Below are 127,387 nucleotides of genomic sequence, written 5' to 3' on the forward strand. Positions count from 1 at the left end.
CTCTAAATAGGAAGCACAAACACCGGCTGCTGAGATTTTTGAAGGTCACTGCCGAGTCCTCTACACACTCTCTGTCTCTCTCTATCTCGGCTTCCCAGATGTCTAAGGGTGGTCGCAAGCTAAGGGGAGCCAAGATGAGGGAGAGAGTGGGAGATGGCTGGCTCTGCCTGATAATCCACAACAGAAAAAGGCTAGTCCCAGGGCTGTGCACGTGCTGGCCTGGCTGGCTCTTGTAGACTCTATATTGAACAATTCTTATGTCCGTTTCTCTGTCACTCTCACATACAAAAGGCATTTGCAGATTTAAGAAACATAAGTAAGCATGAACATTAAAATGCAAAACCGACTAGTTTGCAGTGTAACCATTGCCAGGTAAGGAAAATACATGCTGACATCCTTCTTAACTTACAGCTTGAATACCGGTGAAAACACACAAACCAAGACATGTCCATGTGATTATCAAAATAACATCATCTCAACTCTTCTCTCTTATCACTGACATGGCTGCAGAAGCATTTAGTATGATTCCTATGGCCTGGCTATAGAGAGAAACAGTTTAAGGACAACAACAGCTGAGGAAGAAAGCTGGTAGAAACCATAAGCCATGATCCTGCTGGCTACTAGCACTAGCTAGCTATCGCTCTCTCGCAGGCCTCCTTTGCCAGCTTAGCCTAGCCGGTCTCAACTACCGGATCTATATGCAAATAGTTTTCCATGTCAGTTTGACAAGGCAATTTCTAATGGTGGGAATGCCTGTCTCGCACTATTCCCCCATGTGGAGCCAGGTATACCCGTCCCATCTAACCTTTAACCTCTGAATAGTTCCTTGGGCATGGAAGTCCTTTTAATAGTCCGGTGACTGGCCAAAGAAGACATAACAGCATGACAGCCGGGGAGCACGGTTTGGGTAAAGGGGGGTTGACCTCTGTGTCTGCCTCATGATATCTGGCCTGATATATAGCCTCTCCTTGCCTGTGGATTACCATACATCAGCATGGCACACTCCAGTTGTCCCTAGATGGCCATCAAACCAGGCCCTGAGAATTCGGGATTAGGGCCTTGAAAAGGGAGGATCTCCGCTAAAGAATAACCCATGAGTCACACACTCCATATTGGAGTATGTACATGGAAAGTTCATCGCTGATGCTGGACAGAGCAAGTTTGTGAAAGCGTACATCAAATTGACTGTGTGTTACTGCTTTCCACTATTTTGTGTCATTGTAAACTGAATATCTTTGGAGTTTGGACCGTTTTTAACAATTTTCTGCCATTTTATAGACTAAATAAATAAATAAATAAATAAATAATCGATTCATCAACAAACTTGATGATCGTGAAAAATGTCCATAGTTGCAGCCCTACTCCTGATAAGAGGGGCTGGGGACAGGCATCGCCTGCTGTGGTGGAAAACTGGTCACGCTTTGCCGCGGGACAGCTGTGAGACATGCTCACTCACATCAAGTGTCAACAACACATGACAAGACACATGCAACTCAACCACTGGTCACAAGAATATAGTGGTCCTCCAATACACACACACACACACACACACATTCCTGAGATGCCATCAAGTCTTAAGGCAGCAAGTCTTAAGGGCTTAAACATTTGCCTGAGGAAATCCACGGTTTGGCCACTTTGTCAAATTGTCTTCATATTCCAGCGCTCTTCCTCAGGGTTTGGCACAGTCATGCTTGTGCTAAATTACGGAGCTAGCAGCTAATGTACAGAGGTTACATTGAGTTATTTTATGATGTGTTCAAGCTCTATCAATAAAAAAATAGTATACGGCGAGGGTAAATTATAACGTTATCATGTGTTCAAGTGTCTTGTAAAATCGAGGTTTTGGCGTGAGACTTGAATACATGACCCTACGCTAGCTCTAAAAGGCTTATAATAGATTATTAAAACTACTGTAGCAAATAACCCCGATAGAGGAGAATCTAAAAGGATAACATTTAGAATTTTTGACAGTTTAAACTGAATTAGGAACAGTTGAGATAATTTCAGAGACAGAAGTGAAAAAAAGTTAGTAGCCTTGAAACCAAGAATGTAACATGATACTTAACGCACTAAATGGATTTAGTTTTGACAGATAATATTATTTTAGAAGAGAGAATAAGAATCTTTAGCATACTTGATGCCTAAAATAACTGACAGCTGAAGCCCTATACGTCTTTATCAAGTGTCTTGTGTGACCCAGTGGTACTTTGTGTACTCGATTCATTTCTTCAATTAGCTCTGGAATTCAATAAGCCAGCGAGGGCCGAGCTGGGCAAAGTTAGGCTGAGGGTCGTGAGAGCGACAGCTGATGTCGGGGTGTGTGCTCTGCGCTGCTCTGGCGAAATGCAGCTGGTCTGTTGCCAAGCAAAAAAGAATACACAGGCTCACAACAGTTCCTCTCTGCAGGAACCTCCGCAATCCAGTCCACTTCGAAGGCAAGCGCAGTGAAGAGAGTCCCAGCATGCCTCGTTCACCCTGCCATAGTCTGGGCTTTTCCTCATCACATAGGCGGACACGAATGTAGACACCGACTCGGACACGTGCAAACACTGAGGCGGGTTTCAAACTCAGGTTTGATTAATTGCTCTGCAGTGAAAGCCAAGCCGTCGTGCATAGGCTATCAATCACAATCTTCATTTATGGAAATGCCTCGTGATGATTTAAAAGTCACCAACGCTGCCATCTCATGAGACGGAAGATGGATTTGTCCTAATGTTAGTAGTTTAGTGATCATGGGCGTGCTTTGTCATAAACCCTCGACCTGCAAACCGACAAGGGCCAGAGGAAATGGAGCCTATAGGCACCAGATGTTTCCCCACCGCACGTCTGTATTCGTCGCATCACAGGAGCAGAGTCTGGCCCTCAGTGAGGAGAACCAAGGCTCAGCACATCAAACTCTCATTAGATAGGATGAAACTTTAATGATCCCATGATTGCCATGGGGACACTGGGCTGGCGGAGCAGTAAACAAACATGAGAAAACGCACGAGCTAAATACAAATAGTCTTGGAGCAAAAGAGGACAGTAGTAGCAAGTAAGTATCTGTTAAATAGAAATGTGTAAGACAAAATGTCATGTGGCAAAAAAAAGTATGGTTTATAGCATTAAGACTTGCAGAAAAGGTAGTATCAAGATCAGATCGTACAGGCGGAGCAGGTACTGTAGCTCCAACAACGCTCATGTGGAGCTGTTTGGAGAGAAACAACCGTACAATCCTGTCGGCTGTTGGCTCGAAAGTGCGTATAAAACGGACCATGTTGCACCTGAGGGGGGTGAGGGGGAGGCTGTTGTACTTTTGTACAACAGCCTTGTTTGGAGGTGTATTTTTGTAGTCCTCATTTACACCTCACTATGACACAGGGATATAATGTGTCGTTTGGTGCTTGGGTTGAAACACTTGGCTTGTGTGCTTTAACCGCTCCATGTACATTGAAGACTGAACCGTCTGCCTCCTTGCTGCTCTATGACAGATGCCAGTTATCGCTCCATCTCAAGTTCACCAACAGCCACTCCTCTTACTGACGCAGAGCTGCAGCCTGAAGATGACACCTGTCAATGCTCTCTTGTGTAAAGTAACGCAAACTATAGTTGCGACCCTTAGCTACGTTACACCCGCATAAAAATGTCACTTTTTCAGCAAGCAAATCACTTTAACTGGTCAGTCACATGACGGTTAATAGTGCATAATATAAGTTATTGTTAAAGACTTAGCTGACATTACCTACTGCCTTATTTACCAGCTCAGAAAGACTAAAACTATTTGCCCAATCGTTCAATTTATTCATTTATTGAAGTTTCAAAATTTCTCCTAAAGGCAAACTTAAAAAACAGTCCAAAACCCAAAGATATTCTGTTTATGATCAGACTTTTATGATCAACTATTCCTTTCAGCTCTCATAAAAAATAGCTATTTGGAATGAGACATTTTTAAATCCCCAGCCCGACAACAGACCAGGTCAGGTATTTCTAATTTTCTAATAAAGCCGTGTTTTCAGAGAGCCGTTGTTCCATTCATGTTTGAATAGAGATTGGTGCCACAAATGCAAAGCCTCAATACTCCTCCTCCCCACGCATCCCAAATAACAGAGGCATCATATAAGAACTCCTGGAGGTGGCATGACGCAGAGTAGAAAACTAGGCCGTTAGATAACCATACAGCAGTGAAGCAGCACAGCACAGAAAACAGCACAGAACTCTTACGTATTCAACAAGACCAAAAGAAAGGGAACATAGAGGTATATGCCAACAAGCCTTGCAACATGAAAGTGGTTTCCTCCACCGGTTGTGCTTCCGTTCCCGTCATGCATATGCATTAGCATTGTCCTGAGTGAGTCTTTCCCCGAGTAGGAAACCCCTTCATTTAGAATGTGTGAAGTCTGGAGAGTGCACTGTGAAAAGAGAGTGAAATAATGACGCTCATCCAGACGGCCTGATAACTGGTGTTTGCAGAGCGACGTAGTGTTGGGAAAATCAACAACAAATGTGTTTGATATGTGGTTTAAAAATGGCACTGGAGCACTCTGAACCACCCGGCAGAGAAATGGTGTCATAAATGTTGCCATTACTAGCCGTGTTAAAAAAAGAAAATCAATGTGGGTTTATTTCATTTGACGTTGCTTTTTTAGTCCAACCCGGTAGACGGCACCAGAACTATAAAACAGCTGCGTTGTTGTTGTCTCTAATACGATTTCCCTGTCTTGTTTTAGAACGATAAAAAGGTACAAAGTTGATTATACCCGGTTATCATCAGACTACTGCCTTTTAACAGTCCAGAAGTCTCAAAAAGTTGCACTGCACATTTTTTCTTTGCTGCATCCACTTATCTCATTCCTTCCTCCAGCATGATGTATATGACCCATGACCTCTCCCTTATAATCCTGACAGAGAAGAGGGCCATTTAAAAGAATTAGGACACAGCTGTGTGCCAATGACAGAGCACGGGAGGACACCATGCAATGCAAAGCCCCCTCTCAAGCCCTTCTGACACCCTCACACCCCCCCCCCCCCGTTTCCACTTCCTCCTGTGTCTCTCTCAGAGTTTCCACCTCTATTTCCTTTGCCTCTGATTCCAGGTTCCCAGTACTGCCAGAGAAAGCCCACCGCCCCTCAATGCATCCCGTTTCTGACACATGCCAACTTAGCCGGCCGCGCTAGTCAGCTGAACAGAGATCCAGTTTCCCCCTTCTTAATACTCCGAACAAGCCTTTGCCCTCTGCAGCCAAGTGTCAAGCCAACCAAAGTCACCTAACGGGACGGCTCTGCCCTTCTATACGCACAGCAACCCGGCAGCACAGGGGAGGGAGTGCAAACTGAAACTTGCTTTCATTTTATTCCAGTTTCTCCTCTTTTGCAAGAGATGAGACGCAACCAGATACCCACCAGCAGTCACAAGATGGATACCTCATTATCATTGCATGGTTTACTTCCATCACTTTCCTAGCAAGACGGTTGGAAGTATATGCAGGATGGCATACGGTTGGGTGCCATCTCTAATACATGGGATTCATGAGCGTGACTAACTGGCATGAGGCCGACAGCCAAGTAATAACCCAAATAGCACAACAGGCAGAGTTATCTCTCATTGTAAATAGGAGCTGTTTAGACGGGACACGTTGTTGTATCCCAGAGGCCTAGTTTAAATCTGATATCATGTAAATGTCAACTTGTGTTTTTCAATATGCAGCCAAGAGCCGGGCTGGACAATCTGTGTATGTTCACGTCCTATCCAAAATCTAGATACATCACAGCTTAATTGAACATAATCTGTAATGGGATTTGTTTTTTTTGTGCATATTTGGTAAGTGTGGGGCTGGGAGATATGATTGACATTAAGTATCACTATTATTTAGAATATCTCTCAGATAAACAATTTACATAATTCATAAATGTACGCAATATCACATTTGAAACAATCAAATTGGTGTTCAGTGGCTTTAAGCAGAGCAATGGAGGCTAGTTTCTGCTGTTTTTGTCAGTTAAGGAGGATGACTCTGTGCCCTGTCTTCCACCTGTCATAATACCAAACAGACACGGGCAGAAAAGGGCCAAGGTCACCGAAAGGACACGGGAGACGAGCAGCAGGGGCACGGCTCATGGAATTGGACACAACCCAAACATATCAAAAGCACGAGGGAGCTCACCGTTGCTCCCTCCTTCTTCCAGCCATCATTGTCACTCCTTCCTCTTTTCAACCCCTTTGTGCTTAATGCTGATGACTGACTCACTTGCCGTTTCCTGATTATTATTTTTTTTTTTTTTGTATAAAACATTCTCATTCCAAGCGAGAAAAAGACCAGACCATGTTTCGCACACTGGAAGCAACATTTCCCTCTGTTCAGTCAACATTACTCTCTGTTCAGCCAGGGGACCACTCGCACGACACACAAGTGCGTGAGTCATGTATGAAGCAGGCTTTAATACACACGTGAATCAGCCATCATTCATCGCTGAAGCAGGCCACCCCGAGCAAAGTCATGGCCAGTCACCCTTTTTCATCCCATTTCTACATCAGTCCTGCAGACGGGTTACTTTCATCATTCCGCAAAGATATTCAATGTGCAGCGAAAACACATTGCAGCAACCACTGATTGGACAAATTAAAAAGGTTAATAACAGACAGCGGCGAGAAGAAATGATGTTTCCACGGACTATATTTTGCAGAGTTGTTGCATGCTATGAAAGAGACAGCCTTGATGTCGTTGGGTCTGCATTTAAAGTCCCAATGGACTTCATCAGGTCTCACTGGTGGAATGTTACCCTGGTACATGAAACTAGTGCCCCCCCCCCCCCCCCCCCGAAAGGTCTATTTTCATTCTAGAAATCAAGAGCTGGTGTGTCATGAGGATATGATGCACGTTGAAGCAAAGCATAATAAAATGAAGCCGCTGCTCTCCTCTCATCCCACCCGCATCCTGTCATGCAACACCACCCCCTTCATTCAAGAGTGGGAGTTGGTAAACACAGCCAACGGATAACAACAATCGTATTCACGGGATGCATTCATTATAAAAAGGCAGTGCTGCAGTTGGCGCTGGATATCCGTTTGGTGGGTGCAGATTAGGAGGAAGCCATCGAAGTGGCATGTCATTTTCACAATGCAGGCCCTTACAGAACAATAAGTCAGGCCAGTGTCACATTTTATTTTTTATTTTTTTTAAAGCACACTATGTGCATCAGTGGTTTTGTGTGAGGCGTTCAAAGAGATTTCCACATCTACAACCTGACAGTGGGCCATACCTTGTGTTTTTTGACGTTGCAGTGGCAGCAAACGGTATACATATATTTGAGTGTCCTCCACAGCAGGATGATGAAGAGACCCCCAAAAAACGTCACCATGGAGGAGGCGAGGAATGCCCACCACATGCGCTGTCCATTATTGTCGCAGGGCACCTCGGACGAGAACGGGATGACAACGTCTTCCATCTTGGATATTAAGATTGAAGAGCCCGGATTTCGATTGTTATTGATATTGCTTGACCTCATAGAGCTGTCGCTTCCATGTGGAACGGTGCCTCCTGCCTCAGCTAGCATTTAGGAGCCTTGGAGAGCCTGTGCCAACGTCCCCAGCCATATTGCTCGAGACAAACCAAAAAATAAAAAAAATTTAAAAAACTCTTCCCTGTAAATTGTGCTCACCCACCCGATGTAGTCTCTTTCTATAGTTCAGCAGCCGATGAATCGTTTATTCGTGACAGCGTGAGGCGCCGCACACGCGAACCTGACCAAAATAGCGGGTCGGTGTCCTTTGGACAGAGGCATTTAAATCCGCAATATTGACGAATCTTAACCGCGTCTCAGTCCGAGGGGTTTTCTGGCTCTCTCACGCCAAAAGCCATGGTGAACACGGCGTCGTTTGCAGACGTCGACGCTGCCAATGATACGTCGCGTTGTAGTAAACACCAACCAGTGAGAAATGTTCGCAGCCTGTTCTCCGCGAGGCGACTTCTCTAGCGTCTTCCAATTCACGGGATTCTGTCACGAAGCAGGCGGTGAATTCGATCGATCGAGTTCACTTTCTTTACGCGTCAATCGACTGTGAACCGGTGGCAACAAAAAGAAAAAAAACCGATAAAAAGAGAATTGAATTCTACAATTGGTTGACTGTATGTGCAGCGATGAAGACTACATACTCTTGCGGGTGTTTTGTCGTTGTCAATTCTGCGTAAAAAGGACGAGCGCTCGGGTGGATGTCACTGTCTCCATTCGATCCCCCGCAGCCCGGGCACGGAGCGGCCAGCTGAGAGAGAGCGCGTGTCAGATGCGCTCCAGAGGAGAGCGCGCAGATGTACAGGTAGGAGGGCGGAGCCACGCGCTTATAATAGGTAAAGATAGACAGAGGGCAGTGATACTGCGACGATGTTTATTCCAAATGCCGACCGGGCTGCGCAGACCTCGGTCTACAATTGCGCCTTTGCGTCTTTGATGCGCGCCAATGAGTGACGCACGTCGCAAAAACAACAACCGAGGAGGCTGTGGAAAGCAAGCTATATCTATCAGTGATGCATTTCAGGATTATAGCAGCCTATATAAACATCACATGAAATGATGAGTCGCCATAGGAAAAATGTCGTGGATATAAAACGACAATATCAAGTGAGGTTACTCTTCATTGACTCACACTGTCACGCTATAGGGATCATATTGCACTGACTTTTAATTAAGGATAGTGCTACCCTTGTTAAATTACTGAGTCTGTGGCTTTGTCACCCATGGGTGAGATGGTGAGATGGTGAAAATGGACGTCAATAAATACCCACACGTGTAAACACACACACACACACACACACACAGGGTGCTTGTCATGTCCTTTTCCGGTCAATTACAGTAATATCCTTACACTTTCAGCTCACATATTAGGTCAAAAACAGGTGTGAATTGGTGAAGCATGACTAGCAGTGGTTTATTCCCCCTCAAGTAGTCAGCCAGACCAAAGGATACGGGAAACAGCTGGCACGGGGCCCTGAATAACCACTGAACCATGTAAACTGAACCAGGCAGGTGCACACAGCCACCTGTGTCACAAGGCCCCAGACTTCTTGGAGATCGTTTGCAATAAACCCCCAATAATCTGTCCACAAGGCTCTCCACAAGTTACCTGATAAATGTCCCATGAATGTGGAATTGTTATTACTTCTCAAGCACAGATCAAGCAACAAGTTTTGAATGTTTGTAACATGATCTTTGTTCCATAATTCCATCCACATCATTTACATCCAGTGTGCTTCAGAATGACCCTGCAGCCAAACACCAACATTAAAATCAGAAAGTGTAATCTTAGGTTTTACCTTTAGAATAACTGTTAGAATGGGCCCATGTAGAGCAGCTCTGAAGATGTCCTCCTGCTGGTAAAATGGTGAACTGGTCACATTAAGCACAAACAATGCTGCCCTACAGCAGTGTCATGGAGCACCGACCTTCATTTTTATTCTTTCAAGCACTGCAACATTTTAATGAGAAAATGACATTCATGCTAGAACCAAGGTGTTACTAGTCAGGGATTATTAAAGAATATAGTTCCAATGCCTCATGAGTGTTTTACTGATGCTCATCTTTATTCAATAAATCCTGTAATTTTCAGGGTGTAAATCACAGGTTAATTTATTGGCACATCATTCATCCTGTAAACAGGGACTCTTACTCTGTGAACAAGCCTATTGAGATCCAACCTGCTAGGCAACAATAGAGAGGACACAGAAAGTGAGAGCATCAGCAACACATGCTACATACGTCGTGTGTCATAATAAATCTTGCTGGCGTTTATTGCTGGCAGCAGAAGCAGGGACTTAAATTGATCACCCCCCCCCCCATGAAAGGCCAGCTGTTGGGCGAGCGGTTCCTGTGGGCCAGCAGAACTTTAACCGGAGGGTCTCAGTGCTGACAGATGAGATTAACACGAGAGCATGTCAGGTGGTAATCCCACAGGACATTTTGAGATGCTGATGAGGTAATGTGCTGGAGAACCAGCGGAAGGCTGCACCGGACACACTCATCCCGTCATGCACTCGGAGATGGGAAAGGCCACGGCTTGCCAGTGTGGACTACAAAGATCCTTTGCTGTCATCGTGAGACTTCTCAAGTTCAGTTGAGCTGTCAGCAGCTGTCTTGAAACAGACACCTCACCAGGAGAGACCCTAGCCTTTTCTAAAACAGGGAAGAGGGTACTTGGAGGACATTACGAATAGGAGCACGATACAGCAGACCTGAACTTAAAGTATGGTGAAGAAATGAGTGACCCAAACCTTGAGCGACATTCTCTGGAGAGCATTGACAAGCTTGAACCATTAGGCCTGGGTAGCAGGGAGTTTGAGGCATTGGTGGATGTTTCGGAGACACCGGGTGCTCTCTTGCCTCAATGAACCCGACAGGCAGCTGGAGGGTACTCCTCCACTGTGCAAAGTGACATCATTGGCTGGAGGACCATGTGACCCCCTGATGCGGCACTCGGAGGAAACGACCTTTGGGCTGAAGGCGCCCAAACAACCAGCGAGATCTAGCTACAGGCTGTCCAACTGCATGGAAAACAACTCTCGTAGAATATTGCAGAATTATAAGTTTTTCTTGGAGTGTAGACCGAGTATGTGTTCATGTTCCGATAAGCCTGGGCACACGTTCATCAGCCTCATAAGAGTTGCATTGAGAGTGTAAGTTTAGGAGTAAAAAGCTTAGTGTAACTCTGAAGGGATCACGTGACTAGTGACATGCTGAGAAGGAATAGCCAATAAAAGACAATGATTCACGGTAAATCTGCCATATTTTTAATTTTTTTTATGAAAATCCGTATCTGATGCACATATATGATTTTTGAAAAAGGTTCTCCGTATTTGTGTGAATTCCCTCATATTTCCAATCGGAATGTAAATGCATGTATTTAGTGTAGAAACTGGACCAGGAAAGTAATTCTGCTGCAGGTAGACGACATTCATCCGACAGATCATATGATAAGGAGAATTAAGCAACATATTGGTCGTTTTGAAAATAAAGTATTCATGGACAGTGATTGCAAACAAAATAAAGCTTTATTGGTGGTGTTTGTACCCCTAAAAAAGGTGAAAAAAGCGAAGTAATATGCTGTCAAGTGGTGTCAAATAAGGCCAAAACTGCTATGCTGAATTACACATATTACTTTAGATAACATGTCATTCATCACCAGTGACACAATCACTGCAGAGCATGTGTGAGGAGATCTGTGTTCTCATACCCAGTAGATTATGATCACAATAAGACAACCTGATTAAATGAAGTCGCTTAAGTGACTCAGATATTAGATTGAAAGATCTCTTAGGATCAAGATAATCACCAAAATCCTTTTGGGGCGTAAACGTTGGTCTTAATGTTTTAGTGTGAAGAAGACAGCGCTCGTTGACCTGTCGCCATCAAACTGCAAAGCTTGATGTATGATTGTAGTGCTGCTTGTTTAATGCTGAAGCAAGGCCCCATCTTTATCGCCCTCGCTCTCAGATATGCTGGCAGACAGTCACATCTTATCTCAATTCAGAAAGTGAAGGCTATTTCCGCCGCCCGCTTTTTCATTTGCTGCCGCTTTCAGCAAAATGGATTCGCTTTCATCCTTATAGGCCACATCTCTGAAGGACACGGTCACATTTCAGCGAGACATTTACAGAAGATTTGCTCTCAGCACTGCTTTCTTGTACGTCTTGAAAACCGAACAAATAAAAAGGCGGAAACAGAGCAGCCAGTTGAGTTCTCACTTTTTAAACCTATAAGCTATATAACCGTATATTGGTAACACTTTACAACACCGCCTGTCCATATAGTCTAACATTTATCATGTAGTTACTCTTAACTTAAGTGAAATATCAACAGCCTACAAAGAAGATACTTACCAGCTCCTTACTGGGATTAAAATGTAGGTACAGCAGGACAAGAGAGGAACACATTTTTTAGAAAGAATTTTAGAGGAAAGAAGAAGTTATTTTACAGTGTCAGAAAACACAGTATAGCTTACAGTAAGTCTGTACTTTAAAACGTCACTCAACAGGGTGTGGGAGGAATAAATATCAGCCTGAGTCCGTATCGTGATAGAGAAAATGAGTTTTATTCTCATGTTAATGTCTCAACATACAAATCGCATTCTTTTTAAGAAAAGAAAAGTTCATCAGTACCTGGCATCTACAGTAGACTCTTTCTAAAAATACAACAATTTCACGTTGCATCCCGCTCTCGCCCTACCATATGCTATCGACTCAGAAAAATAGTAACATTACAGTTGGCTTCTGCTTACTCTTTCAGCCCAATAGTCAAACTTGTGGACCAATTTTCCTTTGAAAAGCTGTGCAAGAATAGATCCCTTTTTAATAATTCAAATAAGAAGTGATCCTTTTTTTTTCCCCAATTAAGAATAAAAGGCCATGAATGAAATGTAAGGAACTGATGTGACAGATAAAAACGTGAATTAGTTACAGAAGAAATTATAGTACCTATTCGTAGTCTACTGGAAACCTAGGAACAGTTATGTTGAAGGTTAACAGATAAACAAGTGCAAAACAGAAATATAAGGATAAAGTTGCCTTAGTGGATTTTGGCACAATAAGATACAGGATATGGTTTTGAGGAAGGGCAGAATATTTGTTGCCTCCTGAATAAAAAATACAATTAAATAACAATGAAAAGTCACTAACATTTAAACAGATCAGAGGAAAATCCTTTAAGATATTACCCTGCACATTTTGCTTCAGTGTCTCTTTTAATGAGTACATCGACAAGTGACTGATAACCAACCACAAAAAACAAAAATAAATTCTTTAAAAAAACATGCTAATACCTGCTAAGACATGACTTGACCGCCAGACGTTCCTAGGCATATGAACTAGTAAAAATACATGTAATATATATTTATATATATTTGTTTCTTTTTTTTCCAGATGTATCTGCATACGGTATATGTTATACTCTATATTGTTGTTAAATATATGTTAAAGAGATAGAATGATAGTTACACAGTGGTCTGTCTAGCCCTGGAGTGCATTCTGAGGAGTTAACCCGTTGGCCGCCGCTTTGGGCCGACCCTCAAAACCTCACCATTGTCACGCGCTCTACGCTGTACTGGTCTGAAATCAGCCCCTAAAGTCCTCTCGCCTGCCACGGGTGAAATGATGCATTGAATGTGGAAGACAAACTTTCAAAAGTCCTCTTAATGTTCTGGCTAAACGCGACCAGGGGATGGTTTCAGATCAGCGTTGTTCTCCAAAGGCACTTCCGAAAGGCCCGTTAAACTGTCCGCACACCCAGCTGCTATAGAAACACAATGCATAGAGCAAACATCGGTGTGTTTTGGAGTTTTCATGGCCGTCACCGCAGGCAGTCCGGTTCAGTGAGACCACGGCTACATACTTCAGGGGGTTTGATGCATTTTGCACTTTTTGTGATGAAACACCACGAGGAATGTGATGTCTGATCCTGGCATTCCATTTCTATAGCGTCGTATTCATTCGAGCAAACAACCATGATTCAACTTAAATTGTCATTACAATTTTCTCTCTCACACACACACACACACACACACACACACACACACGCACACACACACACGCACACGTAGACACTTTGTTGTCAGTCGTCATCAAAACGGGTGCATAATTGTAGGGAAACCATAAATGTCATTTGGTACATGGGAGGGTCAGGGGCCAGCTGAACTTCATTAGTGTCGAGGTTTGTGTACACAGGAGGGGAGGGACACGCATTCGAGCAAATATTGAACACCAATAGTCAGACTCGTCTTTTGACTGTAAACGGACGCCGATAATGCAGCATTACAAATACACCACCAGAAACCCTTAGGGAAGACTGACTGAACTTTTAACGTCGAGATCCAGTGCTACTAACCCGCTCCGGAAGCACACTATAAATCAAGACAAAGACAAAATAAAAAAAGATCAATAATTTACATAACTAGCTCACTGTAGTGTACTTATTGGTATAGTGTGAAAGGGTTAATTAGTGTTTGGGGAATGGAGATGAAAGCCGCAGCTTGCTGTAGTGGCAGCTGGTTTCCTCTAGGGGCAGCCGAGTGGAGTCCACAGGACTTTACTTTGTTCTTGATCAACTATGGTGATGATCTGAGTGCAAATGTAAGGGAGGGTGCCGCCCTGGACAATACCTGAAAACAAAGGGAACATTTATTACAGCGCAAATAAAGTCTGACACACATAACAGGCATATTGTTTGTGGTTCAGGTCGCTTTTCCGACTGTATACGAACCTGTGAAGAACTTGCTGTACTCTTGCTCTATCTTCTGCGCACTTTCAAACTGCTCCTTGGAATGTTTTTGAGATACTTTGTCCCGCAGATAAACCGGATCTTTCTGCTCCCTGTCAGAAAAAATCAAAAAAGCATTTAATTTAAGGTATGAATCCAAAACCAATGAACTCCTATGTTCCTCTAATTTAAATGGTGTCTAATTAAGCTTTCAATCATACAATGTCTGATGAATCCTGGCAAGACATACATAAAATACGAAGTGAAGAAGGGATACAACCCTTGCACTGAGAGACTTTATTTTGAAATGAAAGAACAGCTGTTTGGGATTATGTTGGAGTTTGTGGTGGGATGGAGTGCTTTGACAGACACGCCAGGTTCATGGTGGGATGGAGAGTGAAGGCTTATCCTGCTCCATCCACTCATCCATATCACACACACACACACACACACACACACACACACACAGGGTGGGGGTGTCACCCGGACAGTACATGTGGTTCAAAGAAATGCTACTTACTTGATCTGCTTTGCATTTTTGTAGCGGACGAAGACAACAATTGGATAAATGTGAACGCTGTGGAGCCTTTCGATGGCGTGCGGGGCAATGTCGAGCAAGCAGTGACAGCCCTGCATCAGAAAGAAGAAAGAACACACGACCAACAACTTCAGCTCTCCGTTTCAAAAGGCTCGACAACAATTGACACTTGCCGTTATGAGCAGGAAGTGTTTCTCTTTTCGTTAAATCGGCATCTAAGATGAAAGCGCTGCGATGGCGAGATCTTATCGCGAGCAGAGATTAAAGACAAACTAAATCTACTTCATCTTTCCTGATAACATTTCATGAGAAAGAAAAGCACTGGCTAATACCTTATCGGTTATTTCCTTTATAGAAGCAACAGTGGTCACATCGAAATGGCCACTCCTGCGCTTGTAGTCAATGAAGAGGCAGTCTTTGACGCCCCGCTCGATGGCTTGCTGGGATGCCTTCATCACCTCTGAAGACGTGACAGAAAGAGTTCATGAGAAATCACATGACGCAAATGACATTTTTACCAACCACTGTACAAACCCTCCCATTTCTTCAACCCGTAAGGCTTATTCAAGATGCAGAAATATCGTACAGTTAAGAATGTAGATGCACTATTAGGCTTTTTTCAATTGGCGATCGGATATGTATTGACAATTAAAGGGATGATCGATGATTGGTTGTTCCTACACTGATATTAATGTGATTTTAACTACCTGCTTCTATGATTATTGAAGCAGAATACAGTCGCAAAAAGCTAATGTTAGATAATGCTGACTAGTCGGCCTGATGATGTTTAATGTCCCCAACAAACTCCGTAATCTCATTTAGCCACAACATTTTCTAAGACAAATAAAATACGTCAGTAAATACCCCACTCTTGAATTTGAGTCGATTCCTTTACGTCGTAGAACAGTTAAAATCTCTTAAACTTAATCTCTTAATACCTGGTTTCAAACGGGAGTGTAGACGAGCCGAACCATGCAGTGGAAATGAGGCATAAGACTAAGCTTCCCATGTTGGCATTTCACGAGCATGCTGTGACATAACTCCCCCCTCCCCCTCCTGCTCCCGCTGCCCCTGGCGATCGAAAAGCCTATCGGCGATCTCAAGTGACCACGATCAACCCTACGCAATATATATATATATATATATATTCCCCCTGATTTGTAGGACTGACAAACATCTGGATCAGGTGAACTCACCCAGTACACATCTGCAGAACTTCCCAGGAGACTCTTTGACCAGCATCTCCTTGACGGCGTCAGTGAGCGGCCCAATGATGAGTACCGGTCGGGGAGAGGTGCACTCCACCTTCTGGACCCGCTGGTATGCCAGGCTCACACAGTCTGACACAAAGAACACGCAGATCAATCAAATACCCATTTTGGCGAGGATTTACACGACGCTATTCCGATGAAACATTTCCTCTCACCGTCGAGGAAAGGGATGGAGTCTGTGCTGATGGCGTCCAGAGCCACCATTTCTTTGCTGTCTTTGGAGCTGCTGCGTTTGTGTTTCTGTTTCCTCCTGAAGAAGGATCTGCGGGCCGCTGCAGAGAGAGTCTTACCGGAGTCTTCCTTCATTTCTGTCACACTGTGTCTGCGGTAAAACTCTTGGTCCATCCTACACACACACAGATTTTTTTTTTAAAAACACTATTTTCACTTGTGAGGATTGTCTTAGTTTGCCGGTAGTTTATGCATGTAGTTCTGAGTGTAAGGGTTGGTTGAACAGAACAATAAATCTTTATTGATTTTAGCATTTGTTTGGAATGTATTGTTATCGATTACTGGCCCTTCAGGCACAGTCTGAGAACAACCACATAAAAAAAGGAAATGTTTTGTAACATCAATGCATGTTTCCAGAGACACTCAGGAGAACACCACCTTGCAGGAAGTACAGAAGGGCAGTCTAAAACATATGGAGGACAAGCGACGTTACATAGGATTCCTATGTTGCAGCAGTGTGGCACAGCTTGTTGTGACAGCTGTTGCAAACTGTCCTCGAGCTCAAAAATGGACGTGTGTAAGCGTTGCATTGCATTCTCCACCCACATGTACTTGCTGGGGATCTGCCCCCTCTGGATCTGCTGTGCGTTCTCATCTAGCTGCCAGGCAATCCACGTCCCGAAGCTGCCCTTTGGTAACGACTCATCCACGTACAGGATGTCATCCTTCTTAAAACTGAGGTCCCCCTCGGCCTCCCCCACGCGGTCGTAAAGTGCTCTGGTGAGAGGGAGAGACAAAGACAGATGGGGAGTTATGGCGAGTAGGGCAGAAAGAGGGAGCGGAAGTGAGAGAGAGCTGGTGAGGTACCAGACAAGAAAGCTGTGAAGGGTGAGAAAAGATTAGAGAATGTTCATTTACTGACAATATAGGCCTTGCTCGCCTCTTGTTGGAGCCTCAAAAGTCATTGATGAGCAGCCTGTGACAGCCAGGCAGGCCGAGTGTATTTACTGCGGGTGACATCACAAGCCCACTTGCCTATGTGACAAGTGACTGCGGCAGCTGAGGCAACATGCCCCGACAGACACCAAACAACAAAACGTGACTATTTTAGAGCTTCACTTTCCAGTGTTTCCAAAAGGCCGAGAAAACACAGAGAGCACTCAAACAGATGAGGTGTTGGGTCTGCTGCGTAGGGAGTACAGAGATTGGATAACCTAAATCTGTGGTCTGATTCGCAGCATTGCAGTCACTCGGTGGATCTGGGATAATTGGTTAGATGAGAAAGATTCCAACTTGTCCAAGGGGCGCTCCAGTGGTGGTTCTATATATAGTAACATGGACAGAGATGAGGCTGCTGGGGGGGAAATTAGTGTGGTCTTTACACAGAGCGGTTACAAATAAACGGCCGACAATGCTCTGTGTACATGTGTAATGTGTCGTACATGTATGCACCTAATATAAAAGCCATCTCCTGGAACGTCCTTGAGCGTGCTGAAGTCATCTGGCCGATGCTGAACCTTAAATGTGACCGTCTCCGCAGGCTTCAGCATCTCGACGTACACCTCCTCTGCCGTCTTATTCTTCATATTCACCGAGTTGTACTGAAAGACATGTGATGAGCATAGGGGGGGGGGGGGGGGGGGAGAGAAAGTGAACGTCACATCATGAAAAATAAGAGAGCAGAGAAATTTGGGGATTGTCTCCACTCATCTGTATATTAATTTGCAATGCCTGTGAAGGGTCCACTAGTAAACAGCTACATTTTCCTCCAAGCTTTCAGCCCCACTGAAGTGTCGCAGTATTGATTTGGGGAAGAAAACAAAGAAAAAGACGGACGGCCTTTTGGCAGGCTGATGCCGTGCAGCCTAATGACAAAGCCGCGATAGCAAAGCCCTTTGTGGCAGAGAGCTAAGTGGGAGCATGCCACGACAATAGTCTGTTCTGAGTTTGCGGTGTTTGGGATGGATCACCAACGAGGAGTGAGAGAGAGAATGCAGAGGAGGAGAAGATCAATGAGCAACAAAGACGGGCAGGAAAATAGAAATGCCAGCGGCGTCTGGCAGCGCTCGAGTCCACAGTAATAAAAGCACACAAAGCTTTGCAACGCCTTATTAGAGGAGTTTAGCTTTGAGATCACTTCACATACCCGATAATACACCTACAACTCCACTGAAAATCCATTAATGAAATCGTATAAAACTCCCACTTAAAAAGATCCGTCTCTCCAGTTACACATCTGACAGCATAAAAGTACTCAAGTTATTGTAAATGTGACAAAAACATATCGGCCACTTGCTACGGTGTTGGTGAACGATGTGCATTATGAAATTCCAAGGCAACAGGTGTCTATGCGTGCGTGTTTGAGTAAAAGACGAGTCCACACCTCCTGAATGAGGTCCCCAGGAAGCAGACCATCAGGGCCTCTGGCAGGACTGTCCTCATCCAGGCTCTCTATGTAGACGCCCCGCAGGTTCCCTCCGCAGAGCGCGACTCCCACCTCCACCCCGGGCCTGCGCACCGTCACAAGCCGTGGCTCACCCACCATCCTGCTGCCCCCAGACGGCATTCTAGAGGACAAGTGGTCATTTAGACAGTTACTGGAGCGTAATGGTGTGGGCATGGAGCAAGTATTTCTTTGACATCCAAACACACACAGTTATGGTGGGGTTGTTTGATCTTCCATCATCGTTTGTGTCGAGGTTTACCTGATGAAATGGTGGGGGCTGGTAGTGGGTGTGGTCTGCTTGGAGGAAGGAGTGAGCGTGCCCTCGTCCTGTTCGCTGAGCGTATCGATGGTGGAGTGATTGTCGGGGGTGGCGGCTCCGCTCCCCAGGGGAGTCGACTGAGTACTGACCGGCTCCAGACGGGAGCTGCACCGAAAGTCAAAAACAGGAAAGGTTTGATTCAGCCAATAAAATGCACCTGGGTGAACATCTGCTGTTTCAGAGATTCCTTTTGTGTTCATCTCAAAAAGACAAACTCCTGGCCATATAACACAGCATACATATCTCTTGCTTCAACTGAAATGGCTTCAGGAAGTAGCAGAGCAGCACACTTGGGGCTAACCCCCACGCTGAACAGCTACAGACCGTTCTACAGGAAACATCGCGTTACCTCGAGCGAGAGTGGTTGCCCAGCTGGTACATGTGCGGGTTGTACTGGGCCATAATGGTGATGGTGTCACACTGCTGGCCGATGATGAGACGAGCTTGCTGCTCCGTGGCGTTCCGCAAGTTGATGCCATTAAACTAATAAAGGAAGAGCAGCGTGATTAGTGAGAGCTGGAGGAGAGACAGAGTTACTAAAAGAACAGAGATATGAACACAGTGTGTGCTCAGTCCATTAAGGGTTTGATGTCATTAGTAGGACTTGGTGGAGAAAATACCGAAAAGAGAATTGACAGGGGATTAGTTTTACATCAAGTTTTTCAAGTTTTAAAAAGAGTGCATACTCTAAAAGAGATCAGGCAGCCATTATTTGCATTGCAACATATGACTCCTACTTGCAATTTAGAAGCAACTATGCTTCGTAGTAGTTATTTAATATGTTTATTATCTTTGTTTTAATTATAGGATGCATGCACCTCGGCCATTCACAACACATGATTATATTGAACAGTTACGGATAAAGAGGATGTCATCTTGCCACCACTGAGATGAACATCTGCCTTCTTTTAATCTCCAAAAAGATTTGTGATTAATTTACATTCTTTATGTACTTGGATTTTAACTACTTGTGTAGCATCCACAAGAGCAGTATGTCCTCTTGATGTGACATTGCCACAGAATTTCAGCTTGTGCAGCCATTTTTTTATGCAGGGGAAACACCCTTTTTGCATTTCAGCAAGTATTAAAATACCGGGAACCACGGCCGTGGGAAAAGCTACGGTCTGTGTATGCCACTGTGTTAAATGACTGCGCCTTTGAAGCAAGCACATATTAGCAGTATTATACTGCTGCTGTATCATTAGGCTCCTTGACAGGCATCCAGTAATGCATTTTTAATTATGCTGCTCGAGGCTGTAACCTTTTATTCGCATACAGTAGGTTGTTCATACCTCCAGTAATTGGTCTCCATACTCCAATCCTGCCTGGTGGGCGATGCTACCGCCAGTAACCTTAGAGACAAAGATCCCTCCGTTCTCCCCACTGACGATGGAGATGCCCAGAGGCTCCGCGCCTTTGTGCACAATGACGTTACGTGGTTCCTCCAAGTACGGCCTGGTGGGGAAGAGTAAAGTGTATAAATGAACAGCATCCCAGAAAAGGAGCACGCTGAGAGGGTGAGGTGACGTCACAGTTGGACGGACCAATTTATTTACAGACACAGAGAGAGCGAGAGACAGAGAGAGAGAGAGAGAGAGACTACCGAGGCTTTTGCTCAACATAGAGTCATACCTGGTCCAAATTATAAACCCATCAACCGACTGATTTGTGTTTAAAGAACATTTGGTTCTGAGCTTACATCACCCTCCAGGCCTCTAAATTGATCCCTCCAGAGCGCCACTTTACGTCTGGCTCACAGAAGAACCTGGACAGGTTTCGAGTACAGAGACAACGTGTGCAACGTCATAATAGCACAGGCAGCTGAAATCCCTTGACATGAAGGGGATTTGCATGAACTTGCGTGTCTTCATAACTAGTTGGCTTTGGACATGGCATACAAATCCATGAAGGCAGAGAAGAGGAATGGATTAGCAGCCAGAGACGGGGGTAAACATAGTGGTGGTGTGCAAACAAGACCATGTCCCGGAAGCTCCAGGCTGAAGAATAATACCGTTGCATAACATACATACTGCGGACTCAAAAGGTTGACTTGGCTGAGGGCAAAAATACAAACATGCATGTTGACCATGTCGGCATCACGGTCGGTATGGACACTGCATGCAATATCTGAGATTGAAGTGGGGTTTTTTTGCGACATGGAGGAAGACAAGTGCAGACATATCAACACTGAAGCTTTGAAGTTCAGCAAGTGAAGCTAATCAGGTCTATTTTGGTGGTTTTCCTGAGGCACTAATATTGTGGCATGCAGAAACGAGCAGTTCTTTAATTAAAGCGCGCTCTGGTGGAGTGAAAAAAAGACACATTTCTTCTTTTGCATTCTGTGCAGTGAGACTATTCTGCTCCTCTGTATGATCTACCCAGTTGCACTGAAGCATGGGAACGACATGAACTTGGGAGAAGGGGAGGAGGGGGGGCATTCCCTTGTTTGTAGCACTGTGAGGGAGAACGAACCTGAGGCTCCTGAGAGAGGAGAACCTCGGCCTTGCAGCCAGAGGAATCCTGAGAAAAGATCGGTTACGGTAAAGAGATCTGGAAGCGGAAAATTGCAGAGAGGCGGGAGGAAGATAAAGAGCAGAATGGAGGAGAGAGATCACACAGAGACAGTAACAGTGTACAAGGACAGCGGTGTCAGCGATACAAAACGGGACAGAAATGTTGGAGGAAGACAAAAAAAAAAAATCGAATCTCAACCCAGTGGCAGATCACCGCTTCCTTCGTAGAAACAGCAAGGAGGTCTCCACGGAAATTATTGAGAGTTTCAGCAGGATTTCAAAGGACGGATTGCACAGCTCTGACCAGGATAGACCTGTTGCCTGGCAACGCCTTTTGAAATAGCCTCAGAGGATCCCTAAGGGCAGACGTAGGTCATACGATACCGGCTTCTGGAGTGATCCTTATAATCATACTCTCTCCATCATTCACACCTATTTGCTCCGTATCCCAGAACAACAACGCACTGATCAACGTGACACCAATGACAAACATCAGATTAATATTCTGAAGTCTTCCGTGATGGGAAACTTCCAATTTTCAGTGAGCAGCTTCACACTAGTGCAGACATGTCGTCCAACTAGGTTGTTAATTAAAAAGCAGTATTTCAGAAATGATTTTTTCTACTCATTTTTTATCCTACCTGTCTTTCCTGCGCTGCCCTACTGGCAAGGGGCTGACTGAGATCCGAGGTAAAGTGGAAATGGAGCCTTGTGATTGGCTGCTGGCAAACGAGGAAGTCTCCAGATTGAGAGGCGATTGAGGAGGCGTGATGAGACTGGGGCTGCTACACTCAGAGTGCGAGAGGGAGCCTAGATTGAGGAGAGGAGGAGCAGACAGACAGAATAAGGGTGTGCGTAGTCTGATCATCTCACGTCTAGAATACACACTGAAATCTCATAACAAGCCAAACCATTTGAGATATATAGAGCTGTTGTAAAAGGACGGATAACACGTCATCTCACTTGTCACACATTCAAAAATCTCTTGACACTTTGACAAGGGTATTGCAAACAGCTCTTGAATTGCCTGGAGACGATTTACACCTGAACCTTATCAGACCACTCAGGATGCAAATGACCGAGAGGAGAGAAAAGTCTCCTAATCTGGTGGTAACCGCCGGCTAAACAAACTGAAGGGTTCAGACATGTTGACAAACTGCTTACACTGATGACCACAACTGGCAAATTCAGGTGTTTCAATGTGATCTCCACATGAGAACGACATTTAAGTTGTTTGTTCTGTCGGCGCTGTAAAACCTAAATTTAAGACTTTACAGGACATTGATCTCAGACGTCTAGCTGCTGCTGTGCAGTTTGACCGAAGGAGATTTAAAGACTTTTAATACTCGTGTGGTGAGTGTGAAGTGTGTTTTCCATAGCGAGTGCAGTACCTCTGTCTGACCCCAGCATGGAGCGGGGGTAGCGGGGAGTGGAAGGGAGTTTGATCCTCTCTGTGCGGTACTGGACATTATTGGAAGAACCTGACCGAGGGATGAGATGATACAGGAATGAATGCTGCGACATAATATCCAAAAGAGAAAAATGCACCGAGTCTATGACCTTTACGTGCGTGTGTGTGCGTGCATGAGTGTCAGACTGACCGAGCCGTGAGCTGGAGGGCAGTGAGTTTGTACCGTGTGAAGCTCTGCTGCTGCGTGACGATGATGATTCGGGGTAGTCAATCGTGCGCTTCTGCTGGCTCAGGTCCAGGCTCAGACGACCCTGGTGTTGTGGGCTACACACACACACACACACACACACACACAAATAAACAGCCTTAGGAAACGCTCATGATTCTGCATACAATGCTGATACAATTATTTGAAGCATGTTAAGTTAATTGAATTGATGGGCTGAGCTAAATCAATGCACAATGTTAAGGCAAACAGTAGAACATCTAAATTTGTACTTTTGCTTTTAGGAAACAATTAACTCTAATTAAGAAACATTAGTCATCGTAACGGCGAGTACGAAAAGGAGGTACCTGGTGTGGGTGTGCTGGTGACATATCTGGGAAGCGACGGATGGACAGTTGCTGGTGTGAACGCGGTGACTGCGCACCGTGTACACTGGATTCCTCATCACGGCCGTCACAGCGGGGCAGGGAGACAGACCCCGGTGGGCTGTATCTGCACAGACACACCACCACCACGTTAGAGAGGGGGGGGGGGGGGGGGGCTATGCTTATGGTGACATGTGTTCATGTAAAAGTCTGAGAACTCACTCGGAGGTAGGGTGCCATTGTAGACAGTGGGAACGAAGCCGACGCTGTGCCTGTGGGAGCGGCTGGGGGAGGAACGGAGCATGTCCCTGGGCTCCGGTGAATGCTCATCGTTAGAGTAGCTCTGTGATGAATGACAGAAACGGTTACAATTGTCCCCGCGGGGTAACAAAACACCATTATGTCGAGGGAGAAATCCTCTACCCTTTTGCTGGAGACAAGCACCATATGAGAAAAAAATGACAGCATGAACATCCCACTGCAGTGAAATGAACATTTATCCCCACTGCTCTCTCCTGTGTGCTTCGGGCCCTGAAGAGGTAGCCAGGCATGGTTCTCTGAGCCCCAGGCACTGACTCAGCTCCTGGGTACCAGTGCAGAGGCATCAATCACTCCGACACGCTGCTTAAGAGGCAAGTCCCAGAGGCATAACTTTGACGGAGCTGTAAATTCTATTACAAAATGGATGCTTTGGCCCACGGGGATGATTTGAAATGTTGGTTTCATTTGGAATTCAAACACTTCTCGATGCATCATGTTTTCATCTCTGTGTTAAAGAGGCTTCGAAACAAACTGCCTTGAACTGGCGCAGGGATCACGCAAAAGGAAACTAGATCAATCCTTGAGGCGTTAAATGAACTTACTTGGAAGGAGGGAAGCGCGATGGTCTGCGGGGTCATCCTCCGTCGAAGGGCTGGGGCAGATTTAGGGCGCGGCCTCTTCACCTCTGGCTCCTCCCCTCGGGTTCGGCCGATGTCCTCGTCACACGACTTCCTCGAGGTCAGGACCTTGCCGTCCAGAAAATAGTGGTTTCCATTCCTGTCTCTTTCTCGCTCGCTCCTCTCTCTGCCGTCTCCCGCTGACATGGAGATGGCGGCCTCTCCCTTGCCGTCTGAGGTGATCGTGCAGTCAGAGGCAGAGCTGCTTTGATGTTTATGTTTGAACTTAAAGGAGTCACTGCGAGTGGGTGGGGTTGGAGGGGTCGGGGTGGATGAGGAGGAGAGGGACTCTGTCTTCAACGGCTGCGGGGAGTGGGAAGCGGCAGCGGCGGCGGCGGCTACGGCAGCAATCTGATTGGCTACCATGTACTCCATCTTAGAGGAAGGTGTTTCGGGGCGTTTGAAAGTGTCTGGGTCGAAGATGGACTTCCTCTGCTTGGGCGATTTGTAGATGGAGAGCTGGGCTGCTGCCGTGACTGGACTGGTGTTATCTGGCGCTACCGACATACCTCCCACCATCATCTTGGGCCACGTGCCCCCACTGTGCTTCTTCTCCAGGGTCGTCTCCATTGTGATGCAGTCTGAGGCAGCGACGGGGTCAAAGGGCAAGGAGGAAGGCGCCTTTGTGTAACACGCTTGGAAAGCACTGGGCCCATAGCGGCCAGTGCCCAGGTCAGAGGCCGGCCGAAGGCTAGTGGCATGGAGGGAACCCGTGGAGAACGGCTTGCCCATGTCGCTGTACACCTCGTCAGTTTCACCTCTGACCTTCCTCCTCTCCCCAGAGATGCTACTCGTGCTGGTGCTTCCAACATCCGGGCAGAAGATGTCGGTCTGTGTCGAGCTGTTGTGTCTGAGGTTGCGGCTGTTCCGGGAGTGAATCTCAGACAGGTGAATGCGCCCGTTGGACTTCTCAGACGACTCGCGCAGACTTTCAAAGATGTTCTGGCCCGAGGTGCTGTGAGGGAAGAACTGTGGGGAGGACAGACGTAGGAATGTTGTGATACACTGGCAAATTAATTGGCAATGCACACGATAATCCAATTCTCACAAAACACACAGTTGGAAGCTGTAAAACCGCTACGTGGGGCATGAAAAAGTAAAAAGACAGGGCATGATTTTTTGGCAGAGGTGAAGTAGAAAGAGAGTAGGGCCCACCTTCATGAGAGAGAGGCTAAGAGAGTCCCTGCAGCTCCTCAACAGAGCCTCACACTCCGTCACAGATTTGTTATCCAGAGCAATGCCGTTTATCTGGGGAGAAGAGAAAGACACTGGAAATAAGGACAGGTCCTTCAACACTAAAGCAATCTACGGCCGTCTTTTTGATATTCCTCTGAAGTGTGTGTGTGTGTGTTTTATAGGCAGTTGTATTAAAATAGATGCACATCACCAAACACATACAGGTGACATATCTCCTGGCCCGGGGCCTGAGATGTGTCTCGATGCTGCAGTGAGGAAACTACAAGAACTCTAGGCCAGCACACTTCAGTCTGAAGAACCATCACGCTGCAATCCGCACATTTCCATCACAATCGGCTGGACTTGAGGATTTTTTTTATTTCAAATGGTCAGAGATATCAAAGAGCAGAGTGCGTAACATATTATGGCTGAGATTTATTATGAAGTTCAGGAAAGAACTTTCTTTTTTAACCTAGAACAAGTCGGATACATTTTATCGAGCATCTCAGAGCTCACCTTTGAGCCATGGAGTTCAGCTACTGACATTCTACATCCCATGCATATTGCATCACCGATTCAGCACTTTGGACCCTTTTCTTTTTGCAATCAAGCATTTGATAAGTTACATACAAGCCAATACACTGATGTGATTAACGTTCACGCGGGCACAATAAAATAGGATACTGTCCCACGATTAAGACCTCTTAACGCATCATCTGTACTTACCATTGCAGCTGAGCCATCATATCACTTCTCATGTGGAGGAGACTGCTGCACCGCCACAGTAAATGGTGAGCAGAGATATCAAAGTGCTCTGGGATTTAAAAGGTAATGAACAGGTTGCATGCTTGAATTTAAACTAGCAGGGGAGTTATGTTAATCTTAAGAGGCACGGTCACAGATAAGAGACGCAGATGCATAGCTCCCATTCTGCCACTTATCTTTTTCCTCTTCCATTCCCTCAAGTGTGAGTATATACTGCAGCCGTGTGTGTGAAGACAGCTCCACCTAGCCCTCCAGAACAGAAACTTATTGAAGAAATAATCAAAGCAGGGAACTTTCTTCCTTTCTACTTCACATACTCAACCTAATCCCAGCTTATCTGGGCTTGGAGTGTGGATACGGCAATGGAACGAGGCCTGGATCAGAAAGCTAAAGCAACCAGTGTGAGCTGTAGTGTGGTAGATGTGGAGGGAGGGAGAATAAAATAAATAAAAGGAGGATTTCAAAAGGAGTTCGGTGAGACTTACAGCAATCAGTCTGTCTCCAACTGTGAGGGAACCGTCTCTGGCTGCTGGACTCCCCTGGACAAGTGCGGTCACAAACACGCCGCTCTCCAGACCAATACCACTGTCTGAGTCACAGAAGGGAAAATGGGGTGAAATAACACGGAAGCATTAACAGCCACTAGGCAAAGCAGCGAGACAAAGCAAGCTAAATAATTTAGTGCTCGAATATACCTTTGTGTCCCACGAGGTTGATGTGGATAGGAGTGACGAGCCTTCCTCCCAGGGACTTCCTTCTTCGTACCACCATGTTGATCAATCCGCCACCATTAAGGACAGCCTTCACCACCTGCTTCCTGTCCTTATTGGTCAGGTCCATGTCGTTAATCTTCAACAACCAGTCATTCACTCTGGAAAAAACACAAGGGGAGGGACTATGAGGCATTTAATAAACAGTCAGTTCAGAAAAGGGACACAGGATAGCTTCACGAGGTAGCTCATACCTTAACCTTCCATCTGCGATACTTCCTTTGTCCACCCTTGTAACAAATATTCCACAATCTCCTGGTAAATACGGATCATTTACCCCCTCAGCGATATCAAACCCAAGTGCCTTCAAATCCATGTCGTCCTGTAAAGGCAATAATATAAAATGTCAGTAAACTTATTTCAATTTCATCAAGTTTTGGCAGTCTTTGAAGCGCCATTGGCGTGTCACCAAATCCCTCACACAGCAATACGAGCCGAGCACTGCGCCTACCCGGTCTTTCTCAAACTCCACCACCTCCGTCTCCCACTCCAGGGAGTCCGTGTCGATGGCTGAGTCGTGAGAGCTGTGGGCCATTAGCTGACAGAACCGGGCCTCCTTTTCCAGCTGGCTCTCAATCTTCTCCCTTTACAGAGGACGACATCACACACACACACACACACACACACACACACACACACACACACACACACACACACACACACACAGTCAAAGGTCAGGCACTTGAGGATGGATGGGCAGAGACAAGGCAAAGAAAGAATCACACACAACCGATCTGTATACTGTCAAATATGTTCCGAACAAAAAGCAGTGTGCATGTTTCTGGCTTCATGTACAGGGAGGAAATGTCAGAACAAGACAGGAATTTAGAAAGTTTACATGTTTTGACCTTCTTTTTATGTGGAGTTGGCTTCAAACTTCTTTTCTGGTTCAGGGAATGAAATGTATATTTACTCATAAGAAAACTAAAAGTAGAACGCACACAACGGCCAGCTGTCAGTAAGATGTATGGTGTCCTACTGAGGCAGGCCTTGAGGGTAGCTGTGACATTAAAACCCCAACCGTACATTGCTCTCTTTACCAAAGAGAGGAAGAAACGCTCAAAGTCACAGCACACTGCGTGTGACTCAAAAGTGGCTGTCATATTGAGTCTGGCCAGCAGAGGGAGCTTTTACATGCAATACAAACATTCATATGCAGCGTGATAGGGCCAGTGAGAATCCAAATGTGTGCCAGTGTCCAAAAACACAGACGCTTGTCGGGATTACACTTTTAATCTGGGCATGTAGAAAACACTGCCAGACAAACAACGGAGCTCCACGGCGCCTCCAAAGGCAGAAGATCACGGTTTACGCACTGCCTCACACAGAGTACAACAGCTTACAGGGACAAAGACACTTTGACACAAACAAGTTGGCCGAGGAGAGGCAACGTTGTTCTGTGTTCCCTCAAATGCAGTGAGGATTTTCCTCCGATTGCTTGTACGAGTCGTCCCTCTAATTACCATCACAACTGAGGCTTCGGAACCACTTTTGAAAGACTCACTTGAGTTCTTTGAGCTCTCGCAACGCGTCGTTCTTCTGTTTCCTCATGTCATCCAGATTACGCAGGGCGTCAGCCAGGTCGCTGACTGCCCGGTCCCTCTCCCGCCGTAGGTTATCGCACAGAGTCCTGGGGAAGGAGAGGAAAGCCGTGCAAGAATAAAAAAAAAAAGGTCACAGTGTATTGGGAGGAGCAGGAGTTCGCCAGCGATTCTCTACGACATTATATGAGAGTCTTTAACAAACCCATACGCAGACTGACCTTATGCTCTCCCGCTCCGCCACTATTTTGTCCCTCTCCTGAAAGGCCCAGTCCCGTCGACATTTGGCCACCTCAGCCTCCTGTGTCGCCTCCTTCAGTTCCTGGGACATGGCCTCGTACTGTTTCCTCAGCATCTCGATCTCCTTGTTGGCTCGTTCCATGTCCAGGGTGGCCGAGTCTTGTTTCTAAGAACACGAGTGTACAGGAATATGATTGTTACTAAAGTTGCAGTGTCCAAGAGTTAGCGGTGTCTGGTGTGAACTTTGTGAGTGTGACTTTCAAACAAACCACAGCTCATCTTACAGGTTTAAGTACATGCAGACGGACTGTTAAGAGGGCCATCTAGTGGGCAGATAGGGTTGTGACATAAATCCACATACTGTAATCCACCACCTGACCGCTCCCTGGACGCACTAGGCTCTTCGTCACGTGTCGGACCTTTGACTTTATCCCGTCACTTCTAAGGTGCAGTGCGTTACCTGTCTGGCCTGATAGTACTCTCGGAGCAGCTGATCCCTTTGGACGATGGCCTCCGTCCTCTCTTTGCGGGCCACGTCCCTCTCCTCCCGGACCATCTCGATGTCCTTGCAGGCCTGGCTCAGCTCTTTCTGAGCCTCGGCCTTGTCCTTTACCTCGTGGCAGTACTTCTCCAGCAGCTCGTTCCTCTCGCAGATGGCCCTGTCGCGGTCCACCAGTGACGAGTTTAACTCCTGTGGGGGAACAGGGGGGGGGGAATGGAATGAAGGCATCTCAACACTGTTGCAGAGTGATCAAACACGGCTCTTTTGAAGAAATATTCTTCAAAAAGCAGGCGGTGCCTGTTCTCAGTCACTAACAACCCGACAGCTTGATATTAAATTCTCACAGAGGAAATAGTTCACCCAGTAACAGTCAGAAAGACAGCAGGTCTCTTAGGGACGCTCATTTTTGAAAATAAATGATTACTTTGAAGAAGTCCTCCTTGTTGCCAGTCTTTATGCTAAGCTAAGCTAATGGACTGCTGTCTCCAGCAACATATTTACTGTAGAGATATGACAGTGGTATTGTCCTAAATATTTGATGATACATGAGGAGTTTTGGAGCAATACTTCTCATGCTCAGTAAAGTCAAGTCGTGTCTATTCGGTACATTCTGGACTTGATACCTGTCTGAGTGCCTCCAACTCTTCACTGGCCACCACTCTCTCGGAGGACGTGTTCTTCAGTCGGGCCTCGGCTGCCTCCAGCTCCGTCTGCAACTTGTCCAGCTCCTTGATCACCTGGTCCCGCTCGCTCATGATGAGGCGGTACTCGTTGAACACGGAGTCCCTCTCCTCCTTGAACTTCTCGCAGTCCTTGGCCGCCTTCAGCTGCAAGTTCTTGTAGCGAGTCACCTCCGACTGCAGGCGCTCCATCTCCCTCTGCAGCTCCTTGTTCTGAGCGGAGGACTTGTTCAGCTCCTGCTGCACTGAATCAAACCTGCGAAGGGGATGAGGGAGACGGTCAGCGTTTCAGTGAACAATTTTATGTTCATATGGAATTATGTGCTGGCTGCAGCGTGAGCGTAGCTCATATCAGCGCTGGTTCTGTGTGTGTGTACAGGTGCTGTGATGAATGCTTTCACCTCCTTATTGAGGTGGAGTACTGTTGCTGGTAGTGCATGGCCGAGTCTCGCTGTTTGAGCAACGCGTCCAGCTGTTTCTGCAGCCGTCGGTTCTCCTCCTCGGCCTGCTCCAGGCGGCTCAGGTCTGTGTTGTGGTTAGCCACCTTCTCGCTGTAGCGCTTGCTCAGGGCGTCATACTCCTTCTTCACGCCCTCCAGCTTGTCCACGGCCGTGTCATACAGTTTGTTCAACACCTCTGATGAGCCCTTCTCTCTCATTACCTGGCGAGGACAACAAGAGCCACACGATAATTCATTGTAAAACTACTTAAGGGTCCAAAATGTTGAGCCATGATGTGCCTGTATTTGCTGTGCCCCACATTAGCAGCAGATGGCATCAATGTGTAGGCAGGATTTTATTTTTCTCAGTCACGCAAATCCTGCCGCAACAATTGCTTTTATTTATTGTGAATACATTTCAAGAACTGTATTCATACACATACTATAAACCAAATGGCTGGCCTTCTAAATGAACTGTTTTATGTGTAGAGTGCGTCCTTCAGAATGCATTATTCATTCTCCGTGAGGCTGTACGTGTCATTACTGCAGGTCTTGCTGATATAGCCCTCCTGATTCCTGACAAAGCTGCTGTGACCCGAGGGCTGTACTGACCTCGTCCACACAGCACACACTGCACATACACCGATCTTGTAGCTACATGGCTCGGGTCGGCATGCCCTTTGCCCACGCCAGAGAACCCTTTTCTTCTGCGCTTGCCCTTTTCAAAGTGCTCCGTATGCATTTCCCTCTGCTTGGCTGCCCTGTGCTCTTAACCACTGCAGTGCTCCCATGGGTGCTGTGGGAGACAGTACTGCATAGCAGTCCAATACGGGTCACAGCATCCTTGTGCTGTTTAGAACAAAGTACGAAAATATTGGCCGATGCTCCAGAATGTATGACTTCTAAATATAAAGAGGTGAAACCCTCAGCACGACTACAAACGTGTGATGCTGCAGCAAAGGACGAAATATTTTTTGGTGAAAAAGCAGTTGATTGTGTATATTGGCTCGAGCATCTGTGCCGTATCGGTAAATCTCCCAAAAGGCAATCCCTGCCCTCATAACATCTGGGCAGCTGCAGCACACACCCACACACTGATTGTACCTGCTGTTGCTGCAGCCGGAGTTCTGCTAGCTCCTTCTGGTCTTGACCGTGCAGTCGTTGGAGCTCCTCGCAGTTCTGTTTCAGGTGGTTGTGCTCTCGGACAAGTTGGCCGTTGTCCCTCCGGAGTGTCTCCATCTCCTCCTTCAGCTGTGTCTGTTCGCCCAGGACGCGGCTGTGCAGCATGCTGGAGGGAGGGGGGGGGAGGGGGGGACACAGAGACACGCATGAGTGTACAAAGCATCAATGTCACCTATATCATTTATAAAATGTCTCCCTGATTAGCAATAAACATCAACTTAATTTGATAACTTATCTTTTGCTTCTATCGTGTTCGAGAACTCTAACAGCTATCACGCCGTATGATCAGTCTCTACGCTCCAGACATTTTGCCTCAGCTTATGAGCCGTTCGGCTGAATAATTCAATCACAGAAATGCCTCAATTTCCAAGCTTTTAAAAGTACGCATGTATTTTTAATTTTTTTTTGTAGAGCCAATGTGAAAAGGCCAGCTGCAGCTCCAAGGGATGCTCTTTCAATTAGGTTAATTCTAACACCGTGCCAGTGTTTGCTACAATTCCAGTCGAACAATGCAATAAAATGTAATTATTTCTATGCTGAAAAGCAGCAGGTGACAGAATGTTCATCCTACGCCGGCAAGATTTGCACTACAATAACGAGCCCCGACGCACAGTCACCACTGCTTTTGCATAGAAATCTAAGCATATTGCATGTAGACTACATAATGGAGGTAAATATCTAAAAACAGAAGGACTTTAAGTGTCCTTCGTCAGCAACGAGAAAGGGAAAATAGGTGTCGTGAGAAACACTTACTGGTAGAAGTCAGCTTCTTTCACAGCCTCCTCGCACCGCTTCAGTGTTTTGGTGTGCTGGTTCTGGAGAGACTGCAGATCTGCCATGGCCCTCATGCACTGACTCTTCAGACGCTCATAGTCATGACTGGCTTTAGAATTTGGCCTTAAGGAGAAAAGCAGCAAGGAATCAGCACTCTATCCAGCAGCCTTGTGCTAGAATGTGGCTGAACACAGCTCAGATAGGAGTATTGAAAAGACAGCGTCGACCTTCCACTCGATTGAGAATATGATAGGAATGAAATGTCTGACTAACTGTAAACAACATTTTTTAAAAGTATGCACTGATTTAAGCAAAGCAGCCAGTGTCAGTGTCATCTCACTGCAATTCATAGTCAACATCAATTCGTAGATGTGGGCTTCATTGGCATCGAGCAGTGACGGTGCAGACAACTGATTACCCCTCCGCTCAGCCCTCCCTTTCCAAGCGTGTCAAAAAGCTACGGTGGCCTTCAGGTACCACAAAAAAACCCCGCAAAAGCCCCAATCTAAAGCCAGTATTTGGGTGAGTGGACTCAGTGAAGAGGACCCCGCTCCCTATGTGGATGTGGAACATAATGAATATTTCGTGCCATTTCTGCTAATCCCCCCCTAAATCATACACACCGGAAACCTGAAAATGTATCAGTCATAAACTTTGCTCCTCTGACAGCAATGAATCTAAGGTAAGAGTCAATAGCAGCAGACAGATTCATAGACATCAGCCAAATAAAAGTGTTACCAGAAGGATTTAAAAAAACAGTAAGAACAACTTGGCAGGCAGGCCAGGATTTGCACCTGCAGTCGTCGAAGGTGGTCCCGGGCGATGCCAACGCGAGACGCTTCCGGAGCTCATCCCTCTCCCTGGTCACCTGGCGGAGCTGGAACAAGATGGTGTCCAGGTTGTCACCGGATGACCGGTTGTCGTTGATGGCTAGCGGCGGGGAGGACGCTTCGCCGTTAACGGGCGAACCTGCGACAGCGAGCACATTCATCAGAGGCTAGGACACACTGGAAACGCTTCCCTGGCAATGCACATCATCATAGATAAGGGAGGGTGACGTACTGTATCTCTGGTACTTACTGTGTGGTTTAAACAAAGGGAATTTCAGCACTCGTGAACTGCCGAGGCATCTAAGTCTTTGTAAAGGAATAATAACTCCATTTACAGCAGCTGTTTTGAAGGAGACCTACTTCTCGTTACCCTGGCCTTATGTATCTACAACAAGCTCTGTTCAATTCTACCTGAAAAAAACAAACAGCATAATATTAAAATAACCAGGACTCTCTTTCACTGTGGGTCCTTGACACTTTGTCAAATAGACAGACTCTGACTGAACATTACACCTCATTAAAGAATCGTTTTCAGGGTTGTTTTCTACATTGAAAGGAACACCCACGGCAGCGAATCTGAGGATTATGTCAATCTTTGGCTCAACATTTGGCCCTTTTGGAGGTTTATGTAACACAGCTGAGTCATTTGGACCTTTGGCAACGCTAGAGGAAGGAAAGCATGCTTTCCTTAAGGGAAGATGAAAACATTGGGAGAGTGTTTGGCCCCAATGTGGGATTTAGAGGAAGAGTATACTTCCTAATCTAATCATTGGCGTAAACAGCGTTTCACAAAATGCTGCCATGCTGACTTTTGGCTATGGAGTGTTTGGAGATAGTATCGAACCTGTCCGGCCTGGCATGACACACACACACACACAGTATATGAGGCACCTTAGCTCGTTATACATACCAACGCTACTGAGGGAGCTGCTGCTTTCTGAGTCAGAGGGCATAGTGGAGAGAACACTGTATGTGGAACCTGCCAAGAGACAAAAGGCCAAGAGATACATTCACCACAAAGCACTGATAGATTGAGTAACCAATTACACACCAGCCTGAATTGATTGCCTGTACAATGTGGAAAGGGATGAATATTACACAGTCAGCTTCATATTCCCTGCACAGCTGTGGGGTAGATTGGGTGCAGGGTTTTCACTTGGATTAATAATTTCCAACACTCCTTAGCGGCTCTATATTATCACTCCAGACCACAGTCGTCATTAAACCTCCTCTCCCTCACTGTGCACTCTGCCTTGCTTTGATGTATAGTCCCTGTATGTTTCTGCAACACAGGCAGAATGTCACAGCTGAAATGGGATTTTCTCTTTTTATGTCAAGCGCATAGAGAGAGGGGGGGGGGAGAGGGAGAACATGGTTCTCTATCTGAATAGCTGTACACACTGTTAAGCTGGGGAATATTTCACACAGGCTGCCACAATCCATAGGAGAGGCTATGCAGATCCCCATTATACTAAAGAGTTCCTGCTCCAAACGCGTAACATGAACATTGACAGCACGGATAGAAATTTTTTTTTAAAGCTCTAATGCGATCCATATTTTTCAAGAGGAGTAGATGGGTTTTATACTCCCACACACAAATTAGTAGCCGATGCATGCCAGAGTCCCTTTCAGTGAGTAAAACCAATAACACATATACACACATTCATACTTTTAGGACTTGAACTAATAATTGTTTCTATCATTGATTCTTGTGCGGATTCATTTCTTGATGAAAGTTTAAGTTTCAGTTTTAAAAATGTCTTGTTAAAACCAAAGCATTTAATTTACAGAAATAAAACTGCACATCTTCACATTGGAGAAGCTAGAACCAGATACATGTTTTGCATTTTGACTTCAAATAAGACAATAATACTGATCTATTTTCATTCTATTCTTTCAATCTGCCACTGATTAATCGATCAATCGAACTTGCCTAAAAGCAGCACAGCGAGGCACAGATAATGCTCATCTGAAGTAATAAACTGCTCTCACACACACACACACAGGGACAAAGTCGTCCTGTGTACAGGGTTTAGGAGAGCAGGGGAATGGAGGGCGGCTTTGTCTGCAGCAGGCAATAGATTGACGCCAACTGTTCCAGATCTCCATCGCTGTCCTTGCCTCCCCACTGGCTTTAGCTACAACTCTGGCTCCAGCGCCTCAATGTGTGACAAGGCCAAGCCTAATTAACTATGAGCTCTGTGCGACCGAGCCACTCCATCTTAGGCCCGGCAGACAGAGGAGGAGGAGAGGGGGGGGGAGGGGGGGGGGCTGAGAGGGGAAACCAGGGGAAGGCATGGAGCAGAGGAGGACAGATGAAAGGAGATAGCCCGTAAGTCGCAAAGGAGATAAGGAGGGAGGGTGTTTGAGGGACAATGAGGGAGATACCGTGGAGAGGAAAAATAACTGAAAGAGGAGCAAAAAGGCTTTTTAATCTGTTCTGACATTCCCTGATGCTCAACACTTTTACTCTGCGAAGGGCTCGGAGCTTTGATTTCATATTGTTCCATCAGACGTGATGGGAACCACTCACAGCATTAGTCCTCTACAGTCAACACAGCTAAGGTTCACGCTCATTTCCACGGCAAAAAGCTGACTCTCTGAACGCAGCATCTGACTGCCGACGTCTCTCGGTTAAAGAAGTGAGCCGCTGAGAGGTATTATGCCATCTCAGCTGTAGGATTAAGTCCTTTTTTCAGCAAAGCTCCTGTGCCAGAAAAAAGCTGTAAAATGTAGCTTCCTGAATGCTGTATTTTGTGATTTAGAAACCAAAACACTCAGATAAATTAAAATCTGAGTAATCTCTACCACAGAGGACAATCACCAATCAAGAGAGAGCGATAACTCCCACGAACGGGTCCATTCTTGGTCAATCCTCGCTATCTCACCATCTGATTTGGCTGAGAGGTTAAATATGTGCACCAACATTCCCACATTTGGATCAGTGTCGCGGGCTTGATTAACAAAACCGCCGCATAGATTTGCATGTAAGATACAAGCCAGCTATCTGTCGGTCGATGGGTCAGCGGCATTAGCCCTTTTTCCAACAGACTTTTAATCATCGATAGCAATTAGCACCGGCCACAATCGGTGAGGCCGATCATTTGTAAACCGGTTCGCTGCGTCAATAAAGCAGGCATCCATTAGGGCAGCATGGATCTGATCATCTACAGGAGGGGTACTCCACTGGTCTCTGCCAAAAGGCAGTCAGACGGGACAGATCACTCCTGAGAAATCACACCCAACTCTCACGTGAAAGTCTAAACACATCAGGACCGATTTCATGAGGAGCAATTAGACATGAATGTAATAATGGGGAGTGAGCATACCGACTCTATGCACTCTTAAAAAAGGTGAAACATATTCCAGTGGAGGACCTGAGGCCACAGTAACAAAGGCCCGTCACTGTGATTTAAATAGGTCAGGGGACCTCGCCCTACCTAAGGGGTTCCAGCCCCCCCCATCATGTGATGTGCTCAGCAACCAACAGTTGCTTCAGACAACCAGATTATGTTCTCCAGCACATAAAGCAAGATGACACACGTTGCCATGGTGAGGCTGGATGGGAGGAATAGTCAATTCTGCAGCGTGGCGGAAAAGAAGGAATGAGAGTTGGGAAGGCTGTTGCAGGAGGAGAGCCGTATCAAAAGAGAGATGCAAAGTCTGGGCGGGTTGAGACGACAAATATTTATCAGTTCCGGAACAGTCTCTTATCGGACAATGAGAGCAGTCTCCCGAAAAAAAAAACTAAAACTTGTATCGTCATCATCGCGATGAGACTACGCTGCCGCTTCATCGTAACGTGTGGACAAGCCTCAACACTAAAGAACATTAAAGACAGATATATAGAATATCTTCTGAAAAAAACAAAACACAACTTTAATTTCCTCCCTATAATCTGGGACGTCCATGTAGTGAGTCTCTTCTGGGGCAGGCAATGACACCATGGGCCAAGACTCCGGGCAATGAGCCAGTGAAGGGGTAAATGATTTATCATCTGATTTAAGGAGTCTACACTACGCATAAACACGAGGACATCCAGCAGGATGACTCCATGAGGCAGGATTACTCCGCCGCACGCACATCGCCTGACTCACAGCTCCATGTCTTTTGGTCAAACCCACCCACCTTTTTTTGTTTTACTCATAGGTCCAAGTCTGCCCCGTGTCACGTCTCAAAATAAAGTCTGTTGTAATGTAGATTGAAATGCAAGATGCAGACGCAGCCTTGTAGTTGTTTGGGATGCGTGAACACTCTGGGACGTGAGGTGCATGGAAAACAAGGAGATGTGGAGAAGAAGGTCCGTAGCCCCCTCGAGTGCAATCCAGCCCGGCCTATTATCAGCACGCCGTAATGGGTTTTCTCTCTCTGCAAAGAGTCCTGCCTCAGCAGACATTTGGTTTTGAACAGCTGGCCTGTGCCACGGGTTGGGTCAAAAGCAAAAAAAGATGTCTGCAACACGTCCTCCAAACGCTCGGCTACCAACTGTAGCGAGTGCTAATACGAGTCAAAACGCCCGTCTGTGTGGAATAAACCCACTGCTGGAATTTGGGCAATCTTTGTGACATTCCTATCATGTTTAATCACAGAGGAGGCCATCTTGCTTCAGACAGCACTTTCATAGTGTGTTGAGATAATTCAGTGATTAAACTGCACTATAATAGTTTTCTTTAAAAAGGTCACCAAGAGAAGGGAATATTATGGACATAATCGTATTTCTGACAAGTGAATCACACAGATGCTTCAAATCCACCTAGCAGACAGGAAGCACGCATTCCAGAAGATTAAAAAAAATGAAACGCGGCGGTACCAAATGCAACAACTGTCGTCATCACTATCATTTGTTGGGGATTAAAGGTTGAATTTGAGCAGGCATCAGGTGGCCTCTCCTGAACAGAGATTTGGAGGACAAATGACTGAAGGTGCAGAGAGGAGAGATAAAGAGGCGGAGAATTAAACAGATGGAGAGACGAGTGGTAGAGAAAGGTAGGGCACCATAACGGGAGGAGAGGAGGGATATACAGAGAAGACGGCAGAACACAGCACGAAACCGCTACAGAAAAGGCCTGCTGGAGGTGTGTGTGTGTGTGTGTGGGGGGGGGGGGGGGGTAAGACATGGAAAGAAAAAGGGTGTTTATTTCCATGACTTCATAGCACTGGTAAACATTCCTCTACCCTGTGGGGTAATTAGAAAGCGGAGGAACATGTGTGCGTCGCATATTCAGAGTAGAGACAAAACCTGTCACCAGATATTAATGCTGAAGTATAAAATATACATATTCTACACTAAAAGCATGCTGTGTTAGAGAACAGCAGAAGAGAACAATAACACCAATGACCGAGTCAAAGCACTCGATGAGATGAATCTATTGAGCAACAAAGATGAATACACTGCATTTCTAATACCTTATATTAATTTGACTGTTGATCGATAATTTACCGATCGTTCCAGCGTTACCTCAGCAGCACACTATTGGCTTAAATCACATGCTAACCCATTTCAACTGAAGCCTGCATTGCTGCAGGTTGCACAGAGACACTGCGGCGTAATTAAACTCGGAACGACAACTCATAAAGAAAGTGTGATCTGCTCAAGAGCGCCTCGGCAGAAGACATCGGTTTGACGGCGGATGAAATCGACGACTTCCTCTCTACGCACAGAGAAGAACGCGGCGAGAAAGGGAAACAAAGTCAGACTAGACGTACAAAGAGAGAGCGAGAGAGAGAGAGAGAGAGAGAGAGAGAGAGAGAGGGGTGATGAGGTGAGTGACTGTGTGCGTCACTGGGTGACAGACACCGAGAGAAAGTGAGGCCAGGTGGCCCATGGGAGATATTTAAGAGTGGCGGACATGACGAGAACGTCAGGGTCTTAATTCATCCCGTCTGTCCACTGTGGTTTATGGAGTGGGACAGAAACTGGTTGACAGAGAGGAGAGCAGCCCCCCCCCCCCCCACACACACACACAGGCCTATGTCCCAGGCTGCTGTACACAGAACAAGCTGCTGACTGGGCACTTTGGGCCTGCTCAACAAAAGGCCTGTTGTCCCCCTCTCTCTTGCTCCCTCTTTCTATCACCCTCCTCTGTCTCTCTGGCATGTCCCTCTCTCTGTTTAAGTGTGTGGAGGAACAAAACCACTCAGTGGGGGGAGAGAAACATAATGAGTCAGAGAGAAAAAGAGAGAGAAAGTTAAAAAAAAAGGGGATGGACGCCGGTGAGTCAGAGAAAAGACAAAAAGCAACGGGAACGTGAAAACCGAGACGGACCACGAGAGAATAAAGCCAAAGAGACAGCAGAAGAAGAAGATTGTGGACGCTGCATCGTGTCAGGGAGAATTGCGTTGCCCTCCAGTCGCAGTGACTTTAAATCACTGTAACAGGCCTCTGAAAAGAGTGTTGGGGGGATTACAGGTACAGCTCTACCACTACTGTGCTATTCCTCCAGGTAGAATACTGCTCATGTAGGGAAAGTAGGGAATGAGCACACCTCGGATTCAGGCGTGAAATCAGCTCGATGTCAGCCGCTCGGATTCATGCAATGAATGAAATCCGGTTTGAGAGCACAGGAACATGCTCTGCAACATTGCTTCAGTTAGACTCCACATTCTGAGAGAATGATCGGAGTTGGATAATTAAAAACACATTCGCATAGATGCACAACACAGGCTCAATAATGAATGATTTGTTCGTGGGTTCTCCGCAGCGAATGGGTTGGAATTTGCCAGCAAACACACTAATAATTTACAGAGCCTGAGCTTCCAACAATTGACCATCTGTACACTTTTCCTTTGGGGGGGGGGGGGGGGGATGTTTCTGGAGTTTGGATGATTTCATAACATGTGCGTGTAACATGTGCGTGTTCGGAGGCTCAGCTGGCAAAGGAGGCGCATCTGAGAACAAGAGCAGGCAGGCAGCATTAGACGAGGATGAGTTGAGAGCAGGTTGCCATCAGCAAGACTCACAACTCATCAACACTCCTATCCCCCCCCCCCCCCATCTTCACACGGCCCGCGGGTGTTCGCAGACAAACTCTCCAGAGTTCATCCCTCTGAGCTGCATCTACCAGCCTCTTTGCCCCAGAGGTAGTACTCCGTGGAGCGGCTTGTCATCGGTTTTCTCTCGCAAGTGCGGCTGAAACACGTTAATCGCGTCAGCCGAATGACTTACGTTAAAGATAATGAAAAGCACAACACTTCAGTCAACACAGAAGAGGCCACAAGCGCGGCGGGTATGTGCGATAAAGAGTGTCACACAGGGAGAGGTGACACCAGAGAGAGGAGCGCGAGGCCTAATCCTCTGTTGAATAACCACAGGCTGCCTTGCCAGACTCACTCTCTCCTAGTACTGGGCAGGTCAACTCAGCAGCCTGGTGCTGCAGTCTGTTACAAAAAAAATAAATAAGTGTGTGTGAAGAAAAGCCCAAATCCACATTGTCAAGTCCAGCTGCTCCCAGGTAAACAACTGTCAGTGTATAATATGGCGGAGTGTTATTCTGCAGCAGCGCAGTCAATACAAGGAAGTAATAAAGCTTAAGGGAGCATTGGAGATCCAGTCAGCAGAGCAGCGAGACACCAACTCAGCATTACCCGATACGGTCTGCTTGATGGTAGCAGATAGAAAAACACGCTACAACTTGGCAGCTGTGAACTATATCGATCACAACACAGACACGTCTCTTTGAAATAAAGCTTCAAAAAGGATCTGCAACACAGCCGACATGGTTGTTTTTACACGAGGAGCATTACTCTGCATCTCCTCCCTACTTTTGGATCTCAAGGCTCACCCTGCAGTCGGACCCTCGGGGCACAAAACACTGGCGTCAGCCACTGGCTTCAGTCATCACACAGAGCATAGCAGGCACAACTAGACAAGGCTTTTACACTTGGTTTCCTTTTGTCTCTGTGCAACAACAACAACAACAACCACCGAAACAGAGGACACATCTGTGAGGACACATTTGTGAGGACACATCTGTGAGGACACATCTGGTTAAATACAAATAGTAGTTCGCTCTCCAAAACGGGGAGGCGGACTGATCCAAACCATGCTTTAGGTTTGTATGCATGCATGAGCAGGCTGCGCACACACACACACACACACACACACACACACACACACAGGGCGATATGGACCAACATGTCAGTGGTACAACCGTTGCCATGGAAACAGGTTACGTAATGTACCATAACCCCATCATGCCCACTGGTAACACATTGGAGTTAGTGTTGCTCAATCCTGGGGTTCTCGCCCATTAATAATGAACAAATATGACAGAATGCATTTACCATACCCGGCCTTTTTGTAATCTGTGTGTTGCAGCATGGCTGATAATAATAATAATAATAATAATAATAATAATAATAATAATAATAATAATAAAATAGTCCTTGGCAGAAATAACCACGAGCCCGTGCAATAGACCTGCAGGCCACAGTGAATATTAAGTTTAAAACAGATACAGTGCATCATGATGGGCACATTCAATGGAGCGTATAGTGCTCCACTCAACACTTACAAATGTGGAACGTTGTTGGAAGGAACGGAGCCCCTTTGCAAACCTTCACGTGAACCTTTTTTACCATTTCATACAGATTTTGGTTCATAACTAATCAAGCTCCGAGCTGTTGTGCAGTTGTCCCCACACGGGCTCCTTGCACCAGACCACCCAGATTGTGAGCCTTCTCGCGGCTAGGTCTACGCAGAGGCTGGTGCACTCGTTTTTTCCCCCCTTGCTTCTTTTTTTTTTAGCTTCAAAGTGAAAGCCTGCTCGAGAGCGGCTCGTGCTCGAGGTTCTTACCGGTGGAGTGGTCCACGGGTCCCCCGCCGTTGTTGCTGCCGCTGAACAGGGCAGCGTACAGGTCAGGGTATGCCTTCTCCAGGGCCACACACAGGTCGAGGAAATGGTCGCTCTCCTTGTTCATCAGCATCTTCAAGAGGTGGTCCACTTTCTCGGCGCTGGACGAGCAGTTCTGGTCCAGCTCGAACCTGTCGAGTTGGCTCAAGGTGCCGGAAACTATCAGCAGCTCGATCACTCGGTCCGCGTCGGTTATGGACTCCAATAAGTTCTGGTGGCACTGGTCGAGCAACTCTTTGTGCTTTGGCTCCATGGCTATCCGCTGGTAGTTCCGTAGCTTCCACCAGCTAACCCCCAGACGGCCCGAGCGGATGGAATATCCGCACCGATCGAAAGTACCGAGCGACTGTTGGACTCTAACTCCGGAGCCACCACGGCATTAGGTTGCACGGGAGATCGATTTTTATAGCATATCGAAAAAGGCACAAGAAGCCATATTTGTTGCCCAGGGCTGTTGACTGCACTAAACAGCGATACATGTTCCCATCTTACTCGCGTGTGGCAGTTCAGGTCGTTTTGGGCTTCCTCGCAGAGCACGCTCGAGCCGAACACATCCTCCTCTCTCTTGTGTATGCTTTAAGGTGCCCGCTGACGACTCCACTGCTGGGGAAAACTCACGTAACTCCGCCGATGATTCCCCCAGTTACACTGTATCCTCCGCCATGTCTGAGCAACTCAGCAGCTGCTGCCCGCTGTCAATCAACGCGCAGTTCTATGACCATATAAGGCGAGACGGGGCGGGGCTTTCACAAAAAACACACCCATTTAATCAATGGGCGTACACGTTACACCCGTAGTACGTCGAAAATCCTAGGCGAAAAAAAAAAATGAGAATGGAGAAGATTTGCATGAAAATAGAGATTTATCAGAAATATAGTGGTACAGGTGTGTGAACTGTTACCTCATCCAGTAAAGCAACCATTTATATTTAGAAACATGCTCACATATTTCCGTTGTCTGCAGTGGTAATGTCCCATTTATTCATATTTGAGATATTTATACCAATATATTTTTGATTTCATCGATTTTACAGTTAACTTACTCTATTACATACACATGATGGAAAACAGTATTAATTATCCAAAATAATGTATAATAGTACAGGATCTCACACGACCATCTATTTTTATACTTTATATATATTTTGCATTTTCGATGCAGGACTTTTACTCTTAATGGCTTATTTATGTCTTTATGCATTTCTTATTTTACTAAAGGGTCTGAATACTTCTTCCACCATGGTTATCTGTTGTTATCTTTCTGTAAATGCAGTGTGATGCAACTCACTATCACCACAGAGATGAATATACAACATAAAAAAAGATGAACCAAGGAATAGTGATCCTTTCGTCATAATCCTTTGATTTAACACGGACACATCCAATCAACCCTCACTGACTACATCATATATCGTTTTAGGAAAAATGCTAATGCAGTAATAAAGATACAAGAATTATATTCAGTCCTTGCATAATACTTGATGTAGCCGCAGACTGCTGCATGTTTCTCCAACCAGAGCTGCATTGCAACCAATCTCAGTGTACTTTATCCGTGTGCTGGATTAGATAGAAGAGAGTGAGCCATGTGAACAAGCAATGTGTGAGGAGGACAAATGAAAATGTGTATTTGAGCAGGATTTGTGGAATATAATACGATGATGACGGATGCATTCAGCTTCCAGTCTGAATAAAGATTGTTGGCACAGAGGCAGGCGTCTGCAGGCATACCTCTCAAAGCATGACCTTATTCATGCATGCACTGAATCTCATTGTGACATCTACAACTCTCTCTCTCCCCCTCTCTCTCTCTCTCCATCTCTGACATGCTGGCTCCATAGCCTGTGGAATCATGTGCTGTCCCTTTAGATGAAAAATTAATTACAATTCATTCATATCAAAGGGAAGCAGGTCCCCACTGCTGACACAGATTGGACGCTTGTGTCTGCATCCTATTTCTGGGGACACACATTTGAATAGAGGAGACAGCCTGGTGCTTTTCATCTTGGGGGTATGAATTAGTTTATTATTTAGACAACAGGGGTGCTGTTTCTGTCTGATACTTTACTGGAATGTTATTAAACAGATCTGTTTGTCAAACAGCCCGGATCAGGCTAAATACAGCTTTATGTTTTATTGAGGAGACTGCCAGCATCATTTATCTTGGTGAAATTGACTGAAACTGAAAATGTTGCAGATTTGTTTTTAATGCTTCTCTGAATAGAGCTCTAGCTCACGGGGAGCTTTTGAAACACTTTTATTTACTGCATCTATAATCATCCTCAACACGGTATAATCTATTTTATTTATTTTTACACCCCCCTGGAAGACTGGACAACATTCCAGAATAATAAATGTAATGAATAAATAATAATAATAATTTAAAAAAAAATTTGATAGAACACACATACGGAATAAACCTTAGATGATGAAATAAAATAGCCTAAATAAACAAAATAAAGATTTTACAGTATTTCTGTTATTTTGATCAGTTACAGCTATTAACTTATATTTTTTGCAGTGAAGACATTATTAAATAGCTCCAGGATTGGTTGCCATACCTTTTGGGTTTCCTGTTATACAGATTGAGATGTCTTGCTAAAAGCAACAGTGTGGGCTCGAGAGAGATTCAGATCTCCATGTGAACTGCCAGACTTGGCTCTGGGTCTAAGGCTCCGCCACGCATGTAGGAGAGTGTTTCACAGAACCATAGCCCAAAATAGTTTCATATCTGGGCAGGCCCAAAATGAATGAGTCAGGGTTGCTGAGTCTCAGTTGCCACATAGGGTTGAGTTGTACACGCTCACCCCTGGACAGATGCAGTCAGACTTGAAATTGGATCAACTCTGTTTTGAAGAAACTTTTAATCTAAAGCCATTATTTCCCCACAATACCTACGAGGCACGGTGAGAGGATTCCCAAACGATTAGATCAGCTGTAATAGACATTAAATTAGGCAATTCATGCTTTTTAATTAACAGTGAAATACACGGCATTAAGCTGCATGCCTGCAACAGATGGAGGTTTCTGATCATAATGATATCAAAACTAAAATCTTGGCAGAGACATGCTGAAACACTTTGAAATTACCTTATACAACTCATATGACGGCTAAATTATCTCCTCAAAAACTGATCTAATCGCATCTAATCTTCATTAATAATCCGAGTCATTGTAATCCGAACATCTATCTGAAGCCCTTAAGCTGTTTTCTGGTCAATTTTAGCAGGACGTGATCAAACATGACTCTTCTAGTATGGCTGCTACCCAAAGATCCCTCTGGCAGCACTGCATGCATGCTAGACTTGTTTAATGTGACCATGGCAGCTTTATGGCTGCTACCCCCCCTCCACACCTCACAGAGTTATTGATCACAGTGCAGTTAACTCACACATACTACTGTAGCCAGCGGAGCGCAGAGCCACGTCTCTACACTCGAGTGTGTTCTGACAGCATTTTAAGAAAAGCTAACCGGGCGTAATAATCCACGGAGAGCTCCGTGTGCAGCCACACACTCAACCACCCTCAAGGAAAGATAAATGATGTAAGTGTATTGATTGGAGTAGAATGATGTGTATTTAAGGTACACCAGACTTCCATCATATTCAGTGGTGGAGAATGAAGATACTTGATCATTATGTTGCCTGTAGGAACTTAGAATTGTGACCATTGTTATTGATCGAATAATTCCATCTTATAATGATCCATATTCTTCACAGCCGAGCATTTTGTATGGCGCTGTGCTGGGTGACATGTGTAGCTGTTGGGGTTGGACTGAGGCTTCACTGCCCTCTACTGGCAAACTGAGTCTATTCACAAGCGCTGACTGCACCAGAGCAGACATGAGAGGGTCATGACTGTTTTGGAGGATATTATAATTGGTTAATGCGCCATCTGATGAAAACCGTTTGTATTCTACCTCGGTATTCGTTTGCTTGTTACCCAGTGAAGGGATATGGTAGACATTGCTTTGATATTTAGAGGAACACATGTATTTTAATATGGCTTGTTTATTTATGGTATTTTTCAAATAATTTCAATGTATTTCATGTGATGAGCCTCAAACACTTCCAGCGCAAGTTCTCAGTTCCTCCGTTCTGAGACTCAAAAAGATACAATCACCATCAATTCATGAAATGCAATGCTTGAGCTTTACATGCTACAATAACAGGAACCAAGAGTAAAAGCATGAATAAAAGCATCCGATGCAAACACAGCACAAACTATGATGAACGAAAAGGAAGGGTAGACAAAATATAGAATAGATTATACACTTGCAAACATTAACAGACAACTTTGGCACTTAGCTGCTGTGTACGCTATGTCTCGTACTTTATTCAGCATTGCTGAACATTACTAAATCAGCTGATAAACGCGACAGATATCGTTAGATATCTGATAATATTGGCAAAATTGATATAAAACGTCTTACAAATATAACAAATAAAATGTAATCTCTTTCAAATCTATTGTATGGTCATGTATGTTAAACCCAAAGACACCACTAGTGGAAAAATACACAACTTTCTTTGTGCGAACTGTATATAGAAAAGAAACAGCAATATATACTCGGTTCCTAAAACTAGGTAAACATTGCATTGAGAGTACTGGGATGGCATGCAGGTTTGCAGTTTGTGTATGGTGCATATCGATAAGGCTGAGGACAGCTATTTATAGAACATTTCTATAATGCTATAAAGTCACGGTTTCCTTCTCAGTCACTGCCCCCACAGAACTTCAGTAGGAGTTTCTTGTAGTCTCCTGATGTGTCTCCCTGTCAATAAAAGAAATGGGTCAGCAAAATATTCAGACCCTCATGTCAGAATCAGAATTATTGCCGAGTAGGTTTTGAGATACAAGTAACTTGCTTTGATGTATTGGTGCATACCACAGAAAGTACAGAAAGATAAATCAAAATGTGTATTTATTAAAAATAAAAGGAAGTACTGCAAAAATCATGGAGAAAAATACAATAGAAATCAGGAAAAATACTATAAAAATAAACAATATATGTGAATTAAAATGAAAGAGCTGTGTCTTCAGAAGTGTGTACTTGTTGCTGTTCATCCTGCGGGGGATATTAGTACTAGTCACAGTATATGATGATACTTACAGAGATGTGTGTGTACAGCGACTTGCCGTAGTTTTTGACATAATCCTGGCGAATATCCAGCATGTCAACCTCAGAGCGGGAGACCATGATCCGGATCAGGGTTGTGTCTTTGGTCCCAGCTCCCTGAATTCACAAACAGACACAATGAAGGCGACATCAGTTAAATATTCATGGGACACTTATTCAGTTAAATATAGAATATTACTATTTAAATAAGACTGTTTCTCACCTTCATGGCCTTGTAAAGTCTCTCAGCAAAATAGGCAGATGTGTTCTTAATACACTTCACTGGAAAAGAAAACACTGACTTATTACCAACACCAGCACAGTGTACTCATACTTTGTCTCCTTCTTTTTTAACAACAAACCAGATCACTTAATTCCTATTAAGTGCACTGTAAAGAACACCATTCTAATATGTATCACTGCAAAGTAAGGATGACGACGACAGCAATACTTTGGAGCCATCTGAAAAGTAAACTATGAAAAATCAAGCTGTGAATGAATACACAAAGAGAATATGACAGAATGGCAACAAGCACATTTAAAGCTGCATTATTCAATATTTTTCACATTCCATGAAATGACTATACGGACTCTGAAGGGGGTGCCACTCGTAAGGACGCACCTATAGAGGATTATGAGCAGCTCTACTGAGCTTTTAAGCCTGTTTGAGCCCAGCACCGTCTGTTTGAGTCGACCTATTATCATCAACACAACATCCCCGCTGCCAGCTGTTTCAAACCAGCTCTGATGTACGCTACCTGTCCCCAAGTAGTAGACAGAATACGTTAACAACTACCTGATGTAGAAAGTTGAGCATCTAAAAAATTCTTGGGAATTGGTGCAGACTAAAACAGAGCTAAAAGGAGAATTAATATTAGATTTAAATTCATCAGGTGGCAGGAAACATGACCGCCATAGGGTGATGATGTCACTCTGTGTAGCATAATTAGTTAGCTATTAGTGTAGCAGCCATAACTTTGTGATATGAAGTCAGGGCTGCGCTTGTCAGCCGGTTTCTGGGATTTTCCACTAGTGGCTACATATTGACTACTGCAGCTTTATTTCAACTTCTATTTTGAAAAAAGTAAATAGGAATTCAGAAACAAAAACAGATGGCAAACATAAAAACACTGCACTGCACCACCACCACTTCACAATGAAAACGTATAGAATGGGTGTGCAAAACCATTGAAAGGATTCAAATAAACCACATCTAAAAACAGGTTACTGTACCATAACCCTGAGAAATGTTGGGGGAAGAAAGGAGGGGAAGAAAAGAGATTATGCAACAGCGCCCCTTCCGCCAGTTCTTCTTCAAAAGTGCATTAAGATCGCTGTATACAACACGTAACACAATGACCATTGGAAATGATTAAAGGTAATGTCAAACATGTGCTGCAGACAGCCTGGACACTCGTCATTAACTAATTATGTGGAGCTGATTCTCACTCATATTACATGCGTGTGACCCATCCAAGACTGGACTTGAATAGGGGTATGTGTGTGTGTGTGTGTGTTCTTACCCACTGCCAACATGCCACCCTCCAGGTCTCCGGACATCTCCCTGTTGATGCTCTTCTCGATATCTCTGCCACACATCTGCTGGTACTGAAGAAACACTGCGCACACACACACACACACACACACACCATCAGTAACACAGCTAACAAGGCACTAAAGTGGCCTTTGGGGCCTAATGCAGTTTAAATGTTGCACCTTATGTTAGTTTATGCGAGTGAACATGTCTCCGTAGAGAATACCTGCTCTAAGATGGGGTTTGCTCCGAGCACACAAAATAGCATTAAACTTGGACTCGTCTGTTCCAAGCTTGTTTTCTCCAGCAGCATACAGGGACTATAAGGAGAACCACAGTGTGCACGGGTTGGCATGTCTTTGCAATCAATAGGTCGAGTAATTAACAAGCCAGGAAACAACCAAGTTGCAGATAGATCCTCAAAACACGAGTCATTAACGAGAGCGAGGCAGACCTTACCTGAGCATCCTGTTTAGCCTGAGAGATGTCGACGGTCTCTCGTTCGTCACGATTACCCTGCAAAGTACAGGACAGCATATTCCTAATTAAATCTGAAGCTAGTTGCTAAGAGACAAGTATTAATTCATTTGTTTCACGTATTTGTACCTGTGCCAGAGAGATCAGGAGCCTGCGGAAGTGGCCTGAAGTGTCCCCACTAATGGCATCCTCCAGCTTCTTCTTGTATTCTGAAAAAGGCAAAGAAAACAAAAACAGACCATAAATACATGGCTTCAATACAAAGACATAGGTTCAAGCAACAGGGACCTTTGAAGGCTGATAAGTAAGATTGTTGGATTGAAGATGCAATATAGATAAAAACCTTTTATTCAGGAAAGCCTTTCTGACCTAAGTCACTGTCAGTTATTTCTTTTGTGTTTCTGTTCGTTCACTGGTTTTTATTTTTATTTTATTATAGTTTTTTTTAAATGTTTTAACTATGCTTTTTACTATGTTTTTACTATGTACTGGCTCTGTGGCACTCTGAGATTTAAAAAAAAAAAATGAAAAGTGCGTTACAAATAAAATACATTATTATTATTATTATTAGATGCAAATTTAAACATGCAACAGACATTGTGCAACTGTATTCAAATGATGAGGTACTAAAATGTTGATATACACTCGCAGCTTCTCAGGCGTATAGGGTAGGGAAAGTGAGCACAACGCAATTTACCGGCAAGAGAAACTAGGACACTATGCATAAGCAGAACAAATAGGGGGTTCAGTAAATCAAATAAAAATGGTATAATGTCTTTCTATAGTTGCAGTTATGAAACTTCATGTGCATATACAAATGTCACGGTGGTACCCAGATCTAGACAGACTGAGCTTATCCATGAATGTAATAAAACACTTTCCACACACTTTTAGGAAGCTGTGTGATAAAGGAGATCACAACAGTAGGGGAGCGCAGTCCATTCATCGCCATCTCACCTTGTTTGTAAATGCGGTTTATCTCCTTGATTTCAGCGTTGGAGCGAGAAGACAAGATCTCTATAAGACAGGCTTCATCGGTTCCGGCTCCCTGTTAGGAAGACAGAACACTGTAAACCTCATCCTCTCTCTGGCCCAATAGCGGCACAAAATTCTTCCCGTTCATTTCTGTTCACGATCGCTTGGTTTTGTTCCTGAGCATTTACCTTGATGGCACTGTGGAGCTCAGAGGCATCAAACTCAGCTGGCGTCTTCAACGTGGCCATGACCAGCTGTCTAAAGTCTCCAGACAGTTCGGAGTGTAGGTCCTTAACCAGATCCTGAGAATGGAAACATGCTCGGCATAACTCAAAACCTTCATCGAATGCATCGAATTTTTGTCAATACTCTCCTCATGGAAAATGGCAGCATGTATCCCATCAACGACATATAAACTCAGCTAGAGGACGGAGCGTTACCTTCCCATAGGATGTCTTGTAGGCTCGGAGCAAAGGCACACGCTGCCGATTGGAGCGACTACCCAGGAGGTCGATGATGGCTTGCTCGTCCGTTCCTGCACAGAAAAGCCCACAAAGTCACATCATAAGGAGATGATCGGTACAGAAACATCTCTCAATGTCTAATTCAAGTGACATTTACACTTGAAATGACAAATGCCTTTCTAAATACAAAAGTTATTCTCGAAAGACAATTAAGGCTGTCCTCGACGAAAGAGGGTCTTTGATAGTTGAGAACGGTCAGCCCAAAAGAAAATACTATATCTCTGCCCATAGCACTCACCAAAGCCCTTCATCGCCTTCCTCAGGACCTCCACGTCTCTCAGCTGGTCCGCTCCAGGAAAGTCCTTGATTGTTCCTCTGAATCCTCTCTGAGACAACAAAACAGCAAGTGTTATTTCAACTCAAATATAAATCTGTTACAGACATTGTACATTTATTACAAAAGAGAGCCCTAAATATATGTTTGTTAACCTATGGGGTCAAAAAAGTGTTTTTCGTCTTTCTCACATTGACAGGTGGAGCTATTGGCATGGTTCCTCCTCCTCCTCCTCCTCCGTAGGCTGGCATGGATGGATTTGGTGAGGGGACCTTTGGGTAACCTGACACAGGTGCTGGTGCTCCCCCATACCCAGGCATCGGCTGTGCAGGCTGACCGGGGTAGCCCATCCCTGGGCCTTGGGGGTGCTGCATCCCTCCTGGCTGTTGGTGCTGCATCCCTCCTGGCTGTTGGTGCTGCATCCCTCCTGGCTGTTGGTGCTGCATCCCTCCTGGCTGTGGGTGCTGCATCCCTCCTGGCTGTGGGTACAGGCCATTTGACTGTTGGTTAGGGAAGGGGGCACCGTACCCACTAGGCTGAGTGGCAGGTGGGTACCCCCCAGAGGCCGGGGCGAACATGGATGGGTTTTGATTAAAACCGCCCATGCCTGCAGAGATCTGGTTGGCCTGCGATTTGGAAAGATTGGTGTCCGATAATGTGTAACATTTTGAAGATTAGTTCATGCAAAGCACAGGTAGCAGGTCACACCTTATTTGGATTCGATGCAGATTTATGGATCATATTTATGGGATTCATGAATGTTTAACAAATGTCTAAATCTCTCATCCCGGATCTCACTTCAGATGAGAAACCAAAGTCAATTTTCCTGATGTTTTGAACGTCTTCCAGTTACACGACGCACAATCATCCAAATAAAGTGTGGCCATGAACTATATTAAGATGGAAATTCATATAACAGATGATAGACAACAATATAGACAAGACAATGACTCAGAAAAGTAAGAGGGATTAAGAAGAAGTTACATTAGCGCGATAGCTTTGAGAAGCATGAATAAGAATATAGTGTGGGACCTGTTTTTCATGCAAGAGGCCTAGAAAAATAAGCAGATTCAGACGTTTGGAGAAGTCTTACCGTGAAGTTAAAAGATGTGATATTCCATGAATGGCTGAGTAATTAATTCTAACTGGAATATTCAACGCAATCATCTGATGAGGTTGCATTTTTTTTATATATTTAGACTTTTTCTGGGTGCAGGTTATTCTTTTTAAGGCTAAACTCACCATGCCAGCGTTGTACCCAGGGTTGGATAAGTTGCCCAGACCGATGGTGGGGTATCCACCAGCAGGGGCACCTCCCCAGCTGCCTGCAGCACACAACAAAGACAAGGCTGTTCAGCAAAAGCACAGAATGCATTTTGCTACTACATGTAAGAATATCAGACTGAGACGGGAATGACCCTTCTTACTGGAACTCCCTTTTTCTCACCCTCCAACTAGTTAATGTGTAGGTGGAAGAGTGCTGGACAGACAATGGGAGTACTATGTGAAAGGATGGACAGCGGGACTTCCTTCTCTTAGCAACGGCAGATGTTTGTTTGTTATTTGAGGGGGAAAAAAAAAAATCTGCTCTGTTAACTACAAGTCTCGTGATCCCTGTTGCCCACAAACACGACATAACTGACTCACCAGTATACTTTAACCTTTTCACTTCAACTTATAGTTTCTGCAAGTACTTTAAGATTTGAGTGTGTTGCTCTTTTTGTGCTCGGTGAGAAAGTGGGACAGTGTAACAGTGCGTGATGGCTTACCTTGTGGTGGTGCCGGTGGGTAGCCTCCAGCCTGAGGAGGAAAACCTCCAGCCTGAGGAAAACCACCGGCCTGTGGAGGGTAGCCTCCGGCCTGTGGAGGGTAGCCACCGGCCTGTGGAGGGTAACCTCCGGCCTGGGGAGGGTAGCCACCAGCTTGGGGAGGGTAGCCACCAGCCTGGGGAGGGTAGCTACCAGGTTGAGGAGGGTAGCCTCCACCTTGGGGAGGATAGCCTCCAGCCTGAGGTGGGTAGGCACCAGGTTGCTGAGGGTAGGCCCCGGGCTGTTGTGGGTATCCACCTGCCTGAGGGTATCCAGGGTAGCTCATGGCTTTAAGCATAAAAACAGAACTGTCAATCAAAGGGCTGCCACAACATGACAAAATTAATCAAAATGTAAGAATCATCTTGTGCGGACAACTAGACAAAAAGGGTATTTTATTATAAATATAAGCGAGAACAATACGCTGTAAATGGCAGCATTACATATTGAAGGCATGACACAGCAAAAATGTGCATCTGACTTACACTAAGGATATAGCTTGTTGTTACACTGGACATAAAGTCCCATGACTCAGTGTAGTGCTTTTTAAATGCCACAACATACACTCACCAGTCTTTGCTTATGAATGTAGCAATGTAAGTGTCACTGTCGCTGCAATGTACTGAATTGCAGACTCCTTATTACAGGAAAGTTGGATCACAGCCATTTCTATGCGAGTGGTGAGGAAACTTTTCTTTTCGGTTAAGCTCGGTATGAAAAGCCGGTGTTCCAGTGTAACTACTTGTTCCATGGGAAGTCTGACTTCAGCGGACCTAATGGAACAGTCTTCTCTGCTTTGCATTTTATGGACACAGAGAATAAAAGATGTCGCTGTGTTTGAGTGAGCATGCAATGAGATATCCAATGAGATAGAAGCATGCTTAGTACAGATGTCCTACACAGTAGCACTGATGCTTGTCTCCCATACACAGATCTACATCCATGCTGAGGAGCCATTGTGAAATACTTCAGCGGCAGTTAAAACACATTTGGTCATTTGTCAATTCGGGGTTTAAGTTGTTATTTTAAAAGTCAAACCAACGTGAGGTCATTACAAGGTGTCGACAAGACAGTGACGGATACTGTTCGATCATCTTAACGTGCATGAATGTTTCGCCATCATATTGTTCCATGTTCTTGTGACGATGGGTGTGTCTGTTTGCTCACTTAAAAAAAAGAAGAATTGTGAAGATTGCTAGTTCGGCGAAACACAAGACATTAGTAATTACTTCAAAAACGCCAAATATGTTAATGTTAGCGTCATGTCTGTTTTCCTATCTTATAACAGGACCAACATGTTTCGGTTAGACCTCGGCACTACCGAATAAAAACGCTGCCTTGGGCCTGTAACGTTGTAAATCTCCAGTTGAACACGAGCGACGTTATTTCTCAATCCAATTTACATAATGCCAGTAGGACCCCGGTAACCGTCGTTAACGAGCTAGCTAGCTGCCTACCCGTAAATAAACCGACGCGATTCCAGCCGTTTAAATTAAGCCACGGACCGAGACGACCTCCATGTAAGACGACGCCTTACATGGAGGAGCTACCGACACTGGTGATCGGCAACGGTGCTTATACGTTGGCAGGCTAACGACAGCGTCGAGAACAGCAACTGTTAAACCACAAAACGACTCCATAAATAGTTGGAATTATTATCCGAATATCATTTATAACGTAAGCTGATGTATGATTCGTGATGGTCGCTCGGCTGTTTGAGTAGTTATTAGAAGTTCGCACTTACTTTAGTCCGCTTGCAGTCTCTTCCTGGAGGAAGTATTTTTTTTACCAGCAGCAGTTTTTTTTTGACTGTACTTAAGCAGAATGGGTGGGACTCATACTTTCCATTTAAGGAACCCACCGATCTGCCCTTCACCACGTGACACGTGTTCACCACTAATCATCTATCGATGAATGTCAATGACATGATGGAAAATGTGTCACACCGGCGTCACCTATTGAATAACAAAAGGTATATTATCTCACAGGTGTGTTGCTACCTAAATATATAACTAAGTTAAACTACTTGTCAATTTTGTGTTTACTGACACAGATACATTTACCAATCCTCAACAATCTGATACTATTATAAAGTATTGGAATTATATATACGAATGAGTATATTTTATTACTACATATTACAAGCCTATGTCATTTTATAGTTATCAACGTTGCATTAATATAACTACAATGAGGTTTGTAAATCAAACTAATAATAATAGTTATGAACTTCATTTATTTAGCATTTTTCTTTGCAAGTTTAGAAAGTGCTATAAAGAAGAAAATAGCAGATAAAAACAAAACACAGGGATCATAACACACCATGGGATGAATAAAGTTTAAAAGACTAAGACTAAACGTATAATAATAATAATAGTAATATCTGTGTGTGTGTTTTACTAGAGTAAAGCTATGTGCGTGTACTGTATGACTGGTTGTTGTTTATGTATGGGGTTGTTATGTGATGACAATCACCAACAAAGTAGGGCTATTTTTAGCTACATCACGTCACTGATCCTACTTTTAAAAGACGAAAGCCAAACAGGATTATTGTGTTTGGAATGATCCTAACTGTACTGTACTGTGTGTGTGTGAAGGACATTTGACACAAGAGGGAGCCCTTTTTAAAGTTGTCTTCCACACCAACAGGCCTGCCTGCCTCCTTCAGGTTGGTCAACAGAGAGGCCTGAGAGAGGCCTGGGGCTGGCGTTGAGATGCTGACTTGACTGATTGATTAACTAATCTAGTGAATCAGTCTTTTCTGATTGCTGCTTATTCACCAATGATCCAGCGTTTCTGTTATTACATGAAAGCAATCTTTTTTAGACGGCGGATCAACATTAGTAACATCATTTGGAATTGAATTAGCTATGACTTGACTAAATGTTAGGCCTTTACCAAATGAACTCAAGTTAGCAAGGCCACTCTAAATATTAGTCAGTTAGGTGTAACTACTCCCCTCTGGCCCTGAATACACAAAACACCTTTCACCACCCCTCTTTCTCACACAACACCATAGACAAACACGTGTTATTAATGACACATGTTAAAAGTAATGCATGTCATCATATGGCTCAGAGAGAGTCTATTAAACTGTCTAATGGTATTAACTGATGTGGCAGAGTATTTATAAAACTGTTGGGATGAGGCGCTACAATACAATAAGAACCATTTGTCTCATCCAGCGGGCCGCCAATGAATATCCATAGAAAGCAGACGCTGATTGGCCCGCGTCTTCGGTGACGCAGAGCCGTCCTCATTACATATCCAAAGAGTCTCTCTCTGCCCCGCTGCAATAAAGGCAGATAGCGGACCATGGGGAGCAGGGGGAAAACTTTCTACACTGACATGGTAGCGCAATGACTTTTGAGTAACATCTGACTGGGACGAGGCTCCCGGCGTGAGGAGGACAGGGCCCCTTTCGGCAAGAAAAAAGGAGCACTTGCCATCTGCCGGGGAACGAAAAGCAAGAAAAGGCAAAAGAGTTGAGACCAGTCCAAGAAACAGCGGTGGAAAACCCAGTTTAGACCTTTGAATTGAAAGATGAGCTTGTTGTCTGCCATAGACACGAGTGCCTCCGTGTACCAGCCTGCGCAACTTCTCAACTGGGTCTATCTCTCCTTGCAAGACCCCCACCAGACCAGCGCCTTTGACGCGTTCAGACCCGAACCCAACTCTTCCCATCCGGACCTCGGTTTCAGCAAGACTCCCGCAGCGGCGGACTTGAGCTCTTCCCTGAACTCCAACTATCTCAACAACTTCTTTCAGCTGCAGCGGAATGAGGTGAAAGATGGCATGCAGCGTATATGTATATTTATATGTATATTTATATATCTGAGAGTGTTTCGTGACTGTCAGATTGGTGGTTGAATTCATAGTAAGAATCCGAGTTGGGTTGGTTGATCAGTGGATTGTTGCACGTCTGTGCCGCAAATGTTTCAGCATGTACAGCATGGGCTATTCTGGTGGGATATGCATAACCGCCATGATATTTCGAATATGGACAATGAATTAGTCGTGTTAAATCAACATGTCAGAGTATTATCCATTTGACTGTTGTTGAAAAACACTGTATAGGTCAAGTGTTGTCTAATTTATACAACACAAGAAGTAGCTATAGCCGGCTGTAAATATCACTGCAAATAAAGGAATATGGATATACTTTATAGTGACACTGTCTTAAGGCAGTGTCACTATAAACTCACTTATAACCTTATAGTTATACTCTAACTGCAGGAATATATTTGGGGGGAATGTAAATGTAGGCTGATTAAAGCTTAAATAAGCAAGTAAGATCTCAGCTCGACAGCTAAATATCACAACATTACATTCCCGTTCCAGGCTAATGCCATTTAATAACCTGGGGTAAATCAGTGTGTTTTCAGGATGCTGGTGAGTTATGGTTCAAATTAAAGGTGTTTGAATCAGACATGTGATCAGAGAGGTAAAGAAGCGCAGATGGAGATATATCCCCCTGCACGCCTCTGTCTGGAAGGAGCAGGCCACTGCAGCCTCCTGCTGAGGTCTGCTGCCTTCTGACTTCTTCAAATAGACCAGGTTGTGCAAAGAAAATCAATCCGTGTTTGAATATTGTCTATTTTTGTAGCCGAGTGTAATTTTAGGGACAAACATGCTGATAATGTGTGCAGGGGGGGGGGGGGGGGGGGCAAACCTGATACTGCAGACTATACTGTGCAAAAAGGAGCCCCACCACCACACTCGCACATACATGTAGGCTACATACAGCGCACACACAGAACACTAATCACATACTGCGGTCAAAGTGGTCGTGTAAAGACGATACAGCATGCCTCCCAGTGTGTTGATTACACTGCAGTTGAGTTTCTCAGATCTATGTTACTGTGACGCTCTGTGTTGGAAACTCTGGGAAACTGAAGCAGTGGATGGATGGTGTATCCGCCATCTAGAGCCAGTGTCCATTATTATGCTGGTAACCATAGAGGCCCTTTGAAGTCATTCAACATGAAACAGTCCTCTGGAAATTGGGTGTGCACATTATACATTACACGCAATTGTGTAATGGCATTCAATCCGCATGAGTATAAGTGTTTGAAACTGAGGGAACACATATACAGTCTGGAAACAGTTTAAGGGGTGGGGGGGGTGGGGGGTATTTTGCAATTTACGATACTGGCTAAGCCAAGTAAAATAAACCACTGCAGAGATTTGATGATGAGATGAGTAATGCGAAAATGGAGTTGTTTTTGCAGCGAAGGATCACACAACAGTCCACTTAAAGTGAAATAGTGATAAATGAATGAATTGGTTGTTGAGTGGATACGTTTGTGGTTTCCAAGTATTCCTTACCACAGTCCCATCCGCTGACCGCTTTATGTGACTTTGAAACCATTCCAGGTTAATCGAACCCCAAAGTCATTTATTCTACCTTAAATCAATCACCTTTAGAGTTTCCACCAGTCACCACAGTCCTGGTTTAAACATGTAGGCGAGTGATTAACCCCTGCAGGGTGAGACCTCATCCCTGGCCCTGTGGAAATAGACAAAGATCTGCTGCAGTTGTCCAGCTCCCTGACTGGTAATGATACCAGTTTAGTTCTCATTGTGTTGGCCAACGCATACATACACATCCATCGCCACGCACATACACACACAACCTCCTGCTGAGTCTCTCACTCACTCACTCACTCACACGGACACAGAAAATAAACAAACTCTCTCCCCACCATTAGCAGATGTGTGTGAAATCAGTTTCCTTTGGGCTGTCAGGAGGACGCTTCAGGCCAAACCAAAGACATGGGAGAGGAGCATAAACTGAGAAAAGTTTCCTGTTTTATGTTTCACAAAATCATTTTACAACCTGCATTAAGTTTCAAGTTTAACAAAGACACAGACACGCTTGCTTTCCGAAGGAGAGGTCATATACAACAGTAATACACAGAGCTAAAACTCGTGGCAGATGGAAAACTTGAGAAAGTTCGGAGCCGTGATACTTGATTTACGACGACTACAAGTAATAAATGAACATGAGTTTTAAAGCTGGAGCTGGTTAGCAAGACAATCTCACAGCCCGCAGATAGAGATTTGGCTTTCAGCCCTGGCCAGGTTGCCAAGTCGAAGGTTTATGTGCTGTGCAACATTGAATGTGGACAGCAACATATTTACCAGACATAAACCTGTGCCCCCCAAAAAAGAGACACGAGAGTAAGTGGAGGAGGAGGAGTTTATATGTGGCTTTCATGATGTTTTCACATGTGGGTGGTGTCTCAGTTATTTGTCATCAGTGTAGTAAAACTATTAAATGTCAAGGCAGATGACAAGTTCGACTGTTTGTTTAGCGACTTGTCAACAGGGGCTAATTACCCGACCATCTGAAAATAAAGACTGTGCTAAAATCAACATTATTTCACCCAGAGGTCGAACCAAGTCTGTCGCTTCTGGATTGTATTTCAACAGAGGAAGACACAAATGAGAAGGGAAATAAGGGCCTGCCCATGCTTCCCCTGTTTTTAATATTCAGAGGGCATCCTCTATGAATTCACTGGGCCGTGTGGCATACAACGCCGCGCTCTGTGGCTGCGAGCAGACTGCAAACACTGACCATGGCTAGTTTACCGCCAACAGTGCACGGTGACATTGCTGATGTTCCACAGGCTGGCGAGGGAACATGCCTCCCATCTTGTTTACAATGAGTCATCCCTCTAAAGTCCTGTCTTTCTCTGTGGACATGCTCAGTACTTTTCCAGCACATGAGCACAGCTGGGCCTCTCGCCAGATGTTCTGAATTTAATGAGAGAAATGATCATGGAGGGATTTTTTTCTTCTTCATTTTTTTAAAATTGTTTTTGGTGCAACAGAAAATAGGACAGAGAGCTCTCAAAGAAAACTGGTGATTAATCTCAACATTATTAACACTCCAAAACCAGAACTGAAATGTATTTTTGTGAATACTATTTTGTGTGTAGCAATGCTCTCCTGCAAACTGTAAGTCAACAACTCGTTCTTTACGAAACGGAGAGTTGGGAAGTCCATGTGAATTGAGTGTGAACGTCTTCAAGAATGTTCTACATCTCATTTGAAATATATGATACATGACAAGTCACAGACAGACGAATTAAACCTGAACCTTTTCTGCTGTTCTTCTTGCTTTTCAGGCCTTAAACAACAATGTGTATAAGAATGTGTCACCCTATGGCTCCCTGAACAACATCGTGGATGGACTCAACTCCCTGACGGACCATTTCTCAGACCTTTCCCTTTCTTCAGAGCCAAGAAAACCAAACAAAAGACCCCCTCCCAACTACTTATGCCACCTGTGCTTCAACAAGGGCCATTACATCAAAGACTGCCCTCAGGTGAGACTCGTAACACGCATATTTCCCTGAATCTAAGTCTTGAGATGACACAAACAGCTCATATTGCCATAACTGTGTGACTTTAGACTTCCTCCGTGTCTTTTCATCTACAAGCCAATGATGGCACTAAAAGCGGTGCTTGCTCCAGCCAATGCCTGTCTCTCTCTCTCTCTCTCTCTCTCTCTCTCTCTCTCTCTCTCTCTCTCTCAGTCTTTGGCTCTGGTGTGACCTACTTGTTAAACAGGATGGCCTCTGTCTTCTGTAGTCATGTGTGTGTGCGCGTGTGAGTATGTGTGTGCTAGTGTGCATCTTAACTGCCACAGCATTACACTATAAGAAATCATCCGTTAGAACCACAATGAATTAACTTGTGGCACTAGTTCGAGGGTCAAAGGTGAAACTGTCTGTCATTTCACTGGATCATCGAGTTTGCATGTTTTCCTAGAATCAAACAAAAACATTAACAAATACAGAAAATGTCTTTTCTGACATGGAACTAAAGATAAAGTAATCCACAAAAATGACATTTGCATTCGTCTGTTGCGACGCAGGTTTGTCTTTTATTGTGAGGCACATGTTGATCCACCTTGAGGTCTAACATTGAGGTTAGGAGCACACTAATGTGTGACAAATTGGGTCTCAGCTGTTGTTCCCAAAACTCATCTTGGAGAGCACCTGGAGAATTTGGGGTTTTGAATGATCCTTGCCAATTTACTTGAAATCAGGTCTGGGTAGTGTATTTTAAGAATAAGGCCCTGGTTGGGAGCCTGAGCGGCTGCTTCAGGTTGATGCAGGTGTGTGAGTCACTCAACATCTAAATGAGAGAATTGAGAACTTGTGCTTGTGAGTTTTGTGTTCATGCGAGTGAACTTTCGCCGAAATAGAGTGATGTAGAGTTTGCTGGAGTTGTTGAAGAAGGATTGGACCATGAAATGTCTGTGGTGGATCTGTTGTTGTGGTGTTATATACCGCCTCGTAAAAGGCAAACACCATTGCTGGGACCGTGGCCTGGAAGTGATCTGATTTCATAGGAAGAACACAATGTCACTTTACACAGTGTTCTTATTTTGCTGGACTCACGGTGCTTTATAATCTCCCCTCTCTCGCTCTCTCTCTCTCTCTCTCTCTCGCTCTCCTTTTTTTGTCTCTCTCCTATTTCTTCTCTCCCTTTTCTTGGGTGAGGTGCAATAGTCTAAGCCCAGCCCTGAGTTTCTTGTGCATGGAGTAGTAATGAGGAGCAGATGTGAGATTAAAATGCTTTATGACATATGATGACTGGTCTCGGGAGGTCTGTGAATGACCTGTGTGCTGTTGAAATATCTCCTGGACAACTTCAAGCTGCAATGTGAGGGAATTAGATCATCTACTGACAACTCCAACGGGAATTTTGGGTCGTAGCATATCATGCAACATGTAACTTTGTTTTTCCTTTATGTAATGCTGTAGTTGTTGATGTGAGCATTGATCAAATTATGCTGATGCTCAATGTGGGAGCAGGTGTGCATTAAGAAATACGTCATCTAGTGTGTTTATCGCCTTTTCTCAAACATTGTACATTTAAAGTGATCTTCTTCACTATTCTGAAATGAAAAGGTTGTCACTGTAAAGGCTGTGAAATCAATCATGCTGTCGCTGTAAGCATCGAGGGGCGGACCTCACAATCACACTCAGCCGTCTTCTGGTTTATATTTCAGCTGTTCGTTAAACTGCCAACAGCAACTCAGAAAGCGGAAAAGTCTCCAAAAGGCCTCTGCACCTACACAGTTCAACACCATCTCAGTTATTTAGGTCTCTCCTGGGCTTTTTCCCCCCTCCATAAATGTACCTTCCATTTGTGTTACATCACTTACACTATTGCCCAGTCACCTGTCACTACGTGCCGCTTCTTACTTCACCAGCTGAGGACCCGAATAACAGATGTGGCACATGCCTTGCAATCGGAAACATTGTTTTGAATGGCGAGAGTGTTTCAAATGACCTATTAGCCGAGACTCGAGTCATTTTCCGAACAATATTTTCGCGTCCTACATTATCATAACTCTGTTTCACAAGGTGCAGTGAGCACTCGTGTGCTCTCGGAGTTTCTGGTATCTGCCTGCACTGGAATGCGCGTGAGGATGAATGCGTCCCTGCTAATAGTGTGTGCTGTTCAGGGGTGCGTTGCCAATGAAAACAGAGGCTCCTGCTTCACAGAGAGCTGCAAAGTATGTCATCCAGGTCCAGCATGGAGAATCACATTCTGACGATTTGAACAGTCTTTACTTCATCACGACATGTTTTATTGTGTGCTATGACGAGGGAAAGGAAAATTGATTCATATCACATTTAATTACATGTACAGGTATTTTAAATCACGAGATAAGGCCGGTGATTTTCTGTATTTGCTTTCTGTCAACAAATCCCATGAAAAAAACAAAAAAACAATGAATTGATACTTACAAGCACTGTCTTTGTATTCCTCTGTACCGCAGACATCCGGGATACGTTTGGATTTAGATTTCCTTGTCGAAAGATTGTATCTGGATATATGCTTTGAAACCACCTTACCTCTGCCAAAGTTGACTTCTTTTTTGCAGCTGAAGGAGAGACAAGAATTCAGTCAGTGGTGGATCCATTACTTCAGTCACTGTGGTCAGTGGTTCCCTCTCCCTTCCACTGCTTGGCTCTGAGAGAATAAGAGACAGGCAATTAAATAGTTGAGGTTATCAAAGTGTTTGTCCATTACTTGCAATTTAAGAGCTTTTTTAGTTATTACATGTTAATATTGGAATCGCACAGAGGAAGCCTGTGGGCTGTGCTGAGAGAATACATTTTTTCAGGGAACTCTTGGTAGTTGAGTGAAAGCCACAGGCCTGGCAGCAGCTGCCCAGTGCTCCCTGTCATGGCGAGAGAGGTGTTATGTAAACTGGCTTTTATTTGGAAAATGAGGTCGCTCCCCCAGTTATGAGCAGAATGCCCCTCACTGCCACCCTTTGGCCCCCTTCCAAGATGTCTTCCACTTGCACTCATGATTTGGTTCTGTTCACTGGACTAATCCTCTCAACAGTTGTCCCCACTTCTGATTTGAGTGATCAAAATGATTGAATGACATCGTCTTGCTATGTCTCCCGGTAGAAAGATTAACTCGTGGAAAATGTCTTTGCCGGAATGCAGGTTTGTGGGTATGTGGGGGTGGCTGTTGCTGCTTGCTGCCGCTGCTGCATGTGTGCTGGTGTGTGTGTGTGTGTGTGTGTGTGTGTGTGTGTGCTGGTGTGTGTATGCCCCATTCCAGGTCGCAATGCATTCCCCTGGTTCAGTCCTTCAGAATTATAGTTTCCTGGACATGTTTTTTTTCCTCTTCTGAGAAATTTCAGATATTTTGAAACTGGTAGAATACTTTTTCATATAAAAGCTTAAAAGCCAAAAATAACTGACATGACATTAATCACTACTTCTGCATTCACCCTTTTGCCTATTTCTGTGAGCGGTATTGCTCCTTTTCCCTTTCTAAAAGTGCAACAATCAAAGTTTACGTTAAACAATGATGAATGAAGAAACTTTCATCAGGACAAACCCACAACCGCCATTTATATTCAAATGTTGTCCTGAGCAGAGTGAGGTATGATATCCCGCCCACTTCAAGCCAGTGAGAAAAGCACAAACACAAGATATAAATACATAAAGCTGTTTCAAACAGTTTCAAGCTGTTTCAAACAAGCGTTCATGTAGGAGCTCATTGTAAGTAAGAAGCTGAGTGAGAAAATACGTTTCTGGGCCTTTTAAGCAACAGTTTGACATTTTAGGAAACATGCTTATTTGCTTTCTTTCCACAAGTCAGATGAGAACATTTATTCTTTTATTTGACTTTTTTCTAAGGATCAAACAAAGGAGATATGTTCATTAGTGAGCTTTATAGGCCATGCCAGCCGTTTGCCCTTGTTTACAGTCTTTGTGCTAAGCTAAGCTAACCAGCTGCTGCCTGTGAACTCGTACTAAATGAACTGACATGTCCGATGTATCGATCTCATATAACGCTCAGCAAGAAAGCTACTGAGCATTTTCCCCAAAATGTTGAACTTTTGCTTTACAGGCCACTGTACGGTGAACGTGTTTGAGGCGTCTGCTTAGATTGACGACCAATGACTACTTAATCATGGAATGTGCTGTATGTATCCATTTATACAGAAGAGCAGGACCAAGAACATCAAATCTACTGTGTATAACAGAAACATAGAGCTCATTGATCCACATAGAGAGCATAATAATGTGCCTTTTGTTCAATGGGGTTTGAAAAATGTGTGTATATATATATATATACACACACACACACACACATACACACATATCTGACTTGGCTCAATGTTTACAGGAAGTTGACTGTACTCTCCTTAGTGCATAAGGATGGAGCTCAAAAGGGACTCACTTTGATAAGTACAAGTGTCTGACATTTCCTCTCATCCCGTCAACCGGTCCTCCTCCTGCATGCATCTGATCTGTATCTGTGACCATGTGCCAATAACCGATGGACCTCACACCTCATGTGGTGGTAATTTCAGCAGCAGTCTGTCCTTTGTGACAAATGGTCACCATAATCTCCCATAACAGTGTCAAGACGGAGACCTGAGGCGAGCTGTGAAGTGAGGGCCTCTTCACACCAGATGCAATGTGTGACTTGACAAAGTGTGCGCTTTTTCTTTGGTTGTGGTGATAAACGTAATGACTCGTCATTACTGCAGCCCACTTTGTCTACACCGGCGGTTGTTGTTTGGTTTTAAACCTTCCACTTGGCCTTCGACGGGGCACTGATCCATTTCCAAATTGCTTCGCAGTCATGCTGGGGTAATTGTGCAACCACTTTGTTTTTTATGTTTCAGTTTGTTGTTGTACTGGGGGATGTGGGTAGAGTAGCGCGGTAGTGTGTCAAATACACATTGCAAGTTTATAATTTCACAGCGCTATCTGTGTGCTTCACTCTTGGAAAACAAGTATCTTCGAGGAGCAATTCGGCCACTTCCCTATTTCCTAACCTCTTTCCGGCGCCCTTGCTCGGACCACCCACCTTCCCAACACGGCCTTCATTTTGATCGCAACTACACATCTATAAATCATGACTTTATCTTGCACGATCGTGACGCGATCACCTCGTCAGAATCTGTCCACAGACATATAAACACCTGGCAAAGTACACAAAAGCATCTCTGTTGTAGTTCCTGCAACGGGTGTCTCCAAGAGCACAGTTTACCGTGACGACAGACTCAGCAAGGTGAAAACAATACTCGTCACACGCTGGCACGGCTGGCAATTAAAGTGCTAATTGAATCAGGTTGAGGTCTGAAGATGAGTCTCTCTAACTTGTCTCAATCAAATTAAGTCTGAGCAAGACTTTAAGGGGTGTAGAGTAGAATAAACAGGTTTAAGTGTTTGGGGCACAAATAAATACTTCAGAGAAAATGTAATTGAATATAAAAAAAAAAAATCCTTGAAAAGAAAATGCTTGAGGATACCGACAACATCTATTTTTTTTTCTGTCCAAGTGTTTTGGGTACGAGTAATTTGTTAAGTGCGATTGCTCCTATGGTGTTATACTGTTGGCCTTTCAGCTGGAACAGTTAGTCAGAGTTTATGTAGCTTGTGGGAAACTTTGTTGTCTTACTCACTTCACCCAGGTCCCTTTTTTTCCCAGCTGGCTCTGGTATTTAAGCCAAAACGAGTCTTTCTCCCTTTGCAGACAATTTGGTTCCTAACCTGTAGCTTCCTGTAAAATTCTAATTTTTCAATCAACAAAAAAAGCAGCATAATCTAAAATCCAGTTTAATATTCCTATGTAACTATTCCTATTTAATATTCCTGTTTAACTATCCTGCAGTTTGTTAACCCTGTCAATAAACAATCTTTCAACACCGCAGTCACACTTCAACATTTGTCACGAGACAATGTTTCACATTTTACCCCCGTGGTCTCTGTGCCCACGGGGCCAACTCTGACATGGCTGCAGTTATTTGCTGCGGCAGGCCGGGAGTTTGGATGTGTCACTGTCATGGCATGGAGCTCCGTCAGGCACAGAGCGGGTGTAGTTCCAAAGCTTCACATTGGCACAGGAGTTGAGAGCCAGCGAAAGGGGAGAGGGCACTTCCCCCTGAGAGGAAATCAAAGTTAAAAGAATGATAAAAGTGCGGTTTCCTGCCAGCTGGTTTGTGTTGTGTACAGAAATCCCATTCTTCCTCTGAGTTTTTGCTGAGACAACAATCGCACCACTTCCTGTTTTGGTAACCGTGACACCTATAACCCCCATCTCCGGGAGGCGTTGCACTGTCACATGAACCACAGTCAGGTGAATTTACAGCTGCTCTCGGATTAAATGTTGAAAAACGGTGAAATGACAATGGAAGCTCCAAACTCATCCGGAGAGAGTGGTATGAAGACACAATAAACTTACATAAAGCTGTCAGCTTTTCCTCGATCAAAAGATGCAATGAAGCTTCTTTCGAGCGTATTCTTTAGCTTCAAACTAAGGATGTATTTTCTAATTACACTTTCTACAATACTTTGTTCTATGAATCTTTTTCCTGTGACTCTGCTGAGCCAGCACTGAAAGGATGGAGTTAATAAAAGGAAATAAACAATCATGTGTTTGGGGCAGTTGCTCTTCACATTGCCGAATGTAAGCTTGTCTCTACAGCATGAGAGAAACCGGGTCACCATTCATTTTAGAATCTAGTCTCTTCATGTGCTTCCTCTATTCTTTGCTTTTTGTCTCATAGTACTTTGACACAAACCCCTTTAAGAATGTAACATGTAACATACAGTGTCATGGGGGGTCAGCAGCCATACACTGAGGCCTCAGGAACTAGAACAGGATGGAGGGATCAGAGGGTAAGGGATCAGATTTTCACAACAGCATGGTGTTAGCACACCAGGGCCAGAGGGTTTTGTTAGCTCATACGAAATGCTAATGTTCCCCCCATGTATATCTATATGTACAATATATATCCATCATTTTTGATGGTTCCAACCTCTCAAATTTGATGTTTTGCTGCATTTCCTGGCCTCACACAGTAAACTGTATGTCTTTGGATTTTGTGCAAAGTAAGACATTTGAAGCTTTTGGAACGTGATGGGCACTTTTCACTGTTTTGTGATGTTTTATTGACCAAACGATCATTCAATAACTTGAGAAAATAATCTGCAGATGAATCAACAACGATGAAAAGTGTTGTTTTCAGCCACATATGCAGCAATTTGGGTTCAGGTTGAATCCTTTGTTCTCATGCTGTCTCAAGGTAAATACTAGAGGACTAATTGCCAAACCACTGTTACAGCTGAATATTGCAGCTAATTGGAATTCAAACTACCTGATTACGCTTCTCTACTTCCAGACACTTGACATGAAGTGTTTACATTATCCTCTACACCTTACAACGGTTACCATTTTATCCACTTCAACTTGAATTAGCGAGCTGAAAAAAGTAGAGGGTGAAATGGATTTGGAGTTCGACACACCAAACCACCAGACTCATGCACTCACATCAGACTGGCTACTACACATCATGCCTCTCTCTACAGGGTGATCGCTACGCGGTCGAACTAATTGCTCCTCATAGCGGCACCGATTCGTGTCACATGAACCACAGAGATCCTTAAGTGACGTGAGACAGGCTGACAGAGAGGACGGACAACCGGACGGACAGGCAGAGACACTGTGAAGCTGCGAGTGCTGGCACACAGGACTGGATTTTGGTGTCAAGAGATCAGGGACTGACACTGCCGGCTTTGTGTCGCCCTTGAATGGGCACCTTAGGGAGAGACTGCGGTTCTGAATGGGCACCATTGGGGAAAGCCCGAGTGGTGGGAATGGAGGCTGGTAATTAAGGCAGTCATTGTATGTCTGTAAGATCTGCTCGACAGAGAGGTCAGGAAGGCAGGCCTGTATTGTTCCCCCAGCAGGGCCCTCACTGCATTACAGTGGGGCGTCGGACTCGAGTATGTTTGGATAGAGCCTTGGATCTTACTGAGGTAAAAAAAGAAACAGGCGGCCCTATATAGTCTGCTTGTCTATATGTCAACATATAGACTACAGGGGCCTCTTCTGTGGTTTTCATGTAACTTTGTTTTCTCTCGCTCTCTCATTATGCTTAAGTATCTTGAAGTCCTGCTCTGGCAGGCAACGCAGGAGCTCCATCGCTCTCAGGAGTCAGGACTGTGTTCGCCTTTGATTAAAACACAGTTGTGGTTCAATAAGTGGCGCTATGTGTACTTAGTAGAAGTGAGCAAGAAGTCAGCCAGAGTATATTGCAGCGTTGGTGCAGACATGTTTTTGTGCTAGTTCATAAGGTATGTGGATACCTTATGAACTGGCACCAGAAAGATGTTTGTCAAGGAAATAACGAGAATACTTTTATCATTTCACGATTAGATTTTTACGGTTGTGATGTGTGTTTCTATATATAATGTTTAATTGTAGGTCTCATGCTGCGCTTCTGCAACTTTCAAGTGAAAATAGATTTCGGTGACTGCCCCTTCACTTACTGTAAAAAACAACAACCCTGCATTTCATTTAGAAACGCTTTCTGTCCCTGCGCTCTGTGTGTACACACTGCCCTGCAGTGTGTCGGGAAGTTTCTGGCAGGGACGAGGGTCGGGGGGAGGTGAGCCATGGGAATGTTTTTACAGGGTGACCCCTGATCTTCCTTCCAGTCGCAGCAAAAGGCTCCGAAGGCCCCGCGTCTGTCTGCGAGAGAGTGTGTGGGGACTGCCATGTAAACAGATAAGGCTTATCAGGGATGCCGGAGACATCTTTGTGTCGGAACAACTGTCCTCTGTCGTAGTGTCATGGCAGATAGACTGCCGTTCTCGCTGTTAAAAAAAAACAGATGTGGCCACTACATGTCAACGCATTTTATTTTTGAGGAGTTATACAGAGAAAGAGCCTTTATAGCAAGAGCACTGAGAAACCATATAGGGCCATAGGTCCAATATAGCATTGACACCAAGTACCACTGAGATTAGCAACACACGTGTGCAGTATATCTGGCAGAGGGATTTACAGATATATACAGACACACACGCTCACGAACGCATCCACCACAGGCTCATACATGCAAACATAGACAGCAGAAGCATGAACGTCCTGTGACAGACGACGAGATGTTGTGTGCACCTCTGTTTGCCCCCGGTGCACCGCCAAACCTGCTCTTGTCATTCACTGAACTGGTAACCTAATGCTGTTGTGCAGCTGCACAACTCGTTGGGATTAGTGGGACCGTGGCTAAGTCCAAGGCTAGGAGAGGGCAGGGGGAGGGGGGGGGGATTCACACCCACAGCCCCACTTAGCATTAGCTCGTAGCGCCCTGTAAATAGGGTGAGTGTAGGAGTATGGTAAACGTATCCTATATCTGTAAAAAAGAGGCAGCCTCCATGTCAAGCCGTCGGCGGAACCAAGCTTCTGGGTTCAACCGGGGAAGATTCCAAGAACTAGTTGAATGAAGAGTGAAGAGAGAGAGAATGAATTCTGTCAAAAACATCAGTTTTAAAACACGAGATTGTTTTTGGTATGAAGTAAAACACCCACATGATTGACTCTCAGGGGTATCCAACAGTCATCCAAGAACATGACACCGAGATCCGTGGCAGATTAGGGGAGCTGGGTTGTGGAAATCTAGGAATCTGGGAATAGGGGGGAATAGGGTTTTGGCACAGAGCACGCTGGCATGGCCTCTGCAGCTGTCTTGGACACGAATGGGTCTGTTACTGAGGAGAAACAAATTGACCGACACACACAAGTACACATGTGTGCACACATGGCACACATAAATATCCTCTCATTATTTTCTTGGGCAGAATCAAACAACAACTCATAATACAAGACCTCCCCCCCCCCCCCCCCCCCCCAGTTTATAAAAACAACCACAAATTGCCGGTCACCAAATTGCATTTGTATGCAATAACATCATTAAAGACGACTTAGATGGGATTCGTTTTCATCTAAAACAACAGATCAACATATTGTGTCAACTTTGCCAATTTTTTTTCACAATATAATGATTCAAAGCTGCATTATTTCCCAACAACTACAATGTGTTTATGATCCTTTTACTGAACCCGGCCACAGAAAATCTACATTCCAAAGTCACAAACACCTGGGAAAACGAAACGTATCAAAGAAACAAGAAAAGCTCTTTTGGGTGCATTTTCTTTGTTTTCTGTTTTTAGTGGAGATTGACATCTAGTGTGTTACTTCTGTCATCAGTTCTTTTTATTACTGCAAAAGTGCAGCAATCCTACCTTCAGTTACTTTGTGTTATTTGAAAGGGACAACCACAAAAATAATTGGAACAATTTTATGACCCAGCATGCTGTTCTTGTAAATACATTTCTACGTTTACTCGGTGGGTAATTGATGACATTTTAAAGCACTAAATTACTTTTTTTTATATTTTCTGGCACAGCCTCTCCACATATCTACATGACTGACAGCTGTGGGATGTTTTATCTTTGGTACAGCTGTCTTGGTTTACCTTGTCCCTGTGTGATATCTCAGCATGTCAAAGAACAGACCAAACATAAGTTTAGCTCGGTAAACTGTTACGGGACTTCACTCGTATCTGAGACAATGTTAGACCTAGAATCTTGTTCTGTTTTAAGATCATTACAGAAAGCATTTGTGTGTGTGTGTGTGTGTGTGTGTGCTGTCTCTTCCAGTAGAAACACACACATACAGTACATAGACACAGTGCACTTTAAAATCCTGCTGTTGGTTTACAAAGCACTGAATGGTTTAGGGCCAAAATACATCTCTGATCTGCTGCTACCTTATGAACCATCCCGACCCCTCAGGTCGTCTGGGACCGGTCTACTTTCTGTTCCCAGAGTCAGAACTAAACATGGAGAAGCAGCGTTCCCTTGTTCTGCTCCACATATCTGGAACAAAGTCCCAGAAAGCTGCAGGTCTGCTGAGACCCTCAGCTCCTTTAAATCAAGATTGAAGACTTTTCTGTTTGCTGCTGCCTTTAATTGAACCACATTCAATTAATATATTAATCAACTTCCTGCATTTTACTACTGTATTTTATTTCTTACACTGTTTCTTTAATTGTTTTTAAATCTCCTTTTCTTTTGCCTTGTGTTTTGATGCTTTTAATGGTTTTATGTGAAGCACTTTGAATTACCTTGTTGTTGAAATGTGCGATACAAATAAACTTGCCTTGGCTTACTCTGTCAAGCAGAGAGCATTTCCTAGAATGAAGTATTTTGGCGTCCCCACAGAGCTGGAAATGGACTTGTGGTTATTCTTTAAAACAGTTGTTGCAGTGGTTGTCCTCTTGACAGCCTCCTCTCTGTATCACAGTGAGATAACAAACCCATTTATAATGACTCGCGATCTCAGTGGTTGAACCCAGAAACCGAGAAAGGAAAAACTTGTAACTCCATTTAAAAAAATGTATTAATGTCCACTTTAAATAGACTGCACTGGTGTCACTGCTTCAGGTCAAATACGGGTGTGTGATCCTTTTAGGAAGTGTTGCCTGTTCAGATTGAAGTTTTGAAATAGCTGTGGATTTGATTGGATACGATGGTTGTTATCGTTCCTCGCCACATAACACTTCACCCTGTTTCTGCTGCTTCGCTCACACGTTAGACCTGGGACGGGGTAAATGCTTCACGGGCACATTTAGACTTGGAAACAACTGGGATGTGCTGTTGTGAGTAAACTGCTTTTTATAGTGGAATGAAATGTCAAGCACATATGAATAGCTCAAATAAAGAGCTTCGTGAATATGAAACCTTTTTTAAGAATAGCTCCCTGACCCACATGTGTGCAATGCAGGTTCAGACAAGTGCTGGTTGACTAGTGATGGGAAGTCATATCTAATGAGCTCACATGCCATTTGTTGACTAACATTAGAATAAATAGTACATCCTTGTCAGTGAGTCTGTTTTATCGATGGGTAATATTATAGATTGAGAGTTAACATGTGAATTGAAGTGTCAGATGTGTGTGTGTGTGTGTGTGTGTGTGTGTGTGTGTGTGTGTGTGTGTGTGTGTGTGTGTGTGTATGCATATTAAGCTCTCAGTCAGAGGGAAGTGTTACAAATAGCTTCTTGAAAGTAGCACTGTTGTGCCAGCTCTCTGCTTGTCACCACACTTGCAATGAATGAGGTGACTGAGTAACTAGTACATCTAGATAGCTTTAAATCGATTAAAGTACCACTTTTTCCTCTAAATGTACCTCAGTGATATGGAAACGATTGGACGTGGAGGACAGATTATATGATTCATTACATTTTACATGAAAGACATAAGCAGCAGTGTAAGGTTGAGATGATGTGCGAATATCTGTCTATTTTTAAGACATTATGGTTTCAATGATCATTTCTTCGTGTTGATTAACACTGGTATGGCCTTGGTGTTGTACTGTGTAAGAAAAAAGTTGATATGAGTGGGATAAATGCATGCATTTGTGGGCCTGGTGGCTTGTGCATCAACCCAAAGTGTGTGTGATTGTGGTTCACGATTGTGTAATGCTGAGGTTTATATTTAGAGACAACTCTGCAAGATAAGAATGCTTATCTCAGCAGTTGTAGCCGTGACGCTGTGAAGCAACGGAGGGAATACGAGCCGCAGTGATCTCCACCACTATGGCGAGCATAAGTCACGACTGTTTTTTAACTAAATATGTAGCCCCGTAGCCACACAGGCACATTTGTGTTGATTGGGAATATTGTAAGCCTGATTATCTACGCAGGAAAAGGAACAATGCTATAGTGCAGGAGCAAAGTGTCGATGGTGAAAACATTCATGTCCATAAAGTCTGATAACAAGCTTTCTTTTCTGCTGTAACAGGTTGCAGACACAACTGCAAAACGCTGCTTTCCTCCGTGGTGTGTTTACAAGCATCATAGAGTTTGCTTAAGTGTGAGGTTAAAAGCTCCATGAACCACATTTTAGAGGTTTTAGCTGTGCTGCAAAAGACCAAACCACATGATTGATAGATATATGGTTACTTAAAATGAAAAGTTCAGGAAATATTTCCTTGTCGTGTCTCAGAGAAGGCTCAAGCCCGATTGATGCTTTGATCTTTCTTGATGTGTCACAGAGAAGCACCAGCTCTGGTTTAAACCACAGCCAGGTTCCTGACTCTCCCCCACGCAGCATTCAGCAGACAGGCCGCTCAGGCCAAAAACGCAAACTGAAACCACATTAAAGCAATTAGAAGTCTTATCGGAAATGCTACGGTTAATGAGAAAACCAAACAAAAACTCCAAAAAGACTCAGAGCTAACATTGTGGAGTGAACCTCATCCGCTCTATCTGTAAATCTATGTCTTTCTGGACTGCAGCTAAACCAAAATAAAGATCCAGAGATGAAGACACAAGAGCAGATATGTGCATGGACACGCTCAGTGTGTGTGTGTGCTCACGCGCATGCAGAAATGCAACACACACAGGTCCTGGGCCCGGTTTGGTGTACTCTCTGAGTGATGCCCTGGGGGATGCGGAGAGGCAGAGCGAGGCCTGAGCTCCTCCGCTGCTCCTTTGTTTACACTGATGGTTTCCAGATGCTAGCTAGGGATCGGAGCGCTACGGAACGCTGGGGAGCAGCCCAGCAGTTTGGGGCTCGTGCCAGCGAGCCGAAATTGAGGGCAGCTCTATCTGGGATACTTGGAAAAAAAAAAACACGGCTTTGCTTTGTAATAACTCGGCAATTGGTTCCAAAGGCTGAGAAAGTTAAATGCTCTTAAATACTGAAGTGTCACTAACGATGTCCTCATTCATTACGTCGACACATATGCACAATCATTTATTCGGCCATTTTAAAACAGCAAATGCTGCAAATACACAAAACGCTGCAATATTCAATCAACACAGCGGACGTTCTCCAGGCCTCTAGGGGGAGCGCTGAGTGGATCAGTTTGATGTTTGACCTGACAAAGCGAACAGACGTTGTGTGTCAGTTGCACCGTGTTTGCTGTTAATGTATCGTTTTCTTCCCCTATGTTGACCGTTTCCATTGTTGTATTTGTTTGGGGATTTTTTTTACATGTGTTTTTAAATTGGCATCGTTTCTGAAGCTGTCGCATGTCTCTCCCCTTATTGCCCTTGTCGGCCACCGTAGATTGTTGTTATGAACTGAGGTGCATTGTGCTCAAGCGAAGGCAAATTTATCACTCAACGGCAACACCTGTTCCTCCCGTCACTTTCAGCCTCAGCCAGTTTTCTTTACAGGCATTAGAAAGAGACAGCTGCACCAGCAAAGGAGCCGTCCAGAGAGAGAGAGGGAGAGGTGAGAAAGATGGCAGCGAAAAAGAGAGAGCCACAGAAAACAGTGGCTGTATTTAGAGCTTGTAGTGCATGGTGGGATTGATAAATAGCCCCCATAATGCACCTGGCTGAGGTTCTGGCATGGCATTGGGGCTGTTTAGTCCAGCAGCGGAAACAGCCAATTCAAAAAAAATGCTTGTTCTGTGTGCAGTGAGACACAGCTGAGGTAGTGACAGTGTCATTCCTGTGAGAGACTCGAAGCAGAGGCCATCTGCACGCCCCCACTTGGCCCTCAGTTCTGACTGACAGTCTGATGACTGCATCCTCAGATCTTAAGGCGCTGTGATGTCAGATAACGCGGGTAGTGATCGTCAAAGCACACGAGGATTTAACTGAGAAACAGAGTGCTTTTTGTTTTCCTTTCTCTATTTTACTAGGTGCCATGTAGAGAGGAATACCACACCAGATAACGTCACGTGTGAAAGCCTGTGACTTTTCTGCATATTTTTCATGTTCTGAATTGCCTTGGTGTGGTCAACTCAAAGCAAACTGTGGACTATAAACCGCGAAAGTATTATTTGGCCCGAATGACCCGACAAGCGTTTCCGGTGTGGTCTGACAAAAGAAGCCTCAGGCTATCAAGCAACTCTACAGTGACGTGATATCGGAACACCAAATCATTGCAGAACAATCTCACATTGTCATAAATAACATCAAATCTGTTTACTGGAAGAAAGAAACTTGGCTTAGATACGAGGCGTTACTTTGTCACAAAGGGTTAGCCACGAGGATACATCTGCTTCCTTTATGTTGCACTTAAAGCTTTTGTTTTTTTCTTTATCTATGAATCCAACAAACCACCGATTTTGGAAATGTTTAGGTTTATTTGAAGACATCTCAAACACCTAAAGACTTGGCGTTATTCATATTAAAGCTGAGCTGCATTTGCCAACAAAGACCCTGCGCTCCAAATTCAAGCCAGAAAAGTGGTTGCATTCAATTACTACCCACCCTTTTCCAAAGCCTCAGTGTTGTTTTACCCACCAAATCCCTTGTTTTCTCATAGAGGCAGGCAGACAAACCGCTGAATGGCATCTAGCATTCGCATAAAAACCCAAGCTCTGCTGTCAGCGCTGTCTCCTCGTATTTGTTGCCTGACTGTGGGCAATATGTGGAGCCCAGACCCACTGTAGGTAGATGTCTCCCTTCATACGACCAGTGAGGATGAAATCCCATCTCCACAACCTTGAAAGAAGCAGTGTTTTAGAATGATTACTCTTAGGTTTGGCTTGGAAGGGACGTCTAATGTTAAACGAAGCTATCCTGTTGCTGGAGACAGAGGATTAAGGGTTCAGGTTTGTGTCTGTCCACTGGTCATTACTCTTAGCCTGGAATGTAAGATCAACACGAATGCAAGATCACCGTAAGGCCTCAGACAGCGGTCTGGACCACTTTCTTTTTCTTTTTATCCAGTGGTCAGTACACTCGAGCAGAATTTCAAGATGGTTTTGTGGCAAAAATGATATTCAAACTGCAACTTCAGAGTCTGGACTGGGCTGCATACCTTGTAATCAATTTCACGGTATTACCCGAATTACCCTTCACAGTGGGTGTCGTCTAGACCGGGGTCGCTCACTTAAACACGCCTCTTCCAAATCCAGTAATCTACCTGCAACAAATTCCTGATATTGTTCTGTTTGTACAACGTATGAGTCTTTAAAATCGACCCCCCCCCCCCCCCCAGAGAATCGTCTCCACATGATAATGAGTCCAATCCACTGTAGTTGTGGCCAAAGCTAGAGTGGTTAGTTAATTCTCTCTCTCTCTCTCTCTCTCTCTCTCTCTCTCTCTCTCTCTCTCTCTCTCTCTCTCTCTCTCTCTCTCGCTCTCTCTCTGAAATGTATGGCAACTAATTGAAAGCAGAGCAGCACTTTTACGACGGCTCTCGGTGTTTCTCGTGTTCTGCCCCTATGGAGGCCATCTGCTTTGGATTTAGAATTCCTTCTCCTCCTCCACCCTCCTGAGAGGGGCTGATCGGAGGGTCTCTCCACAGTTGGCTGGAGCGACTGTTGGGCTTGTGGTGTTTGTCCACTTTTCCTTTTCCTGTGTGTGGATGTTTGAGGTGTGATTCCAGAGGAGCGGGAGGCTGTTTCACGTCCAACTCGGGACGTTAATTCTTTCTCAATCTTAATGAGCTTTCTTCTGTTTTTGTTCATCTTGTTCTCTCTTGCTTCTCATGGTTGTCTCCCTTTTTTTGTTTTATGGTCTCTTGTTATTCTATTTCATGCAGTGTGTGAGCTCATTAATCCTGCAATATAAGCCAAAGAATGATCTGTGTCCTTGCAGCCGGGCTAAACACTGAGTGGGAGTAGTGCAGGAAACAGTGTGCCGAGACTTTCCAGTTGTGTCTCAAGAGTGCATGAAAACCTGTGGATGTGGAATTTGTTGATAGTGTGTGTGTGTGTTTTTGCATTTATGTCTGAGTGTTAAAGGGGTCAAGAGGAAAGAAGGACATTATGTGTGGCCATGTTGAGATTGCATCAGTGAATGTGTGTATCACGTGTGTACATGCTTCATTTAACAGTTCACTGACCCAAAGTGTGTGTGTGCGCGTGTGCGTGTGTGTGCGTGTGTGTGTGATATGACGGGTCCATGCTGGGATCTGGACCAAAGGAGGATGTGGTCAACTCGTTGTGTGTTGTGGAGATGCACAGTCTTCTCTGTGGACACTGTCCTCAACCCACACGCTGACCCTTACCTCACTAGCGGGGCTCTAGCCTCGGGGACATAAACTAACATTGACTCAACGCAAAGCCGGCGCTGGCGAAGTGATACGACAAACACGGCTCGCCATCTCCCGGCACGGACCACATCAAGCGATTCGCTGTTTCAAAGCTTTGTTTTTCCACTTGACGGACACCTAAAATGCTCTAAAAGGCTCCGATATGTCCATTTAGCGCTTCCTCTGGCACCAGCTTGGATGGCTTTATTTGTAGAGAAAAAGGGAAAGAAAACACATCCTCCTGTGCAGGCTCATCTCCAGAGTGTTTGTGTGGTGTGATGACGCAGATCCATTAAATCAGTCATTGTACTGTGTGTATTTTTGTATTGTGAAATGGTTTGTAAATGTTGCTTTAAAGGAAACTTAGCGAAGTAATTTTCCTGGAAATCAAGCCGAACGAAAACATTTGCTCAGGTTTTGATTTGTAGTCCTCTGCACCAGTGTACATCGACAGTTAGGCCTTGTATGTATGTGTGTACGTATGTATGTATGTATATAAGTGAAGAAAAGCTTCCTTCATTAGCTGCTGCCCTGAATCTAGCCCCAAATGTCTTAGCCTGCCTCAGCTAACAGTGGTGGCACAACAGTCCAGATGTTATGATGGCATTTGTTCCCTCGTGTTTGGGTGTCCATTAAAATGTGCAATACCAACTGTGCGTTGTGAAGTTCATTTCATCAGCCCTCCATGAGAGGCAATGTGTTGCAATGGCCTGAAAACAACTGACCACAATGCGAGTACAATAGTCAGACTTATAAGTCCAAATGTCCAAATAAAGACTCCTTATTTGGACATTACTTTGCAGTTGTGCAAACTAAATTTGCGTGTGCAGTATGTAAGGCAGAGGTGATATCATTTACATATAAACTTGGCTCATTCAATGCTTTTTCACTTTGTTTTTGGTGCATGTTTACCAACTTACAACTTGCGTATTAATCAGTTCATCAACTGCATTCATTTGGTGTTACTCAAAAGTAACACATGTATTTCCTGTTATTAAAAAAAAAATGTTACGATCAAAAAAGTTGCAATTGACGAATAAATGAATCATCTTTCAGCGACTTCTTTCTTGTATTTAAAAACTTTATTAAGCTCTTTTGGACACAACTGAGCAACCTAATCACCAAGATTGCATCTACTTCTTCATCTGGACTGGATGGATAGTCCATCTGCTGTGTGTACATCAGAGGCATCTTCAAATTGATTGCACACAGCGTTGTATCCAATGTGAAAGCCCTCGGCTGCAGACGGAGCATGACGTGCAGCCAAAGGCCGAGGCCAGACCCTGGAAACAGCATGGAGCTGGAGAGGAATGGTCATGAGGAGGATGAGCGCTGTTTCTGTCCTGCTGAGTCCTGGCTGCAGTATCGGGGAGAGATTTTTCTTCTTTTTTTTTTATACATTTGAAAAATGGGAAATTTGACTGTGTTCACATTTCCAAATGAATAACGAGGGTTAAGGTCAGACCACCTGGGTAGTACACCTGGTGCTCTGATCAAGTTTATTTTTAAATAAATAAATCAGATTTATTTATTTGTCTTACCGCAGCAGAAACCTAGAAAGTGATGTTTTTTTCAGCGTTAGGGTATTTAAGATTGAAAATGACAGAACGTTTGTTGGCTCATCGAGTAACTAGAATCATTTTCAACAAAATGCTGCCATGGCATTGTCTTTGAGAGTGCCAATCGACTGTATGAAGACAGCCCTGTCGGTGTGTGTGTACACCGGCGTTCTGCAGGCCAGCAGAAGTCCGATCTTCCAGCCAGCGTTGCTGTCACAGTGGGAGATGCGAAGCTGACAGTGGGGTTGAGGTCATGCTGTTGATGGGGCCAGATTGAAGCACAGCCGCTCATACTTGCTGGTGCAAACTGCTGACGTCTGTAAGGACGGCGCCAGATGCTCCTGATTAAAATTCCTATTACTCACACATGGGTTGGGACAAATAAAGGGAAGACCATGGATACAGGTTGTACCCCTCACTCTCACTGCCCAACGCTAACGTGATTATGAAAACAATCTGCAGGCTTGCAGGAGACTCATGAGTGGAGTGGACAGGTCTGATTTCACTTCGAACGCAGAGAGAGAGACTTTCCTAACCTTCTGGAAGGCTGCCATCAGTTACATGCTGTGTATTCAGATTACTTATTCCTGCCATATCACATCTCCGTCTGTACATGTTTGACACAAAATAGCACGATTCCCCACTACTCCCTTCCCAATGTTTATCTTCCAAGTTGAAGGATTTTGTTTAGTGAAATCACCTCTGTCCTAGGACGACAGCGACGAACACGAGGCAGATGGAATGTTTTGGGATGATTTTTCTGTATTTTTTTTATGATGATGGGGTTTCAAATTGATAATGACAAGCTCTGTCAAACGTACGACTCAGTATACATTTGGGTTTCTTTTGGCAGGACGGAGGACAGTTTGTGATTTACCCTTGTGATGACATCAGCGATACGTTTGTCTGTAGCATGCTTTTAGAGGGAAAGAAAACGACTTTTCACCCAGGGCTGTTACAGTGGCCGAAATAAAGTTGCCAACATGAAGTCATTGGAGCGGCTCCTCCCAACAATATTGCCCATCAGGCTTGTGCTTTTTTCATGGCTGGCTGACAGTTTGTAATCATCTCCCTCGTGAGAATCAGAGGAGTAATTTACCACAGCTGCAATAGAAGTAAATGTCAATTACACAGCCACATATTGTTCCAATATGGCGTTTAGGAGCGTGCTCTATGATGAAGTTGAATATACAAGAGCAAAAGGATGGACACACCCTGCTGTCAAAAAGCTCAACATCCGTTAAGAGATTCTCTGAAAAATGTCACTCTGAACTCTGAACAGCAATGAATGAAAACATTCTGCAGTCCTAAAGTTAAAATGATCAGGTGAAGCATGTTCAAAGTATTCATTTCCCCACATGTGGATGCATTTTATTCACTCACACTGTTCTTTACAGGCCAGACCCAAAGGTGAAGGGCTGACACCCTACCAGGGAAAGAAGAGATGCTTCGGAGAGTACAAGTGCCCCAAGTGTAAGAGGAAGTGGATGAGTGGCAACTCCTGGGCCAACATGGGACAAGAATGTATCAAATGCCACATCAACGTCTATCCACACAAACAGGTACCTGCGATATGTCACTCCCTGGGAATCTGCAGTGATGTCTTAACGTAAAGAAAAAACGTTTAAGTGGTAGATTGAGTCCAGACTGTGGTTTGCGTGTCTGCATATTGCCTTGAGGATATTCCAGATGGCCTCATTAAAACAGAATAACAATCATACCAATAACAATTGCTTGTTCCTCTTTGGTAATAAACCAACACTGAATAAACTCATTTCATTTCCTGACTGATAACATTTTTGGATTGTTTCCTGAATGTTAATGTCTCACAGACACAAACTCCCTCTGAGATAATTGAGGCTTACAGCTTCAGGAATTCCTCTCACATTTAATAATACAAAACAAGTTCATTCATATTAAACAAGATACTGTGGAGTGTTATTCACAACAGCAAACACTGAGCGGTCTGTCTAGCTTAACCTCAGATTTTCCTCTCAGCCTGTTGACTAAAGCGATGGACCGCCTGAGAAAGAATCCACTCTGCTTTCTTCAGCTGGAGATATATCTATCCTCAACCCTTCATCTTGTAATATTTATGCTTTTCCACATTCTTCCAATTCCACTTCCTGAAATAAAGTCAGGATTACTCCTCGAAGCCCTGCTCGGTCTCTGAATACCACAGGGGGGGGGGACCATGCTCCACTCTGCTAACACTTACACAGAATGAAGCAGAAAAGGGACGATGCTCGACAAAGTTACCCGAAATGTCTGGCGAGAAGTCTAAATCATTTCCAGACAATGGAAAGTTTAAGGTGCAGTACACGGGATTGGGAGCTTTCGTATTGCCCCTCAACGGCTCTCAACAAGGCGACTATGTCAACAAAGCAAAGGAAAAACTCAGATTACAACACACACACACACACACACACACACACACACACACACACACACACACACACAGAGGGAGAGCGACTTCTTCCTCTGCTCAGGAGGACATTACTCAACTATATCTTTACAAAGACAACAGTGGTTTGCTGCTGATGAAACGTTGCACATGTAATGCTTAATTTACTACAATTGTTTATTACTGCAATCATTACTTTTGTCTGTTAATTTGCATCTTAACCAAGAACGTTACTATACTCTTTTAAAAAGCCTGGGTGGAGGACTGCATGCCTTTCTTTCCACGGAGGTCACTGGTGAGAAAACCTCACTCTACTCCGGGTCTTGTGGCAAAGCTACACACAGGCAAGCGAATTCCCTGCATTTGCAATGTCACCCACTTAACATATTTCCCCCCTGTCAGCGTTTGAAACGGACCACTAACCTCTGCGTCCTCGAGTATCAAAGAGTTCAGCCTCTCAGCCAGGCTCCCTCCTGCCATGCGGATTTCCATAAATATCCTTAAATATGTGTTTTACAATCCCATCCACATGCATAACATATTTGGTGGGCAATATATTTATTCCCAACCATAAAACAAATTCCATCAGGTATGATGGTGACATGTCCCCGTTCCTTTTCAAAATGAGATTGTTTTGGTCCCCCTGGACTCTTACAGCTTGATTTACTCACTGATTGAACTCAGCTGTGTAACATTTCAGTGGATTTGGTTGCAGTGGGCAAAAGTAAGTCTCCGCAAATCTTCTGGTGAGTTTAGCCTCGCTAAACTTTGACACGTTAATTTTCTACGTTGCTCAAGCCGGCCAATCAATTCACCTTTTAACGATCAAGCTAACGAGCACGCTAACTGACAGTTAAAGCTATTTAAATGACGGTTAGTAAGCTTGCTAGCTCAGAGAACTCTTTTGCACTCTTTACTCTTTATTGAATGAAATGATGTAAAATCCTAGGAACAAAAGGCCAATAAATGTCACTGTACAGAGAAAATAGAAAGGAGCTCTGAGAGCTGGATTGACTGACTCGTGCTAGCATGTACTAGCATGTGGCTTGTTAGCTGTTAGCTGGCCGACTACAGTAGTTCACGATCTAGGCCTGAGAGTAGAAGCGCAACCAATTTCACCAACATGCACGGAGGAATTCTGCTTTGTGACCGGGCCTTTGCTCTTTGTGAGCACTGGGTTGTTGGAGGTATTCTTTGTCCCCCTGGATTCGCCTCTCAGGCTACATAGACATTGTCCTAACCTTGTGCTCAGTGGAAGCTTTGCAGACACTACTTAAAAACATATCACCACATATAACTATTTAGTTTGTTGTTGTCTGATTGAATGACACCCATTCAGCCAAATATATATATATATATATATAAATATATATATATATATATATATATATATATATATATATATATATATATATATATATATATATATATATATATATATATATATATATATATATATATATATATATATACACGATACCTGCTTCAATGCCAAACTATACCATAAAAAACGAGAGACCATCTTGCAAAGGATGACCGTGACGCCAAATCAGTCCATGGGCGTAAAGTGGGTAGCCAATGGCCCCTTCCACGCTTCCTAGCCCCTACATCCAGCGCCCTTGCTCCGACCACTCCCATCTTCAAACTGCCTTCATTTTTTAAAATCTCAAATACACATCTGTAACGTTTTGTGCATAGTTGCACCACAAAATCGGCCCACAGACGTATAAACACCGTCTCGCGGCTACACCTCAGACTTCAGCTTCACCGCTGACTCGACGGAGCTTGAGTTTCTCGCTCAAGGACACTTCAACAGGGAAGATGCCTGCAGTACAGGGGCTTGAACCCCGGTACCTTCTAACTGCTGACGGGACCTCATAAAATATATGTCACATTTTCCAGCTTTTCTCAAGGACCTGGTGTCTTTAAAGCACCGGTAGTAAAGTCGTACCACTTCCTGGCAGACTCATTAGTGGACGACCGACATATCTCTCTGTAGTGACCCATGGTAACCTGGTTTCCTTTAGTTAGACCACTTTGAATAAAGAGCAATTTTGTGAAAAAAAGAAATAAAGAAAGAAAAAGCCCGAACAAGAAAAGAACAATAGATGAGAAATAAAATGTTCCAGACAGATTGTTAAAATAACCTTGATATGTGCTTCCCCAGATCGATTCCCTTCGTCCTCGTGATTAATCCACGAAAGCCATCGCTGCAGCAGTTTGCTGGTATTTCCATACAGGTCATCATGATCAAATGCTGGATACTGGATCTTTTTCTTTAATACCAGGTTGTTAAAGTGGGCTTCAGGTTTCCAGAGCCAATGGTCTGCTGCCATATCTCTGCAACTAATTGTGTTTCGTACACGTCTGGTCTGTGAAGGACACGCGTACCGTCGGAGGCCAAAGTAGTTAAGCGAACAGCTGAGTTGAATCTGGTTCCAGAGAAACTGCTTTGCATAACTCAAGAGGTTTATGTGTGTGCTGCTTGGGTTTGCTTTCCTCATGACTTTCTTTGTGACTCATTGCTGGTTCTCTTGTTTGTTTTCTCAGCGCCCTTTAGAGAAGCCGGATGGCCTGGATGTTTCTGACCAGAGTAAGGAGCACCCCCAACACCTGTGCGAGAAATGTAAAGTCCTGGGCTACTACTGCCGCCGTGTGCAATAATCCTCTTTATTCAGAGTCAGAGAGCAACTTTTTGTGTCCCAAGTCCTATAGCTGATCCTCCATCAAGGCTGTTAACTTCCTCCCCTCACTTCCAGGTTTCCCTCATCCCTGCCCTGCACACACCATGGCAGCCTTTCCTCCTCACGTCTTCCCCCACTTCTCTTAGAAGACTCAAATATGGACTGTAGCTCTGATCCTTTCTGTCCCTCTTCTCAACCATGCTTCTTTTTTTTTATTCCAGTGACAGTATTGAAGATTACATTCAGGAATAAGAGGAACACGTTAATTTAGGATCAATCTCTCCAAGTGGTCTTCATCAAAAGCGGAAAACTTGCCAAAATCAGTGACTTTTTTTTTTCGTGCCTCGACGTATCAGAAACCACATAACCCCGTTACAACAAGGCATACATTGATAAATTAGCATGTATGTCAATGGTGTCACTGACATTATTGGTCTCAATACATCACCTCACCTCGGGGTTTGTTGGCTTTGTGTTTACAGACATCAACCTTCCATTTCCCTGCCAAGTGAAGTGTGTAGTAATGTGACGGACGTTGAACCCGGGCCTCTCACGACGGTATAACGTACACGAGGCCTTTGATGTCCTGCCGTATTCGGGTCAACAGCACATCTTATTAACTGTGAATTAACTGAGGGACAATGTGCCAAACATCCCTAGCTTACATTTGGCCTATTTATTTGCTGGTTGTCTAGTGTGCAATTTGAATTTTAACTGGGACATAAATGTTTTTTTTTGTATGTTTGTACATCACATTATTGTGTAACTGCTTCCACTGTAGGTTCAGCCGCTCCTTGTCTAGATTTAGTGCGTTGCCAACAGAAAAGGTGTAGAGTACTTTTGCTGCCACACAATCTCTCAATTATCTATAGTGTTCGATACGTATTGATGTTGGAAAGGCAAATTGTGTACATTTCAAACCACGTAAAAGGTCAACGGATAAGGAGCTGTAGGAAAACACTAGTTTTAGTACCAATAATCTTGCCGTCCACGCAATTTCTCACCAGTGTTGAATATTCAATTTTTCAAAGCACTTAAAAAAAAAAAAAGAAGAAATACTGCTTGCCACATTTTGATCAGCATTACAAAACACGAGTAAACTGGTCACATGGAAGGCCTGACTAGATTTTAACCATGAATTAGAAGAAGATGTTGGTTTGAAAGAGACATCTGAGGTCACATTGAAGTGCCAGCTGATGCCCGGCAGCCTTAGTTCAGTCCGTGAAGCTAAATGGAAACTTTTAAAAACAATGTCCAACAGCTGATTGCAGTGTAAAGAGTGTCTAGAGGGAGGTGACGTTTTTGGAGAACTGCCGTGATTTTCAGGTCGGTTGAGAGAAACGAGAAGATTTTAAATAGGAGGACGGATTTGTAAAGTGGTGATGCGGAAGATTCAAGGACATACTGAAAGTGATGATGAATTAAGTTTACACTTATATTGTTTTTTCATGAATATAAGTGCCTACTATTATAAACCAATGTCTTTAAAGGAGGAGAAGTTCACATCCTGTTTACATTTATATCACCGTGCGGTCGAAAGCGCTACAGCGGAGATTAATGTCGCTTTGACTTTTAGAAACCGACCTTTTCGAGGAACCTTGTTGTAGAAATTGTGAACTATTTTATACGTACTGTATATCTAGCCTTATAAAAGCTGGTTGACTATATCTATATTATACTGTAACATACTGTGTGTGCCTTAAAAAGATTGAAATCATTCTGAAGTATCAGGACTATAGGAGGCAGGAAGACATGTGGGGATAGGGCAGTACACGTGCATGTGGTAACTGTACGTTTGATGCAGGTTCAAGATGTGGCAAAGGACAAGAAAATGATACAGTTCATCCATTAGTTGGTTCTGGCATGGTGGGTGTTCGCTTCAACACAGTTTAGCGGAGTTGGAGGCACAAGGCTGAAACAGCATTTCCAGCTGGCAAAAACAATCCCACTGTGGTCTGTTGTCATGGAATATCCACAAAGATGTTATTTCTTTGTCGATCCTCTCAACAGAAACCGTGGACCTCACTCATTGTTTGTTTTTTAATCTATTGCAGTTGTGTTCATCCAAGGAACCGTGGCTTTTGTAAAACAACAAAAACATTCACGGTCACTCGCCTTAGTGGAAGACTGCAGTGGCTGCTTATGGTACCTCACAGTTAGCTCACTCATCTGTAAAGTTAAAGGAGCACTCCAGTGGTTTAGTGGTGCAGCTCCACAGAGTTAGGAGGCTTGACACTAAAGAATAGTTGCAATCAACGCTGGATCCTACCTTTCCCATAATGCAACTCAACAGTTCAGAAGACTTCCACTGCCTGGTGAAATGCCCACATCTTTCAAACTCCACACCCCCAGATCGAAACACAGGCTTCTTGTTAAAAAATGTGTCTACAAGTCCAAACAGAGACACATCATGCCATGTGGCTGCAGTGAGAGACATGGATACCAATGATGCCTTATGAACTCAGCTCATAAACAAGCAACAATGGTTTTGTGATTCACAGAGTTCTGGCAGAGTAATGATTCAGCCCAGACACGTTATGAGGCCATTTTAAATGGCAGAATGAAGAGCCAATGGAAGCAGTCGATAGAATACATTTTAAAAAAAGAAAGAAAATCTCTGCTTTCAGACATAATGTCTTGAATGCATATACTTGACTTTTCTAGTACCTTTTCAGTTCAAATTTGTTATTTTCTATGAATGAGATGTGTATTTTGGAACACTTAATAGATGTTGAAAATGTTACCGCAATCTGCAGAAACTCCAGAGTTATTTCCCTGTTTTATGTATATATTTGATGGCCATCATCACGGATAGCAGCTCTTTTTAAAGTGTTATGCAATATTGAAGCTTTTGTGTGTGAAGAAGGGCCTATTGCTGAGAAATAAACAAAGCTGGGAGGTTTTTTTTCTTTTCTTTTATGTTTTACAATAATCTGAGGGGTTATCCTGCAGACATATTTATGGAAAGATTTTTTACAACACTTTTTGTATAGAATATGCAACAAAGTTACACTAAGAAGGAAATATTGATGTCTACATAAGAGTATTATTAAAAATTAAAAAAAAGCTGGTACATAATTAATAGCCTCTCAGTTGGAAGCCATTGTTTGTGTTTTGTTCTGACGTTATCAGTGTTGAATAAGTCACAATGTTATTCAGTTGCTACGTGTAACTAATTATGAGCTGCCGTTGACATCCATACAGTCACGCGTGTTCATTTTGTAAACAACATTATGAAGATATATATTGTGTTAACATGCAGAAATCTTTTGTTTTCTTAAGTAGTGACGGATACGCACCACTGTATACGCACGTTAAACTGTGAGATGTAGAGAAACTATGATGAAATGTTACGGTGTTATTAGTAGTTTAGGGAGCGTGTACTTTTGTCAAGAAAAGCGTGTGTGACAAAGAACTATTTTAGAGTTTGCATGTGCATGTGTTTGAATTAAATATTTTTTTGGTGCAATGTATACTTATTTAAATATTTTTACAGTAGTTTGCTACAGTACATATTGTTTTTAACCTGATCAGCAACTTCTGATTGTCATTAGCCTTGAAGCGTTTCATTTACCGTCCCGTGTAGCCTCTACGAATAATACATATTTACTGAATGTCATGTGTTAACACTTACGTGGTCAATTTGGAACATTGTGTTTGTATTCTTTACTTGTCTGTATCACTTGAGATGTTTGTATTGCACTATTGCAATAACGTTATACTTTGAATTGGACAGAGCACAGGCGTGAGGTAGGAAAGACAATGATTTTGGGAAACAAATGAAAAGCCATGGTTTCGAGAGTAAGACCACAAGTCTGTTTTTCATGTCCATGAAATGGCATTCCAAAATGTGCCTTACTTGTTAGTTGGGAAAACATTTTAGTGCCGTCGAGAGTTTGATGCATTAAAGTCATATTGAATTGGGAGTGCTTGGACTGTGTGGTTTCATTTGTTTGGGTCCTCTGCTGAACTGTTGTCAGCAGTAAGTGGGAGGCGTTCCCTCTGGAGCTTGATTTCAGTCTAAAGCAACATGTTTCCTGAGAGCTCCTGCTTGTACAATACTCATCACACAGAGTGTACGTGTTGTCTTTGACTGCAAGCTCAAAGACTTACGCAAGACTGAGCGTGTAGATCACGATAAAGAGGTTTTTAATGGATTATTCAAGGCGGTTGTGTAACGGGGGGGGGGGGTGTAAAACTTGTTTTTCCCTCTCAGTGAAAGTGCTGAAAGACAACAGACACGTCGAGCTGACAGGACTCCGTTCCAACACTTTGAGTCAAACTGCGGATGGACAGGAAACCTAAAACACAAAAGGAAGGACGCACCAGCTGACATGGGTGCCGTGTGATGAACGGAGACATTTACAGCAGAGGAACCAGCTTGTACCAGTTGTGGATGTCATTGTGTTGCATGTGTAATAAACGCTTGGCCACAGGCACCGTCGTCTTTGGCGCCAAGTTTCCACGAGCAATATTCGACATGCATTCCTAACAACTAAAACTAAACCAGGAGGGTGGGGGACCCAAATTATATCAAGTTTGTTACAACATCTCTTACTCAAACAGAGCGAGGGCTGAGAAGTCTCTATGGCAACAATGTAATCGGAGAATTCAAAGAAATGGTGGAAGGTCAGCGCACATATGGTTTCATTTATGGGCAAGAGCTGCTTTTTGTTTTGCGTCGCTTCATTATTTACTTTCATAAAGTATTAGCTCGATAAGCAGCACCACCACTAGTCTGTCCTAGCCTCCTTTCCTCTCTCCTCCAGACGCTCTGTGTTTTCAATAAAAAGGAAGAGCAGCCCACATACAAGCTAAAGGCATTTTCAGGTTCCTTTATGGGTCCAGCAGATGAAATCATCTTCATGGACGGCGTCCAATGAGGCTACAGCCCCGCAGCTCTGTCATCTGTCAACTGCATTCAAGTGATACTTAAAGTCCACTGCAGGCGGATGTCGAATGATGTCACATCCTGCTCTGATGGACAGGAAGTCAGTCGCGCTGGAGCGTCTAAAAAAAGCTGCTGGATCATTTCCAGGAAGCGTTAAAACCAGCAGGGCCGGTGGCACATTAGAGCAGATGTCCTGTCCTAAGACTGGAGCTAGTCAAATCCGAAAACAGGCATTTTATTTGGCTGTAAATGGAGAGTAATTGCACAATAAGAACATTTTACAAAGCGGATGACTTAGTGCTTGTACACAAAAAATATAAACCGATGTAAAAATATCAGTTTTTAGGGCTGAGCAGGATCACAGGTGACGGCTCCTCCTTGAAAGTATCATGAACACGGATGAAAGATAAAGTAAATACCAAAAGGTTGCATGCCGAGTCATCCCACAGAAGTCCTTGTGTGATTTTGGGGTATCTCCCCACAGTCAGTGATGACAATCTTCTTAATCACACCGCCGTCATGTAAACCGAAGGATTCCATCTTGGCGACCACGTCCATGCCGTCCTTCACCTGCCCGAACACCACGTGTTTACCATCGAGCCTGTACAGAAGAAGAGGCGAAACGGGACCGTCGGATGTGGTGAGACGATGAGCGGCAGAGATGAGATGACGCATTCAAAAGTTATTTACCATTCGGTTTTAGCCGTACAGATGAAGAACTGGGAGCCGTTGGTGTTCGGCCCTGAATTTGCCATTGAAAGTGTTCCTGCAAAGATCAAGAAAGGCCACAAGTAAGTCAATTAAACGCGATACAGTCAACAAGATCTTGGCCTCTTTTTCTTACCGCTAACCCAATATGATTCAGCATGACACGAGTCTGTGTCCAACTGTATTTGGTGAAAGTATGTCTCCCTTTCCTGAAAAGCAAACTGTGATAATGCCACACTTTAACATGAAGCATCAAAATAATCAAGAAAATGAGTGAGATAATTGCATTTGGACTAAAAAGTAGGTCATTCACCTACAGACATTGTTTTATAGTGCTGCATGAAATTAGGCACTGCCATCTAGTGGAGAGGCTGCTATATTTAAAGATATAAAGCTGGGAAATTCTACTGTTTAGGAGGCAAAGAGAGTGACAACTATATGTGTGGATTAAGGATCCTTTGTTGTGTCCGCCCTAACCAGAGATAAAGCAGTATAATAGTATACGTGAAGCTGTGGAGATGTACCTGGACCGGTGTGTTTTAATTTGAAGTTTTCATCTTTGAACGTCTTCCCATATATAGATTTCCCTCCTGTGCCGTTGTGGTTGGTGAAATCTCCCCCCTGAAACAGAGAAACACAGCGACAGACAACATGGCAAACGCCTCCATGTGCTCCATCGTCACTGTAACTCTTACCTGACACATGAACTCAGGTATGACCCTGTGGAACACAGAGCCCTTGAATCCGAAGCCAGGTTCCCCCGTGCACAGCGCTCTGAAGTTTGCTGTGAGTCGTCTTGTGTATTTAATTAACATTATAACAAGTAGTTGAAGACTTCTTTGAATGGTGAATTAAACAAATGTAACTCTTGGTATTGAGCAGCTAAAGAAACATGGTTGGAACATACCTGCAGTCTTTGGCACTACATCTGCATTCAACTGCAAGACAACACAAATCACATTCAGATTCATGGGTGAGTATTTAAACGGAGCCCTTATCGGTACATGTTTGAACACTGCGGTGCACGCTGCAGGTAGACCGAGGACGGAAGAGGCCGACGCTCGCTAGCTACCTAGCTACCTCAATGGTTATCCTCCCAAGAGGCTCACTGTCGGCCTCGACGTCCAGAAACACGACGGGGTTCTTTGCGGGACCGGAGGAGAACAGCCTCGCGGCGACGACGCCCGGCGTGCTGTACCTCATGCAGTATCGTATTTTAGACATCGCTGCTCAGCTGACTGGGGTCAGGAGGACCTGCAGGCCATGGGTGCTGCTGGTGTTTACATCTGACGTCACGCGGACTGACAGGACGAACAGCGACACCACGTGGGAGGTTCCCGGAAGTACTTTATGTAGGTTGGCAAAACAGGTGAACTTTTGTGAAATATTAAACAAAATGCAAAAACCTGATTTTGCAAATAATTCCTCACTGCTGAACTAATATTTCTGTTTTTATTTGTTTATGTTTTGTCAGTAAATAACCTTGAGTGTTGTTTTATTAGTAACATTTTTAAATTTGACAATGCAAGTCTCTGTCAGTCATATACATTTTCAAAGGAGCTTTTCTGTTCCAACACCAGTTTTGCATTCATGTGATTTGCATTGCTGTTTTCCCTTGACGTCGTTTATAATTTGAATACTCATTTGGCCAAAGGGGCTGTGCTAAACCATCCTGCATTCATTTCTCTTCAAGCGCAGGATTGGTTGGTTGTGTTGGTGGTTTGTCTGAACTTTATTATTACCGTGTAAAGTGGTCATGCTTGTAAGTGAAACGATATATCACTACAGGAGGGCCATGATGATAAGTCCAATTTAGCTTTGATGCCAACTTTTCCAATGTTTCATTGTGATCAACAGTGATGCTTTTAAAACTGCAAATGCTATTTTTAACATTTCTAAACCACAAAGAGGCGTTTAACGATATCATGAATCAGTACTTTAAGTTAATGCTCCTAATTATTGATTATCATCAGGTGTTGCAGAAGTTTGAACCAAGAGGGAACTTTATCATCAGTGATAGACAGCCAGGTGATCTCAGGTGCTTTGACCTGATTCAGCCATAACTTAAAAAACACTATTGTAACAAGTGTAATGATATTTAGATTACCGTAATTGCAAATTGTATATAGTTTAGTACACAAAATGACAGTCCTTTTTCAAATCTTTTTTGTGGAATATGTATTGGTTTAATATATGCTGGTTGCTGCACTTTGCATGTCAAAAGACACAAAAGGCCATTCATTGTGTTTCATCTGAATACATATTTATTAGATAAATATTAGGATGTCACGTCATCTAACTACATACAGATTTGCAAGACTAAAAATCACAAATTGTTTCTGACCAGTTTAGAATATGAAATGATTGTACATAGGCTGTACAAACCAAAGAGACAACTGCCACCTGCTGTGCCAATCACTTCAGATTGTACCTTTATAGCATATTTTGCCAAATTGCATGACAATTATAAATTTGACAGTTCTTTTTACAAACTGTGAATTTGGAAACAATCCTTGAGAGCCACTAAAAGCTCAACGTCTCCAAGTCCCGATTATACCTGAAAAGGTTTTAATAATTTGCAGCACCTTTATAAAGTACACAGGTAATAGAGAAATACACAGAAGTTTAATATTACACAAAGGAAAAATGTCTTTTTTTTCTTTGAAACCCCATGTGGAGGGGTACATAAAGTATCTTCCATAAATGAACAGGCGTGATTAGAGAGGTCTGCACAGACGCAATCAAACACAGACTCATTTTTGCCAATTCAATGTCTGACAGGAGGATGCAAGCTTTACAAATTCTAAATACACTATGCACACTCCCCCTGGAGAAAATGAATACATTTCTGTTAACGTGTCTCTATTTGTCATTTACATTATATACACGTATCCCTTACATCCCCGACCCCACCCCCAACCCTCTGCCACAACCTCTCATTGTTATGCAAACAGGAAGGGGGTCTCCCCCCCCCCCAAATTCAATTTGACAACATGAATTGCATTCTCTTTTAAATCCTTGACTCAATTTCAAATGTCTGCGATCAGACAGCACAATTTGTGTCGCGCTCAAATTACAAGACGTGATCTTTGTGAAAGGTTGCAATTACAGTTTACACACTGTGTAGGGAAATAAAACATCCCAATGCGGCAGTGCATTGTCTTCAACAAACATATAAACAAACACATACAACATCTGATCCTTCATCTGTGTTATATGCAGGTGATTTGATCAGTTTTGAAGATCAATAAAATCCATATTTGGTTCTTCAAATGGTTTACAAATCTCAAATGGGGGAACTTTTGTCCAATTACATACAGTATGTTTTGAATTAATTGAATGTACTGCATACAACTGTGTAAACCAAATTAGACTGAAAACAGTGGACACAAATAATAACTTAAAACAATGTCAAATGTGATGAAAATCCACAATTCCCAAATTTGAGCTCGGTGCTGTTATCAAAGACTTATAATCAGGCCTTGAAACAATCAAGAGGACTTTCTGCACATTCTCACTTTAAATAAAGAGGACGAGGTCACTTGTTCCGATGATGTCACGCAAATCATTTTTGGAGAAATTTGGACCTCTAAGCTGCATTAACAATCTTTTAGACAGAAAACAACGAATTTAAAGCTGACCAATTCGTATACATAAGAAAACAAAAAAAAACCTCCGATAACTTTCCTGCTGAGCCGTCTGAATATTCCTTTTCACTGATGCATTGTCACAGAGGAATGAAAAACGACACACAGGTACTCAATACAAGTCCAGTGAGAGTGCATTTGGATCAATTCGTTACAATATTGGACTGAAGGGATTCTGTGTGTGTTTGTGAGTGTGTGTGTGCGTAGTCCTTGATAGACATACAGTACCATGTAGTTGTCAGTAATAGATAGGTACAGTACTGTACAGTCACAAAGTATTCACAACGGGTATATACAACAGCTCCGGAAACACTGTTGGATCATGCAGGATGTTTTTCCCAAAAAGATGCAGTTCACCAGTAACAAAACGACGAAAGGAAAGATCAGAACAATCACACAGACGCTTCTATAAAACACAGGGATTTAAAAACTTCTGAAGACATCCGTAGGATGTTGAAATCCTGCTCTTGCATCAACATAATATCCAGGTCCAACCACTTACAAAAAGCATAGGACAACTTTGGTGATGTGTGTCTGATTAATTTCAATGTGGGACGAAGATAAAACACGTAAAAAAAGGACGACAATAAAAATAAAATTCAAAAAAAATAAACGGATGAATTTGAAATAAAATAATAAATATAAAAACAAGAGAGAAAATGATTTGATCAAGCACGTTTAGGCTGGACAAAGACAACAGGAGCCATTGGCACACATGCACTGGTGGACAAAATGGTGCTGAATTTGATGAGGAAGAGCGAAACATTACAATAAATACACAAGAACGACTACAGACTGGACAAAAAGTACTGAGACAGCTCTTAAAGTGGATTGTGTCTTCTTTCTTCCATTCAATAGTTTTCTTCCCGCCTCTGTGTCGAACTGTCTCTCCCCGCTGTCTGTCGCAGGCAAACAAAAGAGGACACGTAAACATACACACACGCACGCACGCACATACGTATATACACTCTCACACACACTACATTGCACAAAGTGTGCTCGTTTCCTCTGTTGACACTGGAGGACATGTTACCACGCTCACACACACCGAGAAGTCTGGGCGTCAAAGGGCATGAGCCAAAGTTTTGGAAGAACACATTTCAAATAAGATAAAAACACTCTCACAAGACAATGTTGTTGTTTTTCATAAAAATAAATGATAATTAAAAAAAAAGAAAAGCTACAACACTTATCCTAAAGCCCACAAAGGCTCCTGTCTCCTCTGTGTTGTTTACACATGATGATTATAGCTGCACAGTTTTCTGTTAAAAAGTCACAAATATGATCTATATATGTACATATATATATGTATGAATATATATAAACATATATATATATATATATATTTGTATATATATTTCTATATGTGTATATATATGTATATATATATATATATATGTATATATAATATCACTTTAGTGCCTGCCAACATGGCTGGCTGTAAATGGTGTGATTCGAGTCAAAGGCGGTGGAACTGGTGCGTGGAATCTTTACACGAGGAAAAAAGGGAGTGCGGGGATGAGTGGCGTTCCGGCTCTCTCCCTTGGAGTTCCCGAAACAGACGTCTCTTTTTCGGCCGTGCTCCTATGCCACGCATTGTCTGTTGACAGACTGTGTGCATGTGCGCGTGCATGAGCATAGGAAGCTGCTTGAAGTATCGACAGAGGAGGTCGGTGAGGTGTCTGTGGACGGACAGTCAAACACGATCACGACTCCCCGTAGGTGCAGGAGGGTTTCTCGGGGAGGCTAGTTGTTCTCGAAGAGGGAGAGAAGGTCGTCGTTGCTGTTGGTGGGAAGATCGGGCGGGTCCAGGTACGATAGTAACTCGTCAGGGTTGGCCAGCTCTGGAAGCAGCTATTGGGGGAAAAGGCGGAAAAGAGACGATGAGTAAATAACCTGAAAACGTATTTATCTCTCTGCAGCAGGACGACTTTGAGTCATGCCCAAGTGTCTGTTGAAGCCAATGTACACACAAGCGAGTGTAAAAAAAGCAAACAGAGTCAAAACACAAACAGAGCACACAGCAAAGAGATGAGGGCAGCTGTAGCAGACAGTGTTAGCTGTTAACAGGTAGCTGAGGGTGCCCGGAGTGGGCACACTTACATCCAGGGAGGGTTCGGGCATATCCTGGGCTCCGTCTGAGGAGGGGTTAAAGTTCAGATCGCTGTGGGGGTGACTGTTCTGCCCGGGCTGCTGATGCGGCTGAGGCTGCGACTGGCGAGGCGGCTGCGACGGTTGGCCGCCGTGATGCAACGGCGGCCCTGACTGGCCGCCGTGATGTAAGGGCGGCCCTGAATGGCCGCCAGGGTGGGGAGACGCATGCAAGCTCTGCTGCATGGAGTTATGGGACTGATCGGTATGGGACATCTGCAGGTGCGAGAGGGAGACAGAAAGCGACAGAGATGGGAGAGTGAAAAATAAGAAGGAAGACAAAGAGAGTGTTAAGGAGGAGGGGGAGGAGGGGGAGGATGCGAGGGAAGGCAAAAGGAAGGAAAAGCGAAATGAGTTCCAGCGTGAATAATATGGAACAGGCCTTCTAAATGGAAGCTGTGATCAGCAGACATGTACAGCTGCAACATTATACGGCGAGCATGTGAGCATGACTGAGCACACATGCTGGCTAGAGGCGCAAGCTGCACCTTTGTTCAGAGCACAAATCTGAGCCTCAATTTTCAGCATTCTTCTACAAACTAAGGTAACATTATGCTGCAGGACAAAACGTCTTAGCAGAATATAAATAAGAGACATAAGACCTACAAATAAAACCAAACATACTCCGAATTTACTAGATTGCATCGTGATATTCTGTTCCCATAAACATGGTATAACCAATGGAATGGCAAAGCAAGCGGACCCCTACTTACTGCATCATTGATGCTGTGGTTGAGGGGCTTGTCCTGGGAGAGGAGACCACCGGGGCAATCTGGCGGGTGGGAGAGCTGGGGGCCATGGATGAAGTCACTCATAGGGGGACCTCCTCCACCTCCTCCCACTCCACCACCAGAGGGGTTCCCATGAGGGAAGTCAAAGTTCCCTTGGCTGTGGTAACTGTTGCCTTGAAGGACGGAAAAAAACAAACACACTTCTGTCAAAAGGCTGACTGCAGTTTGGCCTTGCTGACTTGTCTGATGAATCCTTCCTGTTGCAAGAAAGTTTTCTTTTCAAAGTGGTTATATAAAGGGGATACACACGTTCCACTTTTATGAAATTTTAAACCAGGTTCAGCACAAAACTCTCCTTGGGGCTTTTTTCTTTGTTTAATGCGCCGCAGACACATCCGCTGTTCCCGCTAAAAAGAGCAAAACAGCTCCTTTTCCAACAAACGAGCTGACTCTCCGGTTATTTATCTACGCAGTCGGGTCCTGGCTGTTTTACCTGCTCCGGGGTAATCTCCCCCGTGGCCACTAGGATGTTGACTGGGGTGTGGGGGGTAAGGGCTGTGACCGAGTACAGGGCCGGGTCCGGGTCCTGAACCGGGCCCTAGCTGGGCGATCATCTCCATCACATTGGGCATGGTCATCTGACTGGGGCTCATGGTCTTAAAGCGCTTGGCAAGCGGTCCGTCGGGGTCCTCTTTGATGTATAGCTCAGACTTTATGGGGACAGGTCGCCAGCTGCATGTAGGGTCTATAGTGACCTCCTCAAACTCTGAACTATTAAAGGAGACAGACGACGGCGTTTAGTTTTTGAAACAACGAACTCAGAAGAAAAAAAGAAAGAGATAAAAAAAACAACGTACTTTTGGATGGCGTTGAGGATTCCCCACATGTACTGGTCCACCTCCAGACCTTCTAATAATGCTGTTTTACTGAAAAACGAAAAAAAGACGCAAACCTCATTAGTAATCTCATCTTTACACCCCAAAAAATGTAATAGCTTTTCACTTACTTGCACACAGGACACCTCCATGTCCCCCTCTCACAGTTGAGCTGCAAGTAGGACTCCAGATCGAAGCACTGTGGAGAAGCACATCACACACGCCCTTTAGAATCATCTCCCATTCACCGCGACGCACTTTCACATTTTTAAATCTGAGCAAACCTGGACGTGTTTGCAGTCGTGCCCCCGTGCGGGCAGCTGGATGCGTCGGAAGGTGATGGGACATTTCAGCGACACTTTAATGGCCGTCTGCTCCACGCCGTCTTCCCCGTTTAGAGTAGTGGTGCCTGCAGACGCCGCCACGCTGCTGAAGTTCCTCTTAACTGAGGGAAGAAAGTGTTTCAAGAGGGAAGGAATTTGTTTGTAAACAGTTGCAGGTGTACTACTTTTTTTTAAAGCCCACCATAAAGAGAAGCAGGTGGGAGCTCGTGTAATTAAGATGTGCTTATGCATAATAACCACACTGAGAGACGAAATGAGCCATACCCTTGGTGATGCAGTGTTCTGCAGGAAGGAGTCTTTTCTTCAGGAGCCCCTGGAGGACGGATCGCACAGATGGCCGGTGGACCAGCTGCAGCACAAACAGGTGGGACTGCAAAGCCACACAAGGACATGGAAATAAACAGGAAAGTCGAATGAGCACAAACACATACACCAAATAAAATCATCATGAAATAATTGCATCTATGTACTGCTGGTAGTTATACATTGTCCTGATAGTGTGCACTCACACAACAGCAGGCGGTGACTGTGATCTGGATGGTGTTTCTTCCAGGTTGGCATACGTGCTTCAGGTGCAGGGGTTTGTGGGAGGTTTTGTTGTCTCCCCTCTCGATGGTGAGGGGCGTGGCGTTGACGCTGACCTGGACGGAGGCGGGCCAGTTGGTGTTCATCTGCCTGTCTTCGTGGTGGTAGCACTTAAACTGGAGCTCGAGGTCCGACCTATGGGATAGCACCAGAGCAGTGAGCGATAACCAGAAAAGAACTGTGTGTGTGCTTTTCGCTTAAAAACTCTCACTGTAATAGTAAATAATAGTGTGTGTGTGTGTGTGGAGGCCTGTGCGTTGTGGCCGTACCTCCACATGAGCGTCTGGTGGACGGAGGGTCGAAGGTGGTAGACGTGGTTACTGACAGCCAGGTTGTGCTCCAAGCGGAACGGCTCCAGCACCACTCCATCCCTGACCGGGAACGTCAGCCGCAGCTCCTCGTTGGGGTTTGCTGGGAGAGGAGGAAAAAGCCACACAATGCACCAGATGAAATGAAAGATCACGTTTATGAAAGTAACCACTTGTTTCAGAACCGCTGGGGTACTCACTTGGAGGGGGCGGAAGTGCTGTCGTATTTGGTTTCATGTCGGGTGGAAACGGCGGCTTCACGTCCTGGTTCGGCGACAGGTACGGAGGGATACTACTTCCTGGGGTCATGGGGGGGGTGGGGTTTCCAGGGACCGGGGAGTGGGGGTAGTTAACAGGCCGCGGGGGCTGTAAAAGGCAGGAAAGTGCAACAATGAAAACATCTGTCGAACTCATTTCACATATATGACTGAGACACATATTTCGTCTGGACTGAAAACAGACCCCATTGCCTTGGCCGTAGGAGTATCCGCCTCCAGAGAAGTTGGTGCCCTGACCATTGAAGGGCTCTTGCTGTGAGGGAATAAAGAGCAATCATAATTACATATTGTTCCTTATTGCACCATGTAGTTTGCTCCAAGATGTGTTGTATAAATATGTGCTGGGATCTGGCTTTTCCACAGTGCATGCTGGGATAGGCTCTAGCCCCCCTTCTGACCCCGTGTAGGAGAAGGTTGTTGGTGATTGGTGTGCCATGACAGACCTTGTAGTACTGGCCCATGAGCATGCCAGGTGGGTACTGTCCTTGGCCCTGCTGCCCTGGCATCCTTTGGCCGGGGTAGTTGGGAGATGGCAGCGGCCTGGAGGCGTTCGATGTGGGGTACTGGCCCTGCTGCGGTGGGAACTGACTGTTCAGTCCGTACTGCTGACCCCCGTAACTTGCCTGGACGAAGACAGTTAAAGGGAAGGAAAAAAAACATTAAAACATCTTTTAGGTGCTATATGACTTGTTGGGCTCTATGTTCCTGAAATACAACTGATTAATACAACATTTAAACTGTGTTTATCTCCTACCCAGCGTATCTAAAAACACTCATTTATTTCTTTAAAGTACAATGACCATAAATTTGTATTTTTGCAAAGTATCAGTCCTCAATTATCCGAAGGAAAATCAAAACAGTCCTCGTATCTTTTAACAAACAATTGCAAAACAGGGTTTGGAGTTTGTATGGTGCCAGGACCAAACAGGCACAGATGCAAAAAAACTTGTAAAACGGCGTTTGCCCAAGTGTTGGGCCTGCAGGAAAATAGAGCCCATTTTCTCCAGATTGTTTTCAGATCTTTCCACTCACCTCCCCAGGATATGGCCTCTTCATCCCCTGCATGGGCATGCCGGGTCGAGGTCCTCCGGGATACCCCTGCTGAGGCATCCTTTGGCCGTGAGCCCCAAAAGGCACCATGCCTGGAGTTCGAGCCTGGTTCATGCCCATTGGAGGTCCACTCATATTGGGGTTGTTCATGGGTGAACCCATGCTTGCGGGATTCATACCTCCAGGGGGGCCCCGTGGGCCCGACTGGCTCATGTACTGGCTGTTATAGGTCTGCGCAGGGCCCATTTGGAACGAAGAACACATCTGGAAACCAAACAGACGGTTTCAGCGTTAAATGTGATTATTTTGGTCTCCAGCAGGTGGTTGGATAATAGATTTCTGTGTACATTTGGTGTTCACAACTGTAAACATCTGTTGGCAGGTGTGTGCTGTACCTGTCCATACTGGTTCATATCTTTATTCTGGGTTTCCTGCAGAGCTGCCACCGTGGCCGTTGCCGTGGCCGTCGCTGTAGCAGCAGCGGCAGCGACAGCAGCAGCAGCAGCGGCGGCGGCCGGCTGAGTGAAGTCACCCGGAGAACGCGTGTGGGAGCTCAATCCCATACCTCCCGGAGGAGGGTTTGGGCCTCCAGAGTAGCTGTAAAAATACACAGAGCACATGTTTTAATAATTATGATCTTTTTTTATTGCTTTATTTCCTTAAAAAAGAGTCGTGTCTCGTCTCTCACCTCCCGCTGTATCCCCCAGGACCTCCAGGGTAGCCGGGCCTGCCGTACATGCCCTGCTGCATGTACTGTTGGTTGTTGCCTCCTTTGTTTGGAAACTGCTGCTGCTGAGTATTGAACTGCGGTGAGTTGAGCCCCGCTGCGCTGGCAGACAGACCCGATCCCATAGGGTTACCTCCGGGATTCATGGGGTTATTGCTATTCGCCATTGGGTTCCCGAGCACCTGGATTTACCAAAGGAAGGAAGATTAACAATACCCATTAGGCGTATAAAATCAACAAAGCAGGCAAACCCTTCTGAGTGGAGCTAGATGCTGTTCATGCACGGACATACCTGACTCTGTGACGTGTTGGTCACGCCCCACACTGTAGTAACCACGGACAATGACCCAGGGGGCTGGTTGGAGTTTTGTTGCCAGGGGACAGAGTCATAGGGAAAGGATCCATCACTGGAAAGAAGATCAAAACACAAACGCGCCAAATGGCACTTGAAGTTTCGTTTGGCCAAAGAAAGAGTCACTGGAAAAGCAGACACAGTTACGTATCTGTCCAGAAATGTGAATAATTTGGGAATTCTTCTCACCAAAATGTTTGGCGTACAATTTCAAAACACGTTTTCAGCCAGAATGTCTTGCACGCCCACACACACAAAAGTAAAAACTAGATTTGATTAAAAAAAAAAAGATTTGTTGGAGTTGTTGAAAAATCTTTGGATATGGATAGGAAGAGTTGGAATGTATAATTTAGAACGAAACATGAGCGCCGGTTACATATGATAAACAAGCTAATTCCTCATGGGGAGAGGCAAGTGGCCAGTGGAGTGGGAAGGAACTGCTGTTTTTGGAGAGCAGCTTGTTTTCGCTCAGCGGTTAGCTCTTGGAATGGACGACTTGTTCAATATTTCCTCACAAACATTATCCCAAGATCCTCAGCAGAGGCAAACGGGACTCTCGGTTAACTCCGGCCTTTCTTCTTCTTCTTCGAGAGAGAGTGAGGCAAGAGCACACAAAGTTCTGCAAAAACATTACTTCACTGCTCTCTTCTTTGCCGGTTTGTCCCTCCACCCCAAATCCCCTCAGCTCCACAACAATGGAAAAACACTGTGTCTTAGCTTGTGTATTACATAAGCACTGAATTCAAGATAATACCTTGATGGAGACTGTTGCACCCTGTCTCTAAAAGATACTTAAGTGAACCCCAGTTTGCTTTTTATGAATTAGTTTGGTGCAGTTTGAGGGAATATATCATGAAAAGAATCTCGGGGAAAAAACTGAAAATGGTCTACGTTGAATAACTAGACGCTAATGGATACAAACGGTAGAATCAACCAAATTTATTCAAATGCTAGTGACTCGTATCTGCCAATTCACCGCTGCACTTTATTGATGGCATGCTGTTCAGCTGATACTCCTCTTTTCCCTCTTCTTTTGGGATACTGTATGACCCCAGGGGAAAAAAAAGAAGCTGCATTGAGAGCCTTTAATCATGTGACAGGTATCATCTCTCGTGTCTCGGGGACTCCCCACTGACCTGTGCGTGAGGCCGGGCTTCATGCTGTTCATGCTGGGCTGCATGGGAACTTTTCCCTGCGGCTCGTTCTGCCGGCTCTTCTGGTGACGCAGCAGGAGGAGACGACCCAGCTCCTCGCACCACGACGACAGCAGGGCTGCAATGGAAACACACGGACACACACACACACACACACATGTACAGGACGCGTTAGTCTCCTCTCAGCACACACACACACACGCCTGCACTAACATGGGTCTGCACTGTGTATTCATGTGGCCTTTAGTGCATGTTTAAGGTTCTACGTGTGAATGATCAGCGAGAAAAACAGCTGGATTTTCTCGTTTTTTTTATCTTCACAATGTGTCTCAACAGTGCAGTGTACTGAATAGTACGCTTGTGTCCAGAGCCACCCCGGCCTGAAGTTACTGCTAAAGCCTGCAGGGGGCAGCCCAACTCAATAAACACTACATTGATGATTTGCCTGAGTGGATTTCACAACAGTTACATCACATCATCTCTACCTGCAGTGTAAAAATATAAACTGAAATCTCTCAACAGCACAAAGGACCTCCCAGTTTTTTTTTTTATGCCACAGAGAGGAAGAGGCTGAAATGGAGCGTGAGAGGCAGACAGAGACAGGCGTGAATGGGGTTACAGATACAATCTTATGGAGGAAGTAAGAAGGTGTGATATCTTCACTCTCCTTCACTTCCTCCACTCATCACCACCGCTTCATTCTCCTCCACACTTTCCATGTCCCTCTCATATCTCTAAGGAGTGATCATGCCGTGCAGCATCCTCATCCTCTTCGTGAAGACGAGGGATATGTGTTTCCCGTATTGTGCCAATCACGACGTGTCACTCTGGGAATCGATCACAGTTGCGTGGCTTGTTTAAACACACTGCTTCTTGATTTGGAAAGTTGTCTCGACAAAGCAACAAAAGAAAGGTTACAGTGTTCACTACTTCATTAAATAATTTAAGCGATGCTATTTTTAGCCTTGTAGACCCAGATACATCAGCTTTCAGGAGGAGCTGTTGCCAGCTTTGGGGTTTTTAAAGATGTAGAGTTTTTGAAAGAAGAAATGGTGAGGTTTAAACAGTTCAAACATGGAAATTAGCATTGAATTGTGACGATTTACAAGACCACAAACAACAAATGTCTGTCAAAGTGCCTCGTAAATGAAATGATAATAAAAACATGGCTGATTAAATAAAAAAAAAATGAAATTGAAGCCTTGTTAATGAGTGAGTTGTGCCGTCTGTAGCCTGTACATTAAGATACACCAGGTCTACACTGCTTGAGCTAACAATGCATCGTGTTCCCTGAATGACTAATATCCGATCAGACATGTTGCTAAGAAAGACAAAGACAGAAGGAGAGGAGAGAAGGTAAGAAAAGGAGAGGAAAGGAATGAAGAACGAAGCAGAGGAGCAGTCACATTCTCTTCAGGAGGGTGGAGAGAGAGCCAGGCCTCCTAGTTAAAGAGGAATTATTCCACCCTGCCATTACGGAGCGCTCATCTCCCCACTAAATCACCACCTCTGCACCGAGGGCCTGTCTCTTCAACTGGAAACCCACCATTTAGACCTAAAGATCAGCTCCAAGCACAAGTGATGGAGTTGCTCTGAGAGGGGAGAGAGAGAGAGAGAGAGAGACATAGAGAGGCAGAGGAGAAAAGAGAGCAGTGACTTATCATATCAGTGTGGCAACGAGCCACCGACGCTAACGTGCCACCACGGCCGGCAGTCGTTCATAACACAGCGAGGGGCAACGTGCATATTTAACGAGCCGAGTACATGTTTTCACCTCAGCATCCCTCGGCCTCGGGTCACACACCCGCAACTACGCTACCGTACTGCTCTCCCTTTATCTCCTTACTCTCACACACTGTACACTCCCCCATATTCCTCTCAGTCACTGTTCTACAATGTGTGTTGAAAACTGTCTACACTGTTATTACTGTTAACTTAACTAATGGAGGACAAGAGGAGCGGATGCCAAGAGCACAGACTGTCGAGTCAACATAAAAAAAAAAAAAGCAAGGTCTCTTGTCTTGTGTCGCCGCTTTTGTTTCTCCTCTTTCATCTTTCCGTTAATTCGCATTTAAGTTACGCTAAAGCCTTGTAGTTAAATCACACACTTTGTGCTGAAGGCTAGAATAGCTACCTGGCACCGAGACAAGCCAAGGGCAACCACTTAATGGGTCTTTGTTAAAACCTTATTCACTCTACACCGCCTTTACACCGGCGGCTCCCACAGTCATAGAAAAGTATAGCTTTTACAATATTTATTAAAACTACGCAGAATGTAAAAAAAAAAAAAAAAGGTGGATAAACTGAAGAGATACACGATGCTGAGACGAATCACCGTCAATCTTTTCTATCACAAGCTGTTGATTTACAACACTGTAGAATAATAACGCTGGCTCATAATGAGCAAATTCTGCAACAGGCGAGATCAAAGAGAGGGTTTTGGGGGAACGGTATTCGTTTTTCTGCTCGCACATGAGTGGGTGGAACTCAGGGATGTTTTTCTTATGTCTCTGCATGCAGCTCAAATGCTAAAGTTCAGCCAAGCTTTGCCCAAACACTGGATATCGATCAAGAAGCAGCTCTGCAGAACGCCGGCGTTGCGCGATAAAGTTTTGACACGATAGTTTACGTTTGGGTCAGAGAGCAGAGCGATTGCAGAGACGCGTATGAAACATTCGGCTCATCGGGGAGCTTGTGGCAGTGTTGCCTGAAGGCATCTTCTCCAGCAATGAAGGTTTGGTTGCTGCGAGTCTAATATCATCAGTTTTCGTTTTCAGGAGTACTTACAAAATTTCAAAAACAACAACGATACAGCTGCAGGAGCCTGTAAAGATGAGTCCATTAGCAGTTACTGTATATGTGATATTTTTGTAGTTGTAAATAATGTGTCTGTGTGTATCAAACCATGGAACTCACGTCATAGTTTACGTACACATGCCGTCCCTGTTCAGAGATATTTAAAGGTGTATTCGTTGGATTCCCCGTAGTGGGACTCGACCCATTCACTAATGACAGAGTGTTTGTACAGTACAAGTCCTCTTTTACAAGGAAGCCCTGATGCTAATCACTATGAACTCTGATAGTGCAGTGTGTGTGTGTGTGTGTGTGTGTGTGTGTGTGTGTGTGTGTGGTAAAAGCCTGCGAGCAGATCATTTGCCTGTTAAATCATGACAGACTATCTGATCCTGGGAAACATGATTGAGTTAGCTGCTTGGTGGTGACCCCACTTTGTTGATAAACACATGATATGTTGCAAGTGTGAAGCCCTAGATCCTATCACATCAGGGTTTTGGGAAGGTGACTGAGACTCCCCCGCCTTCACGTGAACTGTTGTGCCCTTTTGTTTGGTTACCGAGGTCGTTAACGCTCAACTCTTTCAGAGGAGATGCTGAGGCCAGCAGCAGTGTCATCGAGCTGGACAGTTCCCAGGCGTGAATCGCCGAACAAAATGTGTTACACGGCATCCTTTTTAGTTTTACAGAGCAATTGGCCTCTAGAGTAGCGGAGAAGAGTTGCGCTAAAATGGCCCCATTTTGTGCCAGTTGCATGTCAAGTGCCAGCAAACGAAGTGAACTCTACACACCGAAAATGGCAATTCCAGTGGGCGCAAACAGATGTTATCCTCTCCTGCATTCCATCAGTCATTTTGCAGCTCATGACATCGTCACCAAGCACAGTGCAATTTTGGAATATATATTAAAAAAAAGAAAAGGTCTGTCAACACTGTCTGAGTGCAAATGCTGGTTCCAGATTATTTGTATGACTTTGGCTGATAAAGTTGCACAACATGGGATTGACATAAAATCTCTTAAATATGACAGTGTGGAAAAATCTCAAGCAAAATCCTTCATCGAACTTCAAAACGATACGTCTGTCTAAATGCGGTTCCTCTCAATATTTATTCACAACAATGTCATCACAAGTATCGCCCCAAAAACAACATTCTCCAGAGCAGAGTATTGAGTCCTTGACTCATGTGCATCATACCAAAAAGCCGTTTGCTGCTGCAGAATATTTTCAAAAGCAATTACAGACTACCGGTAGTTTGTTTACCAAAATCAAACACAAGAAAAAGGCGACCTTCAAGTGGTAATCAAATAAAAGGAATCTCATATCTTCATCACTTCGGTGCGTTAACTACTTGGCAGTTGTTTTTTTTTTACAAATTGCACCTCACTGAAGTTCAGAGCAGGAGACACCTGGTTCCTCTTGAGCTTGACTCATATCGTGATATTGATATGGCATCAGTGATATGCTGCTGATATGGTATCATGACGGCTACGCTCTTTCTGGTGCATTATCAAATTCATGTTTTCATCCGTAAAACCTCGTGTAAAGGCGACGTTACAGGTGAAGGTTGCAGCCTCATTTGTTTGGATGATAAACACAAAGCAAAGATTGGTGGCAATGTATGGCACGGAAAAGATCTACCGTGAAGCTGCATCAACTACTCTATTCACTGCGACGTCACTGTGCATGCTCAAAGTACAAACCTCGCTAAGTCGGTTTGCACAAAAGCCCGTAGAGACCTTTGTGTTGTATTCTGCAAGAGCATTGTGCTAATTGAGCATAACTTAATACGTTTTTATAAATTAGATAAATCTTCAGATGCAAGTCCCTGCCTCTGGTCCTGAAATTACCAAAAATCTGTTTTTGTTGTTGACAAGACAAAAGGAGGAAATACTACATGAAAAATGACACTTTTTGAGCATGAACACTGCAGCACTTGACATAGAAGCCTTCTGAGACAATGTGTGGGATGATAACACAGAAGCAATTTATAATAGATATCAACGGCAGAGGTCTGTAGAACACTGGCAGGTAGGTCTATGCTGTGCGGGGTACAAAATATTATGCAAAAGACGAATATGGAGGGCATATAAAAAATCCTGCAAAATAAAAAGTAAAAAGTCATGCTTTTTTGCAGAAGTGTAATGGAAGCCATTTAAGCAGTCAATGATATCCCCCATCCTGCCCCCTCTCTGTTCAGCCAACTTCTTCCAAGAGAAGAGCATATCAAATGGGCTTTAGTCTCAACAGCTTAGAGGCAGAACAACTCAAACATGCCCTGCAGAGAGACGGCTCTGTGTCACAAGTCACACTCAACCAAAACCGGGCCTTTAATGGAACCAACTGGTCGCGAGGATCAGAATATTCCAAATCAGAAACAGCCTCCAACTTCAAATGTCTTATTTTGTGCCATTTGACATTGTGACTTTTTTGGTGTTGTCGTTAAATTCATCATATTTGTTTTGTTTTTTTTCCTTTTTGCATTGGTAAAACAATGCAGTTTTTCTTATTTTGGCTCGGTTTGACAGAATTTCATCCAGGACCTCTGGCAGTACACCAGACATGAGGACAGAGGGGGGGAGAAGATGGATGGAAGGATGCTAGACAGAGGACAGGTGGAGATGGAGGGAGTGGGCAGATCCCCTCCTCCCCGGGATATGTGTGGGTCACAAGCCAAAGAGATGCTGCAGCCCAGAAGGGAGGGTAGCTCTACCTGAGTCACTCTGACATCTCCTGCAGGTGCTGGTTTCTGTGGGGTTCAAATTACACATTTTTAAACGGGGCAAAGTTATAAGAATCAGCATGAACACCAAACATAATGCAGTATGACGGCTGGATCTCGCTAAAGGTGCAAGATGTTGGGAGCTCGGGTGGGAATATGTGGGCTCTCCGTGTCGCATGTGGCCAGAAAAAGACAACAACACCGTCTTTTACATTTGTAATGTGCTGTGGGGGCGGGGCCGAGTCCAACTGAGCTCGATCGAGGCTCACTGCAATGTCTCAGCATCGTATTTATAGAAGCTTTAAATGGTCATTCAATTTGTGTGCTGTTATACAACAAATCACGGTCTAGAGCGGACGAGGACGCAAAGCTCACATCCTGTGTATGTTACTTAATCCATTTCCAAATATATTTAGGAAAGGAATGAGTGGTCTTTAACAAGCACACTTAAAGACAAAAAGAAGAAGCGTACCCTTTCCTGAATTCCTCCCATTCCCTGCAAAGTCTCTTGACATAAGGGCTGCCGGTTATATTTTTGAATTCATTAAAAAATAGGGAAAATTGTGCTTACAAATAAAGGGCAGTTTCATGAAAAATGTACTTATTTATTTGGCATCTTTCTAGTCTTCTGACCACTCAAGGTGTTCTACACTACATGTCAACATTCACTCATTAACACACACACTCATACACTGAGGCTGCCCACCCGGATCTAAATTAACACACACACACACACACACACACACAAATAACACAGCATACAGGAGCAATTTGGCATCCAGTATCTTGCCTAAGGACACTTTGACATGCAGACTGGAGGAGCTGGAGGAGGCTTGTAGTCACTTTAGTCTGACCAATGGTCCAAAACCCAAAGGTATTCACTTTACAACGATATAAAACATAGAAAAGCAGAGAAAAAGTATGATTAATCAAAAAAGGATGATTGAATGATGGAGTATCTTTGTTGTTTTCCTGGGTGCGATGAGTGACCACGTCAGTTACAAAGCACTTCAGGTACATTTGCTACGACGGGGGGGTTATGGCATTGACCAATGGGTTTGACCTACATCCTCGCTGGGACGTGACATTCAGGTGGCCGGTGTATCTGCGTCAGACGCTCTGTGGGTCGGCGTGTCCTGCTTACAGTGCTAAGAAGCACAGGTATGTGGACACAAGCATACGTTCAAAAACGAAATTATGAAAAGTGAAGTGTGTGTGTGTGTGTGTGTTGGCGAGTAAACAGACACAGTTGGAGTCTTTGTGAAGCGCCTCACACGGCGAGAGAGAGCATCACAGAGCAGCAAGCTGTGAATGAACTGCTCTTATCAGCCACGCGCAGCTTCTCACCACTGGAGGGGAACTGGTAAATATCACATGCCTATAACATGCATTATAAGCAGACGCACTACTTGTCTCAACTTCCACAATATGGCTTTTATCTCACACTGTAGATCCTTCAGTGAAACCAGGGTTAAAAGCACAAATCAAGAATGATGAGCAAACACTGATTCAAAAGTTCCAGTGGAGACATTTTTCTACAGGTGAATTTGTAAAGGGAGGATTTGTTGAGGCGTGGCCATGATGAGACAATGTCACCTTTGACTGAAGCACTAATAGGTGTGGAAGTGACTTAACAATGTGTTTCCTGAAACACATCCTGCAAGAAGACAAGTCGCCCGCAGGGCGCTGAGAGCTCCACCCTCGCTGCTATCAACACCCGACATCAGTTCGCCCGACCAGAAATTCCTCCCTCAACTCTCTTTGCCCACTTGCTTTCCGTGGCGAGGAGGGAGGGACGTCACAGCGTGCCAATGATTCACAAAAAGAGCAGAAACGAACTGCACAGGCCGCAAAAACACACAGTTCAAAGTCAAATGTCATGAATGAGTCAGAGAGCAGTGACGGGAGGTCACGGAAGTGTGGAGAGTAAGCGAGACAAACACAGCTTTTGAGCCATGGAGTCAGGAGGAAGGCTGGAGGAGAGGGGGGGGGGGTTTCAGCGGTTTACACCACCCTGCTCGGGCTAACAGGAAGCGCTGCAGCTCCACGACAGCTCGCTGGAAGTCGTATTGTTTTATAGCTTCCTACGTAGGTCAACGGAAGATTGGGTTATTGTTCGCGAGAGCCATTAAGTTGTCAGCTTTTAAGGTTAAACGCTGATTGTACCCCCCTCCCCTGCAGCATCATGTTGCTTTTATTGCCTCTTTACTCCTGTTCATGTGAAGGCAGTGTTGTTTTCCTTTAGGCGACACAGACACACGTTTGACAGTGACAGGTACATTTCATACTTCTACTACTTCTACGTCAATGAAAGAGTGAAACAGAGAGCGGGCCTTTGTGTGTGCTGATCTAACTACATCCTGCTTCCATGACTACTCTCCCCCCTCCTCCCTCTCTCTCCTAATGAGGGGACAGGCAGACAGGCTCTGGCTCCAAGCTCAGGTCAACAACTTAAAAAAAAAAAGGATCCACAGTGGGAAAGTGGGCCATCTTCTCCGGACACAGAAGCACATACACTTGCACTCTGAACACAGAGATGGAATCGTGCTCTTTGAGGAAGATGTTGAATGTATGATGCTGCCCAGAGTCACTAGGACTCAATGTCACCTCTTTACAACAGTGGAATCATTACGGCATTTGTATACGTGTGTAATGTCAAATAAACTAAATCCAAACTGACAAAAGCAAACACAGTTTGTTCTTCTGTCTTTGTGAGAACTAAAGACGTAAACACCCTTTAAATGCCCAGCCGTGATACAAAACATAAAGACCAAAACATAACCACAACCTCAAGTGTAACACTTACCCACAGAGCCCAGAAATAAGCCAAGACATTACCAACACACACAGTGCAACCAGACAAAAACCCATTCAGAATAACCCTGTGACAGAACAGCATGTAGGTCAACCTGTGGTCAGCTGATCTGCCCTGATCCTGTCAGTGCTTTAGACTACACTCACACTCACACACAACATAGATGCCCTTGTTATTCATGGCCTAAGTTACAGCTACAACATACACAGCAATGGAAAAAAGCACATTGAAATTAAAAGTTTTGCCGACTGTGCAAGAGTGTATAATATACTTTAAAATAGAAAACAAGAAAAATTCTGCTTCAATCACTGCATTTATAATTGTGTCATCTTGGACCCGAATCCACTCCTCTACTGGCCTGTTAACCTCTGATCTTGCCCCAAGCATGCAAAAAAAAAGCTTTGTGCAGACATACACACAGCATGGACAGCAGACACACACACACACTTACCCAGAGCCAAGCAAAGTCCCTGCACATCTCATCTTATTCCCTTCATAGCGCAGAGAAAAGACTCAAGTGTCACAAATGCTCCTGTTCCCGCAGAGGCCAGTGGCAACTCTCAAAGCTTTCTGCTGCTTCCAAGCCTCCTGCCTGCGCCTTATCACTCTCACTCTCTGCACATATCCCTTACTCTGCTCACTCTCTTTCTTTCTTACTTCCTCCTCTGTCTTCCTCTCTTCTTTTCTTTAGCTCACTCTCTTTTCTCCCTTCTCTCCCCCTTGCTCTCTGATCTGTCTTTTTCCCCTGTCCAGCTTCTGCACAATGCACATCAATTATTCAGAGGCAGTCTCCCGGTTTGTCCAATCAGAGCGAGGCTCTGCACTAATGGGGTCCTGCTGTACCTGCTACCGGCTCCAACACACTCTCGAGACTGCAGGGGGGGGGGGAGAAATAGACAGAGGGAGCAGAGGAGACAGGCAAGGAGGAGGGAGGATGAGAGGAAGCGATAAAGACGGCGAGCCGACGCAGACAAACAGGAGTAGAGATAGAGAAGGCAAGATATTCCAGTGGTTCTCACCTCTGTCATGAGCTGCTGTTATTGATGTGCCTGTAGTCTGTGTAGCGCTCCGTTGCCCTGTTTCTCTAAGCTGCCATCACACACTTAAGACAGTGCACACAGAAACACACATGCACAATATGGCAGCGTGTCAGGAAGGGTAAAAAAAAAGAAAAAAAAAAAAAGAGGAAACAACGCAAAAAAAAGAAGGAAAAAAATCTGCAAGATTGCAAACTTGCATAGATGGGTGGAGCTTATAGCTGACTGAAAGCCAATGCATGAGAGAGGAAGTGGGAGAAGGAGGAAGTATGAGATGTAAAGATCAAGCTATCGAGGCGGACATATGGTAAATTATTAGTCCTGCCTGCAGAACAATCTCACCCGACACCGTCCCCTTGTCTCCATCAGAGGCCCCTTTGTAAACCCAACTAACAAGACACATCAGAGACTCGCAGAATATCCGAGTGTGACTGAATTAAAGAAGAGCCAAGATGAGGGTGAACCTGAGTTCATCTCGTCCCCCCCGCCCCGACTTGAGCCGAGAAGGTGAAAAAAAACAATCTGGATGAATGAACGGGAAAGAGCCAAGCTGTCGTTGTTCCCTCTCTCCTTACCTAAATGTTGAGATGTGCAGCCCAAAGAGCGGGGGAAGCCCGCCGGCCTTGTGACATCACAGGGAAGTTGTCGTTTGTGTGACAAGACACACTCAGTCATCGCCGGTTTCACAAATGTCCCACGCAGAATTGAAACACCGACAACGGAAGGCATTGTTGGAGAGAAGTATGAGTTGAAGGGGTGTATCTAAAGCCCCTTGGGGGATGATGTGTGAGGGGGGGGGGGGGGGGGGGGGTCCTGAGGTGTGCCAGATCAGTCAACCCTGAACAAAAGGGGGATTTAAATCATTTGCTCATCCGGTTTTGAGAAGAACAAAAGTCTTCTGTGTTTGGAGTGCAACTGGGATATTACCAAAATGAATTTACTTGCAACTGTGTAAACCAAACCAATTGAAGTAGCAAGTGATAGAGGATCCAATCAGCCAGAGGCAGCAAATGCAGCTACCCTAATAAGTATTTCCCCACGAGCTTTACTTCTATAAACTTAATAGTGAAGTTCTGAGGGTAGTTTTGGGTTGCAAAGAGGTTTCATCATCGAAGACGAACCACTGGAGAGTGTCAGAGGAGAGGCCCGCCTGCTAAAAAATAAACCAGGTTTCCTGTTAATAATTCAGCCCGCCGCGCTTACTCAGCAGTAATCAAATATGAAAGTCTGTGAGGTTGATTGGGTCAGTAACAAAGGATGCCTACACCTTCCTCTAGTTCTACACACGCAGCTCAAAGTTGGAAGGAAAGACCGGGCGAGAAAATCAATCAAGTGAAAGTAAATTGAGAGACATGTTGTAGGCCAAATGAGGAGACAGAGGATGTGTGTGTGTGTGTGTGTGTGTGTGTGTGTGTGTGTGTGTGTGTGTGTGTGTGTGTGTGTGTGTGTTGTTCACAGGGTATGGAGTGAGTTACAGCCACACCCTGGAAGTTTTCTGTCACTGTTGACGTAGTGGCTGTTTTCATGAGAGCGCACTCTGCTGAGCGCTGACAAATCACGCAGTTCTGCTTGCGACAATTCGTTTTTTAATGTCAGATGTGAGTGGGTGGGGGAATTTTACAAACCACCCAGAAAAAAGCGAAGCTCTTTTCATCATAGTTTTCTTCTCCAAACACTCGTCTTAATCAGCCGATGAAGAGAAACTAAAAAGTGTAGTTCAGGGATCCTAAAAAGAATCACCCGCTGTTAACCTCCCGATAACATGCGAGGTGATCGAATCATCATATCTTTCAGCAAGACAGATGAACAACAAGCAGAAACCTGACTTAAACATTAAAATAGGTTTCAAAGAACATAGCGATCATTCCAGGGAGCAGCTACCTTTAATCCGGAGCGTGTCAAGTCATGTTGAAAACATAACACACAGAATGAGAATTCTGTAGGTTTATTATCGGTGCTCATGCTTCCTGAAGAAAGAGATAACAAACTGTTACGAGCTTGAAGACAACAGTGGCAGATTCGCAGAGGAAGGAAACGCTAAAACCCTTGACAGGTTATTTGCCTAATCTGATTTGGTGCCTGCTGAACTTCACAGTAGTCCAACAGCTCAGAGTCTATTGGTGTTTGCACCTATGATCCAATGAGCCTCTCGGTTGGACGTTTTGTAGCCGACGATTATTAGGGGGGAAACATACACAACTCTAGATTTAAAAAATAGATTATGGATTTATTTTAAAACTGCATTTGACAAAGAAGTGGCGTTCATCTAGTGTGATGCCACAAAAAGATAAAAAACCTCAAAGTTGCTCTTTTCAAGATAGTGAACTAAATCAATGCTAGCTGCTAGTATGCTAGCTGCTAGTATGCTAACAGCATCAAAGCCCCTGTATTCCTCGCCGGCACTGAGAGTTAACAGTGCTAATGCTAGCTCGCCTAACAGCAGATAAATCTCTTCGCTGGCTGATTCAGATGAGAGCAGCACGCTAATCCCGAAGGCCTCACTGCAGGGTCACAATCTCCAGACAGCAGTCTGCTGTTGCTGAAAAACCTCTCGACAGGTCTCACGGGGCAGCAGCTTTTATGGTGGGAGAAGTGCAACTTTAGGCGTTTGTAGTTTGTTCATGCGTTCTCTTACTTGGAGTGACAACCGTGCCAGGCGAACACGTGCACAAAGCAAATTGTAAACACTGTAAATACTGTAGATCTGTTCACTCTCTACTTACTTACTGGAGGTCATACAGTCATTTGTTTCCTGATTCATTTCGAGTAAATCGAGCGTTTTATACTTGTCGTGAGAATTACACACGTCGAGTTAACTTTGCAACATCTCAAGTTGTCAAAGTGTTTGAAAAGAAATTAAAAAAAAGTAGGGGTAGCAATAATTGCGTCATCAATTTCCTCTTTAACTGATGCTCCGAAAAGAAAGGGTCGGTGTGATTGATCTGCGGTCTTAAGAGGCTGCCTCCTCCCCAGAGGAGCCCTGCAGTGAGCAGCCCAGACTGCTTGGCCCTCGTCTGGGCTCTCAGGTGTCAGATTCGCGGCCCTCTGTCGCCATGCAGGCTGTCAGAAGATTGTGCTGGGCCTGCACAATTTAGCACACATTCATGCATGTGCAGACACACACACACACACACACACACACACACACACACACACACACACAGACAGTAAAGATAGGACCATACAGACAGATTTAACAGGGCAGTAAGAACCTAATGCTTCTCTGCATCCTATGCATGTGTCTTGGAGTTCAAGTGTGCATCACGTCGTCTCTGCCCCCCCCCCCCATCTGCTTTCTCCGACAGACGTCCTTGTGAGGGAGGTAAGAAGGATGCTCAGTGAATAAGACCTGCCCTGAGTCACATCTGCCTTCCTCCCTGACAGCCCGCCTACCTCGTTTGATGACTGGCCGCATCATACCCCCCCCCCCCCCCACACATACACACACACTTACACATACCCCATACCCGCATAATTACACTACAGTTCCCATTTGTCCACTGTGCATAAACAGCTTTTCCTGAAACCCAGTGCTGTCTTCTATTAGATCCCAGAACCATCAAGCAGGCCGGAGGATGATTCTGGCTGTCAGTCGGGCTCAGACGGCCAGCCAGTCCGAGCCATGCCTGGACAACAATCACATTATCCCAACACAGGAACACAGACAGAGAGAGAGAAATACAGCAATCAATATCGTACACTGACGTCTGACCACTTAAGTTCCTCCCAACAAGATGCTCCCCTCCACGAACTGAAAGAGGATATTCAAGCTCCAGCAAATGTTCATATCACAGGATTGTGTGAGCGTAAAAATAGCAGAAAGCGGTACATGTCTGCCTCCTACACATCCGGCAGCAACACATTGCATCTCAGGAATTGTGGGATGAGATTTCAGAGCGTCGCGGTTGCCGTCACTGCAGTTGCCGTTACGAAAACAGTGACATATTCGCCTTGTCAGAAAGGAAAAACAACAACACAGAAATCAGACAGTTTCATCAAAATATTTGACTCTCGGTACTGCCACTTATGTAACTGCAGTTTATCTGCGCTCTGACTGGCTGGCTACGGCTTCGTCAGGCAGAGTGAGTGGTCCAGCACACATCAGCGACACCTCCCCAGCCATCCATCTCTTTCTCTCTCTCTCTCTCTCTCTCTCTCTCTTTCCTCTCTCCCACCTCTGCACATTTCACTTTGACAAATGTACAAGAACAGGCCGCTCCTGCAGGACTGTGGGAGGTGGGGGGGGAAATTGGATTTGATAGATAAATGTCCGAGGATAGCATTGCTGCTCGCTCTTTCTCTCTCTCTCTCTCGCTTTGTGTGTGTGTGTGTGTGTGTGCACGCACATATGCATACATGCGAGTGTGGAAAGACTGTTGAGTAGACCGTTTTCGTGAGGCTGCCACCCGGACGGCTCATCTCAATAGCACATTAATGTTTAATGGGGACTAAAAATATCTGACATTATAATGCTCTACGGGCTTTTTTGTGTGATGTCTGCCGTCGCAGATCCACAAACCACAGATTCACGCCAACCGTATTTGTTTTTAAAGCATCGAGAACAACAAACGAATATGCAAATTAAACTTGTCTGTTAGCATGACTTTATACAGTGCTCATGGACGGAGCAGAGTAATGAAGGGGGAAACGACTGGATCACGACTTAAGCCATAACAGCCATTTGTTTCAATTGTTTTATTTCATGAAAAAAAGTGAACAAATCCAGCATGGAGAACAATGAGCACTGTGTCGCCGCTGTCTCGCGAGTCAACAGCAGTAAATGGGATGACGTATGAGCATGCGTTTCCGCTGGCGCTTTCAGTAAAGTGCTGGGCCTTACCTGCGGACTTGGGAGTGAATTTGTCCCTGTTGGCAGCACACACAGCCAGCAACCGGTAGCCCAGATCCAAGTCATACCCCTGCTGAGCAGCGACGCGACTCACCACCTGGAGGAAGAGCAATGCATCTTTAGGCGCTCTAAGATTAGCATTGTAGCAATTGTTTTGGAATCACTACATCATTTTAAATACATCATTGCAATCTATCTGTCCATCACTTTCTTATGCTGCCGTACAATATTGATGCTAAATCAACAGTAAGCCACAGCTAAGGCATCTTAATCTTTCCACTTTTCTGACTTGCGTGAGTATTTTTGAGCCCGCGCTATCACTGAACTTCATTTTTCTCCAGACAAGACACGCATTCAACACAAGACACGGTGAGATTAACGTGGAGTCTGCAGTCTGGATCGCTGCAGCGCTCCACAGTCGGGACGAGTCTGACGACTGCATCAACCTCCAAGAGAGGTGAGACAGCCAAACCACAGAGCCGAGTCTCTGAAAGGTTATCATCAAACAAGGCCGCTCCGGCCCCAAAGTGAACAGTTTGTCCCGGACTAAAGGTTGCCAGTTGAATTACCCAGACAGACCAGGAACATGTGGAAATAATAGGTATTGTGATAGCCAGCTAAACTGACCACTTTAACTCTGTCTCGCTCTGTGTGTGTGTGTGTGTGTGTGTGTGTGTGTGTGTGTGTGTGTGTGTGTCAGAGGACGGTGTAGAGGGAAAGTGAGTAAAGTACTTCTCAGCAGCATCCCCTGAGGGTACAGAGGTTAAAATCCTCCTTTTCCCTCCAATTTGGAGAGGAACCAGTCCTCAGCTGTAAGGTTTTTAATACTCCTTTTGTGACTTCAAAAAGAGGTTGAACATTTACAGGGGCATGGAGCAGGAGCCTCCCAGACTTTAATACAACCTTAAAGGGGATGCTGAGTGATGTTAAACAGGACTCGGGAGACAGGGGTAAATCATTATTAGAAAGGGAACCCCTTTGCTTTTATCTGCTGACAGATGGCAACTCCTCTGCTCCCTGTGACCTGAACACACACATTACCGTTAACAAGGTCAGCCGGGGTGCCTCTTGGAGAGCACACATAACAGCTAGCAGTGGTCATAAAGTGCCTTTGTCAGAAGTAATACGGCTGCTGAGCACTGAATGAAGAACCGTGAAAAGGATGTCAATAAACATGGTTTATTTGATTATCCTCGTTAAGAGATGGCAATACAAAACTCTACAGTTTCACTTAATCATAGTGAATTTATTTTAAGCTGTGAAGGAGACTTCTTTTTTTTTTTTAGCTCACAACATAATCTATTCAAGCCAACCATATTATGCAAACAATGATGATGGAATCGTGTTGCTGTCAATCGTTTAATTTCCTGCGCGAGTGCGTCTGCCCTGCAGTTTGTACGAGGCAGGCAGCCAGCTTACAGAGGCCAGCATAGATTCAACACGGATTGAACAAGCGTTTCACCTCATAAGCCTTTTTCCAGCATAATCTCCCTCCGAGGACGTGCATCCAGGCACCGTATTGCTGTCAATATGAGAAGAGTGCTCTGAGAGGTGCTCGAGGGTTACTGGGCCACTGATGTTCTCTATTTGCTGGAGGGGAAAATAAGCAGCAGTTGTGTTGTTTATTTCTGCTTGTTGTATGTGAACGACGGCTCCTGGTTGAACTAAGAAGCAGAAATAAAGTTGATGTCTGCCTGCACTGACATTACCCTCACTTTGCAAAGAAAGACGGAAAAAAAACCACACAAATTGTCAAGCAGACAGAGGTAACAGTGCAGCACTCACAGCTCGGTTATGTCATCTTTTATTGGCCCTGGAGCCGATACTACATTCAGCTACAACCGATCCAACGGGCTGCGATTGATCCACGGTCATCTTTAAAATCCCGTCCGGCTCTCTGGACACACAACCAGTGAGGTGACGTCACGAAGATAAAAAAAAATGCTTGAAAGAATGCGAGGACTTGTTGCGCGCCGTAATTCTCCAGATAAGGAGCCGTTTGCTCTCTGAGTGTGATGAAACTATTTGGCTGATGGAAACGGCCCACATGCTGAGAGGGATCTCAGAGGTGGGCTCTATTGTATAGCTCTTTATCAGCCTTTAAGAGGCTTTTATTGTCATTTACACATTAATGGGCATTTATCTGTTTGCTCACGCGACCACTTCAGCCGGCGGGACAATGTTCCTTCGGCGTTTCAAAGGTTGATCTCAGCGATAGACGCGTGGAACTTTCAATTCTCTGCTCTACAGCCTCTTTCACACATGTCACTGTGTATGTAAGACAGTGTGTGTGTGTGTGTGTGTGTGTGTGTGTGTGTGTGTGTGTGTGTGTGTGTGTGTGTGTGGTTTTTTCTGACACACCTGGGGCTGGCCAGCTCTCTGGCCCTGTGCCCAGATCGATAAATGCTAGCTGCTGACCTGAATGCCGATCCATGGGTGACCGGCTACCCACAGTCATGTTCAAGCCTATTTTTTACTCGTTTGTGTGTGTGTGTGTGTGTGTGTGTCATGTTCAAGCCTATTTTTTACTCGTTTGTGTGTGTGTGTGTGTGTGTGTGTGTGTGTAGTGGAGTGGAGAGAAGCAGTGGGTGACAAGGACTTTAACCTCTGTCACTGGCCCCTGACGGCCTGAGCAGCTGCCTTGGATAACTGCAGGACACAAACATGGTGGCCTGCTCCGAACAGTTTTGACTGAAATTTGAAGGGAAAGAATTGTTTAACCAAATACCAAATGTCAATATGACTCGGACACGAAGCTTGTTTCAGCTGCTGCACCATCTATGTTAACTTAAAAGTAGGCTAAAAGCGTCAGCGGTGGACAAATCCCTTCTCCTAAGTATCCAAAAATCGAATTATTGTTTTGCTCACGTCTCCTGAAAAGTACCTGAAAAACACAACGAAAACCATAATTACTGTTTGCGTACCGTCAGGCATCCCATGAGGCTTTGCTCGAAAGGTCGCTGGAAGGCCCGGGGATCTCCACACCAGTCGAGCAGCTCTGTGGCTGCCGAGTGGAAGTTGGCCGGGTTCTGTAAGTGCTGTGCAAACACAGAGAAGGGAGACTGCCATTAGAAACAATGGGAAATAATGAGCGTTAGCTTTTTTTTTACATCGGGTACAAATTGGAAAAACAGTGAAAACCAAATAGTTTCGCAGCCCCGCGCTCTCCCTCCAAACCTCGATTTAATGTCTTGTGTTTCTGCACAACCCTGTGAGGACCTTGACTCCTTCCCATGTACGCCCTCTCAGGGCCCTGCTGCATTGTGGGAAGAAGATCACACCCGTATCAACAATGACGCCAGTGTTTCCTGCTAATCTCTCTTGGCAACACCCAGCCTTCACCCCCGTGACCCACACAAGCAAACCAAAATCTTTCCCTCCAATCCTCCTCTCTCTCTCTCTCCCCCCCCCCCCCGGCTCATTCTTTGCCTGTTTTCAGAATGTAACGGAGCCTCGGCACCAGAAGTCCACTGGCTGGCTTGGCCGTGTTCACAAAGAAAACAACCTTGGTCCTGGCAGCTATGTGTGTAGACTCAATACGCGGCGTTGGTGTGGCGTCTAATCTCTTTCAGTCTCTCTCGCCTGCTCACTGAGGCCTAAAACAGTCGAGTCTTTTCTTCCCAGTGTCTGAAGGCTGCTCGGGCTGGCGGGACACAATAAGCGGTTTTTAAAATTGGGCTCCCTTTCTTCGTGGCTCAGGAGGTTAATAGCTCTGAAATGGGGCAGAGCTGCAGCTCGTTCAGTCGGCGAGATTGAGCCCACTTGAAAGCGTTTATTATTCTCATCTGGAGCTGAAGCATCTTGTTTTGTGTGTTCTTGCAGAGAAGGTAGAACTATTGTCTTTAGGGGGCAGCAGAGGTGAGCGTTTTTTGAAAGGGCAGCTTTTTTTTTTGGCGGTACGTAACAAAAGGGGCTCTTGGATGCGACCGCTGGCCCGACGCGTCAGGCCTTGGTACTCGCCCGCGGAGAAAATCTCTGAGGGCTTTCCAACGATATCACGAGCTTCAAGAGAGGCCTTGAGTGGCTCATCTTTTTGGATGCGAAGATTAGCCATTACGGAGCTCGCCGTGGACTCTCAAAGGGGGTCCCGGTGGATGATGAGGAGCAGCGGTGACAGAAAGCGATAGATGCTCTTGTTGAGCGAGAGGGAGGAGAAGAGCCTGCTCTAGATGAGTGATATAATCTGGCATTATTGCCGCTTGATAGGAGGCATATCGGCCTCCAGCGCGAGAGGAATCAGAACTGGCGCAGCGTGGTGCCGTCCGTCTGCATCTGAACTCACAGCTCCTGCTGCTGCAGCGCTCGCCACCGACTCTGCCTGACAACCTCGGCACTGGTGTGAGGGGGAGGACAGAGTGAAATAGCGGCACTGAAGGGTTTTTTTGTTGTTTTTTTGGGAGGAGGATGGGCTGTTGTTGCTGTTCAGGGTTGGATGAGGACAAGAACGGGGAGGGGGGGGGGGGCGGCTGAGTGGCAGCGATTGGGGTTTCAGCAGACAAAGAGGCCAGACGTTTGACAGACTGTCCTCTGTAAGATGATGGACTGACTTACCCCCCCCCCCCCCCTTTTCTTTCCAGGCCAGCCACGGCTCAGGCTGTTCACCTGGCTGCGCTGAAAAGCAGCACAACACCTGGCTCTCTGCCAGCAGCTTTCCCCAAAACCCAAACAACACCCTGCTGGCAGAGCCGCCGCCACGAGCTCAGAGCTCACTGACTAACTCGCCGCCTTTGAAGTGCTGCTTTACTACGAATTCTATTACAGGGAGAGTCGGGGAGTATATAAACCCCGAGTACAATTAGTGCATTTATTAAGCCAAACGCGTTAACTCTGGCTATTTAGGGGCCTATCAGTGACGCCTGAGAAAATAATTGCGGAGGCTTTGTGAAGGGAGTAGCGTCAATTCTGCAAAGAAAAAGAAATTCTACTCATTTGAGAAAAGCTGACATTTTGGAAACGTCGCTACATGCAGTAGAAGTAAGAGCGCTGAGGCAATAAGAGAGTGTTTAGATAAAGGTTATTATAGTGCTCAGGAGTTTAGGTGGTGGTGGGGGGGGGGGGGGGGGGGTTAACAGCCGGCACGGAGAAAAGGGATATGTCACCTCATAATCGCGAGCTCAAAGAACCATCATTCACTGATTCACTGTGAGGCATGGTGTCATACGGACGTTGGGAGATATAAAGGATCACACCCACATGGCGTAAACAAATAAGCCCACAGCCTGCCAGGCAGCCAACGAGTTCTTGTAGACGATGAATCACAGGCAGAGGCGGTAGCCCTGGGTTATGTCTGACTGTGTCTTTCTGTCTGTATCTGTCTGCCGAGGAGTCTCCTGAAAGCTGGCAGTCAGGGAAGCATTTAAGCAAAACCACAACAAGGTGCCGGCGTTACGTCAAGAGTCAGGAACGTGATGTAAGGGAGCACAAGACCAGCAGGGAGAAAGTCTGAAAGTCTCTCTCTCTCTCTCTCTCTATGACCCTGTGCAACATGATCTGTGTGACTGGAGCTAATGGCCAGAAAACCGATGCCCATATAAGGTGCTGAGAGGAGAAAGCACTGTAGGGGAAGAGAGGAAACCAGGGTCCATGACTGCATTTTTTTCCCCACTGAATGAAGTTAAAGGAGACCTACGGGGTCTCTATACACACCTGTTTGATGCACAGCAGCCTGTCATTGGTCTGCTGGATGTGCCGGTCCATCGATGGTAACGTGTTCATCTTGATGTCTCTACCGGGACACCATTAGAGGTTCTGTGCTCTGTGAAGGAGGAGGAGAGGTACATCTGTCAGAACAGGTTTTTGCCAGGTCACCCATGTAAACAGTTTGTAGGCTATGAAGTTCAAACAGACAAATGCTTGAAACAGGTAAGACGGCTTGTTAATGCACTGACTCATTGTCGGGCTTGATGCGCCTCAGGCACGCGCTTTTCTTTCTTTTCTCTTTTTTTTTGGCAAATGTATAAAACGGAGATGTTTCACAGCAGCGCTTTTAACGACAAACAGAAACACGTTGAAGCTGAAAGAAAACGTCGTTGCTTTCTGAGTGGAAGAAAAAAAATCGAACGCTCACTGCAACCAACAAAGGACATGAAGTGTTATCTCTCTTTAAAAGAAGCATAGCTCACAGGTTATCAGTGTGGCATAGACAACACATTCATACCCACATCTAACAGCAGACACGCTTTAGCATCTCTTTCTTTCTTTCTGTGCGCGTCTTCAGCGGCAGAAACGAAAACAATCTCAGGCCCACGTTCATCGGCACATCTCGGAGAAACGGAGGCCGGATTAATCGGTACCGTGCTGCTTTACCAGCGAGGCCTCCGTCCCGTGTTTATCTCCATCGGTGTTGGTCCGCCTCACATTCCTCCGCACACAAAAGGCGAACTGAGAGACCACAGGTGGGGGGTGGAGGGATCTAGAAAGCTGCTCAGTACTGATAAAGGGTCCCCCAAGACCCCCTGCTGTGAGAAACAGAGCGAGAGTATGAATACGATGAAAGCATAGCGCTCAGCCGGGGAGTTTTCATGTGTAATGCTCAGTCTGGTGAGCTTATCTTAGAAAGACTATTGCACACACACTTTCTGTCTCTCTCTCTCTCTAACACACACACACACACACACACACACACACACACACACTTGAGAGCATGTAAACACAAAAGCTTGAATTCTCACTTTGATTAGGCGTAAAAGGTAAAACTTCAAAGGAACACTTTGAGAATAAGAGTGTATTGCTAATCCTCTGAGCTTAAGCATTACCAGAGTATAATTACCTGGAATGCACTCGCACAAAGTCTTGAACATCAGCGGATACATTGCTCGCGTGTGTGTGTGTGTGTGTGTGTGTGTGTGTGTGTGTGTGTGTGTGTGTGTGTGTGTGTGGGGGGGGGGGGGGGGGGGGTTCTGGAGCAAATGTGGTCAAACGGGTGAGCAGCCGTGCGTCTCCTGTCACGACGCTGCAGTGGTTGCTGTCAATAAAACGTCCCGACAAAGCGCCTCTGGCCTGAGCATTATGTGACCATATCTTTTGGGTGGCCTAAATCTGCTGTGCTGTCCCTCCCAGCGTCCAGCAGGTGTCTCCCTCTCCTGCTCGCTGTCAGCGTTGTCTCCTTCACACACACACACACTACACCCGGAGCAAGTGGTCCAGAGAGGGCTCCTTTAAGCCCTGACAAGTGCTACAAATCCCCTTTAGCGGGCCCGGCGGCTCCACGGACTGCTAACAGGGGACGCGCTCCGGCCCGCCGCTTGCCGTCTGACCTTGTGGCTGTTGATTAACTGTTTGGTCTTCAGCTCCCGTTCCCGCTGTCCCAACACACCGGCAGCCAAGACTGAAGAGGAAGGAGGGAGATTGGAGGGGGAGAAATCTGCCTCTTTTACCCAATAATCTCTTCTTCCCCCTCCCCTCCTTCCCTCTTTTGTGCTTTCACAAGGTCCAACACACACTCACACACACCTTCGCCTCACACAAACGGGCAGTGCTTTTGTTCGTCGGTGAAAAGACGGGCCCTCAGGTTCTGAAAGGAATATGAGTGAGGTGGAAATGCGACTGGCGTGGCGTTGTAACTGAGATAAGAAGTCAATCCACCTGACTGACTGACTGACTGACTGACTGACTGACTGACTGACTGACTGTCTGTCTGTCTGTCTGTCTGTCCAGGCTGACAGCACCACACCCTCCATTCAGGGGAGAGAGAGAAAAACCTGTGTTGCATAACAGACGATGCTTCTGTGGAAACATGGCAGAAGCCCCCCTCCTGCCCCACATCCTTGTTTACCATCAAGATGAAGCGCAGTGATCATCATGTGAGGAGAAACAATTGAATGTTTCAACAGAAACTTTTCCTCTTTTCCCAGATTTTTTTGCTTTAGACCTTTTCTTTGGGGGGGGGGGGGGGGGGGCTACTGCTGCTGTTGCTTGAGCATGCAGCTTAATCTTTATTGTCTTCACAACGTCTTAATCAGCTCCACTCAGCGCTGCTTACCAGAGGTGCAAAGCAAAGGAGATTACGCGTCCAATTATGCTGTGCACATTACAACCTCCCTTCATACTACGGCAGTGGGAGGACGCGAGTAACAAACCACAAATAATACGAACATCTGAGGAAGCCTCCGTCTCTTTCTCTCGCCGGCTCGAAAACCAACGACACACACACACACACGCACAAGCGCATCCACGGTTTTGTTTCCCTTCCTTCTCTCTTTCCTGAGCAAAACAAGCGGGGGGGGGGGGGGCAAGAAATAACTGCTCAGAAACAAAAGCAGAGTAATATGAAAAGCACTGGAGTATGGCAGGGAGTGACAAGAAGGGCCACAGTCAGTGGGGGAAAGAGAGAAAGGGAAAACAAAGAGCATTGAAATGATCTCGTCATCAGCAGCAGCAGCAGCAGCACACACACACACACACACACACACACACACGCAGAGTGTGATCACTCATATGAGTGATTTCTCATTTCAGACAAATGACTACCACCTTTGTCAAGTGCAGCTGGCTGTGTGAGTGCGGTGGCTGGTGGGGGTTCATAATGCGCTCCAACACTGTGTGTCGTATATAAGGAGCACATTAGGAGCAGGGCTGGGAAATATGGCTGGGATGAGTAACAACATATCAATATTTGTGTTGTCCAAACATCAATATGTCGATATATTATCAGGACAATGCAATTAGATGCTGAATCACCAGTAAAATGCCCAATTGAATTAATTTAGAAATGCTACATTCATCCCTTAAGGGGCAATTTGAGGCAAGCAATTTTGCAAACATAAGTACACAATTCATTTATACATATAATTAAGATGATAATAATCAATAAAATATCATAAAATTAAGAAATAGAGCTAACAAGAACGTTGTGTGTCTCCGGGCCAACGTACTGCTTCATTTGAGTTGTGCAGCGGTTTGAATGGGCTCCACGAGCCCTGGAGGGGATAAAAAAAACGTATTCTTTGCATAAAAGATGTTCAGTTTAAGTTAAGTTTGTTCATCTTCTCTTCCTCCTCCTCATCTTCAGTTATATGGCCGCAGCTTTTCTTTTCTTTCGCTACGATGTGCTTTTTGCTCCTCTTTTCTATCGCCCTCAGACATCATTAGAGCCACCCAGCATGCGACTCCTTTCCACCACCTTCCATTTTCCGTTCTATCATTTTCCTCTCCCCGTCCCTCATATCTCAACCCTCCTGCCACTCTTCCTCCCTCCCTCCTCCCTCCCTCCCTCTCCTTCCTGGGGCCCCGTGCGGGAGCTGCCATAACAGGAGGTGGAATGGATTCATTTGCTCTAATGTGGTTTGGGCTGCAGCGTGGCACGGCACAGAGCGACACTTTCTCCCAGTGCACGGGGCGTCTCTCCTCTCTCTCTCTCTCGCTCTCTCTCTCTCTCTCTCTCCCACAATCTCTGTCTGTAAAAAGCCACCCGCCCTCTCTCTCTCACACACACACTATTATCTGTAGTGGCAAACTCCCTCAGCCAGAGTCCCTTTTTGCTCTCATTGCCTTCATTTTCTCCAGTCTACTCCACTTTCCCTTCATTTTTAGAAACCTACTTCCACCATCATCCCCCTGCTTTTCTGCCTTGTTCTTCTCTGCATTATTTTGTTAATCCTCTCCTCCACTAATCTCCCCCTAGCCCCCTTTTTCTCTCCCGGCAAAGCCAAACTATCGGTCGCTCCCCGCGGCCTTCATAAACACTCAACAGCCATCATATAACCACCGGCCTCAATCAAAATGTGAAGTGACTCGTCCCAGGAGGTGGAGAAAAAAAAAGAAAAGAACTCTAAATGTTGCTGTTTGTTTATCTTCTGTTTTAATGTGACAACCGCAGGAGCACCGGGCAGCGATGTGACACCCAACACTGCGATGCAAACAGCTGTGATGTGGGGATACGTGAGCTGCTCTGCTGCCGTCTATAAATATGGAGCTTCAGTTGCGGAGGATTGCAGGTATGCGCCACCAGATACCCCCGGCCGGGAGCAGCCGATTATTTCACCACTCAATGTGTGAGATCAGTAAAAAAGCACCGTGTACTAAGTGAGCACAGAGGTGCCCTCTCTATCAGCTCATAGGGACCGCGTGACGCTTCCACATTACAATGTGTGGAGCTGAATGCATTGATATTGGCGGCATGATCATGTTTTAGGTATTGCTTTAAGTAGGTACTTCCTCAGTTACACAGGGTTACCCACATTAAGACACAATATTGCATCTAACATTTTCACCATCAATAACTTGATTGTTTTTGTTGATGAATTGATTCATCTGTAAGATCTCTGGTCTGAAGTAATGTATTCAAGTTAGGAGCTGGTGGGGACCCAAACCAGAGCAAAAACCAGAGCAGAATATTGAACTTTGCTGCCTCAAAGTGGGAAAAAAAAGTCAGTTATTGCAGGTTTGAGCCGCCGGAATACTTCGCCGGAACTGCTCATCAGGCGGTTGAAAGAATTCGGAAACATTTCTGAAACTCTGCACAACCGACAATCGGACGTTCACTCCACTTCACACCAAAAATTGTCCGGCTGTGCAGAGGTGAGAAAGCAGCCAGGCTTCTCCTTCCAGCTCTCTGTTTTCATTCATGACACAACCACAAGGAGAGACTGTCCCAAAATGTCCCACGCACCATTAATGCAACATTTTCACCACATTTAAACCACAAAGCCTCTCTAAGACCGGCGGGGTTTTTTCCCCCCACACACTTTTAATTCCCGACTTACGAACTAGTACAGTTCAACCAAGCTCTAGTGTAACCACAGTGAAGCCCCCAGATGATGCCACATCGCATCCTGGTATCAAAATACTACTCCGCTCGAGTGTCAGAAGACGTTGCTTTGTGTGGGCCCACGAGCCCGTGTTTTGCTTTTTCATTGTCTCAAGTGCGTTAATAGGGAAAAGCCGTCTTTTCTAAGCATGAGATATGAAATCAGGTCATCCCCCGAGCAGAGAACGGAGCTTGAGCCTCACATGATGAATGAATGAACTCCTTATTTCATAGAATGTTCCAGTTACCGAGGACTATAAATACCAGCTGGAGAAGATTGTATGTCCTGGCTGCCACATACGATTTTCAACTGTCACGAAAACGCAAGATTTTATCACTCGTGATGCACAAGGGATGAAGAAAGTACGTGTGTGTGTGTGCCGTCAGACTGCCTTCAACAACCTGAGCCCTTTCAGTGAGAGTGCATAAATCTGAGGCTGCATTAAGTGGAAGAACAGCAGTCCAGTACAGTCTTTGAGAAGAACATACGAGGAGACGACAGTGTATCCGAGTGATTGACAGGGCGGTCTGACAGGCTTGTGTAAAGCTAACCTTATGGGCCTGACTCCAGCAGAGCTGTTCGCTCACACTCCGCCCCCCTGTGACTGCTGAATGGGTAAACTGACAAATTCCACGTCCTTCGATTTCAGCGACGGCAAACTGCTGACCCAAATGCAACGAAGCGACATCCACCGGGGTGAGCGTAACACATCGATGTGCGGTAGCATACGAATGTGCATGTGATAGTCTACGCG

At 44.8% G+C, this 127,387-nt stretch overlaps 6 protein-coding genes across 11 annotated transcripts in view; 1 reads left to right on the forward strand and 5 right to left on the reverse strand.

The window, feature by feature from the left end:
- The window catches only part of LOC306785946 (calcium-activated potassium channel subunit alpha-1a-like), a gene marked incomplete at both ends in the record, with an annotated part of 118,757 nt that extends 111,227 nt beyond the window's left edge, over nucleotides 1-7,530 (reverse strand). Inside the window, one exon of the mRNA XM_079280535.1 lies at nucleotides 7,237-7,530. Coding sequence (XP_079136661.1) covers nucleotides 7,237-7,530 — 294 coding nt within the window. The remainder of the gene's footprint in view (nucleotides 1-7,236) is intronic.
- A 4,505-nt stretch (nucleotides 7,531-12,035) lies between these two features.
- dlg5a (discs, large homolog 5a) lies at nucleotides 12,036-42,775 on the reverse strand. 2 transcript variants are annotated; one of them, XM_079280564.1, is made up of 33 exons: nucleotides 42,107-42,775; nucleotides 34,222-34,290; nucleotides 33,276-33,450; nucleotides 32,461-32,604; nucleotides 31,630-31,813; nucleotides 30,488-30,747; nucleotides 30,030-30,342; nucleotides 29,365-29,595; nucleotides 28,886-29,070; nucleotides 28,628-28,753; nucleotides 27,575-27,707; nucleotides 27,318-27,445; nucleotides 27,049-27,224; nucleotides 26,839-26,942; nucleotides 25,568-25,660; nucleotides 24,338-25,381; nucleotides 23,697-23,817; nucleotides 23,457-23,601; nucleotides 23,107-23,207; nucleotides 22,864-22,953; nucleotides 22,114-22,282; nucleotides 20,252-20,414; nucleotides 19,309-19,442; nucleotides 18,900-19,064; nucleotides 18,578-18,761; nucleotides 17,647-17,795; nucleotides 16,801-16,971; nucleotides 16,179-16,369; nucleotides 15,949-16,092; nucleotides 15,085-15,212; nucleotides 14,735-14,844; nucleotides 14,218-14,327; nucleotides 12,036-14,116 (listed from the first exon to the last, which is right to left on the reverse strand). In XM_079280564.1, exons 1-33 carry the CDS (start codon nucleotides 42,414-42,416, stop codon nucleotides 14,013-14,015), a joined length of 6,054 nt encoding a protein of 2,017 aa, XP_079136690.1. In that variant the 5' UTR covers nucleotides 42,417-42,775; the 3' UTR covers nucleotides 12,036-14,012. The 2 variants fall into 2 exon arrangements, with proteins under 2 accessions (XP_079136690.1, XP_079136689.1); XM_079280563.1 differs by having other exon boundaries at nucleotides 23,074-23,207.
- A 2,985-nt stretch (nucleotides 42,776-45,760) lies between these two features.
- Nucleotides 45,761-54,701, reverse strand: anxa11a (annexin A11a). 2 transcript variants are annotated; one of them, XM_079280941.1, is made up of 15 exons: nucleotides 54,615-54,701; nucleotides 52,832-53,158; nucleotides 52,305-52,387; nucleotides 51,254-51,688; nucleotides 51,027-51,114; nucleotides 50,705-50,799; nucleotides 50,453-50,566; nucleotides 50,247-50,337; nucleotides 49,419-49,498; nucleotides 49,272-49,328; nucleotides 49,039-49,132; nucleotides 48,802-48,897; nucleotides 47,502-47,560; nucleotides 47,273-47,395; nucleotides 45,761-46,933 (listed from the first exon to the last, which is right to left on the reverse strand). In XM_079280941.1, the coding sequence occupies exons 2-15, from the start codon at nucleotides 53,154-53,156 to the stop codon at nucleotides 46,874-46,876; spliced, it is 1,800 nt and encodes a 599-aa protein (XP_079137067.1). In that variant the 5' UTR covers nucleotides 53,157-53,158; nucleotides 54,615-54,701; the 3' UTR covers nucleotides 45,761-46,873. The 2 variants fall into 2 exon arrangements, with proteins under 2 accessions (XP_079137067.1, XP_079137068.1); XM_079280942.1 differs by having other exon boundaries at nucleotides 45,764-46,933; nucleotides 51,254-51,541.
- Nucleotides 54,702-56,191: 1,490 nt separating this feature from the next.
- Nucleotides 56,192-88,343, forward strand: zcchc24 (zinc finger, CCHC domain containing 24). 4 transcript variants are annotated; one of them, XM_079280536.1, is made up of 5 exons: nucleotides 56,192-56,653; nucleotides 60,004-60,204; nucleotides 80,181-80,345; nucleotides 83,738-83,813; nucleotides 83,947-88,343. In XM_079280536.1, exons 1-5 carry the CDS (start codon nucleotides 56,414-56,416, stop codon nucleotides 84,015-84,017), a joined length of 753 nt encoding a protein of 250 aa, XP_079136662.1. In that variant the 5' UTR covers nucleotides 56,192-56,413; the 3' UTR covers nucleotides 84,018-88,343. The 4 variants fall into 4 exon arrangements, with proteins under 4 accessions (XP_079136662.1, XP_079136664.1, XP_079136665.1 ...); XM_079280538.1 differs by having other exon boundaries at nucleotides 83,738-83,780; XM_079280539.1 differs by having other exon boundaries at nucleotides 83,738-83,780; nucleotides 84,354-88,343.
- A 640-nt stretch (nucleotides 88,344-88,983) lies between these two features.
- ppifa (peptidylprolyl isomerase Fa) lies at nucleotides 88,984-90,732 on the reverse strand. Its single transcript, XM_079279574.1, has 6 exons — nucleotides 90,551-90,732; nucleotides 90,378-90,408; nucleotides 90,166-90,254; nucleotides 89,995-90,091; nucleotides 89,453-89,528; nucleotides 88,984-89,363 (listed from the first exon to the last, which is right to left on the reverse strand). The coding sequence occupies exons 1-6, from the start codon at nucleotides 90,692-90,694 to the stop codon at nucleotides 89,201-89,203; spliced, it is 600 nt and encodes a 199-aa protein (XP_079135700.1). The 5' UTR covers nucleotides 90,695-90,732; the 3' UTR covers nucleotides 88,984-89,200.
- Nucleotides 90,733-94,447: 3,715 nt separating this feature from the next.
- zmiz1a (zinc finger, MIZ-type containing 1a) lies at nucleotides 94,448-121,640 on the reverse strand. The gene is made up of 21 exons (XM_079280796.1): nucleotides 121,532-121,640; nucleotides 118,810-118,923; nucleotides 115,877-115,982; nucleotides 101,655-101,790; nucleotides 100,459-100,573; nucleotides 100,128-100,348; nucleotides 99,835-100,036; nucleotides 99,422-99,685; nucleotides 98,833-99,012; nucleotides 98,574-98,642; nucleotides 98,312-98,477; nucleotides 98,073-98,214; nucleotides 97,728-97,938; nucleotides 97,483-97,588; nucleotides 97,159-97,319; nucleotides 97,006-97,073; nucleotides 96,857-96,925; nucleotides 96,493-96,770; nucleotides 95,982-96,172; nucleotides 95,221-95,484; nucleotides 94,448-94,971 (listed from the first exon to the last, which is right to left on the reverse strand). The coding sequence occupies exons 1-21, from the start codon at nucleotides 121,598-121,600 to the stop codon at nucleotides 94,864-94,866; spliced, it is 3,240 nt and encodes a 1,079-aa protein (XP_079136922.1). The 5' UTR covers nucleotides 121,601-121,640; the 3' UTR covers nucleotides 94,448-94,863.
- Between the last annotated feature and the right edge of the window lie 5,747 nt (nucleotides 121,641-127,387).

The sequence above is a fragment of the Melanostigma gelatinosum genome, assembly GCF_949748355.1.
Source record: "Melanostigma gelatinosum genome assembly, chromosome: 12".
In the NCBI taxonomy this organism is placed as follows: Eukaryota; Metazoa; Chordata; class Actinopteri; order Perciformes; family Zoarcidae; genus Melanostigma; species Melanostigma gelatinosum.

Bases quoted from the DNA above. Each gene is read 5' to 3' on its own strand.
- dlg5a (XM_079280563.1), bottom strand. From the start codon at position 42,416: ATGGAGCCAAAGCACAAAGAGTTGCTCGACCAGTGCCACCAGAACTTA. The intron at 23,818-24,337 runs GTAAGTTCATTT...CATTCATCACAG, and splicing joins TCGCGCTTCCCTCCTTCCAA to AGCTACTCTAACGATGAGCA. The intron at 15,213-15,948 runs GTGAGTTCACCT...TCACGTCTTCAG, and splicing joins GTTCTGCAGATGTGTACTGG to AGGTGATGAAGGCATCCCAG.
- anxa11a (XM_079280941.1), bottom strand. From the start codon at position 53,156: ATGAGCTACCCTGGATACCCTCAGGCAGGTGGATACCCACAACAGCCC. The intron at 49,499-50,246 runs GTGAGATGGCGA...TGCCTTTTTCAG, and splicing joins AAACCGCATTTACAAACAAG to AATACAAGAAGAAGCTGGAG. The intron at 47,561-48,801 runs GTAAGAACACAC...TTTCTTTTCCAG, and splicing joins GGGTGGCATGTTGGCAGTGG to TGAAGTGTATTAAGAACACA.
- zcchc24 (XM_079280536.1), top strand. From the start codon at position 56,414: ATGAGCTTGTTGTCTGCCATAGACACGAGTGCCTCCGTGTACCAGCCT. The intron at 60,205-80,180 runs GTGAGACTCGTA...TGTTCTTTACAG, and splicing joins ACATCAAAGACTGCCCTCAG to GCCAGACCCAAAGGTGAAGG. The intron at 80,346-83,737 runs GTACCTGCGATA...TTGTTTTCTCAG, and splicing joins ACGTCTATCCACACAAACAG to CGCCCTTTAGAGAAGCCGGA.
- ppifa (XM_079279574.1), bottom strand. From the start codon at position 90,694: ATGTCTAAAATACGATACTGCATGAGGTACAGCACGCCGGGCGTCGTC. The intron at 90,092-90,165 runs GTAAGAGTTACA...TCTCTGTTTCAG, and splicing joins TACCTGAGTTCATGTGTCAG to GGGGGAGATTTCACCAACCA. The intron at 89,529-89,994 runs GTACATCTCCAC...TGATCTTTGCAG, and splicing joins ATTAAAACACACCGGTCCAG to GAACACTTTCAATGGCAAAT.
- zmiz1a (XM_079280796.1), bottom strand. From the start codon at position 121,600: ATGAACACGTTACCATCGATGGACCGGCACATCCAGCAGACCAATGAC. The intron at 101,791-115,876 runs GTAAGGCCCAGC...TTTCCATTGCAG, and splicing joins ATTCACTCCCAAGTCCGCAG to CCCTGCTGTCGTCGTGGTGC. The intron at 100,349-100,458 runs GTATGTCCGTGC...TGGTAAATCCAG, and splicing joins CCAACACGTCACAGAGTCAG to GTGCTCGGGAACCCAATGGC.